The sequence below is a fragment of the Cuculus canorus genome, chromosome Z (genome assembly GCF_017976375.1).
Source record: "Cuculus canorus isolate bCucCan1 chromosome Z, bCucCan1.pri, whole genome shotgun sequence".
NCBI lineage: Eukaryota > Metazoa > Chordata > Aves > Cuculiformes > Cuculidae > Cuculus > Cuculus canorus.
In genome coordinates, this window is record NC_071441.1 from 1,467,481 (window position 1) to 1,611,312 (window position 143,832).

At 43.1% G+C, this 143,832-nt stretch overlaps 3 protein-coding genes across 11 annotated transcripts; all 3 read left to right on the forward strand.

Moving 5' to 3' along the window:
* Window positions 1-16,328: 16,328 nt before the first annotated feature.
* Window positions 16,329-27,730, forward strand: CCDC112 (coiled-coil domain containing 112). Of its 6 annotated transcripts, none has more exons than XM_054054968.1 (10): window positions 16,329-16,523; window positions 17,852-17,967; window positions 19,725-19,846; window positions 21,594-21,683; window positions 23,058-23,133; window positions 23,724-24,102; window positions 24,949-25,362; window positions 26,054-26,149; window positions 26,756-26,874; window positions 27,453-27,730. In XM_054054968.1, the coding sequence occupies exons 1-10, from the start codon at window positions 16,392-16,394 to the stop codon at window positions 27,481-27,483; spliced, it is 1,575 nt and encodes a 524-aa protein (XP_053910943.1). In that variant the 5' UTR covers window positions 16,329-16,391; the 3' UTR covers window positions 27,484-27,730. The 6 variants fall into 6 exon arrangements, with proteins under 6 accessions (XP_053910943.1, XP_053910945.1, XP_053910948.1 ...); XM_054054970.1 differs by having other exon boundaries at window positions 16,329-16,508; XM_054054969.1 differs by having other exon boundaries at window positions 16,381-16,677.
* Window positions 27,731-29,369: 1,639 nt separating this feature from the next.
* On the forward strand, window positions 29,370-71,422 carry PGGT1B (protein geranylgeranyltransferase type I subunit beta). Its single transcript, XM_009557528.2, is given in 10 exon segments — window positions 29,370-29,539; window positions 35,904-36,022; window positions 45,050-45,117; window positions 54,517-54,668; window positions 57,261-57,393; window positions 63,806-63,851; window positions 65,663-65,847; window positions 66,127-66,235; window positions 70,715-70,846; window positions 70,849-71,422. Coding segments are annotated over 10 exon segments (1,116 nt in total). The 5' UTR covers window positions 29,370-29,414; the 3' UTR covers window positions 70,896-71,422.
* Window positions 71,423-87,169: 15,747 nt separating this feature from the next.
* TRIM36 (tripartite motif containing 36) lies at window positions 87,170-119,493 on the forward strand. 4 transcript variants are annotated; one of them, XM_054055181.1, is made up of 11 exons: window positions 87,170-87,237; window positions 97,503-97,737; window positions 100,463-100,492; window positions 104,842-105,185; window positions 108,356-108,502; window positions 109,582-109,677; window positions 110,610-110,863; window positions 111,486-111,610; window positions 112,146-112,439; window positions 112,740-113,037; window positions 114,544-119,493. In XM_054055181.1, the coding sequence occupies exons 1-11, from the start codon at window positions 87,175-87,177 to the stop codon at window positions 114,896-114,898; spliced, it is 2,241 nt and encodes a 746-aa protein (XP_053911156.1). In that variant the 5' UTR covers window positions 87,170-87,174; the 3' UTR covers window positions 114,899-119,493. The 4 variants fall into 4 exon arrangements, with proteins under 4 accessions (XP_053911156.1, XP_053911157.1, XP_009555817.2 ...); XM_054055183.1 differs by lacking the exon at window positions 87,170-87,237 and adding an exon at window positions 95,903-95,978; XM_054055182.1 differs by lacking the exon at window positions 100,463-100,492.
* The last annotated feature ends 24,339 nt before the right edge of the window (window positions 119,494-143,832 follow it).

Here is a 143,832-nt window from a genome sequence, read left to right on the forward strand (position 1 = left end):
CCAGGTGTTCTATTCTTGCTTTTACACAGACAGAACTTTAAAACCTATTTTTGCCGATATAAGCAAGAGTTAGAGGTCTGCACATTTCTGAATTATGCATAAATATTTCATAAGGTGAAAATACAAGCTACTTGTCCAGTTCAACGTCAGATTATTTGATTAATTTCTGTATCAATATTGGATTACTTCTTATTTTCCAAAAGAAAGCTAAGATTTTTCTTGCAGCTTGAATTTTTTGTGTTAATCATTACATCGGATGGTATTTTATTCAAAACACAAATACTACTACACTCTGGTCTGCTAGCAATTTAGGCAATTATGAAGCTAACAGCAGTTAAGCCTCCTAGTTCCGTATGCACCAAAACTGTTTGCTGTCTGGTTTATGGCTATGTCATTAATATTTTTGGAGTGCACAGTGTTCTGGAGCCGTTCTGCAAGTAATGTATAAAATCTGTGACACTGATTCATCTCTGGCTTTTAAACAATTGGCTTTCACTCAGACATTTCAAATGACAATGTAACATTAACTGCTTTAAACCAGTTTTTTTGCTATATCCAATAGGAGTCCCGGTACAAATGTAAGTATATATATCAGTAATGCTATTATCAGTCTTCATGACCAGGTGAACACCTATTTTTAAGTTTAAATGGTGAGCACTTGGCTTCGGGACAAACGAACTTATGTTGTTCATGTCCTTCACTGTACGGCTTTGGGTAGAAAAGGTGTCTACAATTTAGCCCCAGATTAAGATAGTCTTTCAAAAGTTATGCAGGACAATACAATGCCCAATACTACTTAAAAAATGTATTTCTGTACTTGATAAGGACATTAATTGTTTAAAGAAAATAATTTTCGTCTTCATACACTCGCTGCATAAAGTCTAGCAAAAAAATGTCCAAGATTTTTATTCTCAGGAGTTATTAATGAGTATAATAAAAGCTATTTGAACTTAACTGTGTCTTACTTTCAGTAGAAGACCAGTTCTATAAAAAAATATAACACAAACGGATATAACCCTAACATAGGCTTGTAAAGATAGACATTACTTCTATCACATAGGTGCATGCACATTCTAAAACCAGATAAATACTGAGTGTTTGGTGCAAACCCTTGACAAAGAGCGCAGTTGAGCAATCTGTCCATTTTTTTAGTGCTTTGTGCCTACTTTTACAATCTGGTACAGGAAATACGTCTGACTCTTCAGCGCATCCCTCCCTGGACACCCAGCTGTGTGCAGGGCTGCCCCACGCCGCGACAGCACCGGAGAACCACACAGACAGTGTTAATATCTCCCAGTCAACACTCAGCTGACGGCACTTACATGCGTGCAGACAGTCAGAATGAAAATGTCAGAGTGCATGAGAGAAAGTGGTGTTTTCTGGCAGAAAACAGGCAGGTTTGGTGCTTTTGGTGAACTCTGACAGCAGCTGCCATCTCGGGCGCTTCCCACAGAAAGGCTTCCGCACATTAGGAGGAATTCTTGGACTACTCTGTGTTGCAAGCATGGTGCAAGGCCGCTGCAACACAGGTCTGAGGTTTGGCCACTCAGAACATTTACTTGCAGACACCTTCTTTTATGCAACAACCCTCAGGCCAGCCGGAGGCTAACTCAGAACTGCGTATTGAGGGGTACGGCCTGATGCACTAAGAGACACACTGAAGCACGCTATGATAGAAACCTTCAACATTTTGGTGTTACGAATAAAAAGCATTTGTAGGAACCTCGTGTTTGTGTTTTGAATTAAAATTAATTCCTACACGTTGAGACTCAGGAGTTGCACCAGGGTTACAGAGGGTTTTCAGATTCCCTTACCACTGTTCTTTCCTCTAAATGCTAACCACGACCCAAGAAGTTGCCTTTTTTTCCCTCCCCTTGCTCCTCTGAGAAGTTTAGTGAAAGGATTTCAATCTTTCCTTCCCAAGGAAGGTAAAACTATACCTAAAACAAGACAAAATGCATATTTGAACTTCCAATTCACACTACTGATGTGCAAAACCAAAACTGAAATAGCATTAAAAATGGATTTGCAAATCAAACTGTCTATTTCAGATGGACGTGCAGGGTCCACTAGCAGGCTAGGTGCATAAGAAGAAAGAAAAGGTAGACCGTGGCTTTCTTCCATTTACTCTGGCATACCAGACATGGCAATATAGTGAAAACTCCTTGATATTGTGGAACAGAGATAAGATACAGCTTTTAGATAAGGAATCTTAGCAATAACCTGTAGCTTATTAAGCTCTGATAAGCTAGGCTTAATATCAAGAGTGTTTAAAACCAGAAGATGTATCTGTGTCTGTAGTTTCCCACAAGAACGTGTCTTGAGCTTAGCAGTCAGTGCCGGGATGGGAATTGTGTAACATGTTCTTCAGTACTTTGGAATCTAAGCCCACAAATATTTGTTTTCGGGGGCACCTACTCAACTATGTCAAGTTATCTGCGAATGTACCTGGTTATGGGATTTGGCACTTGAACTAGGATTTAATTCTGACAGAGACTGCACGTGATGACACTAAGCAGATGACACTAAGCTGGGAGGAAGTGTGGATCTGCTGGAGGGTAGGGAGGCTCTGCAAAGGGATCTGAACAGGCTGGACTGCTGGGCCGAGACCAATGGGATGAGGTTCAACAAGGCCAAATGCCGGGTCCTGCACTTGGGGCACAACAACCCTATGCAGCGCTACAGACTGGGGGAAGAGTGGCTGGAGAGCTGCACGGAGGAGAAGGACCTGGGGGTGTTGGTTGACAGCCGACTGAACATGAGCCAGCAGTGTGCCCAGGGGGCCAAGAAGGCCAACGGCATCTTGGCTTGGATCAGAAATGGGGTCACCAGCAGGTCCAGGGAGGTTATTCTCCCTCCGTACTCGGCACTGGTGAGACCGCAGCTCGAATACTCTGTTCAGTTCTGGGCCCCTCATCAGAAGAAGGATGTTGAGGCTCTGGAGTGTGTCCAGAGAAGAGCAACGAAGCTGGTGAGGGGCTGGAGAACAAGGGTTACGAGGAGCGGCTGAGAGAGCTGGGGTTGTTTATCCTGGAGAAGAGGAGGCTGAGGGGAGACCTTATTGCTCTCTACAACTGCCTGAAAGGAGGTTGTGGAGAGGAGGGAGCTGGGCTCTTCTCCCAAGTGACAGGGGACAGGACAAGAGGGAATGGCCTCAAGCTCCGTCAGGAGAGGGTCCGGTTGGATATCAGAAAAAAATTCTACACAGAAAGGGTCATTGGGCACAGGCAGAGGCTGCCCAGGGAGGTGGTTGAGTCGCCTTCCCTGGAGGTGTTTAAGGAACGGGTGGATGAAGTGCTGAGGGACATGGTTTAGGGAGTGTTAGGAATGGTTGGACTCGATGATCCAATGGGTCCTTTCCAATCTTGTGATTCTGTGATTCTGTGATGTGACGCAGCAGAGAGGCACATGCTCAGTCCGAACCGGCATCTCCACGGCCGTCAAGGAGCTCCTCTTTCCCACAGCTGGTCCAGCAGCAGTGGCAGGGAATCGTCAGCATCTGCTGCTTTAACCACCCAAGTAAAATCTTGTCTGATAAAAGCTATGAAAAGCTGTATGGAATGACATGATCCTTAGTTCCAGATTTGAAAGGCCCAGCATCTCCTTTTGACCACACGGCTGTGGACACCCCACGGCGCCGGCCCCAGTGCAGGGGGCTGTGTTAGTGCAAATGTGACAGCAGCAGCTGCAATGTGAAAAATAACCTGGCAGTCAGGTTTTTACACCACATTGATCGCACTGAAAAAGAGACCGAGGGCAGAATGGAGAGAACTGCAAATGCTGATGTGTAGTTAAATCACTCACCCCACGACAGTAACTCCTGCAAGCCAGACCTCCACCAAACTCAGCTTTTTCTAGGTATATGGTCTTCTACGCTTCCAAACATGCTTCTGCCCCTGCTGTCTGCCCTGAGCCCACAGCTCAGGAAAAGACACGATAGAAAAGACACAAGATCTGCTCTTTGCCACCTGGGACATCAGTGCATTGGGAAAATCCTTTTGGGTCATTTTAGCTGGTTTCAGGAGAAGACACTAAGTGACCTTAATGCGTGGCAGGATCTAATGCCACAGGCACTGAAGTAGAGTGTTACAAGGATTGCTTTTGTATGGAAGAGGTACTGAAATGCTAGTATGGATATGCCGATGTGCTAGTAGACACCTCCAACACAAAGTTTGTGTTAAAGCTATGCATCTCTCTGCTGCAGAGTTTTCCGAGTGATGGCACTTTTCAAATCACCTTACATCAACATGACTCATGCTTAATCACATGCTTATTTGCGATGTGATTTATCCCTGGGTTCTAGGAAATGGTGCACTCATTTAAGTGTTCAGTGTATTGCTGCAACAGAAAAAAACCCCAAAACAAACAAACCCAAACCAAAAAAAAACAGCAGACAAACAAACAAAACCCCAAAAAGGTCAGCGGAGGTCTGGTAAAAAAAAGGACAATTCCTTCCACACACAGCAGGGATCAGACAACTCATAGTAGCCTGTCATAAACATTTATTAAACTCAGTGCTGTAAGATTCAGTTGGGATAGTAAAGGTTCCCAATGGCGTGGCAAGTCTTGACAGTGTAATCTAACTTGCAGGAATGGTCAGGATCCAGATTTGCTCTCCCTGAAAGAAAACATAATTAATAGGAATAGTTCTTGACAGATGTCAGAAGGGGATAGATGGAAGAGAGAGAGCATAGCAGTCTTACTGGAGTTCTCCAATAAAAGAAAAGAAATTACACTGGAGAAGGGAAAGAAAGGGGGGGGAAAAGAAAAAGAGAGAGAGAAGAAAAGGTTAACTTAGCTTTGAAATGGAGAAAACCACCTGATAAGTTCTGTCAAAGCATATGACAGTTCACTTAATGGTGTGGTTATGCAGTGAAATCATTTCCAAGGAGAATGTTGAGCTTAAGGGAGGTCTTCTAGATTTATCACAGACCAATCTAGAATATGCTACCAAATGGACTATTCTGTACTCAGGGTTTCATACCTCTCTCAGCATAGATTCACCTAAACATCTGTAAAGGGGTGCCAATCTGTATTTTGTTTTGCTTGGGCAGTAGCTACCTTTTGTTTATTTGTAGAGCACTGACAATGCGTGTTCATCGCTTTACAGACATGTGACTTCTGATTACAGAAAAGCCCTGTTGTCCGACAGCTCACTGTGGGTTCCCTGTCCTGTGTTGACCACTCAACAAGGAAGCAAGGAGGAGAGTGGTAGGATAGAATGCACTTTAAGCACCTCAGGCTTGCTTTGTGGCCTCCTGCATTTCTTTATCAATTGCTTGAAATGTGGCTCAGTCCAGTATAAAAGTTTGTGAGGGGATAGCAAGAATACCTCACTTCCTCTGTTGTGCCCCATAATGCTTTTCTTTTCAGCCAAACATATTTCTGTGAATTATCTAACTAAGGGCTACTGCGACCTTGTGGATTTACAGTCCACATTACCTTCCAAGGACTGGACACTCAACATATTTTGAGAGCAGCCCTGCAGAGAAGGCCTCGGGGGTGCTGGTTGATGAGAAGCTTGACATGAGCCGGCAACGTGCGCTCACAGCCCCAAAGGCCAACTGTGTCCTGGGCTGCATCCAAAGCAGCGTGGCCAGCAGGGCGAGGGAGGGGATCCTGCCCCTCTGTTCCTCTCTTGGGAGACCTCATCTGGAGTACTGTGTCCAGTTCTGGAATCCTCAGCATAAGAAGGAGATGGAGCTGTTGGAATGGGTCTAGTTGGAACTAGATGATCTTTAAGGTCCCTTCCGACCCAAACTATTCTATGATTCTGTGACATGTTTGCATGTTTGGTTTAGTCTTTTTCCTTTTTAAAAAAATCGTATCTTTTACATGTGTCTCTCACAGCAGGACAAGTACAAAGGCAGATGGGAGAATTTATTTGATCTTGTGTGCTGCAAAGTTAACAGTTAACTGAATGCTGACATGCAGTTCTCCATACTGTGTTCCTGTGGTCTGTGCAGCACGATCCACACTATCCCCAAGCACTACATATCGAAGTGCATTTTCCAGTGCAGGGACAGGGATTGCCTTTGCGACTTACCTCAAGTTCCCAGACAGCTGTGCTGGAGGCAAGAGTGGCATCCTCTGAATCCCTATCACCACTGGAGGACCACTGCACTGCTGTGCCTCTGCCATGAGCTATTCCGCACCAGTTGTCTCCAGCACCTTGAATATTTGATATCACACTATGCCTGTAAGAAAATTCTTCTCCTACACACAACTGACTGTGTTTCATATATCTTGATAGCCCATTCATTTCAACTGAAAATAACAGCTTGATATTTTTCTGTTCTGCAAAAGGCAGGGCCTAATCAAAAGTGCTCAGCTTTCATTTTCTACTTTGAAAATGACAACAATCTGATATCCTAAGAAAAGCAAAACAAAACAGATAGGAAAGAATAAAAAATATAAGGGCACAATCTAAATTGCTGATCCAAGTTTGACCCTGGAATATTCACTGCTTATAGCATTTTGACCCCTGTTAGCACAATACTTGCCTGACATTGAAGGTTTCCAACAGAAGAGTACAACTAATTCCGAGTTCCTTGGATTCCTTCTAACTCCTTCTAATCCAAGTTCCTTTAATCCAAGTTCCTTGGATTCATCTTCAATTTTGGCTCATTACAAACCTTTCCTGATTTCTATCCACTGCAGACAGAAGCCAACAATAGCCATGTTGATCATTCTAAGGTAGTTATGCAGTAGTATTAATCCAATAAAAAAAGATCCTTGCCACTTTATTCACCATATTGGCGAGACACATAAAGAATCAGTGTCTTCAACCACATGTCCACATCATTTACACACAGCATGTTTCGGGTTCCCCTCACAGCTTCAGCTTCCTGGAGCTACACTAAGAAATACAAAACTGGTGTCATGAGGGGACAAAAGCCATTGCTACAGACACAGTTTTGAAGGAGTGGTCACCTGCTAGTTTTCACCACAAGAGTAGATCTGTGAACCCACAATGATTAATTCAGGGCTACCGAAATCTGGAATAATCTAGCAAATTGGAGCAGCTTCATGGTGGCTATGAAAATAGTAATTATTGTCACCATCTGTAGTTTATTTTTTATCTGAGTTTGGACAATACAACTTTTTTTTGCTGCAAATTGACTTTTTGCTCATGTTTTCTCTTTTCAAGCTACAAAGACTTTCTTCCACATCAGCTGTCAGTGAGCGAGTCTCCTTGCACCTTTGAGCCATACACCCAGAACAATAAAGGTGAAAGCTGTGACTGTGATTGGCATATGAATTGATGTACAGGTTAGTGCAGCAACAGTCCCAAGTCACACGCATGTTCATTTAGCTGCTTAAGCAGGAGGACTTAGAGTAACCACAAATAAAAAAATTCAGAAGAATGACATTTAAAAACGTAGCTTTTAAATCCTGATTAAAAATTTAATTCTCTTTACTAATTTAATCACTGAACTCTCATAGCTACCGTAGCCAGCTGCAGGGAATAGAACTACAAAAAACCAAAAAGGCATAGCAAAAATTTAGAGCTTTAAGGTGACCATTATGAAACCAGTGCCAAAGCTCTCAAACACTTCCAGCTGCAGCCATGCCAAGCCATATACTTCTGACAGATCAGGTGATTCTCTTTATTTGTGTATGGCAGTTTTGCTTTCATGCACAAACGTCCTTGTTCCTATCAGCTTTGCCAGCCATCCAGTGTCCTCATGCACTTAGGAACCCCTTTTCCTTTCTGTCAGACACTTCGCTAGAGAACCTTAGTTACGTCAGTAGTGCATTCTCATTTATCTGCTTTATCTATTTGAGGTTTCTAGAATACTGCTGAGAGCACTTGAGTCAGTAGACTCTGGGCCTTTACGTGACAGGAGGAGGAGAATCTCACAGCCTGGAGTAGGCAGTTGTTTTCTTGCAGAAGCCAGAGAAAGGGTCAGTGGAAGGGAAGGCATAAAAGAGTCCATCACACTTGACCGCGTTAATAAACACTTTCAGAAAAGAAGCATAGGAGCTGATAGACTAAAAGCTCTCGATGAAAAAGAAGTGGCAGAGACAGCTGCTGAGTAAGGTCCTGAAACCCCAGCATGACTGATGCTGTCAGTAGTGTGACCTATGCAACGTGCCAGTTTCAAACACAAGCAGCTGCTGAGGTTGTTGATTGAACATACAAATGGGTACCAGGGAGAGCATCCAACTTTTTGCTGTCTCGAGGTTTGGCCAAGCCTAAAACATGCTGTAATTTTGCCAGAGCACATTTCTGTCCTCTGCTTGCCAGATCTGAGAAGGAAGGTATTTTGGAAGACAGGACTTGAACTTAGGACTATCACCTTTGTCACACTCAGAACAACTTTAAGAACACCCTTGAAGCTTAAGTAACACCTTAGGAAATGTCTTGTGTCTACTGGCAAGCCTGCTATCTCTTTTTGTTTGTTTCTTTCAAGTGAAGTTGCAGGAAACATTTTGGTTTTCCTTTTATTACAGGAAAGGGAGATGAATAAGGAGTGAATTACAGCATATCCCAGAATGAGACATGATGTGAAAATACTTAAGAGAATGAAAAAAAAGAAGGAAATAATCTGAGGAATAAAGGAAGGAATAGGGTGCATTATTAAGAGATCAGATGGGTGCTTTTATAGCCTAGGAAATCTAGACAATATTATTAATGCCTTCACAAGTGGGTAGTTGTACACACAAGGTTAAAGGCTTTAATTTGTTTTGATCATTAATTTGCTATTTTACACAGTTATAAATCATTTTGTCATTTACACAGTTAGAAATCAGGAGAGTAAATAACACTAAAATAATGTGCTTCGGTTCATTTGGGACCCTTGGATTTGTCATGCAGATATGTTCAGGTTTTTCCATTTACTCTTTGGTCTTCCACTTCACTTTTAAAAATAACGAGAAATTAGAAATTTAGAATTCAATCAGGATTCAAATAAAGGTTTATTTTCTTGAAAGATACAGGCTCTGTTTTACAGAATGGAAAATAATTGGTAGTTTAGATGAGAAGACACTGTGAATACAGCTTTTTTTTATGCCTGTCACCTACATTCTCCTATGAACAGTCACTAAAACTAACCTACTGATCCCAGGCTTCTTTCTGTATCTTGTGCTTTTCAGATTCTTTGGATAAGCCTTCTGTACAGGACAAAATACGAAGGCCAACCTACTGTTCCTTGCAATCGTGTCACCATGCGAAGTTCCTTCTACCTAAAGCACAGCTTTATGCAAAAATGAGCGAGAGTGAGCGGAACAGGCATTCATCTGGGGAATAGGAAAAGGATCTTCTATACTGCCACTGTCCAGTCTGGGACAACCTGTCACTGTCACTGTCTTGACTTCTGGGACAAGTCAGGCACTGGCAGAACAAGGTACTGGGGGACACTGACATCGAGCTGTGGCCGCAGAGTGAGAAACCTCTGTGTGTCCATGCTGCCAGGCATGCCAGCAGTCCAGGACAGGTCTCACCGGGAGAAGTGATGACGATTCTGTATCCTCATCAAACGAAGAGGAGCTGATGAGTCCAGGTCAGACCATCCTGCAAAGAGGGACAGAGACAAAGAAAGAGCTGAGCGCAGTCTGTTATCTATAGGCAGTAAGAGCTTGCTATTGGTTTCTAGAAAGAAAAAAATACAAAGCCAGGCCTCTGGTAGCTATCAGGTGCTTCTCAGATGACACCTGGTGGACAAAACTGAAGCAGCCTGCCTTTACGGTGCAGAACGGCACCATCCCTGCTCACATCACAGAATCACAGAATCACCAGGTTGGAAAGGACCCATTGGATCATCGAGTCCAACCATTCCTAACACTCCCTAAACCATGTCCCTCAGCACCTCATCCACCCGTTCCTTAAACACCTCCAGGGAAGGTGACTCGACCCCCTCCCTGGGCAGCTGTTCCGGTGCCCAATGACTCTTACTGTGAAGAATTTTTTTCTGATATCCAACCTGAACCTCCCCTGGCGGAGCTTCAGGCCATTCCCTCTTGTCCTGTCCCCTGTCACTTGGGAGAAGAGCCCAGCTCCCTCCTCTCCACAACCTCCTTTCAGGCAGTTGTAGAGAGCAATAAGGCCTCCCCTCAGCCTCCTCTTCTCCAGGCTAAACAACCCCAGCTCTCTCAGCCGCTCCTCGTCAGACTTGTTCTCCAGCACTGCCTCTTTTACTGCTGGTGTACCCACCAGGTGCCCTCCCTGCTCTGCTTTTCCCCTCCAACAGTGCCGTATCACAGTGCCCCAGAACAAGCACATATCATCCATCACCCACCAACTCATAGTAGCTTTTTTTTTTCCCTGCACCTGCTTCCATTTCTTTTCCATATTCTGCCTGAGGCCCTGAGTTGGTTTTATTCTGACTGTGAGTTTGAGGCTGGATTAGACCAGAGACATTGTTTTCAGAAACAAAAGTACAAGGAAGTCCACATTGTTAGCAGCAAGTGGGTGCTTTTATAGCCTAGGAAACCTAGACAATCGTAATAATGCCTTCACAAGTGGGTATTTGTACACACAAGGTTAAAGGCTTTAATTTATTTTGATCGTTAATCTGCTCTTCACAGAATCACAGAATCACAGAATCACAGAATCACAGAATCACAAGGTTGGAAGGACCCATTGGATCATCGAGTCCAACCATTCCTAACACTCCCTAAACCATGTCCCTCAGCACTTCATCCACCCGTTCCTTAAACACCTCCAGGGAAGGCGACTCGACCCCCTACCTGGGCAGCCTCTGCCAGGGCCCAATGACTCTTACTGTGAAGAATTTTTTTCTGATATCCAACCTGAACCTCCCCTGGCGGAGCTTCAGGCCATTCCCTCTTGTCCTGTCCCCTGTCACTTGGGAGAAGAGCCCAGCTCCCTCCTCTCCACAACCTCCTTTCAGGTAGTTGGAGAGAGTAATAAGGTCTCCCCTCAGCCTCCTCTTCTCCAGGCTAAACACCCCCCAGGTCTCTCAGCCGCTCCTCATCAGACGTTCTCCAGCCCCTCACCAGCTTCGTTGCTCTTCTCTGGACACGCTCCAGAGCCTCAACATCCTTCTTGTGGTGAGGGGCCCAGAACTGAACACAGTACTCAAGGTGCGGTCTCACCAGTGCTGGGTACAGAGGGAGAATCACCTCCCTGGACCTGCTGGTGACCCCATTTCTGATACAAGCCAAGATGCCGTTGGCCTTCTTGGCCACCTGGGCACACTGCTGGCTCATGTTCAGTCGGCTGTCAACCAGCATCCCCAGGTCCTTCTCTTCTGTGCAGCTCTCCAGCCATTCTTCCCCCAGTCTGTAGCGCTGCATAGGGTTGTTGTGCCCCAAGTGCAGGACCCGGCATTTGGCCTTGTTGAACCTCATCCCATTGGTCTCGGCCCAGCAGTCCAGCCTGTTCAGATCCCTTTGCAGAGCCTCCCTACCCTCCAGCAGATCCACACTTCCTCCCAGCTTAGTGTCATCTGCAAACTTGCTGAGGGTGCACTCAATGCCTTCATCCAGGTCATTGATAAAGACATTGAACAGAGCTGGACCCAGTACTGAGCCCTGAGGAACTCCACTTGTGCTCTTTCTCTTTTAAACTAATGCCAGTTTTCTCTCCTAACATTGGCTGTTTTCTCTCCTCAAGACCTTACCAATGCCCTTGTGCCATCTCATGCACAACCCAGAGATAAGGCACCAAGAAAAACCCTGTCTGAGTTCACCTGGAGAGAAATATTTACTTCGGCAAGCCTTTCTTCTGGGGACCCACACCCACTTTTTTGGGCACTTTTGCCTCCTGATGAGTTAGGTGGTTTTCTCAAGGATGTCATGGATGGGAATACAACAGTTCTGTACAGTCCTTTTTCTCTACTTGGCTTGAAGAATGGGATACTGCTGACCCAACACTGTGACAGATGATGCCTATCCCATAAAGAAAACTGGCTGCGATCAACTCTTTGATTGATAGCATTGCATCTTCCAGGCTAACAGGGTTTTATTCTGCTATTTGAGATTTTTTTGCTCATCATACCCAATTCCTTTAAATTTTAACAGCTTTACATTTTCTCTGTCTGTTTCAATGCTTTATTTTTATGCAAAATCTTGAAAGCTTTTATAAAACAAAATACATACTGAAGTTGGGGATTTGCTAACTTCAAACACCAAAATTAAGATGGAAGAATCTGGGAGAGAATCTAGCTTGATTCCTCTGGATCTAAATCATTCGTTTACAAAAAAACACATACAGGCTGCCCAAGAGTTGTGGTGTTGTGTTTGGTCTGGCTGGGACGGGGGTCACATTACCTACTGCTGTCCACATACAGCCTTGCACTCCGTGTGTAGCTAAAATGGTGTTGACACCACACCTGCGACTTGGCTACTGCTGATGAGGGCTCTGCAGCATCAGAGCTGTGTCTCCAACCACCCCTCAAAGGCCAATGTGCTGAGGGTGGGCTGAGGGTTGGGAAGGGACACAGCTGGGAGAGCTAACCCAAACTGACCAAAGGGATATTCCATACACGCGATACCATACCCAGCACAGAAAAGCTAAGAAAAGATGGGGCAGGGAGGGGCATTAAGGTGACTTCTGAAGTAACTGCAACATATGCTGGAGTCATACTTCCCAGGAAGTGGCTGGACATCGTGTGCTTATGGGAAGTAGAGAATAAATCATTTTGCTTTCCTTGCTTCTGAGCACAGACGTTGCTTTAATTCATTAAACTGACTTTATATTGATGCATGAGGTTTTCATCTTACTTTCTCCCCCTCCTGTCCTGTTGACCAATACAGCAGCACGGTGGGCAGTCAGCGGCCAGCCAAAGCCAATCCACCACAGGAATATCCTGTCTTAGACAAGCCCTGTTGCACAGAGGGAATAAAGTTACATCCTGGTCAGTTGAAAGCCAGGGTTCGTCTTTATACCAGCATTACAGGCTGACCCCCACCCCGTGCTTAGAGTCAGAACTAGCCAAGCCTAGCTCTGCTCTGATACCCGAAACAGAATCACAGAACCATAGAATAGTTGGCATTAGAAGGGGCCTTAAAAATCTTATAGTTCCAACCCCCCTGCCATGGGCAGGGACACGTCCCACACTTCCACACATGATTTCCAGGGCATCTTTGTAAAGTCCTCAAGATTCTGAGCAACTCACAAGTAAAGCATGTGGCAAACAATAACATAGATTGACCATCCAGAAGCTGAAAAACTACTGAATGGTATCTGAATTATACTATGAGCACAGCCACCGTGTTAAAATGCTTTCTGGAAACAGGTGCTTCTGCGGAGCAATCCCTGGCCAGTTAACAGTTTGCTGATTCTAACAGCAGAAACCTCGGAATGGCCAACTGCCACCTGATACAATATGTGGAATATTTCAAAGTGGAATATTTTGATTTAAGCTAGAGTACAGTTAGGTTTTGCCTAAGCAGTTGTGGGTTTTGAAAGTTTAGTTTCATGTTGCCCAGGCCTGATAAAGGATGCTTGCTTTCTAAAACTCCAAAACCAGCCTTAGAGAGTTTTATTTGCTGACAATTTCAGTATCAATATCAATAAATCCTTGCAACTGCAAAAGAGTGCTTATCCTTTCAGGTTATTTATCCCTGTCTGGAGATTGTCTGCATATTATCTCTTGATACAAGACAGATTTATACGACAAGATAATTAAACATACAGACCAGCTGCAGCAAAACTTATTAATTAATTCTTACAGCTTGTTATGGTCTCTGGTTCATTTGTATCAGGATTTAAGGTTTTGCATTGCTTGCTTCCTTTAGGAAGAGCATATCTTCATTATCCTGATGGAAAACAAAAGACTTTTGCAATATTCAATACATTTATTTTTTTTTTTTTTTTGTAACTCAAGATCTTGGCTTTTTTTTTTTTTTCCCCACTCACATAGACCAATCAAACTTTTAATGAGTTGCCAATTAACATTTCTGCAGAATAGAAATAATCTATTCACGCTCTGGCTTTTCTAGTTGAAGAGATTTCACAGACTGGTGTTTTCCCAGCTGCAGAACTCAAAAGCCTTCACAGATGCTAACGAAATGGCCTAAGCTGAAGATATTTTATCGCCTAATTGATGTTTTTAAGAGCACTTTCCTGACAATTTTTTTCCTCTTTATATTTTATGGCTGCACCTACATTTGATTTCTTTGTATTTGCTGAATAGGAATTAACAAGTAAAGGAGAATATTTCAAAACCTGAAAATAGTCATCAGCATAAATTAAGGAGGATTGTTCACACAGATCGGTACCTGGAACGGCTTGTGAAAGTGTTCTCTCGCCACAGGGATGATTCAAAGTCATCTTTGTCTTGCCCTTCACTACCGGTGTAAGAGAAAAAAATCGTGTCTTCTAAAACACGACTGTATTTCCTTCCCTTCGGTGTGATACTGAAAACGTCAGCAAATAAGACTCGGTTTGGAGGAGCATCCTTTACCAGTTCTGGGCAACATCCATCAATCATATGCAACGAGACAAAGGCTGGTTACAGAATATATTTCCCACTTACATGCATATGTATAAATTTTCTCAGAAATCTTACGTGTATTCTATTACTTTCCAAGCTCTAATTTTAATGTTATGAAACTTTTCAGTACTCAGAACTGTTGCTAACTTGGAGCTTTGGCTCCAGCCCTCTGCTTGACCTGGCTTTTAAGATACACAGAAACTCCAAACAGAGGTGATTACAGAAGAAGAGACATCTGCGCAGCACAAGTTGTTCCTCGCACAATACATAAACATTTTCAAGAAACAATGTCTAGAAAACAACATTGTAAAGAAAACCTGCTATCAGGGGGACATTCTGTCTAACTTTCAAACCCCACAACCGCTTAGACAAAACATAACTGTACTTTAGCTTAAATAAAAATATTCCACGTTGAAATACTCCGTATATTGTATCAATATGCTTAGTTGCTTTGTAAGATATAGCTGGTTTAGGTCAGGAAATAACCTGAAGGGGTCTCCAGACATGGCTGGATAACCTAAAAAATAAACATTCTTTGAGGATTTACACTGTTCTTTGCCTAAAACAAGTATATCTACCCACCTTTCGTAAGGTGGGATGCCTTTTTTTTCAGAAGGGAATCCGCTTCAGCGCTAAATTGTAAAATAGCAATAATATTTCCTTTGCTTGTAAGACTGTTGTTTCCAATATTTTACCCGTGACTTAGTGTGATACCGTGAAAAAAGGAAAACTCAGTCACCAATGCCAATTTGATTAAGTAGTCGTTGCTTTTAATAGATAATGATGCTGGACACACCGGGAGTTATTGCACCTTATGTGTGTGCCCATTGAGGCTGGTTACAGGACTTGTGCACTGGCTAAACATACATATTCATGGAATTGTGGAATCATTGAACAGTTTGTGTTGGAAGAGACTTTAAAGCCCATCCAGTTCCACCCCCTGGATCCATCGACATCCCACTGGATCAGGGGCTGCCCAAGGCCCACCCAGCCTGGCCTGGAACCCCTCCAGGGATGGGGCAGCCACAGCTTCTCTGGGCAGCCTGGGCCAGAGCCTCACCACCCTCACGGTGAAGAAATCCCTCCTAATGTCCAGTCTAAATCTGCCCCTCTGCAGTTTATATTCATATAGTTGCAGGAAGCATTGGTTAAACATACATAGAACTCATTATTACATTGGTTAAAATATACATAAAACTCATTATCAAATCTTATCACTCCCTCTGTATGTGCATCACGGTTTCATTGTGTTTTGAGAACCCTCTTATGCTTTTTTATTTCCCTCCTCATGGTGTCCTCTTGGTGAGCTCAGGTTTGTTCTTTGTGTCGGCATTTTCCTCCTCTTGGAGCATCAGTTTCTTTAAGATACACAACACTTGATTTGTTGCTTGTTTCCACTACTGAACAAGCGAAACTCCTGTTCAATTACATTCTTTCTTCCTGCAAGATGGCCAAGATTTGATTCTTATTATTCTTATTATTGCTTAAGCTAATTCGTTCTCTTAACATAATGACTTTTTCCTTTCTTCAAGCGTTTCCCATAGCCCCACGCGCGCTTCACCATCCACTAGGCAGGGCGGCGGCCATGTTGGGGGGGGGCGGCCATGGAGGGGGGGGGGGGGCGACCATGTTGGGGGGGGCGGTGGCCATGGCCGGGGGGGGAGACGGGCGGGGAGGGGGCGGTGGCCGTGGCGGGGGCGGCCATGTTTGGGGGGCGGCCATGGTTGGGGGGGGGGACGGCCATGGCGGGGAGGGGACGGGAGGGGAGAGGGCGGGGGCCATGGCGGGGGCGGCCATGTTGGGGGGGCGGTGACCATGTTGGGGGGGCGGCCATGGCGGGGGGGGGCGGCCATTTTGGGGGGGCGGCGACCATGTTGCGGGGGGGCGGCCATGGCGGGAGGGGGGCGGCCATGTTGGGGGGGGGGCGGCCATGGCGGCGCTCCCTGCGCAGAGCCCGCCCTCCGCCGCGGGGAGGCGGCAGGAGCCATGGCGGGTGCGGGGGCAGCGGGGGCACCCGGGCAGCAGGGCACGGCCGCCTGCCCCGCCGAGCCCCTCTCCGCGCCCGGCCAGGAGCGGGGGGGAACCAGAAAGGAAAGAAAACGTGTAGGAAGAAGCCGTGTGGGTTTCTTGCCGCGCTGCCCTCAAAATGGTGTGGCGGTACCGCGGAGGGGCCGTGTGGCGGTCTGCGTCGCTCGGGATGCGGTGGGCAAAGGCTTTGCGAGGGATGTCCCGCGGAGCCCAGGAGACGGGCGCTGATCCACCGGGACTGGCGGTGGGCGAGAGGGAATGGCCTCGGGCTGCACCGGGGCGGGTTCAGATCGGACATCAGGGAAGATTTCATCGCCAAAGGGCTGCGGGCGCACCCAGGGGGTCACCGCCCCGCGAGGGCGATGAGGGACGGTTCGATGTGATACAGTATGTGGAATATTTCAGAGTGGAATGTTTTGATTTATGCTAAAGTACAGTTACGTTTTGTCTAAGCAGCTGTGGTTTCAAAGTTAGGCAGAATGTCCCTGTGATAGCACGTTTTTTTTTTCTCTGACAGCATGTTTTCCTTAAAGCGGTGGTTTTCAGACACTGCCCTTTCTTTTAAAATGATGATGTATTTTGTGAGGAACAGTTTGTGCTGCGCAGATGTCTCTTCTTCTGTAATCACCTCTGTGTGAAGTTTCTACATATCTTAAAAGCCAGGGTGGAGCAGAGAGCGGGAGCCAAAGCTCCACGTTAGCAACAGTTTTGACAGTTGCAGATTTTCATAACATTAAAATTAGACCTTGGAAGGTAATAGAATCCGCGTAAGATTTCTGGGGAAATCTATACATATACATGTAAGTGGGAAATATATTCTGTAATAGCCTTTGTCTCGCTGCACACGACTGATGGAGATCATTCCTGCGTGTTGCCCTAGGCCTGATAAACGGTGCTTGTTTTCTAGAGCTCCAAAATGAATCTTACAGGGTTTTATTTGCTGACATTTTTCAGTATCAGGTGAAGTGCGTAGGGATATGGTTTAGTAGTAGATGGGTGTGTTTGGACTTGATGATCTCGAAGGTCTTTTCCAACCTAGTGATTCTGTGATTCTTGAACAAGATGAAAAGGGGTTATTGTGCCTGGTGTAGGTTACACGGCTGTGGTCAGAGACTGATCTGAAAGGCACAATCACCTGGATGCAGCATTGCAGTGTGCTTGGTGAGCAGCAAATTGATGTTGCAGGCTTTCTGTTTGCTGTTGAAGAATACATTTTCCTGTACACATATCATCTTGCCATCGCTCACCACTCCAGTTTTATATCTCTGTGACTTAAAAATATTTGAGCTGTGCCAGTATAAAACTGAAGTAATGCCATTACTGCATTGCAGTGTTATCCCTTTTAAGAATAACCAGTGAGCATTTAAAAAAACCCCTAAATACTGTTTTTTAATAAGATTTGATTTTGTTATATACAGCATGACAGCTGTTCCAGTACTGCAGGAGCTGATGGACAACTTCAGAACTGGAAGCTGAAAGCTGAGCAAGCTAAGAAACTTGAATTCATAAGGACTGCAGAAAAGCTAAAAACCCAGTAAGTTAAACACTTATTTTCATGCTTTTCTGGAGGTAACATAACTCAAGGTTGGAGGTAACTCTAGGTAACTCAAGGTTCAAAGAATTTATGATAATGAAATCTTTAGGTTAGGATTTCCTTTTCAGGAACTCAGGCAGGTTATTGTGGTTGTTACAGTAGTTCAGGATAGGTTCTTGAGGTCCAAAATGCCCTGTTCTAATTAGCATTTGGACTTCAGTCATCTTTCTTAGTACATTATTGCTGCAGTAGATGTACAAAAAAAGAAAGTGCAGTGGCATAATGGAGCTCTCAGTTTTCCTACTCAGCTCTGCTTAGCCTTCTAAGGACCTAAACCCCTTAAGACATACCAGCAAAAGGGGAATTGGGGCAGCATTACAACAGCTTCTTTAGAGAAGACTGAAAACATCTAGGCTGCTGCTTTGGAAAACAGGAGTTCAAGACAGCTCAGGCACAGAAGTTACTTGAATCTGTCTCTGCATGCCTTGAGTAAGTGCTGTAACAACTACACTGGCAACTAGAAGAACAGGGAGGTTTCTTCTCACACGGAGGGCTTTGTGAGGAAGAGCTGACATAGCCACTCAGGTGAACGAGAAGTTTGTAGTTGGGAATCCTGAATGGACAGTGACACTTGTGTCTCACAGCAATGTTTTATACTGTCTTACTGAATCAGTTTCTCCTTGGTTAGTCTGGATCCTAGGCTATGGCTCACAAATTGACTGCTGGGTAATGTAGATGTTCCCAGGCAGCTTCAAACAGGCATGCCATTTAACTGTCACATTGTCTGCCTGTAGCTGTTGTACTCTGAAGGCTTCTAGTGCACTGTCTGGGGAGATGTGATGCTCGTATCCAGTCTGAATTCTCATGGACAGCAAAGCTTTTAAACTGTGAGCTATAAACTGCACCATATAAGGGTTGGAACGACATAGGAAGTCTTCTGAAGAACCAATCTGCTACTGAGAGACAGGGTTTCTTGAACTATCAGTTAGCAGTGGGAATCCTACCAGACGCATCTGCACTGTGTGGCACCAGTGTTCCGCTGTTCTCATCTGTAACGTGGTGGCACCAAATTTCACAAGTGTCCTCAGGACCGCAGTATCTCCAGTCCTTGTGCATCTGCTGTTCTGTAGGTCAAACCCTAGTATACTGCCTGGTTGTAGTAACGCAAAGCACATCCTACTCTGAGTTGGACTCTAAAACTTCTGACCTTAGTAAGAAAGCGAAAGTCATCTACAGCTTTCTGTACTATACATAAAGCATAGCCAGTAAGTAAGACGTTAAAGCTGCTACCTTATTTAAGTGCTAATGAGCTTAAATTTGAATCTTCAGTTGCAGTAGTACTATTTACTAGTGTTAAAGCTGAGGGAATGAACTCTCTGTGCTGGGGCTCCATCTATGTGTGCAACAGCATTAGTACAACCTGTTTCTGTCCCCATACCTCCCAATGAAAATTCTCATAAGGCTCCTTGGTAGTGAGCACACAGATAAAATTTCAGGCTATTTCAGTGTGTGGACTATTGTTTGTCAGCAAGACAATTTCCTTGTTAACTTCTTTCTCTTGTTCAAGTTCTTGGGGTACTTTCGTATGTAGTCTTAAAACTACAGAAAGATCTTCCTTGAAAACAACTGTGATTGTGATTTGTATAAAAGCTGACAGTCCTCTTGACACAAACTTAGCTGGATATGAAACTTGGAAAATCTTGGGTCTTTGCCAAGTATCCATGCCTTAGAAAAAGTGTGGTGACCTTTCTTTCCAGGCTTGCAAATGCAGAAAAAGACACAAATGGACGTCTGTACAATAGGAAGAGTGATCTTAGGGTAGAATACAGCATACTAGAGGAGCTGGAACACAGCATGACCATCAGCAGGAAAACTGAAAGTAAGTGGGGCTTTAAGGGTTTTGTTTGCTTTATTTTTGCTCTACTGTTGTTTGTTTAAATGTTTTAATAATAAGCAGTAAAGAGAGATTCGTTCAGGTGGAAAGTAGATGTTGATACAAATGTGGTATTTTGCATGTGTATTGGTTATAAAGATGAGTTCCACAATTCAGTTGCAAAATTCAGAAACATAAAACATTCCTGGCTTTCTGTGTTAACTGTTTTAATTTAATCTTGAGTGTACCTACTAAAGGCCACAAAAATGTTGGTGGAAAGTTACTGTTTTAGAAACTGAGGATCAGTGTTGTGCATATACTGCAAAATCTAAAGTAATCTAGCTAAGATGCAATAAATACATACTTTCTATGACACCAGTTTTTCACACTGCTGCCTTTATTAAAAGTTCTGTGTTTGCATTTTTTCAAATTCTTGGATCATGAATATCCATAGTCTACATTGTGCTGTGAGATGGTACTCAGGCTGTCCTACAGCATCTGTTCCACTTATGGAATAATTAAGTACTTCAGGGAAAAAAAAAAGAGATTCCCTGGTCACAGTACTTTTCAAAAGTAATCAAATAAACCATGCTATCTCTTCTGATGTAGAAGATGAAAAGAAAATAAGTTAAAGAAGGGAAAGGACATGTAGAGACAACTGAAAATACGCTTGCCTTTCAAATTTGTATGTGTTTTAATGTGTGTCTTTTAACTAAGCAAACATCGTATCCTTTACATCTTGCAGTCCTTAAAAAAAGTAAATATTTCCAAGGACTAAGCTAAAAAGTCCAGAATGCTTTACAGGGTAAGAAGGGAGCATGGAACTATGGATGGCGATATTGTTGTGAGATCATAAAGGGGACAGAGATGAGAGGTGTAAGGCACTACATGTGAGATGTGAAGGAGCGCTGGAGTGTGATCTTTTTGGTGTGCACTAGAACGCCCAAACTTCCCATTTATTATGTCAAGGTTCCTATTTACTATGGCCTTTCAGCATGATCTATGTGTTCTTACACTTTCTGTGGCCTCAGTAGGAACTAGTAGGGTCGTGTCTTAGCTACATTTTTGTGATGCTTAAGCGTTGGACTCAAGTTATCTGTTCCTTAAACTTAATCTTTCAGGAAGATACAGTCTCCAGACTCCCTAGTACCTTAGATGTATCCAGGACTTCATCCTCATCAGTATTTTATTTATGGACTCATGAGGAACTAAGTGATGACAAAGCAAATAAATGCATGCATGCTTGGAGTACACGAAAACATCCATCCTACTTTAGTTAACACAGCAAATAAATTTCATCAAAGTAGTACATTCACATACGCTTTCCAAGTTTTGTTTTCTCTTCATTGCTGAGTGTTTTAAGGCCTAGGTTAGAGTCTCCCTCAAAATTGTGAAGCGGGTGTCATCTGCATAGGTAATATTCTCTAAACTCTGGTTGCCTGATTAAAAGTTCGGAACAAAAACTTCAGTGATTTAATCTTGATATGACTATCCATTTCACCCCTTTAGAAATAAGAGCTACTAATGTTAAAATGTGTTGATGCTGTGTGGGGAGATGCATGGCTCAAGCAGTCAGCTACATGCAGTTACTGTCATATTAAAATGCTTAGCCTTACGGCAGTTTCTGTGATCAAACAGAAGTTGTGACTCTGCTTAGATGAAATCCCCAGTTTATTTTGGACACTGCACTGCTCCTGTGTTGAACTTAATGCACAAACTGTTAGCGCTGTCAGCATCTTATTTTGTTTAACAGAAGATAAAGTCCTGCAGCAGCTATCAAAAATTCAAAGTAATGTGAGGAGACTTCAGCAACAATTAAAAGATGTGAAGCCTACACCAGAATGTAAGTCATGATGACAGATTTAAAAATATTTTCCCCTACAGACAGGTTTCTTGCATAGTTGGGCTTGTGCTTCTCCTGCAGACTTAGGATCCTTCTCCTCCAGTTTGTCTGCTTTTCCAGGAATCTGGGAAGGGAAGAATGCAGAAGTGTAAGAAATGATGAAAGATTGCACAGGTCCATGTGGAAAGAGGGAAATGTACTCCGTGTTAGAAGTGGTGTGGGTTTGTTTTTCAGGTTGTTGAAAGACAGGTATTTTCTATGTCTAACTCTTTGCTGTATGTACAATAAAGTTAGCATCCTAGTGCCACTTCGATACAGCTCCCGTTCATCTGTTAAGAAACAGGGAACTCATTTACAGCTGCTCACGTGGCATTAATTGTGAGTTGGAATATTCTGTGGAAGATGCTGAAACAACTTGTTCCGTTTGGATGTTTTGATACTTTGGGGAAATAGGCACTTGAAGAACCATTTTGAGGTTCAACTACCTCAGTACCTCGTGTGGAGCCCACGTTGAAGTCCTCCTATTAGCTCAGGGTGTCCTGATGCTAGATAAAACGCATCACATTTAATTTATTCAGTGTGTATTCTTTAAAGATGCAGTATCTTCTTTAAAAATGCATTTAAAAATGATTTCTTTAAAAATCTTCTTAAGCTTCAGCAAAGATACTAAGGATTAACAAGGCATGAAAGATGAAATAAGAGTTTTAGATGTTAAAACTACTGACTTTAGTTTGTTAATTTTCAAAGCCAGGTTAGTTAAACTGTGCGTTCCATGTGTGTCCATGAAGATATTGTACTGCTTTAAAACAGATACTTAAACTTCTGTCTATCATTGCAAAACAGATCTTCTTTAGACAGCTGTCTTACTGTCTTTCTCCATGTCAGGGTTACAGTAGGCTGACAGTACAAGGTATAGTCTTACTTTGATGTTTCTTTGTCACCTTTATGAAAGCAGTGACCTGTAGTTTAAATAGGATTGCTACCACCTGGTACGAGCCAAAGATTTGAGTGTGCAGTTTGAGTTACTAACTGCATTGTTAGGAAAAGAAAAAAAAAAAAAAGTAGAAACTGTATAGGCTGCCTTATTCTGTGAATCAGCTCAGTTACTCAGAATGAGACCTTTTTTATGGAAATAATAAACCTTTATACTGGTTTTGTGTCCAGTTAGCTAAGCCACTGTGAAATCACACTGTTTGGATAGATGTGGGTCTGTCTTTTAAGGCTGTTTGAGGTGGAAATGCATGCTTTTTTGGTACACTGAAACGAAAGTGTCCCAGAGGTCCCTGAAAGTAACTCACTTCTGGAGAGTGCTGAATTACTGGTAAATAGTGTAGACTTCCTAAGTGGTACACTCCTTTCTTCTTTTCCTTTTAGTTGTTGACAAGCTCAAGGAAACAATGGAAGAAATTGAAAGTGCAATCAGTGCTTTTAAAGAGGAACAGAGGCAAATGTATGTTTATACACACCTCAGCTACAAGAAAAAGTGCTTTCGTAAGACACAGTGAAAACTTTGCATTAATCAAGTAAACTATTCTTTTTGTTTGCTCTTTTAGCTGTGATTCCTGCGGTATATAAATCAAAACTGAAGCTGTCAACGTTAGAATGTTGATAAAACAGCCTTGTAGAAAGGCTGTTAATACAGCTATTGCAGTGATCCAATGTAACAATCACTTGCCTCTGAAAAGGCTTTTCAGAGAAAGGCTGCAGAAGAGATTAGATTGTGGGGCTTTTGTTGTTGTTTTGGTTTTCAAGTGGCTGGGGGTTTCTTTTACCCTTTTCTCTCTACTGGTGTCAGGAGGGGATTGAGTTCGATGTTTGAGTGCCATAAATGTGTGCTTTCATTAAGAGTAACTTAACTCTGATTGTGTAGCGCTTTATTATGGGATCATTACAACCCTGCTGTCATCAGTGTTACCATTTCAGTTCTTAATCTTTGAAGAAAAGCTTTTGTGTGGCATTGAACAATTCCAAAATTCATTTTCAGTGAATGAACAATGAATGCTAGATGTCTTTTCTTAGATTTCTGTGTTCTCTTCTCAGATACGAACAGCTTTTGAAAGAGGAAAAAGCTGCCATGAGTGAACTCAGTGCCTTAGAGAGAAAAGTGGAACTATGGGTGCTAGGCAGCTCAACAGCAGAAAAAGTCTTGAAATTACCATCAGTTAACAAAACACTTGAAAAGCATCTACCTGAGGAAGTAGTGGAGTTTGAAAGATTTCTTCAGCAAACAGGAGGGCGGCAAGGAGGCTGGGATGATCACGATCATCACACTTTTCTGAAAGTGTGGACAAAACACAAAGGAAGGCTATCTTACATGGATGAAGCCCTCGAGTATCTCTCTGGACGAACAAAAGAAGATATTGAACAGCATGACAAATGGTATCAAGAATTTCTAATTTTACATGAAGGAAAGAAAAAGGTAAAACAACCCTTCTAGGGCGTTTGTAGCTTTAAGAAAAAGTACTTGTTTTAAAAACTCACGCATTTCTTATTTTTGCCTTTGCCTCTCTGGTGGTAGTACTAGGTGGATTTCTGTTGTAGCTCATGGTATATAACTGAAGTCTTCAGCATCCTCAGCTTGCCAAAAGTATTTATCTTAAAGAACTACCAATAAGTGTACACATGGAAGCGGGCTGTGCAGTGCCAAGTATATTATAAATGCTTCTGATGGCAGTGGTCCAGCAAGTTTGATGCCAATCCCAGAGCAGGAAGTGATCCTTTCTGAAACTGCAGTTCTTGTTATATCTGTTCCTAAGAACGTCTCTTCCATAGTATCAGCAATACACATATGCCATACTGATACAGAGCATTATGATTCCTTCCAGAACTATCCACCTGAGTAATAAAAGATACACTGACATAAAAACTGAATTGTAAAATAGTAGGTGGAATTGTTAATTTGAAGAAATTCTAATGTTTCTAATTCTAGGATTTTATGAAATAAAATTAAGACCTGAAATATGTTTGAACTTAAAAAAGCATCAACATTCATAACAACCCAAAGTTATTATGAAGTCCATTAACTTAAGATAAATTTAGCTGGCACATAGTAAACCTGCCTGTGCAATACATAACATAGAAAAAACTTGTGAGAAAGCACAAGTAATATGTACTTCTTTGCCTTATGTTTTCCGTTTAGTAGACTTCTAATTCCTATCTGCAGTTTGTATCCTTGGAGCATGTTTTCATCAGACCAAATGAATGGGAATGTGTAGAATTTTCATGAAATATGAAATCCTTTTTTTTTCCTTGCTGTTCGCTGCAGGCAATTAAGAAGTGGAAAGAAAAGCAGCAGCAAGAAAAAGAAAGAAACTTGAAGGAGAAAGAAAAATTGGAAAAAATGTTCAAGGAAGAGTGGCTACAGCATGAAGAAGCTCATAAGCGAAAAGCAGAAGAAGAAAGACAAAGACAACGAGCAGCAATTGAAGCATGGAAGAAACAGAAAGCATTAACACTTGCAATGGAACAAGTGTCACAACTAAAACTAGAAGAGAAGGCAAAAAAGCAACAAAAAGAACACCAGCGCCATTGCCACACAAAGCTACTGCTGGAAAAGTATAGCTTGCAGAAGAAAGAAAAGGAGAAGCTTGAAAAGCTTGAAAAGCCCAAGAGAGAGGAAGCTGAAAAGGAGGAAATGAAGAGAATTGCTGCAGAAGAAATCACTAAGTTTCAAGAGCGTGTGCGTAATTACATCTCCATATATACATGTAGTTGTTTTAAATCCTCCTACCTCATCTTACAATGTAATCTTTTACACACTTTTTAAAATCCAAGTTTCATTCCTTTAAATCTATTTTTATTCACTATGATTAACAGCATCTGTTACATACAAGAAACGGTATGAAACTTCCAAAGATGTTCCTTTTCCTCAATATCTATGTAGTGCAGGATTGTTCAAGCTCGTCTTTCTTTCTATGTATAGAAGTGGTGCTACTTACTTCAGTGTGAAAATATTGGGGAAAAACAGTCAGAAGACCTGGTTGTTGTATGCAGATACAAAATAAAGACGGATGTTTGAAGATCCTGTAGGTTTCAGTAGCTGTAAAGTCCAGTTAGATCAATGTACATCTGATCACTGCAGAGCTGATATTGTTTCATTCACACCAGAGTTCATTTTTATAAGCAGAGATAAAGCTGCTACAACCAGGTTATTTTGCAGGTTTTTTTTTTTCTCAAAACTGTGTAACTATAATTTGTTTGTGCAGGAGAAGCTATAGCAAGTAGCTACCTACTGTAGTTTTATGCTATACTATGACAAGATAATTTCCAAGCAAACAAAAAAACCCCATGAAAAGGCTGCATACATATTTTCATATAATTTGTTTTACTACCAAAGAAAAGTTTGCTTTTCCATTCATTATGTGTTTCAGGATCTACATAAACTGGAGCTAAATATTTTACAGAAACAAGCTAAGGAAGCAGAGAAACGAGAGAAAGAAAAAAGGTTGGCAAAGTTAAGACAGAAGGTAACTTACCTTTTTCTTGGTTTTAATCTGATGTATGTGCAGTTTCGTTGGTTAAATGATCTTTTTCCTCATTGATCTAAGTAGCCATTATTTTTACTTCCCTAAATGACTGATGAAGGAAAAAAAAAAAAGTCATGCTTGTTATCAGGAGGCAAAAATGCAGCAGGCACTGTTGTTCCTGTATTTGAAAAAAGAAAGGCAAAAAAAAAAAAAGGCAAGAATTTATCTCCTGCCAGTATTTGTTCTGAGTAGAGCCTATAGCTCACACAAATGAGCTCCAGTATTGATGGGTTGATTTTTTTTTAGAGTGATCTTCTACCATTACTTAATTAAGTAGACCACTGGCTTCCAGAAGAGTTTTGGAAACAGTGTCTGCGTTCTCATTGAATTTAACTTTTTAAGTTACTAAAATTTAATGTCAGCAAGAAGTTGTTTCAGCTCTCACTGATGTCCTATTTCTAGCATGGAGGGAAAAGTCCCTTTCTGGCTAGCCAACAGTGTTCTGTTTACTTTGCACCCATCCGTACCATGAGGATTAATTAGCGCATGTAACTCATTCTGTGATCAAGGGATAAAGAACAGATTTTTGTTTTGTTTCATTTTGAGGTTGAGAGTCAGGTGAGCAGAGACCCGTCCAGGTTGTACAGTCCTACCAAGGGCTGGGAGGAATGCATGAAACAGATTGTGCAATCAGCTTCAGAACCGCTTTTCTGTATTCCGCATAGGTAAGGGGGAATCATAGAATGTCCTGAGCTGGAAGGGACCCACAAGGATCATCACAACTCCTGTCCCTGCAGAGGACACCCCAACATTCACATCATGTGTTTGAGGGCATTGTCCAAACACTTCTGGAATATTGTCAGGCTTGGCACAGTGACTGCTTCCCTGGGGAGCTGTTGCAGCGCTCCACCACCCTCTGGGTGAAGAACCTTTTCCTAATATCCAACTTAATATGCCTCTGGCACATCTTTCTGCCATTCCTTCAGGTCCTGTCACTGGTCACGAGACAGAAGAGATCAGCACTTGCTCTTCCTCCTCCTCTTCTGAGGGAGCAGTAAACTGCCATGAGGTCTCTCCTCAGTCTCCTCCAGGCTGAACAGATCAAGTGACTTTAGCTGCTCCTCATATGGCTTCTCCTCTAAGCTCTTCACCAACTTTGTGGCACGTCTTAACCCTTCACCAATTCTGTGCCCTCCTCTGGACACTCTCCAGTAGCTTTAGAAGGAGGTGAACGATGATGTGTAGTGTCACAGAAGTACATTTTGTTACAGATGTTCGTAGTGTTTTGCCCTTTTTTTTTCAGAGCTGTCCCAATCTGGGGAGAAGGGCTGTAGATGAGCACCTGCCTGACCCTGTTGCAGGATGATGACTGCTGCGCCTGTGAGAATCACAGAGTGGTTTGGGTTTGGAAGGAACCATGAAAGTCAGATGCAGTGAGCAGGGGCATCTTCGACCAGATCAGGTCGCTCAGAGCCCCATCCAACCTGATCTTGATTGTTTCCAGGAATGAGGCATCTACAACCTCTCTGGGCTACCTGTGCCGGTGTTTCACTATCCTCAGCATAAAACATTTCTTCCCGATATCTGTCTAAACTTCTCTTCTTTTAGTTTAAAACCATCCCCTCTTGTCCGAGGCCCTGCTAAAAAGTTTTGTCCCAACTTTCTTGTGAGTATTGAAAGGCCACAATGAGGTCTCCTCGGAGACTTGCAGCCTTCCGCTTGGAAGCGGTGACAAGATTTGCATCACACTGTGATGTATATAACCTTTGTGTTCTTTGAGTGTTGGGAATGAAACATCACCATTCAGACTGGCAAAGCCATCACGCTGGCATGTATTCCCGCCTGGTGCTGGCAGTGTGTTTCGTGTGGCGCTGCTGTGCCTGCCAGCCATGATGTCCCCTTGGACAGGGTGTGGATGTTGCATCTGCTCCCATAATGTCACTGTGCGAGGAGTAGGGCGTGTGTTCTCTGTGGGGCTGCTGCACCCGCGTCACTGTGGAGGATTCAGGTGCACGTTCTCTGCTGTTGACCAGGGAAGAGTGGCTGGAGAGCTGCACGGAGGAGAAGGACCTGGGGGTGTTGGTTGACAGCGACTGAACATGAGCCAGCAGTGTGCCCAGGTGGCCAAGAAGGCCAATGGCATCTTGGCTTGGATCAGAAACGGTGTGACCAGCAGGGCCAGGGAGGGGATTCTCCCTCTGTACTCGGCACTGGTGAGACCGCACCTTGAGTACTGTGTTCAGTTCTGGGCCCCTCACCACAAGAAGGATGTTGAGGCTCTGGAGCGTGTCCAGAGAAGAGCAATGTTTCCCAGAGTCATGGGGCGCTGTCAGAGGCTGCCCAGGGAGGGCGTGGAGTCACCACCCCGGAGGGCTTTAACAGACGGGCAGAGGAGGCGCTCAGCGCTGTGGTTTAGTGGCAGACGGGAGTGGTTGGACTCGGTGATCCTGGAGGTCTTTTCCCACCCTGCGATTCTACGATTCTCCGCCCGTGACGTCGCAGCGGAGGGGGTGTGGCTCACAGCTCCCGCGGTGCTGCCGCGCCGCCCCGTGGGGGCGCTGTGCCCCAGCGCCGCCCGTGGCGTCACCGCAGACGCACAGCGCCCGTGCCTGCTGCCCGTGACGTCACTGCGGAGGCACGGGGCGCTGTCAGCACGTTTCCGGTGGCTGCCCGTGACGTCAGCGGGAGCGGGGCTGCCGTACCGGGCTGCCCTGTGACGTCATGACCGAGGGGCTGCCCCACTCCCTGCTCCTGACGTTCCAGGCCCACGGAGCAGCCTCTGGCTGCTGCCCGGGACGTCACCGCGCGCGGCAGGGGCCCGTGCCTTTGGCGTGAGGGGCGTGACCGTGGCTGATGACGTCACCACGCAGGGGGAGGGGCCCGCGCCTTTGGCGAGGAGGGGGCGTGGCTGCTCACCGTGACGTCACCATAAGGGCGGGGCAGCGCGGGTATCCCACGGGGCGTGGCCCCTACCATCGACGTCATCACGCAGTGGGCGTGGCCGCCCTCAGGGCTGAGGGGGGTCGTTACCGCCAATGACATCACCACGGAGAGGGCGGGGCGGCGCGTTGAGAACGGGAGGGGGCGTGGTTAGCATCCCTGACGTCACCGGGTAGGGGCGGGTTGCAAGGCGCCTCTAGGGCGGAAGAGGCGTGGCTTATGGTAGTCCCCACCCACTTCCACCTCGGGACGCCGCGGCGCAGGGGGCGTGGCCACGTGACGCGCCGCGCGCGCCGGCGGGAGGGAGGGTAGGAGGGCGCGTAAGATGGCGGCGCCGCCGTGGCCGTGCGAGGGGGAGCGGCTGGACTTCCTGCGCGAGCGGCACGTGCGCTTCTTCCAGCGCTGCCTCCAGATCCTGCCCGAGCGATACTCCTCCCTCGAGACCAGCAGGTACCGCGGGCCGGGAGTGCGAGGCTGGGCCTGGGCTCGCCGCGGGGGAGCCGCGCTGATCCCTCTGCTCTCCTTCTGTTTCGCTCATTTAATCCACACGCGCGGCCGCTGTTAGGATAAGTGGCTTAAGCCTTCTGTAGATCGGAGTCGGCAGCGGGAGACTTGTTTATCTCGGTACGATATGGAGATAGTCTTGCAAAAAGTGAGGTGTTTTATTTAAGCTGAAGTAGGGTCAATTAATCATAGAGTTATAGAATCCTGGGACGGTTTGAGTTGGGAGAAACCTCCAAGCCCATCCAGTCCCACCTCTGCCATGGGCAGGGACATCCCACTGGATCAGGAGCTGCCCAAGGCCCATCCAACCTGGCCTGGAACCCCTCCAGGGATGGGGCAGCCACAGCTTCCCTGGGGAACCTGGGCCAGGGCCTCACCGCCCTCAATGTGAAGAAATTCTTCCTAATGTCCAGTCTAAATCTGCCCCTCTCCAGTTTATCCCCATTCCCCATAGTCCCATCCCATCCCCAGAAGCCTTTGTGAACAGCCCCTCTCCAGCTTTCCTGTAGCCCCTTCAGGCACTGGAAGGTCGCTATAAGTTCTCCTCTGAGCCTTCTCTTCTTCAGGCTGAACAACCCCAACTCTCTCAGCCTGTCCTCATAGGGAAGGTGCTCCAACCCTCCCATCATCCTTGTAGCCTCCTCTGGACCCATTCCAACAGCTCCATCTCCTTGTTGCGTTGAGGATTCCAGAACTGGACACATTACTCCAGATGAGGTCTCCCAAGAGGGGAAAGAAGAGTTTATCCAAGTAACTGTATTTTTTGAACGTCAGATAGAATGTCCCTCTGATAGCATCTTTTTATAGCATGATTTTTATCCAAACAGTATTTTTCCAGACACTGTTACTGGCCTTGAAGTAGTTACTATTACAAAAAGTGGAATATTTTTATTTAGCTAAAGTAGAGCTTAGTTTTGTCTTAGCAGTTGGGTTTTTTTGAAAGTTAGGTAGATTTTCCCTCTGTTTTCTTTTAGACAGTGTTTTCCAGATGCTGTTCGTTCTTTAGACATGATAATGTCTTATATGAAGTGTGCTCTCTGCTGAACAGGTGTCTCTTCTTATGTGATCATGTCTGTTTGCAGTCTTTACCTGTCTCAGATGCAAAGTCTAACAGAGCTGGAGCCAAAGCCCCACATCAGCAAGATATTTGACTATTGTGAAATTCATAACAACATTAAAATTAGTCCTTGGAAAGGAATAGACCATGTATAAGATTTCTGAGAAAATCTATAAATATGCATGTAAGTGGGAAATATATTCTGTAATCAGCTCTTGTCTCACTGCACACGATTGATGAAAATCACCCCCTCACTTTGCCCAGGTCTGATAAAGGGTGCTTGCCTTCTAAAACTTCAAAGCAAGTGTTAGAGAGCTTATTTGCTCGCATTTTCACTATCAATGTAACAGAAAAAAACTTGAATCTTCATTCGCTAGTGTAAGAGTTAAAAATACTAATGATGTATGTGCCTCACTTTGACTTAGAGGGACACTTGTCCTTGTTATGGCTTCAGAATGCATTTATGTCAGGTTCTTAAAGTCTTTGGGTGAGATAGGCAGCCACAAGAGGATCCACGATTTGATTGCCAAGCCTCACTTGGTAAAAACTTGGAGACGTATGAAGAGTTTGACATGTCATTCAACCAATAAAATCATCGGATACTTTTTAGCTTTGTAATCTCCTGTGAGTCATGCTGTGGCCAATAATGCTTAGTGGTTTTGATCAAGTTGTGCTGCTTTATTTCAGTGGAGAGTACAAATGCTTGGTAAAAACGTGTAAGGGCTAGTACGGAACTGTGCTGACTTGCATATAAAATAACACCTGACTTTGTAGTCAGAAGGAAAGTTAGAGATTTTTATTTCAGAGATGTAAATTATTTATTCATTGAATAAACTGTTGTTTCAGTGTACTTTGTTGGTATTTTATGACACTGGGAGTCCTTGCTCTTAACTCTGGGCATAAAAGTTACGGTAGCATGCAGATTTATTAGAAGCATAAGGCAAAGGGCTGACTTTAGCACACTGACTTATGGGCGAAGGCTAAAGAAGTGAGGTTTCATCAGACTAGAGAGGGAGTATCAAGGATCTGATCACAGACTTCCATTAGCAAGGAACAAGTTAGAGAGAGATGGTTCACCCTTTACGAGGGAGCAAGGTGATGGGGCACAAGGCTGTGGCACAAGGCTGTGGGAACGAGTAGCTTCAGGGAAAATTGTCTAAATGTAGGAAAAAATATTATTCACCATTAGAGCAGTGAACCACAAATAAGTTGTCCAGTGAAGTGCTGGAGTCTCCCTTGAATGCTTGCCTTGTCAGAGTCCTGGTCTCATCTAGGGCCCTCCTTTCTGCAGAAGGTGGGACCAGTCATCTGCCTCAAAAGCCTAGACATTTATGTTTGTGATTTACATTGCCAGGCTGTCACAGTTTGCCACTGAGCTGAAACAGAGGCTGTAGTTTACATGGGGTCTTGATAAATAATGCTAATAATAACATGAATAGTTTTGAGAACTCCTGAGAAATTAATGAGCTGCCTGAGCTTAAATTTAATGTGTTGTCATTGTAGCCACAACATATTAAACAGTCAGCACCCAATGTACTGTAAATAATGGCCATGTAACACTGCAAAACCACTGTTTTGTCAAAATTGGAACTGTTGATTTGAAACTGTTTTAGGATGCCTTAATTTTTGGCTAATGAGCACAGTCTAAGCCTTTAATTAGGATAAAAATCACTGTCATGTAAATTCATGCATTTTTTTCAAGTCATGAAGTGTTTACTCAGCCAGAGGTTTTTCATTTCTCTTAGACTGATTTTTAGGTCAGTGTTCTGCAGATGTGCATACATATATTAACAAATTCTCAGTGGGAGATTGAACTATAAATGTGTCTTCCCTGGTTTGACCTTGAGGGTACTAAGTTTGCCTTTTTGACAAGTTCAAGGTCACTGTGTTCAGCAAGCTGCCTGAGCTGACGCTGCATGCAGTAACTACAGACAAAAATAATTACGAAGGCTCTCAGCCAGTAAGTTGAGTAAAGAACGTAAAAGCACATTTCTTTATTGTTGTACCTACTCCTGTAGTGTTTGACAACCTACAGCTGAAGTGAGACTGGACCACCGCTGCATGGAAACTTGTGAATTCTACCACCTTGCCTGCAGACAACAAATGCAACTGTTTCTGCTGCAGTGCAGTGAACCAAAACCAACCCGCTGACAAATGACTGCCATTTAAATTTTAAAAGTCTCTCTTTAATTGCATTTCCTCCTCTAATTCACTATGGAGCCATGTAAACACAGGAAGAAGAGAAGTAAAAATAAAAGAGTAACACAGCATTTCTCTCATTGCAGTGATGCAATTTGTCCTGCACTGTCATTGCAGGACAACGCAACTCTGCTGGTCTCTGAAGCTTTTTGGGGTGTGGTACTTCATGGCTCTCTTTGTCTTATCTTTACTCAGTTTATCAAATCAGTCACTTCAAATACATTCTGAGTTCTGCTGAGAAAATGTGGTCTTTCCCTGTCCCTGAAGATAAAGAACTCTGAATCTGTCATCAGAAATGTATTTACATGCTTGTCTTGGAGGTAAATTAAGACAAATTATACCTGTTTCGTAAGCTTTCTGTAGGTCGACTAAAAAATAAATTTCAGTACATGAAGTAACTGAAGTGGTAGAAGGCAGGAAGAAAAAGATAGAGCAAAAGTGATTCCGAACTTGGGGGACTGCCCTCTTTGGGAATCACTGCATGTAAAATTTTTACACCGTGTGCTGTGCATCATCCAAGGTGCTGCTAAGAGTTATCTTTGTTAGTTTTAAAACATGTGTCTGTAGATTTTCTGTGAGGCTGGATAGCGTATGGAGTAAGGATGCAGAACTTAGATGACTGTATCAGGAATTGTATATGTCCATTGGTGCTGCATATTGTTGCCCATGATATGTGAATTCCAACACGCTCTATAGCCTGTTCCTTAGTCATGCTGGTACTATAAAGAGAGAATCAGCTCTAAAGAAGTAAAACCTAACTATATGTAAACCAGCTCTTTTAAATTAGTTTATCTAATACACGTATTTTTTAAATATGGATTAGATTTATTGTCTGTCTTGCATATACAGCCTTATGGTTTTGGACCTAGTCCGCAACAGCTTCTAGTGCTGAAGTTGGTACGTTTGTGCCTCGTTGGAAGTAGGTTAGCTGGGTAGTGTAGTATGAAAATGTTTTTCAATAGTTTCAGTAAAAGACTGTCAAGCTTAGTATTTCTGAAAATCACAAAATATAAGCAAGGTTTTACAGAGATAATTTACCGTATCTGAACAGTAAATTCCTTGTTTTTGTAAAAGTAGTGATTTTGCTTGAAACACTGGGTTATTGTCCAGAGTCACATTTTGGGTTACACAGTTGCAATCAATGGCAAGAGTTGATATGAGCCTTGAAATGTTAGTTTTTAGGTCTTCAGATGGCTTAGAAGATGTCATAAAAGATACACGTCTTCCACTTAAATACTTTTGTGTGCAATACGCTTTTTTTTACGTTTTATACAAAAAACTTTACTTGTAATACAAAGAGACATATTTCAGAATCCAGTTATTGAAAGTAAGTTTACACTTTCTTTCTGCTATGAGTACTTGCAATAATGGAGCTGTACGCTGTTTTATTTTGATAGTTGTTTTGGTTTGGTTTTCTTTGCAAGGACCATCGAGTTGGAATTTTTGAAGAGGGAATGTTACTGTTCAGTGTCCAAACAGGTTATAGAATAAAACTTTCTGTTTGTAAGAGTGGCACGAAAAGCAGTGCAAAAGCTGAGGGTCAAAGTAAAGAGACTATCAAATCAAGTAGCCTCGGCTTAACAAGTCGCCATTATTCAAATGAGTTGCAGGCACTGCTTATGCTGTTACTAATAACAGTTTCGAGGCAGAAATTGTTGACTTGATTCTGCTTGTGTGTGGCCACATGACTGTAGCACCCGGTTGGCCCAGTGGTAGGAGTGTTGCCCCTTGAGGTTGTGACATTTTGTTAAGATCAGTGTGTGCTGCATCACCGTTTGGCTGTTTTAAGTAGCAGAATTCCTTTGAAGGTATGCTTTTGGGTGACTCAGATCATCATTTTTCCTTTGGTCTTGATGTTGGTGGTTTTGATGCAAAACCACATGGAGAAATTAAGTGGCTGTATAGCCTTCTGTCCACATCTGTCTTCTCACTTGCAGAGACGCCTACTACCGAAGGCCAGAGTGGCTCCCCATCTTGTGAGGTTAGCTGCAGATTGTAACTTAGTCTCCTAATTAAAACTGTCATTAAGCTTTGGTTTTACTTAGCATGTTAAACTAGTTTCTGCCTGTGCAGCAGCTGTCTTGCAGTCCGTCATCTTATCTTGTGAGAGCAAGAATTTCTAGAGGGATACATAGATATAAGTGTGGGTGGCAAAATACACATCACCTAACTTCCGAGGTACCCTTACATGAACATTTTCTCATAGCATTCCATCTCAAGTTACTAATCCAGTGCTGTTGCTCTTTCCGAGCAAGTAACACAACTGTTTGAGAGGTAATACTGCAAGCTAGTGACTGCAGTGGCTTGAGGTGAACCCAAAACCCTCAAAAAAGGGGTTGGTTAACAGGTATGGTAGCACACTTAAGCAAGTGAGCTGTGGGCAGGAAGGACATTCAGTGTGCTAGATATTGCACTCCTGTGTTGGATACTTGGATTTGACTTGCCAAAATTTAGACATTTAAGTAGGTAGTCATCTAGGCTTCTTTAATACCAAAGGACAAGAAATAAGTACCTCTAGATGATAATTCATCCTATGTGCCCATTTGAGTGTTTACAAATACATTGATTGTTTACAAAGGAAGCCTTGCTGTTTCACATCTAACTTCTAAGCAGCTGAAATTGGATTTGAAACACCAGGAGAGGCAGCTTAGTGCAGGTCAGGGTTAGGATGCAGTTACTGCATATTTAGGGGGTTGCTCATGTGAGAATTTGTCACAAAGAACTAGCGCTTCATATTTGTAGTCTATTTTTCAGGTAAGCAGGGACTTAGTTTAATATCTGAATTGGCATATTGTTACTGGTGTAAAAGCCAGTAACAATACAGTTACATGAACAATACAGTTACATGAAAAGCCTTGTTGAGACAGAGAAATGTTTATTGAACAAAGAATATAAACTTTTCTAGTAGATAAATGTCATGCTTTCTGAGCTAGGCTCTGTGTTGCTTGACTGTCAAAGGCTGAGAATTCATAGATATTTCTGTTTCTGCAACCATTTGTTAATTTCCCCGTGATATTTATGGTGGGAAGTGTAAGTCTTATCTTTTTCTTTTAGGTTGACAATTGCATTTTTCGCACTCTCTGGTCTGGATATGTTGGATTCCTTAGATGTGGTGAACAAAGATGATATAATAGAATGGATTTATTCCCTGCAGGTCCTTCCCACAGAAGACAGTGAGTGAGTTTTTATTTTTTTTTATTGATATTAACATTTTTACTTTTTCTTTTCACCTGGGGAATAGTGGATGGCTCTTGCTTTTTAGAAAATATAAAGTTGACCTTACTGTAGTGCTGTCCTCATAATTTCAGATAGTGATGTCAAGCAAATCCTAGAAATAGATCACTCTAGAGTAATAAGCTAGAAGTGATTAGTTTAGCTTTTTATGTGTACAAGGTGAAGCTATGAAATTCATTTGAAGTTAAACCAGTATGGAATAGTAATGAGGTTGCACCTTTAAGCATCTCAGAGGAATATTTCACTTGATTCTAAAAAAAAATTAATATGTTATATAAGTATTACAAGGCTAAAAGTGATTATGGTGACTTCCACTAATTGTATGGTTGCCAGGAGCTCTGAGCACAGGTGTGGTTATTTGGAACAGCTTTTGGAAAATGAAAGGGGTACAGTTAAGAAACAGAAGGGATAGACACATTCCCTACTTTAAAATGAAGAATCTTGAGTACTGTGTTCAGTTCTGGGCCCCTCACCACAATAAGGCTGTTGAGGCTCTGGAGTGTGTCCAGAGAAGAGCAACGAAGCTGGTGAGGGGCTGGAGAACGTCTGACGAGGAGCGGCTGAGAGAGCTGGGGTTGTTTAGCCTGGAGAAGAGGAGGCTGAGGGGAGACCTTATTGCTCTCTACAACTGCCTGAAAGGAGGTTATGGAGAGGAGGGAGCTGGGCTCTTCTCCCAAGTGACAGGGGACAGGACAAGGGGGAATGGCCTCAAACTCTTCCAGGGAGGGTCAGGCTGGACACCAGGAAAAATATTTTTCACGGAAGGGGTCATTGGGCCCTGGCAGAGGCTGCCCAGGGAGGGGGTGGAGTCGCCTTCCCTGGAGGTGTTTAAGGAATGGGTGGATGAAGTGTTTAGGGACATGGTTTAGGGAGTGTTAGGAATGGTTGGACATGATGATCCAGTGGATCCTTTCCAACCTGGTGATTCTGTGATCTGTTTCTTAGATCTGTGAAGGTTAAATTTGCCTAAAATTTTTAGAAGGAGTGATGCTCTTGCTGCATCTCGGTTGTCCTCAGATTGGAAGGTGCATAGCACATCGAAGCCAGTGAAGGAGCACACAGGAAGTATTCACTTCCCAGTGACAGAAGTCAGGGATGTCCTGTTTCTGTGGTCTGGGTGGTACTGGTAATTTTTTCTGTGGTAGCACAGGTGAATGGCTAATAGCAGTAGAGGGGGTAGAAGGGAGGGTGATGTGGGTGAGGACTACTGTTTTGTGACGGAAGGTGCTAGCATGTTAAGTGTTGGTGTGAAGATAGCTCGAGGCTGATCTGTAGAGAAGACATAATCCCAAGGGCCCAGCTGTAAATTCACGAACATGTGCTTTGTATTTTGGATAGTTGCAGAAAGAAAATGATGGTTTTCCTTACAATATCTAGTTTAATTGTATAGGACAAATCAGGTCTCTTCCCTATAAGCAGTTTTATGAAATAACAGCTGTTTTTATAAAGTAGCCGTATGAAAATCAGGATTGCTGATGCTTGATTTTTACAGTAATAAGAAGATCCTCTCCTTATTCTGGGGACTTAGAAGCCGTCAGATTCACCCCAGGCCTTAGCTCTAGTAGCTAATAGATTCGTGTTTTCTTGTGTTGTATTCCAAGACCAATTGTAGAAAGTTAGGAGTTTGGATGACATAATTATTCCCAAAGCATTTTTAATCAGGAGAAAGTTCCTGCCCCATAGCATTACAAAAATTTCCATTTTTTTATGACTTGCTTTCTGATCTTTATCCCAGTCCTTAGGAGTGTATTCATAAGATTATAGGACAGTGATTTTGCATGGGGTGCTTTTGGCCATGTATTCTCTGTTTTGAAGTAATGAATGTCTCTTTTTTTCTAAAAGAATGAACTTTCCTCTAACCTTGCGGGTTTGTATCACATTGTAAGAATTCTGTTTTAAACTCTCTCGCTTTTAGAAATGACAGTACTCTATCTGGTCACTTAACCACTAAAATTTCAGTATTGTTTTTGTTCCATTTTTACTTCATCTAATGGACAACATTTGGTAGGAAATGTACATGATGCCAACAGCAGCAAGTGATGACTAAATGTTTGGAAGGGAATGTGTACCCCCCTGTAACATCTACTTGCAATAAAATATACTGACTTTCTTTAATCCTGGGTATGTGCAGTACTTAATTGGCAGCCTCTGAGCAGCAGAGCTCTGACTCCCTCTTTTGGCCTGTTGGAGGAAGAAGCTAAACTCCAACAGACTGCAGCACTGAAGCTTCTGGTTTCAAGATGTTTGTGCACCTCTAGTTAAAGAGAGCAGTTGCTAGCTTGATGCATCAGAATCTTTTTGGGTAAAAACCAGATATTTACTCTGCTTTCAAAGAAACGTTCTGTTGCAGCTTCTTTGACATAACTTTTTTCCAGGGAAATACCTCTTGCCAGGGAAAATTGATTGTCAATATTTATATCATAGCACTGTTTTATTATGTGGCTTCTGGAATGGTGAATTCCGACAACCTTGCTTTCTATAACTGTGGCGTATGACTCACACTATTGCTGTAACCAGAGATGTTTATTAAAACAAAAAAAATCCCGCTATTTATACTGTTAAACCCAGATGTTACATTCCTTCGGAATTTCCCACTAGAACTAAAACACAGGGCTAGAGCGTTAAATGTAACAAGCGCAAGGTCAAAGCACAGCGTATAGCAATGCTGGCATAGCCGTGTATTGACACAGTTGTACCAGAGAGCAAAACATCTTTTTCAATAGGTCCTTTCTTCTCCTGCAATTTTATCAGGTGGTGTTTTTTTCATTCAGTGCAATCAGACACTTTGTATCTCTTTCATCCACATATAACTGTATTGTACGTGATATAAGTCTTTATTACTTTTGCCTCTGGAGCTGTAAAACCAATTTAAAACTTACATCTTAAATCGGACTATATTCTTATAGAATCTTGGTTCTTTGTTTTTGATCACATCACCTGTTGAATTCCTAAAATGAGCAAAATAAGTCCTGTAATTCTCAGGAGAAAAATACGTTTCTCTGCTGTTCATGTTTGTTCCTCCAAAGCTTCCATATCCATAACACTTTGGTTGATTTCTGTTTAAAGCATTTGTTTAAGATGGCAAATTCAAATTATTTTGAGAACTGCTGCTACCTACAGCAGTTTTTCTGGCGGATGGGAAATAGAACAATTGACGCTCTGCATACTTAATATTTGTTTATTTTTATCAGTGACTGTTATGGTAGGTGTATGTGTTGGGATAGAATTGATTTTTTTCCAAAGTAGCCCATATGCTGCTGGGTTTTGGGTTTATGACTGGAACAGCGTTGGTAACACTCCGGTGTTTTAGCTGTTGCTGGACACTGCCTGCGCACCATCAAGACTGTCTTTTCCCCCCTCTGCACCACTTCTCCATCAGCAGATGGAGTCAGGAAAGCTGACCCTGACTGACCCGAGGGATACTCCATACCATCTGACACCATGTTGAACAGTAAAAGCTTGGGGAAAGGGAATGGTGTTTGTCTTCCTGAACAACCCTTATGCCTGCTGAGGCCCTGCTTTCCAGAAGGTGGCTAAACCCTTGCCTGGCTAATGGGAAGTAGTGAATTAATTCCTCTTTTGCTTTCTTGTGCCCACAGCTTTTGCTCTGCCTATTAGTCTGTCTCTGTCTCAACCTGTGAGTTTTCTCCTCTCTGTTTCTCACCCTCTCACAGGAGGAGAAAGGGAGTGGGTGGCTGTGTGGGTGCTTGGCTGCTGATTGGGGTCAACCTGCTAGCACAGAGCATGACAGAACCTGATAGTAAATGCAGAGTTCGGTGTTTTAGAATGCTTCTTATACAGAGTCTCACATTATCCTGTGATAGTTTTAGGTAACAAGTTTGTGTTTACTGGTACGCGTTGTCTGATGGCTAGTTAAAGCTCTGGTTCAGATGTTTGTAGCCTTTGAAATTTTTATGTGAAACTATAACTCAGGAATGGGAGGTGGTGAGATCTTGATATCACTGAATAAGAAAGCAAACACATACTCTGTGAGCTTTAATTGAAATGTACTAAAGGAAGCTAAAGATTATGGTCTGTCAGGACAGACTGTACTCTTCTGTGGGTTTGTTGTAGTTGTGATTCAAACAAATAATGTCGTTTAGGTAGGATAATTTCAGCTTAAGTGTTTAGAGACTGACTCAATACCAATTCTAATTAGGAGGCAATGGCATGTCACATATCTGAGCTGACCTTCACACAGAAACCTACCATCCTTAGCTGAATGCTTGGTCTCATTGCTCTCTTCTGCTTATTTGACAGGCCTCGGTCTTTAGTTCTTGCCTAATCGTTTGGCTTTATATTCCATAAATTTTCGCCATTCTTTTCTTTCACTTTTAGTAAATGCTTTGCTTAGGTGCATGGCTAATGCGTGTTTTTGTTGTCTTTATGTGTTCACTGCAGAAAGAACTCACTGTCTTTCCTTTTAGAAAGAAGTTGAAATCTTGGAAAAAACTTGTTTTCTTCTTTTTGAGGAGGGTGAGCTCTTTTAAAAGCTTCATCAGAAACTTTATATATTTAGCCTAAGGCATACTTTTTAAAGTGTTATTGAAATTGGAAAAGGATTGATAAAAAGCCCTGTGTCAGCTGCTTGTTCTTAAGATTCTTGTGATGTCGGACTTCTACTGTTTTCTCTCTCATAAAGCAGCTCCTATACAGAATTTCAAATTTACTTTAACTATCTTGAAGTGCAGATCTTAGCAATGTGAGAAGCATGTGTCCCAGTTTCTTGCAGGTCACATTTAAAAACCATTCAGCACTTTTCATAGAGAATCATAGAATCTTACTTTGGGTTGGAAGGGATCTTAAAGATCTAGTTCCAACCCCACTGCCATGGGCAGGGACATCCCACTGGATCAGGAGCTGCCCAAGGCTCATCCAGCCTGGCCTTGAACACCTCCAGGGATGAGGCAGCCACAACTTCCCTGGGCAACCTGGGCCAGGGCCTCACCACTTTTGTAGTGAAGTAATTCTTCCTAATGTCGAGTCTAAATCTGCCCCTCTCCAGTTTATACCCATTGCCCCTCATCCCATCCCCAGAAGCCTTTGGGAACAGCCCCTCTCCAGCTTTCCTGTAGTCCCTTCAGGTACTGGAAGGTCTCTCTGAGATCTCCTCTGAGCCTTCTCTTCTCCAGGCTGAATAACCCCAACTCTCTCAGTCCTCGTAGGGAAGGTGCTCCAGCCCTCCGATCATCCTTGTAGCCTCCTCTGGACCCATTCCAACAGCTCCATCTCCTTCTTAGGCTGAGGATTCCAGAACTTGGACACATTATTCCAGATGAGGTCTCCCAAGACAGGAATAGAAGGGCAGAATCCCCTCCCTCGCCCTGCTGGCCACGCTGCTTTGGATGCAGCCCAGGACACGGTTGGCCTTCTGTGCTGTGAGCGCACATTGCCGGCTCATGTCGAGCTTCTCATCGACCAGCACTCCCAAGTCCTTCTCTGCAGGGCAGCTCTCATTCACATCATCCTCCATCGTGTACTGAACCCGGGGACTGTCCCGACCCAGGTGCAGGAAGTTACACTTGGCCTTGTTGAACCTCATGATGTTCTCACATCCCCACTTCTCCAGTCTGTCCAGGTCCCTCTGAGTGGCATCCCATCCTTCTGGTGTAGCAACTACACCACTCAGCTTGGTGTCCTCTCTTTCAAAAGAGTGAATCCAGAGCTGTGTACTCAAGCAATCTAATTACAGTGGAGGCACACTCCTTGTACGTATTCATGCACCATCCTTCCCCACAGCAACACCGGCACTTATGTGACCCTGCCTGACAGCTGGTTTAGAGTGTTGAAGTGGCAGAAAAGCATGCATTTATTTATCTAACACAAGATTAGCTTCGTATTGCATTCATGAGCTGTGCTGGCTGGCAGTGCTGGTGCTAGTCCAGTAACAGAGGGGGAAGATTGTACTGTGTGCTTCAGTGGCTTTGCTGTGCTAAGAAATGGCACCAAAAGTAGATCTGAGACTTATTTCATTTGTGGTTCTGAACCCACGAGACCTTTGCATAGCAGGCTGGAAACCATTACGCTACATCAGGAACCTAAAACTTTCTTCTGTCAGAGTCTAAATTTAGATTTGGAATAATGCTTCTTTTTTTCTGTACTCAAGTATCAGTGATGAAAAAATGTATAACATTGACCGGCTTTGAAATTATTGTCACATATTAGCGTTCTGATCATAAGTTTCTTGAGTAGACATATGAATTTTCCTCCAAGATAACCTTCTTTAATGCCTACTTTTGAAGTATTTATCGAGATGTATAATGGACTTCCATTTTAGAGAATGCAGCTTTGCTTTTTATGACATATTCTAGTGCTTTGGCTTCTAAGAATAAGTATTTTTAGCACTAATTCAGTAAGACTTGCTTATGCTTACTTTTGTCTGGATGCACTGTCTGTCAGCCTATGTTAAAGCTGTGGGTTTTTTCTTATATTGAGATTTTCATGATGTATGTAAGCTTGCTTCTATGCTTAGCAAAATGAGAATAGCTGTGGAACCAGAAGAAAGCATAGCTAACCTGAATGGGGATAAGTAGTGGTAAAAGTTATCTATCTTCCCCTGCAACACAAATCCTAAAAGGTAAATAACAAAAATGTACCGTGTGTAACAAAAGACCTCTCAGGATAACCCATCTGTGGTTGTCAGTGGGAGCTCTATTACGTATCTGAAGGACTTTCTGCCCTACGCATGTAAGTAACATGGTTTTCTTCACAGGGAAGTCTCAGCTCTTAATTTAACCCTACAGTCTTTTGCTTGGGGAAGAGTCAGCTTTCTTTAGTTCTGTTGTCAAATGTGGAACATTTTTGCAGTTGCGTTTTGTTCAGCTTGCAGCAGTCACACAGTAATTGATGAAACATTTATTACTTCTTGCTTGTCTTAAGCTCTAACAGGAAGTGGTCAAATATGCTGAACTCTGAGAGTGAGCACTAGGTGGTACTATTCCATAACTGCAGTGAGACCTAGTGCTTCAGCGGCCTGTGCTGGACCTGGACTGGTCATTCCAGCAATTTTTTACAAGGGACGTGCACTAATGGAAAGTGATCATAGTTGATGTTTAATTTTTAATTCTGTTTCTGATTCTGACAAGTTGTTTGGATAGTAGGCAAGAGTTTGATTAGCACTACTAAACTGTCACATAAAAAGTACAAGCACTTTGCAATAAAGACTGAAACAAATTTCATAAAAGGTGATGTGTGTATGCTGAAAGACGGTGGCTTTTCCCCAACTCCGCTTTGGTTCCCATTTGGTTTGGAACTTATATATTCACAGAAAGCCAAAAAAAATATGAGACATGACGTCAGTGTGCCAGAGTCATCTGATTAGAAATGAGCTGGTTTCAATTCCTGTTCTAGCACTTCCTTTATCAGCTCAGCATCCTAATTTTTTAAATTCAGGAGTTGTTTCAAAGTGAATTTTGTACTTTACTTAAGCATTAAAGACACAGGTTCAAATGGGCCAAGGGAATGATGATATTTAGGAAATCTGGTCATTAGGAAGTAGGAATTCTAGTTCTTTTACTTATTTGTTCTCATTTTGTCATATTTAAAATTATTATGCTTTTTGGGTAGGGTCCTTCAGGACCTTGGATTAGTCCTTAAGATTAGTTTTTAATGCGCTTTTCAGAACCTGTTGCAGTGTGAAATGCAAATCTTTGTCTCTAGAATCTAGCAGACAAACAGTCTGTGAAGAGAAGATTTAGTTTAGAACAAAATATAACAGGCTTTTTTCCCCCCTACAAATATAGATACTCTTTCTATTTTTTCTTTGTGGGTAAGTGTATAGCATGCGAGTTTGTAATGCAGGTAGAAATGACCTTCCTTACACCTGCAGAATCATTACAAAGTACGCCTGATTGAAAGGTGGAGGAAGTGGAGAGCTGCAGGTGGTTTTTTTTTTCTGATAAGTAATAGTGATAATAGTTCACTCCACGTATAGTAGATCCAAAGTACTTTAACCATCTTGCAGTACTCACACTGATATCTGGCATATTGAAAATGGATTTAAAAGTAGAAGCTAGTGTGCTGTTAAATGACACCAGAACTGGTAGGCCACAATGCATAGTGATCATTTTTAGTACTTTCAGCTTTGTAATTATTCTTGTTTGGTTAGTCTGGTGCAGTTCTCCCTAATCTCCATGTGATTTTTTTAGATGAAAAGCTGAAGAGCTGAGGAAAAAAAAGACAGGAAAGGGAGAGATAACACTCAAGTGCTGTTGAACTATGGCACTTGTTAGACTTATACTTTCACACGCTGAGGAGTAAAGTGATTTAGTTTTTGCCATGCAGAAGCAGATTTGACCACTGCAGACCTGTACTTAGCTCTAGACTGTGTGGGGCACACTTTGCATTCTGCATGCTCAGGTACTGTGTCGTGTTTAAAACAAATTGTATTGAATCACTAGCAGAAATGTTCGAAAGCTACAGTATGATTGTACCTGTGGTTTGAGTGAGAGAAAGATGGCCCTAATGAAAAATTTGCCTTTTACGTAATTTTTAACTATTTCGCTCTGACAGAATTGAATTATCTTGGTGCTAGATTAAAACTGCAAACGCTTTCTGCTTGTACATGTGACGAAGTGCCTTAAAACAATTCTGCTTGGGAACAGGTGGTGTTGCTAAGCAGGACTCCAGAGAGGAAAGGAAAATGTCCGTTAACTCTGGGTACTTCTTGAGGGGAGCATGGGAGACAATTCTGTGCTAATATGAACACTGTATTTCCACCAAATAAAAAAAAATCTGTTGCTTTGCCATTACAGCAAGATCAAGTTTGCTTGTGGTTTTCTTTGTGTTATTTTTTTATTGATCATAGTGATGAACTAGGGTTGGAGTTGTACTAAAAGTCATATGCAAACTCATGCTGTGAATACTGTTGAACTTACAGGTCCCAATCTTGACTAGAGAATTATGGTTTGTAATGAGTGTTTCAGCAAAGGAAGATAGTTCAGTCTTTACTGTTTTATCTTTTCCAGGATCAAACTTGAATCGCTGTGGATTCAGAGGCTCTTCGTATTTAGGAATACCATTCAATCCCTCTAAGGTCAGTTAAGTGTACCTGTGCACGTGTGTGAAATGTTTTCAGTTAGGCAATAAATTATCATGTCTTTTTTGTAATATTAAGTGCATAATTGCAGACTATCTGGAAGGCAGGGATTTTTGCGCTGTTAATACGCTAAAATGCTCGCAGAGGTTTTGAGAAACGTACATAAGGAACATACTGAAATGGTACTGCTTGAGTTCCCAGGAAAGAAAAGAAATTGATATACAAATTGTGGCTTGTCTCAGTGCACTCTCCCCCTCCTCTGATCAGTTACCGAAGAAGAGAAGCTTCTCAAAGTCAAAGACCTATCACCTGCTAGAGAAGGGTGGAATAGGTGCCTATTGAGTAATGCAGCATGTGCTGTTTTTTCTTTGGTATTCCTCTTCCTGTGATGAAACATGCGTATTTAATTGCACCTTTTATCCACTCAAATAGGCAAAGCTTTGCTTATCCCAGTTTGTTGTGACTGTAACAGAGGATGCTTTGAAGCCCATGGAGCTGAGGTTCAAGAGAGTTAGATCTGTGTAGGAAAAGAAAGTGCCCTTAATGCAAGAGAGAAAGGAGGTTAGCAGAGGATGCTAAAAATGGTACAGAAGTTCTGATATGTTTGGAAGAGGAAAGTAGTGTGGCCAGCATGCAGGGGGGATTATGAAAGAGGTACAGCAGTTCTATCCTGTGTTTGAAAGTGAAGAGTCAACTGTCACTAAAGAGTGGTAGAAAAATCCGGACAAGCACTGAATTATCATCAAGCATTTGATTTTTATAGTGGACAGATAACAAGATTTTAAATATAAATGAATGAATCTTAGAATCTGAAATTGAAAGTAAAGATGGATATCTGATACACTAATGACTGTAGTAAACTGTAAAAATGCTTGAACCGACTAGAGTGCAAAGGTAGTACAGCACCCCGGTTTGTTCTTATTTTTATTTACTCTTAATCACATAAATTTATGCTTCTGAATAACTTGTGGGAATGTTAATTTGCATTGGAGTGGTAAAAGTGTATGCCTCTTTGCACAGAAAGTCAGCCAAGTACTCACAGCAATAATATTCAGAGGTTGTGCTTTCTAACAAGGGAAAAATAATAGTGAATAGTGTCTTTTACACCTCTACATTGGGTGCTACAGTAGCATGTGACAGGCAAGGTAATTCATCTCTTGGTTTGCTTTGGTATTTATCCTAAATTTGGTATTTACACTACAGATGGTGTCTGCAATGAGCTTGGAGTGTAGTAGCAAGATTAATTCATCATCTTTAATTGGAATTAACCTCACTGGCAACCCAACCACCCACTGAGCTGGAAGGAAATAAAGGAAAAACTCTGCTTAAAACATGAAACAGTGTGCTGTCCGTAGTGGTGACTTACTGGGATGCTTTGTTAAAAATAAATTTTAAAGGCAAAATAATAGACAATAATTTCAGTGTAGTTCTATAGGAAAAACACTGCTTGTACTTGAAAGCAAGATTATTTTTGATAACAGTCACCTAAAGAAGTTGAGGTTATCATGCTATTGTTGTGGCATAACAGCATTATAAAGTGCATAAAGGCATGATTTTACTAAACTGAGGTAATGAAAACTTATCAGTTACGTTTCCTCACATGTTTGAGTCAGTGCCCTGTGGTGTAGTAAGTACAATAAATCAGTGTATGCTTTGGGGAACCGTTTTCAAATCCTCCCAAGTTTAAAAGCTTGGAGATTGAGTTCTGGGTGTAGATCCGAGATAATGTAAACTTCCTGGAAGACAAATAAGATGGCAAAGCCTCATTATTCCTTCCCAGCTCTTTCTGGTATTTTAATTTAACTCTCGACTTCAAATAGTATGTGCTTCATACTTAAATATTCTGTTTTCAGGGAATGTGTTATGGCCCATCGGTGTCTCATAATGTGTTAGCCAATCTGCAGAAGGGTCAAATCGTGTAACCTGTGGAAATGAGCTACAAAGTCATTGTCTCTAGAAGACTGTTTGCAGATGGATGTGCTTTTATTCAAGCACTGCAATACTTTCTTCATTACATCTGCATTAGAGGGATCAGATTGGCTTGATTTATTGGCATAGAAAGGTTTAAAGTATTTCCAGTACTGTTGCCCCAGATGTTCTGAAAGAACTCTGAAAAAGAAAGACTTGGAAATCCACTGCAATGAGTTTGAATTATGTTTAAAATCTTGGCATTTTTCTTTATTCATAATTTTAAAATATTGTATTAAATGTATGTCTTGAAAAACAATTTTTGAAGAAGCCTGTGTTTTGAGTTTATGTTGACAGTTACTGTTTATTACATTACATTACATTACATTACATTACATTACATGACAGGGGTTTCAGTCTTGAACTGTGAGGAGGTGCCATGCTGGAGGTAGCCAAATCTCTTCTGTCACTAGGGACCCTTCAAAATAATTGAAAAGAAGCAAGGGTTATGTTGGAATTTACAGTTTCACTGAATGTTGCTGGAATAGCTCATTTGGTTTTGGTTTGAGGTTTGTTTATTTTTTTAGCTGTTTCCCTTTCAGTGTTTGACGGTAGTATCAGTGCAGTTCTTTGGGACTGTAGCAAAAGTGAAGCAAAACTTGACCGATCCACTTGACCAATTCAGTGCACACAGCTTTAGCAAGCCTTGACTGTAGAAGGGTAAGAGCACAAGTTCTGTCACTGCATTTAAACATGAATTGTTTAAAATTAGATGACAGTTATTTTCTGAAATGGCTGCAGGTTCTGTGGTCTCTCTGATGTGGTGGTGTTGGAGTTTAGACTAGCTTTTTAGCTTGGGTTGAACAGTCTCTTTAGAGTTTCAGATGGTCTCTTTAAAGTGTTACAAATCAGTTTTAGGAGCTAGATTGAAAGCCAGTGCCTGGAACTTTTATGTAAGGATGCAGTAAATAACATGTCCTTTCGCTTTGGGGGAAAAAAATAGGATCTGTTTTGTGTTCCCAGTGCAACATTGCATTTTCTGAAGGCTGAAATGGTCCATGTTTGTGAAACACATGACAGATGCGAGAAGAATGTTTTTTGAAAGTGGGACTCTGCCCGTGTAAGAGTGTTTGGTAGCATTCTTTTTGTTTGGGGAGATCTTGCCTGTGCTTTTGCAGTAGAGAGAGTTTCTTAGCCCTCTGTGCAGCAGTCAGCAGGGGTTGTTGGTGACCATGAGTTAAGTTTAAATAGCTTGTTCTGGTTAATATGATAGGGAACACGATCACCTCACTGAACCAGATTTAAATGTTTGAAAACTGCCCCTCACCTTACATCTTTAAGTGTTAATTCTTTAAAGAAAGGCTGAGATTGTGGAGGACAGGATGGTAACTGACAGAGCAGGACTGGTTTTTGCATCACTGAAAGCCAGGTTGATCTGTTTCATTTGTGACCTGCAAACTGTAATTACAACAAAATACAGCACCTGGCCGTATCCTCACCATCTTCTCAGAGTAAGTCTGCACCAGTGTGTTAGTTCAGATCAGTAGAGAGCACTTTATAACAGCAGTTCAATGTGCTTGGCCCGAAAGAGGGAGACACACAAACCGAGCTCCTTTTAAATGAAACTGAACCAGAAGGTGCCCTCTAAATGAACTTCTTCATTAGTGGGCAGTTAGTCCGTGGAGAAAGACTTCAGCTGGTATGAATTGTGAAATGCACCATGTGGGCAGAGGTGCTGCTGCACTGGCTGTTCTGCCCTCCATACCCACTCCTTCACCTAGCCAGAAATTTACTGGATTAAGTGTATTTCTTCTGGTGTTTAGTCTAAGTGACAATCCATCCACATTTTCTTGCTGCTAGTTTTTGAGATGCAACTTCCGCCGTTCTGTTTATCTCTGTGTACTTGGCCTGTGAAACTCAGAGTTGGAGGTGGCAGCAGCAGCAGGGGTTTTGTGCTTAGGCTGACAAGTTGCTTAGTTGCTGCTGTTGCGTTAGCCTGCAGTGTCTGTGAGGCAGAAATAGTTATATTTCACTAAAAGTAGGCTCTGTTCAAAATAGTGAACTTAAAAGGACCTTCTTTTTGCCAGCTATGAAGATGACAGTTAAAAATGAGCTGTTTTAACTACAGCATCTTTGATAAATTTGGGGCACTTTATCAAAGGACCACGTCTGATTACTTTGTGCTTCGTAACAGAGGCAGTCTAGCAACACTTCCTCCCAGCCATGCAAATTTTAGAGTCATTAGCAATATCTCTTGAAACGTTTGAGACTTCCTGTAATATTTTGCATTTTGAGAAGCCATTCCGGTCCTACTTTGTGATGATATCAAATTGTCACAGGGCCAGTTTCTACAAAGTTCATGAAATCACAGTTTTATACAAAAAAAAAAATTGTTTTCTCAGGTTTAGGACTTTTTTGTCTGAAATGTCCAGTTGTTCTGATTGTTGTCCTATCAAAGACATCCTGTTACTTGGGCTCAGGTGTCAGTTAAGCAAATGCCATATATGTGTAGGTACATCATCAGGTTTGGCAAGTAGTATTGCAATGAGTTTGAAATAACTGCATGGGGCCTATAAGGTAAATTCCAATACACTTAAGATCTGAACAGTTATGATTAGCATGAGGAATGTATTATTCTTTTGTTATTCTTCTAGTGAATACGTGTATCTCTTTATTTATTTTTAAAAAAAACAGATGTGGTGAAAAAAGATCTGTTAGACTTTCAGAAGCTTCCAAAATCCTACACTAATTACACATACGAAACATCATGTTGGCCTCTGTGACTGTACCTTGCAGTAATCCCTCTATGATCTCATTTGATTCTGATCCTTCTGTGTTTAATTTAATTTTATTGAAATATTGGCTGTATGGGTTAGGATTTTTGGCCCTAAACCAAATGTTCTTAAGACGTTGGCTGCATGCCAATATGTTGGACCCTCTGTCACTTCCACTGGCTTTTTTAGCAATCGCATATTGAGATGTCTGGCAGTATACCAGCTTCTTACATATAGAATTTGATTGCTTGCCACGTGATAGTAGTAAAGGTAGTTGTGTGCCCTGTGAGCAGCTGTTCTTTAATGCTGAGTCTATCTGCCTGATTCCCCACATAATGACCTTTCAAAATCATGTATCCTAATGATCTTTTCTGTGTTGCTTGTATCTAAATATTTGTTTAGTGTTCAAGGCAGTACTTATTCAGCTGTGAACTTCGTGGTTGTATGTACAGACAGCAGATGCTGCTGTTTGATTTATATGCATCATACAAGTGTAGTTTGTGCTCTTTGTGAAAACTACTGGAGTATTAAAACTACCAGACTTCAGCAGGACCAGGGAAGTGATTGAGCCCCTGTACTCAGCATTGGTGAGGCCACACCTTGAATATTGTGTCCAGTTCGAGACCCCTCATTACAAGAAGGACATTGAAGTGCTTGAGCGTGTCCAGAAAGGTCATGAAGCTGGTGAAGGGGCTGGAGAATATTACTTAGTGAGTGTAATATTCCTCTGGAAATAATATTTTTAGAAGTGAAGTTGAACTGTTTTGAGTGTCTGTTACTGTTCAGTTATTCCTGACATCAGTATTGACTTGGAGATGGATTGCCTGTGTAAGCAGAATGGTTGTGAGCAGTTAACATTGGCTCACACGCTTCAGCATTTTTAGTGTGTTTGTATTAAAAGAACAGAGGAAAATTCTGTACTTTCCCTGCTCTAGGTTATTCTGAGTAGGGAGAAATTAGCTGGGGAGGGACTTTTTACAAGGGCATGTCATGACAGGACGAGGGGAATGGCTTTAAGTTGAAGGGGGGGAAGATTTAGACTAGACATTAAGAAGAAATTCTTCACTACGAGAGTGGTGAGACCCTGGCCCAGGTTGCCCAGAGAAGTTGTGGAGGCACCATCCCTGGAGGTGTTCAGGGCCAGGTTGTGGGGCTTGGAGCAGCCTGATCCAGTGGGAGGTGTCTCAGCCCGTGGCAGGGAGGTGGAACTAGGTGATCTTTAAGGTGGCTTCTAACCCAAACCATTCTGTGATTCTAAATCAAATGTTCTTCTCATTCCAGTTTAACTTCAATTATACAAGTGTTTGGAAACTTAGTTTTCTTTGTAGTTGCTGATGGGAACTGCTGGGACGTTTTGTAAGCAGTTGGTCAAATTATTGTAGGACCTTCAGATTTTTTCCATCAGCTAGTGTGTGTCTTGTGTTTTGTTTGACTAAGTACGTGAGAAGCTTTAGCTACAGAGCTGGGACGTTGAGAACCCTTTTCGAGCAAGAACTAATTCAAATTTGGACTTTAATAGAGACATTTTTTCCTTGAAAGTAAATTGCTCAATTGCATTAAACCAAATTATCAGCACAGATCTTTATCACCATATATGTCTGAATTTTTTAGAGCAGAATTTTACATTTGAGAAAAGTTGATGCATCAGAAGGGTTAAACCATTTATAAAATTTTTAAAGGGAAGGTATTCTGAAAGGAAGATTTTCAGTTCTGTTAAGATTTAAAATGCCTAAAATTGGTATGATAGGCCAAATTGTTCCTTCTGGGATTAAAACCTGTCACCCACTTAAGTTAGAAAAACATGTTTCATGACTGCAGTAGCTTTTGCTAAGGTGTTTAAGGGCACAGCTGTCCTCCAGCGGTGGGGTGCCCCGTGGGGAAGTCTGTCTGGGACTGGTGCACCTCCCAGAGGCAGAAAAGCTGAGAGAGCTGTACCTGTTCAGCCTGGAGAAGAGAAGGCTCAGGGGAGTCTCATGAATGTATATTAATACCTGCAAGGAAGGTGCAAAGCGGATGGAGTCAGGCTCTTTCCAGTGGTGCCCAGTGACAGGACCAGAAGCACTGGGCACACCATGAAACACAGGAGGATCCCTCTGGACATCACGAAACACTTCGCCACTGTGAGGGGGACTGAGCACTCGCACATGTTGCTCAGGGAGGTGGTGAACTCTCCCTCTTTGGAAGTACTCAGGAACCATCTGGACGTGATCCTTGACACCCACCTCTAAGTGGCCCTACTTGAGCAGAAGGCTTGGACCAGGTGATATCTGGAAGTCATAGAATCACTGAATCACTAGGTTGAAAAAGACCTCTTAGATCATTCAGTCCAACCGCTATCAACCACTAAACTAGGTCCCTGAGCACGTCATCTATCCGTCTTTTAAAATCCTCCAGGGATGGGGACTCCACCCGCTCCGTGGGCAGCCTCTGACAGGGCCTCATGACCCTTTCTGTGACAAAGGTTTTTCTGATATCCAGCCTGAACCCCTCCCCTGGCAGAGCCTGGGGCCATTCCCCCTTGTCCTGTCCCCTGTCACTGGGGAGCAGAGCCCAGCTCCCTCCTCTCCACAACCTCCTTTCAGAGAGTTGTACAGAGCAGTGAGGTCTCCCCTCAGCCTCCTCTTCTCCAGGCTAAACAACCCCAGCTCTCTCAGCCGCTCCTCATAAGACTTGTTCTCCAGCCCCTCACCAGCTTTGTTGCTCTTCTCTGGACACACTCCAGAGCCTCAACATCCTTCTTGTGGTGAGGGGCCCAGAATTGAGCACAGGATTCGAGGTGCGATCTCCCCAGTGCTGAGTCCAAGGGCAGAATCCCCTCCCTGGCCCTGCTGGTCACGCCGTTTCTGATCCAAGCCAAGATGCCATTGGCCTTCTTGGCCCCCTGGGCCACTGGTAGCTCATGTTGAGTCACTGTCAACCGTTACCCCCAGGTCCTTCTCCTCCGTGCAGCTCTCCAGCCACTCTTCCCCTGGTCTGGAGCTGCACAGGGTTGTTGTGCCCCAAGTGCAGGACCCAGCATTTGGCCTTGTTAAACCTCATGCCATTGGTCTCAGCCCAGCGGTCCAGCCTGTTCAGATCCCTATGGAGATATGGAGCTTCCCTACCCTCCAGCAGATCCACAGTTCCACCCAGCTTAGTGTCGTCTGCAAACTTTACTTAGAGTGCATTCAACCCCCTCATCCAGGTCATTGGTAAAGACACTCAACAGGGCTGGACCCAGCATTGAGCCCTGGGGACACCACTTGGGACCAGCCTCCAGCTGGAATTCACTCCATTTACTTTGGGCTCGGCCATCCAACCAGTTTTCCACGCAGGAGAGTGTGCGCCTGTCCAGGCCAGCCTTCGCCGCTCTGTGGTTGCGTGTGTGACCGGGGGATGTGCAGGGCAGGGGACAGTGATGGGGACACTGGCAGGTCAGCAGCAGGAGTGGGAGCTGTTGAGATTTGTCCTCTTCACAACTGAGAGTCCAGGGCTGGAAGTGAGGGAAAGGGGGTGCAGCTCTTGGTGCTCACTCCTTTATTCCCTTTCTCTGTTGCATGGTTACAGCATTGCTGCCACAGCCACTTTAACCTTGTTTTCTGCCTCCGTTTCCCAACTGTGTTTGATTCCCCAGTGTGAGAACAGTCATTTGCTGTTTAGTGGGTAATAAGTATTTTTCTCCTCATTTCTTATTAGAAGCAAAGCTTTTTGGTGTTGGAAATAAGCATGACTGGCCTGAAGAATACCAATTACACATGTTATAACCTCATTTACTTTTTCACATGTATTTTTAGATTAGGTTGCAAAATAACAATAGAAATTGACTTGGCAATAATGCTAGTAAAATGCGGTCTCAAAACTTGCTTGTCTCTAGCACTCACTATTGAAATAGCTTTTATCGTGTTTAAAATAGTTGTCTTCCAGTTGCTCCAAACTGAACTATCCCAAGTATCCAGGGTCATCTTGTTACAGGTAGTTTCTGTTTCCATGAAATGGTATATATGATATAAAATTGGTGTGTGTGTGTGTATATATATATATATATATGATATAAAATTGGTATATGTATAAAAGTGGTATTTATGATATAAAATATCATAAAGAAAACTAATTCTAGCACAGCTGTATCAATGCCTGACCTGTTACTGTGACTTGTATTGTGGCTAGTCAGCATTTAACTCATATTTTAGCTCCTTGGTTGACATTATTTGCAATGTGAATGTTTAAGATCTAATTACCTCTTTAGAGTAGAGGTGAAGTAGATGAGAAATTAATTTAGTATTCCTTCTATTGGCACACAGATTACTAGTAATCCCTCACACTGCTTTCTACATGTAGATCATTAGATTGTGAAGTCTCTGTGGGAAGGACCTCCAGAGGTTTGGCTGTTTAACAGTGCTTGCTCAGCTGCCGGGAAGCTAATGCCTGGTGGTGTCAGGATGAACTTAGGTACAGCTGAGCACATCCCATCTTTTTGCTTAACTGTTGCATAAATATCCCTCTTGGCAAAACTCTTTTCCAAGGCTTCATACTGACCCAACTATATAGAAGGGTAACACAACTGTGCAGTAGCTTAATTAGAAAAGTTGGGTGGGATGCCTTCAGTTTACCCTTAATGAGTGAAGAGCAAAGAACTTAGTTCATGTCTTCATTTTTTAAAAAAAATAAATGCATGCCTGTAATACAAGGTCTTACGATGTTTTATTATTTTTATTTTTCTCCCCTTTTTTTCTAGGGTCCGGGTATATCTCACCCCTATGATAGTGGACACATAGCAATGACTTACACAGGTCTGTCATGTCTTGTTATTCTTGGGGATGATTTAAGTCGAGTAAATAAAGATGCTGTACTGGCAGGACTGAGAGCCCTTCAGTTGGAGGATGGAAGGTAAAAGATATTTTATATTCTACAATTCTCTGGAAGCTTAATAGAAACCCCAGATGTGGCATGAAACATAAGAATTTTTTTTTTTTCCCGTGAAAGTAGCTATACGGTCTTTCTATTAGAAAATGCTTTGCTGAGTAATTGTTATCAGTTATAGGACACACACCAGTTTAGAGGACTAAACAGTACTTTGTATATAGATTTGCTTTTGTATTGGAGAATGATGATTTTTACTTACAACTGTAGGTACTCATTACTGGGAAGTTAAATGATGTTTTTTTCCTGGGGATAGTATTTTTTCTGCTCTGTCCTTCAGATAAGTGAGATTTTCTGTGTTCATATTTTGTAGTTTTTGCGGGGCCCTGGATTGCTATGATGATGATGATGATGTTTGCTTGGCTTTGTGGGAGGATGGGCTTTACTTAGTTTTGCGAGATTGAAGTTATCAATCATAGAAGGATTTGTGTTGGAAGGGACCTTAAAGATCATCCAGTTCCAACTGCCTGCCGTGGGCAGGGGCACCTTCCATTGGATCAGGCTACCCAAGGCCCATCCAACCTGGCTTTTATCACCTCCAGGGATGGGTCAAATATACAATATCCCTATACAGGATGAGTTAGCCTATGTATTACTTGTAATAGGAGCATATTATTACTAAACTTCATTGCAAGATCTGTGCTTTTTGCATGCATTTTTAAGAGGTGATATATACCCTTTGATCTGCTTCTGTTGGTAGGGGATTTGTTTGTTTTGGTTTTCTGTGGTTTTTTTTTTAATGCAGGCGGAAGCTGTTAGCTAAGGAAAACCTGTGCTAGGATACATGATCTGTCTGTGTTGTTAGACTTTACTGAATGTCACTTTTGAAAGATTACTTTAAGAAATGCAGAATGATAGAAATGTTGTTCCTGAAGGAGTTACCTTTCACTTCATAATGAAATTGCTGTCACCCTTTATGGGTTAAGAAAGCTTTCGTTTTGGTTGAATGGCTTTGTATTGGCTAGATTTTTTTTACAAAAACAAAAAAAAATAGTTTTAATTTTAGCGCAATTATTAAAATGCAGTGTTGCATGTGTTTTTAGCAACAAAAACCAAAGAAAATCTCCAGAATATTCAGAATCCTAGTGGTGAATATAAACTATGGGGTGTTCCTATATGAGCAAATACATGGTGTGGATTTTGGAGTCATCCTATGCAGGGACAAGAGTTGGACTCCGTGATCCTTGTGGGTCTCTTCCAACTCGGGATATTCTATGGTTCTATGTACAGTTGTCTAACCTTTGTAACAGCAGACTGGCCTTAATTGGCTAAGTCCTAATGTGTGTCGAGCTAACATCTTGTCCAGACAGGAACAGCAAGTGAGTTCAGTGAGGGAAGGAGACCTTTTCTGCTGTTACTGTAGTATATGCAAAATAAGTATGCAAATCTTAATTAATAAAAGGCGGGTGTGAAGAAGCAAAGACCAAAAAAAAAGATATTAAAATTGCATGGCCTCTTCTTACATTACGAATAAATGCGTGTATTTTAATTTCTCCTCTACCTTAACTGAGTGTGACTTGAAGTGTCTTGATAACATGTAATGTAGTTGTCACCTGAGGATGGGGTGAGATTGTAAACAACAGTACTTGTACATCTTCAGAAGTGTCTTAGTTCTCCAGAATGTCCTGTGCCACATCCAGAGTGCAACGAAGTTCATCCCTATCTGAGCTCCAGAGAGCAGGGCCTGGTACCATTGACGTTAGGAGAGATGAAAATACCTCCCAGCAGATATTGGACGCTTTACTATGAAAGAAGATAATGGGGTATACACTTGAATAGTAAAGGAGTCTCATAGTGGTGATAGTTGTGCTTAGAAGACTGTCAGAAGGACTCATCAAAATATTCTGTTGTGCTGACCTCTTGCAAATGAATAAATCATCAAAATACACTGCCTAGCTCTTTGAGGCAAGGGGAAGATTGCCAGGCAGCAAATTGCATCTTCATTTTAAGGGTGTCAGAGAGAGAGAGAGAGCACGGAATTGTGCCTAGATACCCAGATATAATAATTTTGAAGTGTTTGTAGAGACTCTAGCCATCGGAAATTAAAAACTGGACTGAAGGTAATTTTCACCATTTCTAATAGAAACTGTAGTAATAACATCTTTTATACATAAATGGGAAATTGATCCTGAAATTGCAGTCAGGAAGGAAAGACTTGGAGGGTAATAAGATTTCTAGGAAAGCAAAGAATTCTGCCCACAACAGTAAATGTTAAAATGATGACTCATACATCAGTATATACTGTAATAGGTGAAAGAATATAAGCATTAACGGCTTCAAATAAATAAAGACCAGCATCATTACATGGCTGGAAATAGTCACCTAGGCCCCTAAATATTAGTAGTTCTATTCATTTTGCTTCACTCAGTTGGAATCACTTCTTCTGAAAAGAAAATCTAGCATAGCTTTCGGTTGTACTTATGGGAATGCTCTAAAGAGAACATGCTGTAAAGAGAAAATAATTTTTAAAGGAAAAATTTTGCAATCCTTAACCTGCTTTTCGTATTTTGCTCATGTAACAGGCTATACAGTGGATAATGACAGGTACGTTTCTTTTAGTTTCTGTGCAGTGCTGGAAGGAAGTGAGAATGATATGAGATTTGTGTATTGTGCTTCTTGCATCTGCTACATACTCGATGATTGGTCAGGCATGGATATGAAAAAAGCGATAGACTACATTCGAAGAAGTATGGTGAGTATCCGCAAAGAGATCTTCCTACATTTTAAAGCTAGTTACTTTATTTCCTAATGATAACTAAAACCTCTCCATCCAAATTGAAATATGATGGTAATTTCTTTCTTTTCTGTTCCTACCTACTTTAGCAAGTTGAAAATGAAAAAGTACGTTGGGTTTTGCCTTTATATTTTCATTATAATGTATGTACTAGCAAGATAATTTTATATAGGATTTGTGTTTGTTGTAAATTAAATCTAGTATTTTTTCTTTTAAGCAATTCAGAATTGAAAGCAAGTTTTTGAAAAGTGAGGCCTAATGTTCCTGTAACGTAGAAAAAGTACGTAAATAAAGCACTGCATCAATCAAATCCTCAAATTTCAATGAGCTGTTGTCCTGCTTTATAAATGATACACAGAATCGAAGGAAAAATTAATTATTGACATCACTTTAAGCTTAAATGCTTTTAGTCATGCGCTCCAGGTTTATTCATTAGATATTTGGAATGAAGGAAAATATTAGCGTGTACACATTTTTTCTGTGTCTGTGCCAGCTGTCATCATATTTGGTTGGAGAAGAAGAATTTTCGGGTTTCTTTGTGATGTTTTCATTAATTCAGTTGAGTTTCATTTTCCAAGATTAGACGAAATGTTTTTCAAGAAGCTGAGTAAGAGTGAAAACTAAGGTTTCCTGAATGTGAGTAAACATGCATAATAAACTTCTTCTGCTTCCCAAAAAAGAGCCAAATTTATGATGACATACAACTTCTGTTTGTATGTTTCAGTGGTTGCTGCTAGTAGTGATATTGTAAAATTTAAGTGAGAAGCAAAGTCTCAAAAATAATTGGACTAAATTGGGTTTTATTTTTAAGGGGTGGTTAGATGCACAAGCATTTCTTACAGCACATCACTGGAAGCATTCTGGCACACTGCCATAGCCTGGTTAGGAACATAATTTTCTTCATATGTCCTCATTCAGAAATTGAAAACACTCCTAATTCATGCATTGTGCACTCATGATATTAGCCTGCATGCTGGAATTGAGAGTATGAACAAAACTTTACCCTATCACACCTGCATTGCTTTTAATGCCTTTTAATACGTTACTGCTCTGCTTACTCCCCCAACACTCCTCAGCAGGACGGTGGAAAGAATAGAAAGAGCAAAAGGAAGAAACCTTGTGGATTGAGGTAAAAGACAGTTAGCTGAGTGAAGAAAAGAGGGGAGAAAAACGAGTGATGCAGAGGCAGTCTAGTCACTCACCACTTCCCACAAGCAGAACAATGCACAGATCAATGTTCTCTAAGCATCACCCTCCTTGAAAGAAACCTCCCTTATGCCTACCCCTTCTTCTTCTGGTACCCTGTTATTAATGCTGAGCATGATGTTACAATGTATGGAATATGCCTCTTTGGCCAGTTGGGGTCAGCTGTTCTGGCTGGGCCCTCTCCCAGCTTCTTCCTCACCCCCAGCCTACTCACTGTGAGGTGCTTGTGCTTGGTGCCAAATGTCCATCCAACAGCTGACCCCTAGAGCCCATTTCTTGCCCACGTCTGGCAGATCGGCCTGTGAGCCCATGGGATTCATGTTCCCTCCCGTTCCAAGTGCTGGTGCTTTGGCCACCTGTCTTACCCACCAGCTATTTGGGCCTAAAGTTTGCTAGCACACACTCAGAGTAGGTAGTACATGTCCACAGCAGACAGTTGAAAATAGGATATAATAAGTCTTGGACCAACCATGGTGATCAAGGGCAGGGCTCAGTCATGCAGGCATACAGACCTACAGTCTGTTCATGCTCTGCTAGTCCCTTTAATCCCTTTTTTCCCTCTGTTTTCCCTTGCTTCTTTCTCCCCTGTCTCTGCTTTGGTCTTGCCCACCATTGGTCCTTGCCTTGGCCATTCCATAATAAGTTGTGCATGCCCTCACATTCCCCAGAACACACCCCACAACAGGTCTTATACAATGCCATAGTTTTCTTTCCCTGCATCCCATAAGAGCCCATGTACCCTTGCAGTCAGTAGCCCATTTTAGTTTGCATGGGTTTCCAGGGTGAGGAGATTCCTGCTGGCTCACCTTGGTGGCTTTCAACTGGGGATAATGATTTATCCATTCTCCTCTGACAGTCTTGAGGGAGCACCCACGTCAGGGTGTTTGCTTTTCACTGATTAGTTGGAAGCATTCTCCCTGCTCTGATCCTTGCCGGACCTTTATGTTTACTGTGATTAGCTTTGAATCAGATAGCTTAGCAGAGGTACAATAGGAGAATCAAATATAAGAGAGAATGGAAAACAAAACGAAAAATCAAAATCCTCTTCATGATCTATACATCCCATCAACTGTTATTTAGTGTTTTGTACATCTGACTGCAGTTTTGGTCTTAAAGGATATAGTGGAATTAGGAAAGATGCAAAGAAAGTTTGAGTGGAATTGCCAGAGGTATGAACCAGCCTGCGTAAAAGGAGCATTTAGTATACTGGAACTCTTCATTCTAGAAGTGGGATGATTAAGTGGATTGTGTCAGAGGTAGTAAAATAATAAGTACCACTGAAAAGAAGAAAGTGAGCAGGAAACAACTATTTCTTTCTAAGGCGAGAGCGAGCCAGCATCACGTACGGCCATTGGTAGAGCAGGCAAGTGGAGATTTTTTCTAAAGTTTGAAACTTCGAAATAGCACTGGAGATTTACTGTCCACAGTTCTCTTCAACCGAATTCATAGTTTGCTTCTAAACTCTTGGCATTAGTACCTGTACCTGCAGATTCCAATTGTTATATTCCTACTGGGAAAATTGACGCCACTATTTAAAAAAATATAATTGAAGCCTGGACAGAACGAGCCCTCTTTGAAAGAGCCCATAGTAATATTACTTCAGTTGACCAGTAAAGTAAGTCTTGAGTCCAGGCATGGTCAAAGTCCAGAAGACACTGTGGTTTATCATGAAGACTATGCCTTTTCCCAGCAAGCTCAGAGGGGAATTCAAAAAGGTCCTGTAAGTGGTGTTCTATACCCAGCAGTCTCCTTAGGGCAAGCTAATGTGTCAAAAGAGACACTGATTTTTTTGTCCAGGTTCACTGCGAATCGGTAGATGGACTGTACGTTATATTCAGCAGGACATCTGTTTTAAAAGCGTTGATTTACTGTGAATGCACTGCAGGCTTGATATGCCCATTTACCCTAGTTTTGTCTGGGTTCTCTGGGCGTATGCCACTTGCCAGTCCAGTATTTTAATGGATTAACTTGGTTGCGCGATGTCTGGTACTTCTAGGCAATTACACAAAGTGTTTGCATCCTGCTTGGTTGCATTGTAGAGTTGAAAGTATATTTGAAGAAGTCTTAGATGCTTGGAGATTAGCCCTTTGTGACAAGCATTTCACAATGGCGGTTGTTCCTTCCTCTCATTCGTCTCTTTCCAGGACCTTCCTTGAGATGTATTCCAATTCAATTATCCGTCATATGAACCAAGTGTTCCTTAAAGTGTGTTTCTTGAACAAATAAAATGAATATGAAATGTGGTATCCAAGAATATTAGTTTGATTTCTCCTGTAAATATTTTGTAGATGGTGCTAAAAATAACCTGCTTTACAATCGGATGTAAATCCTATGTGAGGTTATGTTTCATTCCTTACTCCAGTGTAACTAACGACACTATGAATATCGCTGTAGACTTTGTTGCAGATGCTTATTCCTGTTTTGCTGCAATGTTACCTCATTCTGGTGCTTCCATTAATTATAGAACAAAACAAATCATGGTGCTTAGTAGTAAACTGCCATGGCAGAAAGGCGTGGTTTTGTTTTACTGTATGGCATCAATTGCGCGTAGATGAGGCAAGTGGTAGTTAACATGAGTTATTTAAATAGGCATACAAATGAAGTGCATCTAACTTTGATGGCGAGTAACATCACTGGTTAAAAACAGTAAACTGTGTTATAAGATCATGGAGTTTTTAGCTTACTCGTTGGAATTTATTCGCTTTAGTGATGCAGTATCAGAATTGGGACAGATAGAATTCAGTACAGCTGAAGTGCGTGTGTGTGTGGGGATTGTGCAATTCGGCCTGTTAACAGCAGAACGTTGGAACATGAAACAATGGTGTTGCTTTATTTGGAAAAGTAGCTATGTTAAAAAGAATTGAATGTTCATACAGACTAAATTGCCCTCTGTTACCACTTGACTGAAAAGTGTTTACACAGTGCTGATGAGAAAAATAATTGTGGGTCAATTTTATCATCAGTAGAATAGTCAGGTTTCAATCACAATTTTTATCAGCTGAGGTTGATTTTTGACTTTCACATTTAAAGTCAGCTGTATCACTGATCAGAAAACAATGAACACTGAGATGCTGAAATTTGGAATTACTGCAGCAAAACCAGATTCTAAAATACTGTGTTTTGCAATGTTGCTTGGTTTATTGCAAGTTTGGGGTTTAGGTGGAGGTTATTACAGGAAGTTTTAAGTATGGCATCTGGTTCTTCTAGTATAGTACAGTCTTCTTGGAATGTAGGTATATGAGTCTCTTGAATAATTAAGCTGGTTGTGAAACTTCTAAAGTGTGAAGCCAAGATTGCACCCAACTGGATTTACATGTTTCCTGAGGACAGTATTTAATTATGCAGCTTTTGTGCTGCAGCAACCTAGAGCCTCTTTTACATATAATTTCCTGGGCCTTTTCAAAAGAATGAAGAAACAAAAATATTTCCCTGGTTCTTTAATGCACACAAGTCCCCAGAGAGTTGCTGCTGCATGGAAATAAATAGGCACCAGTCAGGCAAAGGTCAACTAATGTGTATTAAAACTTCAAGCTAATTGTACAGCCCAATGTAGTACACTGTCTGGGATGCACGGTTAACAGCTTTTCTGCAGAGCTAATTACTTTGTCATATATAAAGCAAACCACCTCCCCTTACAGTTAGTGTTTGTAGAGGTAATTGGCTTTCCCAGCATAGCTCTGCTAATCGGCTTGCCTTTGCGTAGCTATTAATGGGCCTGTGGAGTATGGCAGCACATTTGAATTGCATTCTCAAAAGGCAAGTGCAAAGAGCACCATGTGTTGTAATATTCAGGTTTTCATAGTAATTACTTAAAATTCAGTGGTTCAAACTTCTGACGGTCAAGCTGCATGTGAGTGTACATATCACGTTACTGTATTTAGTTTCTTCAACTTGCAGCAGCAACTCAGAGAAGTAGCTTCTGTGTTTGCTTCCGTTTCCTTTTTTTCTTCCCAGGGTCAGCTTTAAAAATAAGGTCTGCAAAATAATCCTGAGGTCATTCCTAAAGAACTGCTATGTCCTGGATCCATTCTTTGGTTAGGAATATGGGAATCATTAGGGGTCTGTCAAGGTGTCCTGTGTCTCATAGCCACGGTTAAATGTTTTGAAGAAAACACAAGAAATTCATAGTCAGCATCCAAGGGAAGGAGGAAGTTAAAATTGCCTTCTAGCGTCTGATCAGATATTGAACCAATCATTAATTGAGCAGTTAACAAAGAAGGAGTAGGATCTGTGTAATTAAACATGGGAAGCTGAACAAAAAAGGCTGAAATCTTTTTCCTACTGAACAGTCTGGTGTTTGTCCAGTGATAATTTATTAATCATTCTATGAACTCTTGTAAAATAAACATTCTCCATTTTATTAATAACTTTACTCTGATCCCTTGTTTTTTATCACACAAGATGACTTAATTTTTCAGGGAGAAAGGTTGTTATTCCTACATATAAAATATCACCCGCTCCATCACCTGCTCCTAGACTGCTCATAGCAGACATGTACTGTAATACTCTTGGTGCTTTATTTGTCAGACTTCAAGTTCCTCCTTTTTCTTTCACTTAACAACATGATTTTTCTGCATTGTTAAGATATTTTTTAACAGTAAGATTTTGTAGGGCAAGTTTTAGTACGCTTTATTATGTTGTTGCTTCTGATTCACTCCACCCACCAATCTTCATTTTTTTAAAGCTTAATATTCTTGCTCCATACTAAAGTGTTTCTTGTTCTTGTGTATTGTGTATGTAGTACTACCTTGTGCTTTGCTTTTTTTTATGTGTTATGCAATTTTGGGACATGGATTTAATTTATCTGTTTAATTTTGTTTGGAATTTCTCTTTTCATAAAAGCAGGTTATTTTTTCTTTAATGGTTACCTGCATCACATGCTTTTTCCCTTTTTGGCAAAGACGTGTTTACCTGTTCTCAGGCTTTTCACATGCATCACAACTCAAATGAACTCCCTGAAAGTCATAAAACTGCCTGCATTGAAACGAGGCTGATTTGACAGCTGTTCTGTGCCAAGAACTTTTTGAGGCAGAGGTTCAGAATTTAATCAGGTTAAATGGTGCTTACGGTCTGATGAGAATTCTGCTAGTAAACTGAGAAGTTGCAATGTCTGTGAAATTACTTGGTTCTGAAGTAACTGGTCTGTGGTGGTTTTTTTCTTCAGTCTTATGATAATGGCCTGGCGCAAGGAGCTGGATTGGAATCCCATGGTAAGAACGTTTAGAAGTTCTACACTCTTTTTTGTGACTGGCGTTGAAAATACTGCAAGAGATGCCGTGTGCATCATCCCTTTCCATCTTTTCTGATTTTAAGAAAGTGGGATGAGGAGGAGCAAATCCAAAACATGCCTCAGAATATCATCTGTCTTCTGCCCTTAGTTCCATCTTAATATCAGACCAGATGGGCTCTTAATCTATCGACTCCATTAATCTTACGTCAGGAATGTTTTGTTGAAAGGTGTTAGCCGTAGTTCCTGCCTCTTGCTGACAGAGCAAACTTTTTCTGCATGTGCCGTTGTTACTCTCTTAAATTATCTGCAGGTGATTTTGCACCTGATAATCTCCAATTTCAGCAGCTATTAGTAAAACCTAGAAACATTTCCTCTTATAGTCCCCAGTAGATGCTGTAATCCCCGATCTTGGAGCGGCAGTTAATTTCTGTACACGGTTGTTGTGAAGATAGGAATTCCCAAGGCAATGATATTTTTAAGCAAAATGTGTTTCTTTGCCGCGGAGTAACAGTGAACGAGAACCTGTTGACTTTTATGTGACTGATACTAAATTTATCAAATGTTTGTGAGCTTTATCCTTGGTATTGAGCTTTGATAGTATTCTGTTTCTCTTCTCCCTGCAGGATGGTGGATAAAAGTTGAGAAGCTTCAATTAATACCCTTACATGTTTACAAAAGTAGTTAACTAAGTTACTGTAGAATGCTGATGATAGCATTACTTCAGCATCCTTCTCTTGCTGCGTTTCAGCATCAGAATGAAAATAACCTCAGGGTTCCTGGGGTCTGCTAGGACCAGGACAGTGTAAGGAAGGAACTTTAAGCCCCAGGTTTTGTATCAACATCATGCTTAGAGTCTTTCCCCAACTGTAATTTTATCATATCAGGTAATAGACTCAGAATGAGTTTTCACGGGCTTTAAAATGCGGTGACTATAATACCTAGAAAAAGAATATGAGGACGAGGGGGAATGGCTTTAAATTGGAAGGGGGACAGATTTAGATTAGACATTAGGAAGAAATTCTTCATGATGAGGGTGGTGAGGCCCTGGCCCAGGTTGCCCAGGGAAGCTGTGGCTGCCCATCCGTGGAGGCGTTGTCAGGTTGGATGGGTCTTGGGCAGCCTGGTCTGGTGGGAGGTGACCCTGCCTATTGCAGGGAGGTTGAAACTAGATGATTTTTAAGGTCCCTTACAACACAGACCATTCTATGATTCACTTCTAATTCCAAGTTTTACTTGGCAGTTTCCTCAACAAAAAAAAAAATTCCTTTTTGTGATTGGTGTTTTATTACAACCATTAGAATCGAGCAGTCTTGTTGTAGTGTTAACCATGCCTGGTTTTGCTCACCAGACACTTCTGTCTGCTTATATCCTCTAGGGGATTGTTTCTGAGACTGCCTTTGGCATCTTTGCTTCAGTCTGACTGCTGGTATCCCATTAGCTTTCTTTTTTAAGTTACATATGAAGAAATGTTTTCTGTTGCATTGCGGTTCCCTTGCTTCTGGACTAATGTGTAAAGTAAACCATGCAGCACTGAGAGGCCATCCAGCTTTAAGAAAATGAATATAGGTTTATTTGTTCGAGAGCAAGGGTAGGGGTTTTTTCCCCCTTTAGCAGATATGCTGAACTGAAGTGCTTTTATTTATTTGGCTTTTAGACTAAAAATTAACACTTCCATGATTCTAAAAACCCATTGATTTGATTGCTGCTGCCTTAGCTAAAGTTCTGACTGGGATGATATATGCTTCAGTGAAAATCTGGGTATTTAAACATTGCAAAAACAACTCTTCACAGGTGGCTCTACGTTTTGTGGTATTGCATCGCTGTGTTTGATGGGTAAACTGGAGGAAGTTTTTTCAGAGAAAGAGCTGAACAGAATAAGAAGGTGGTGTGTAATGAGACAACAGAACGGCTACCATGGACGACCCAACAAGCCTGTAGACACATGCTATTCTTTTTGGGTGGGAGCGACACTGAAGGTAGTGTATCTAACAGCTACAGGATGGTCACTGACAGTCATTGATTTATTTAAGCGTCATGTCTTCCTTTGCTTGGAAGAGTTACATACTTAGCATGAATGCATGATTATGCACAGATCACTATAAAGGCGTGGTCCTGCCGAAATGCAGGATGGGGAGGTGTTCCAGGTTAGTGCTGTCTCTGGTACCACTACTTATCCCATACATAGGCGTTGTATTTTAGTATTAAAAATATACTAAGGGTTAATATATTACTGTAACCATCTGATCTCTTTTCAGCTCTTGAACATATTCCAATATACAAATTTTGAGAAAAACCGAAACTACATCTTGTCAACTCAAGATCGCCTTGTTGGTGGGTTTGCCAAGTGGCCGGATAGCCATCCAGGTAAATCGCCTTTTCAAAATCACAGTGAATGTGTTCTAAGCTACACACACTTTCCAACAGTCAGACATCTGAGAGGTGTCAATGAAGTTTTTTTCTTCAACCTTAAAAAAATGGAAAAAAAAATTGGAAATGTAATGAGGTTTTCACAATTTAAAGGGAAAGATGGGGAGTATTCACTTGTTGGGCTACAAAGTGAGCCATTATTTAGACTGTTGCTGAAAGAGTATCACTGTATGTTTGGAGCTGGACAAGCTCTTCTGTTTATGTACCTATTCTCATTAAAGGGAATATTATGCACTGCGTGTCTTTGCAAATGGCCATAGTACAATATGTCCGAACATCTGTTTCTTTAAAGGAATTGTTTTTAGCTTATTCAAGAGTCATTGATGTATTTAAAAACGTTCAAAGTTTACACAGTTACATATGATTTATGGGTTGTAGTTACACATTGCAATTATATAAGACCAGCGTAGGACCTGAGTACTTAGTTGTATTTACTCTGCATCATGTAGATACGTCAGCATCACTTGAGGAAATATTTCTGTTCACCTTCATGAACCATTTACTTAGTGAGCTAGAAATTAAAAAATGTATTTAAAGCTCCAGTCATTTGCAGAGGTCTTTAACCTGTCTTTTAGTTTAGCTGTGATTGTTTGAAATAAGATTTGAGAAAGGCAAAACTAACAATAAACCTGGGGTTTTTTTGATTTGTGTGATGTTCCAGCCTGAACACTGCTGTTTCTCATAAAGCAAGCTTTTGCTCTCCCTCTTATTTTCTGCTCATTGCAGTGTTCTTTTCTCAGGCAGATGGTGACATAAGTCTGTGTTGATGTTTTGAAGGAAAAAGTAACTGTAGTTCTAATGTGAAGAATGACTATAAATGTGGCATCACAAAGATTGTTTCTGTGAAACAGATTTCATTGCTGTACATACACAGCTGAGCTTCCTGCAAGCTCAGTCTAGTATGTGAAAGGCAAGCTGTGTTTTGATTGTTGCATGTCGCCACAGTAAAGATTTCACACTTTACAGGCGTGAGGCGTCTGTGCAGCAAAATTGTTTTTAAAAGCCATTGGTTAAATGTACAGATTCCTCTTGACTTCAGTGTAAATGCAAAATGTGGAGGTAACAAGAGTGCTATGGGTCTTCTTGCAAATGAGTTAATAGCTCACGTTGAGGCTGAAATGGATGGAAATGATGGGTTCTCCTTGAAACATATAGCATTTTTAAAGCTCATAACAGTGACCACAGTTTGGTTTTGTTGCAAAACTCATGATGTGATGGAATATTCAAGGGAAAGTTTGCAAAGTAAGAATGTGCCATTTTTTCAAAGGTGCTTTCTAAGATACAGTTTGAACTTCTGTAGCTCCTACTTTATAGAAGCTCTGTTTAATTTGGGTAGTCCACCTGTCTTTGCTGTGAAATAATGTTTTTATGAAGAAGAGTAGAAGAAATTGTAGAAAGCAGTCATCTGCTCATGGTGTTCATCATATTAGACGGCCTTCCAAAGTTGCAAGTAGCTTTACCTAACTGGTGATTGAAGGAAATACTATTTTATAGTCTGAATGTTCCCATGCTAACAAATATCAATGGATTGTTGGTTCTGGAGGCCAGTAGTATTATTTCACATTTTTCTTGATTTAAAATATCCTTTGGACCAATGGGCTTATGGAGCTGTGAGCACAGAAAACTTACTTGCCTCTGAAAATATATCTGAAAATTTAAAAGATACTTAAATGCTCGTAATCCTCTGAAAACATGGGCGTGATGAAGCTTATTAGGATATGACTGCTGTTTTGTTCATAGTGGTCTACAGATTGTCAAATATAGGGAAGGTTTTTAGCTGAAAATCTTCTGAATGTCATTGTAGTATTGTTTTATAAAGCAGGCTCGGGCCCTGGCTTAGTAGAGAAATAAATGGAATCATTAGAGTTGGAAAAGAACTCTTGAGATCATCCAGTCCAACTGTCAGCCCAACACCACTGTGCCTACTGAACCATGTCACAAAGTGTCACATCTACACGTTTTTTGAACACCTCCGGGGAGGATGTTTCCCTGGGAAGCCTGTTCCAATGCTTCACCACTCTTTCAGTAAAAGAAATTTTTCATAATACCCAATCTAGACACCCCCTGGTGCATCTTGAGGCCATTTCCTCACATTCTATCACTTGTTACTTGGCTGGAGACACAAGCACCCATCGTTTCAGGCAATTGTAGAGAGTGATAAGGGCTCCCCTTACCTTCTTGAGGCTAAACAATGCCAGTTCTCCAGCTATGTTTTGTAATTCTTGTGCTCCAGATGCTTCACCAGCTTTGTCACCCTCCCCTCTGGACACACTCCATCACCTCAGTGTCTTTCTGGGAGCCCAGAACTGAACACAAAAAATCAAGGTGTGGCCTCTCCAGCATTGAGTACAGAGCAACAACCATTTCCGTACTCCTGCTGGCCACACTGCTTTTGATAGAAGCCATGGTCCTATTGGCTTCTTCCACCTGAGCACGCTGCTGGATCGTGTTCAGCCAGCTGTTGACCAACACCCACAGGTCCTTTTCTGCCAGGCAGACTTCCAGCCACTCTTCTGCAAGCCTGTAGCATTGTATAAGGTTGTGGTGACCAAACCTCAAAACCTGACACTTGGCCTTGTTGAATCTCGTAAGATTTACCTTGGCCCATGTATCCAGCCTGTCCAGATCCCTCTGCAGAGCTTTCTGACCCACTAGCAGATCCTCAGTCCCACCCAGTTTGGTGTCATCTGCAAACATACTGAGGGAGCTCTCAATCCCCTCATCCAGGTCATTGATAAAGTTGTTGAACAAGATATCTATAAAGATATTGAACAAGACTGTCCCAGAAGATGAGCCCTGGGGAACACCGCTTGTGAGTGGCCACCGACTGGTTTATGGTTCAAAAAAAACCTGAACATCTACTGTATTTGTTCTGGTTTTTGTTTACAGGTGACTGTTAGATCCATGATAAGCAGTTAGATCTGCTACCTTGTGTTAATACTTGTTGTTACAAATGTTAAACCACATTAATGTGGTTTAATGGCATTAATTTTCTTCCTGGCAGCCTATATGGTGCTGTGTTTTGGGTTTGTGACCAAAACAGTGTTGATAATGCACTGATGCTTTAGCTATTGTGGAGCAGTGCTTGTACTATGTCAAGGCGTTTTTCTGTTTCTCACACTGCCCTGGTCATAAGCAGACTGGAGGTGAGCAAGAAGTTGGTCTCTGCTGACCACAGGGGCATCCCCGTACCACACAGCGCTGTGCTCAGCAATAAAAGCTGGGGGGACGTTTGGAGTTAAAATATTTGTCTTCCCAACTAACCGTTATGTTTGATGAAGCCCTGCTTTCTGGGAAGCAGCTAAACACTTCCCTGCCAGTGGGACATAGTGAGTGAATTCCCTATTTGGCTTTGGTTGCACTTGTGGCTTTTGCTTTCCCTACAGACTGTTGTTACCTCAACCTGTGAGTTTTCTCACTTTTATGCATCCGTTTCTCTTCACTCACGTCACTCACCTTCCTTCTATGCAGATACCATCTTGTAATATCCTTTTAGTCAGATATGAATTTACCAACACCTGCACCTGATAAGTGTCAAGAATTTGTAGAGGGGCACAGTAAATTTGCATTCTGTCTTTAGTCTGTGATTTCACGGGCAGATAACCCCGCAGAGAGAGGCTCACTTCTCTTCCTTCTAGGTTCCCCAAGTGTGGCTGCATGTCCTTTCTCATGGTTGCACTAGCTTTGATGTGTATCAAAACCTTCTGCAAACCATCTGAATTCACTAAAATGTCAGAAAAAATTCCATTTTCTCCTGCTTGGGTTAGTTCTCTTCCATGTTTTTTTTCACTTGCTTTAGGTCATGGAGGGTATTCAGCAAGTTGTATTACTGGTGTCACGTAGGCAGCAAGTGCAGCGTAGGACAGGGGAATAAGGGCATCCCTTTTGGTGGCAGTCATCTGTTATGGCTGATAAAGCCACCCCATGAACTCCTGTCCTTTGGGTATCCTCTCAGGAAGGGGATAGCTAGCTAGAGCAATTAATTATATCATACTTCTAAAATCCCGCTGTTTGGCAGCTATTGGCACTAATTTGGGTGTTTCAGTAGCCAGCTGTTTGTAAAGTAAACAGCAGAAAAATTCTTTCATGTTTCGGGGGAAAAAATTGCCTTGCAGACAGAGATTATTTCCAGCTCCTCAAATTCTTTTGCTGCTTGGCCTGAGCATTCAGAAGAAATAAAGTAGTGGGCAAGTATTGTTATAAAACAAAACTGGACTCTAGTTTTAGAGATTGCAAATAATCATCTACCCTGGTGGCTTTGGGTACAAATTGATATCTTCTGTCAAAACTCAAGTTTGAAGCGTAACAGCTGTTTGTTTTCCTTGGTTGTAGCTGTTCAGGGATGTTGGAATCCAGGAATACTCGCCTGTTGCAGCCTGACGGAATTTTCTTTTCCCTTTTCTGTCTTTCTTTCAGATGCTTTACATGCCTATTTTGGGATCTGTGGTTTGTCATTAATCGGAGAACCTGGTATCTGCAAAGTTCATCCCGCCCTGAATGTAAGCACAAGAACCTCGGAGCGCCTTCACCACCTTCATCAGATCTGGAGAACAAGGACTCTAAACAGTGCTCAGACGACACAGACCTCTCTACATGACTGATTTAGACTTGAATTTAGTTCTGGTAGCGTAATTGTAGCCCAAGGTTAAAAGCCATCTATAACCAATGTGCTCTTTTAAGTGCTGGAGTCATACAATCAGATCTGTGTTATTGGCATCACTTCAAAAGGGGATTACCTTCATAATGCAGATTATTCTGCATTATGAAAAAAGGAAATATTTTGTTTATATAGAAGTTTGTCACCACAGACTGTTAATGGCTCTTCAAATGGCTTTACTTCTAAAAAATCCCTTGAGGCTTTTAAACTTCATTTTTATTTTATTTTTTTAAATTTGTGCATACTGTGTCAAAATATATAATGGGGAAAATATTTTAGATTTGTTTACATATCATACAGCATAGGACAGACCTTGGAGTTCTTTATGATCTTAATGTTTGACATATTTTTGGGTAGAGAATCTCCCGTATTAAGTCTCAGTTGAAAGTTACCTTCTATCGTCTACTTTCAGAATCCATAAATTTGTTAAAAAAAAAAATACAAATAAAATTATTTTATTCAATATACCAGACCTCTAAAGTTGTAGTGGCTTTACTAAATGGTTTCATAATTCTTTTGAGTACTTCTGCACAGATGCAGTGAGTCATTAGCCAAAGAGTTTTCATCTGAAATGTTCTCTTCCATGAAATTCAGTGGTGTGTGGCCTATTGATGTGTGTCAATAAGAGAGATTCAGTGCAGTCCTTTGGAAGAGTAGCTATGTGCAAGGGCAGCATTAGAACCTGTTTCTGAAGTCAAGACTTTGCAATGCATTACAATTGTACAACTGCAGTCTGAATATTTTTTAATGCATATTTCCCTTTTTGTCTGAAATAATTCCGAGTTTCTTAACCTTCCTGTGTAACAAATGACATATTGAGCTTTAAAGTGTGTGGCAGCATTTTAGTGTTAGAGAGGTGATGAATATTCTCAGCTTATTTACTAGAATCATAGAATCATCAGGGTTGGAAGGGACCTTAAAGATCATCCAGTTCCACCCCCTGCCACGGAAAGGGACATCCCACTGGATCAGGGGCTGCCCAAGGCCCATCCAACCTGGCCTGGAACACCTCCAGGGATGGGGCAGCCACAGCTTCCCTGGGCAACCTGGGCCAGGGCCTCACCACTCTCATGGGGAAGAAATTCTTCCTAATGTCCAGTCTAAATCTGCCCCTCTCCAGTTTATCCCCATTCCCCCTCATCCCATCCCCACAGCCTTTGTGAACAGCCCCTCTCCAGCTTTCCTGTGGCCCCTTCAGGTACTGGAAGGTCACTATAAGATCTCCTCTGAGCCTTCTCTTCTCCAGGCTGAACAACCCCAACTCTCTCAGTCTGTCCTCGTAGGGAAGGTGCTCCAACCCTCCCAATCATCCTTGTAGCCTCCTCTGGACCCGTTCCAACAGCTCCATCTCCTTCTTACTTTGAGGATTCCAGAACTGGACACAGTACTCCAGATGAGGTCTCCCAAGAGAGGAACAGAGGGATCCCCTCCCTTGCCCTGCTGGCCACGCTGCTTTGGATGCAGACCAGGACACGGTTGGCCTTCGGGGCTGTGAGCGCACGTTGATGATAGAGATCCCTGAAAGAGAGAAACCACAAGCCTGAGGCCACCGGACAGCAGTTATTGTGGGAGTCCATTTTCCCGGAGCACCTTAATGGGAAATTGGTCAGCAAAGGCTGTGGCAGTTTCCTTCAGCAGAAGTCTTTCAAGTCATGGGCGTGTGCCTAGCTGGAAATCTATTACAAAAAAGGCACGAAAATTTGGGTTAAAAGTCTTTCAAAATAGCGCAGTATTTGCTTGTCCTTGACATCAGACAGTGGCCACAAGTTGACCCACGATAGAGTAGAGTCGATTTTTGAACATGGTTGGAGTTACAGTGAAGATGAGATGTAATTGTAGCCACCCGCACCTCTGCCTTTCTGGAGAAATGCAGCTTTTTAGCGTTTAGTGCCTTCTTCCGCGTTAGAGGATGTAGCTTTATATTTCGGAAGAGTTTAATAAGGTGTTCTAAGTTTCTGCTGGGATATAGCCCGTGTTGATACTTTCTCACCTGCCTCACGAGGAATGATGTATTTTGTTATCTTGGGGCAAATACATACTTGCAAAATCCTAAAGGATGGCTCCTGATTTATTCTACCTGGCCCTCATCTGTGAGGGACATGAGGGTAGAGAAGCAGAAGGGACAACAGTCAAAAATACACCTTGAATGAGTAGTTAGTGTCTCGTGGCTAATAAGTTAAGTTTTCTGTTTTGAAAAGCATTTACTATTCTTTGTTTTCTGTATCTATAAACTACCTTGGGTTGTTTATACGGAATTTGCTTCACATCTCCTTCACCCCTTGTTATTCTACCGCGTCTTTTACCACGCATCCCCTCCTCCCCCACCCCCTGACTAAATAACAGCATCTTTTCAGGCTGAATGTTGACAGCAGACTTATCCTTTTCTAAAGGCAGTGGGAGGCCTATTTGTTTCCCATTAACTCCTTTAGGTTATTCTGGAGCCATCAAAATGTGTATCCCCACACCCCATACTGAGAATCTAATGACTTTAATTGGTTTGAAATTTTAATCTTTTTTAAGTTGACGAAATCTGTGCTAATAATGAACTCTGCGTCCGTGATTTGCCATTCTGAATGGCCCAACCGATGTCAAGCAAACGTGGGGTGTTGCTGTGTAGCAGACGTTTTGATTTTGACTGTCATTTATGCTGGATCGCATTGCATTCCTTTTTGGGGGGGGCATAATGTCTCCTAACTAGAAAAATGTTAAATGATAAATCAATGGACAACAGTTTCACAGATGAGGAGTCCATAACCTAAAATCTCTCTTATAAGAGGGGTATCCAAAGGCAGTTAAACCATAAATAGGATCTGTGAAACTTGAATGAAGCTCGAGAAAGCAACCATGTGTGAACTACCTACCTGTAGTAATTTTATGTTAACCACAGCTTTACAGTGCTGAGTACGGACCTAAATGGGAAATTATGAGATGCCTTTGCCATCTACTTGAGGATGTAAACAACATTTTGGCCGTTGGGATGTGCACTGCGCAGAACGGCTGTGCTGCCACGACCTTTCGGTGTTCCAGCAGTGGTGTCATACAGCAGACCCGCTCCCTGATTCTTCCTGTTTGCCAAGAATGTATTTAGATATCTATCACATTTATCTCTCTCGATGATCTTTAGGGTCCCTTCCAAGCCGAACTGTTCCGTGATTGAGTGCACCCTCAGCAAGTTTGCAGATGACACTAAGCTGGGAGGAAGTGTGGATCTGCTGGAGGGTAGGGAGGCTCTGCAAAGGGATCTGAACAGGCTGGACTGCTGGGCCAAGACCAGTGGGATGAGGTTCAACAAGGCCAAATGCCGGGTCCTGCACTTGGGGCACAACAACCCTGTGCAGTGCTACAGACTGGGGGAAGAGTGGCTGGAGAGCTGCACAGAAGAGAAGGACCTGGGGGTAATGGTTGACAGCCGACTGAACATGAGCCAGCAGCGTGCCCAGGGGGCCAAGAAGGCCAATGGCATCTTGGCTTGTATCAGAAATGGGGTCACCAGCAGGTCCAGGGAGGGGATTCTCCCTCTGTACTCAGCACTGGTGAGACCGCACCTCGAATACTGTGTTCGGTTCTGGGCCCCTCACCACAAGAAGGATGTTGAGGCTCTGGAGCGTGTCCAGAGAAGAGCAACGAAGCTGGTGAGGGGCTGGAGAACGTCTTACGAGGAGCGGCTGAGAGAGCTGGGGGTGTTTAGCCTGGAGAAGAGGAGGCTGAGGGGAGACCTTACTGCTCTCTACAACTACCTGAAAAGAGGTTGTGGAGAGGAGGGAGCTGGGCTCTGCTCCCCAGTGACAGGGGACAGGACAAGAGGGAATGGCCTGAAGCTCCGTCAGGGGAGGTTCAGGTTGGATATCAGAAAAAAATTCTTCACAGAAAGAGTCATTGGGCACTGGAACAGCTGCCCAGGGAGGGGGTCGAGTCGCCTTCCCTGGAGGTGTTTAAGGAACGGGTGGATGAAGTGCTGAGGGACATGGTTTAGGGAGTGTTAGGAATGGTTGGACTCGATGATCCAATGGGTCCTTTCCAACCTGGGGATTCTGTGATTCTGTGATATTTATAAGTTAATGCCTTCTGTAGTCCTCGGCAGCACTGAGAGTTTGCTGATGTTGACTCCGGCTGACAGATGTGTGACAGCTGAGTGCCTCTACCTTATCTGAAAGGACACTGTGGTTCTACTTCCTTTTCCAGAAAAAACTTTGAACTGGGTTGTTAAAGAAAGGAAGTTAAATTTAACCTTTCAATAGGATCTGAAGAGCAGATCTTAAATACTGTCAGCGGGGCTTTCACAGCAGCTTGGTTTGTACATCATCATTTTGTTATGATGTACAAACACTAGTCCTTAGAAACAATAGTGTTCCCAGAAAAATCGATCAGACCGTTGCGAGTCCTCGTGCCCTCAGTTTGGGGTCCCCTTGCGTAGAGGGGAAGGAACAATGATTTCCAAATTCAGAGCCCGTGTGGACAGCCCATCTCCTTGCAGTTTGGAAGAACTCTGCTATTGGTGCCCCTGCAGAGATGTCAGATTTGCTGTTGGGACGTGGGAAGAAGAGAGACTCCAAAGTAATGAGATCCAATTGCTGCAACTGACACGAGAAATGTCTGTGAAGCGCATTGGTTCAGTAAGAATATTGGTTTGTTCAGGCTGGTGTTAGAAACCGTGGCTGTTCTGTAAAGCTCTTGTTTGCTAAGCAGAGACCACTGAAGTTTTCCTCACTGTAGACACGCACAGGGTGAAGGAGAAGGAGGTCTCATCATCTTTGTACTAAATGACTATTCCACTGAGTTCTTACAGTGTGTCATAGGTTTACGCTTCATCCCAACATTTTAAAACTCCTGTTGTCCTGCTCTCTATTTGTCTTTGGGAAGCAGGGAAAGTTCTTATTCCTTCTGGGCTGCAGCTCCCATGGGATGGTTTTTTTTGCAAGCTAGTCAGATATTCAGAAAACACATTTATATTAGTCTATTTATGGGTATAAACTGGAGAGGGGCAGATTTAGACTGGACATTAGGAAAAATTCCTTCACGATGAGGGTGGTGAGGCCCTGGCCCAGGTTTCCCAGGGAAGCTGTGGCTGCCCCATCCCTGGAGGGGTTCCAGGCCAGGTTGGATGGGCCTTGGGCAGCCCCTGATCCAGTGGGATGTCCCTGCCCGTGGCAGAGGGGTGGGACTGGATGATCTTTAAGGTCCCTTCCAACCCAAACTATTTTATGATTCCATGATTCTGGGTGAAGAACTGCCCATACATCGTCTTCTCAGGGCTTGGAAAATGGCAACCTCTGAAGGTTTTCAAGCTGAACCCAGCAAAGACAGCAAACCTCCACACTACTGCTTTTGAGGTAGTGGCAAAGCGCCTTATCCCACAACTGCAGCGCAAGAACATCCTCTAAAGTGTCCACCAGCAGTACAGGCTCTAAACACGGGAGTGGGACTGGGCAGGAGGAGCCGTGAGCGCCGTGGGACAAGCAGGACACTGAGGAAGAAAAAGGTTCTGCCTCTCAGAAAAAAGGGGAAAGTCATCAAGAAGGAGAAAATGTGAGAACAATCTGCAGCCTCTCACCTCGAGAATTCAGAAATGTTCATGGGAGTGGAAGTGTTTGCGGTAAGGAAAGAGCTTTCAACTTGTCAGATTACTCTGTTTATGTTAAACTCACAAATTAAAGGAGGGGGACACGCACGCGGAAGGCTGTTTTGACAGTTTTAGTGGTGTGTGCGTGTTGGGGGTGGCTTCCGAGTTAACTCCTAACAACGATGACAACCAGGCTCTGGTACGCGGAGCAGCAGCTCTCCCGATCCCTGCTCTCACGGTCTGAGAGACAGTGAAGGCCTTCATGAAGTTAGTTCTGCAAGAGCCATCCCCAGGTTTCCATCCAGATGTCTCCGATGTCTCCTTCGCTACAGCACAGGGGACAGAAGCGCTCTGCCTCACCCTGGGAGGGAGGATCCCCCCTTGCCTTTTTATAGGAAGTCCGCAAAATGACAATGTGACTCGAAAATCACAGAGTAGAAATCAAGGCAAAGCTTCCTGATCCTTCTGAACCTTCCTGAGAACTTGTGGGAAAGGAACGGTGGATACGCTGCCTCGAAAGCCAAATGTGCGGGACTGTTGTTGGAATTGCATGCTGCCTTTGGGTAATTTAAAGCACAGAGATATATTTATTTGCTGTTACGCTCTCCAGGAGTCTTCATTTGGCAAAGTCGCGTCTTACTAAACTAGGCTGGCTTAACAAAATCCCAGCTTAATTTTGGACCCAACTTTCACACTGAATATACTACTAAAGCCTCCCCCGGCTTGAGATTCATTGTGGAAGAGCGTTGTGCTGAAAGGCATCTGCGTGATCCTGCTGAGCTTTTGTCGCCGGTTACACCGACAGCCGTCAGGAGCTGTACAGGGACAGCTGATCCGGCCTTGGGGCGGTTTGATGGGCTACTAAGGAACACCCTGGATTATTTTTTGCCGTTCTTTTGTTCTACTTTGACGTTGTAATTTTTTAAATCATCATCGTTCCCCCTCCCCCCAACCTGTAATTTCTTGATTTAAGGAGAGGTGGGAAGTTCTAACACAGTTACGACGTTCAAGGTCCATAGATGGGAATGAGGGGGAGGATATTTTTATAAATAGCACAGACACTTTAGAGGAAATCAGGGATCTGAGAAGGCTGAGCGTTGCGCTTTGGTGTGTGTGTTCATGCTTTGCAGATCCGTTGTCCTGGTGCGATGCTGACTGCGCAGCATCCTTCTGAAACAGCCTCTAAAATGCACAGCTTTGGTGGGGCCAAGGATAGGATTCTGCGAGAGATGTGCCTGGGTGAGGCTTTCCAACACAGCCACAGGGCTCTTCTATATTTTTGTGTATGCCTCTATATATAACTCCCTGTATATGGCCAGAGCGACAGTGTCCTGCAGAGTGGTGATAACACCCTCTGTGGCTTCCCAGCTGCTATACATAGCTCCCCACACACACCCTGCAAACTGCTACTGACACCAAATTTCTCTGATGTCTCCATGCCTTGACGTTTGTTTACCGTGTAAATAAACTCCAGCCTCGAACAACTTCCTTCTGCAGGATGAGGAACTGTTGGTAAAAGCGAGGACTGTGATGATCAGCTGCTCAAGGAAGGGTGTAAAGCCACGTTAGCGATGTGAGCTGCCCGGCCCCACGTCAAGTGCTGCTCCCTTCCCCTCTGCCGCCCCAGGATTATCCTCGTTTTTATCAAACCCAGATCCGAGGGAACAGCAGAGGAGGATGTTCTACCCTGCTGTTCACGAGGTGCGCACCCCTCCCCACGGAGAGGTGTTCCTGGCTTTAAGAAGAGTTGGGAACAGCAGCTGTTGGTGGGAAAGCGACTCCCCAGCCCTGTAACTGCGGTTGGCGTTGTCCTGCGCTCAGTGGCCCTCAGCACAGCATCCAGACGAGGGCTGGAGCTCTGCCCTGCGGGGCACCACGCACAGCACCAACCACGCTCCCACAAATTTCGCCTCCTGCTCTAATTCCGCATCTCCCTCGCCACCCACAGCCTGTAACCACTTTGGACCTCGGGAGGCTTTCTCACCTCCCATGACTCCAAGCCCTGGTGCAGGAGTGGCAGAACAGGGAGGTTTCACAGCTCCCTGCACGAAGCAAAGGCAAGGGGAGCAGGGCGGGACGCTGAGCAAGCACGCAGGATGGCATTTGAGATGTTGCGTAGCGTCTCGCCCCTGGGGAGGGCAGTTTTTTAAGCTGGAGACTACACAGGCTGTGAAGAAACGGTTCCCACGATCTCCCTTCTATAAAAGGAAATCAAAGTCTGCGGCAGCTGTTGATTCGATAGCCACTCCGGATCCCCCTCCCACCCCCTGCTCAACGATGACTTCTGCCAACGCAACGAGCTGAGCCTTCTAGTGTTTTTTGATGCCAGATTTGGAGCAAACAGGAATGTTAAAGGAAGACTTTTATTTATTTTTTGGCTTTTTTAAACTCCAGTGCTCTGATGTCATTCACTCCATCGAAGGTCTGTACACTGCAGACACCAGAAAAGCAAGGTTCAGCACTTCAGAAGTGCTTTGCCGGGCAGACTGATAGCTCTAGCCTACACACCTCTGCTCATCTTACGCTGTTCTTCAGAAACGGATTATCCTTGGTTGTTTAAAACTAATTGTAAAAATAAGTAAATAAATTAATTAAAAGAGGCTGAAATGTCTTTTTGCCAACATAGTTTACTTCATTCACACCAGCTGTACGTGAAAACATTGAAAAGGTAATAAATAATGCAATATTCCTAGCGAGTAGGAGAAGAATTTGTCTCGTCTTTAACCAGTTTGAAAACCCTGGGTGGAAAGTTACTTTGAGGGGACTCTGGGGGAGCCACCACTGGCAGACCAACAAGCATTTGACTCCTTCAGAGCGGAGCAAAGCAGGCATGCTTCCATGAGGGTGGTGCGTTAGTGGTGCCTCAGAGGGAAATCTGTTCCACTCAGTCAAACTTCTGTGCCAGGGAGAGCATCTCAAGTACACCAAGGACCGCTGGAGCTGCCAAGAGGCCCGTAGAAGTCAAAGGAATGAAATGAAACTTGTATGGAAAACCAGAGAGATCTCCTTTCCTAGAAACTCCAGAACAGTGGATAACTGCTCGTCTGAGCTCACATCATCAGGGACAATGATTCTGCACCAACACCATGTGGTAAAAGCAAACAAGTTCGCACAGTGAAATAGTGACCTACTTCACTCTGCACTACCGCATGTACGGGACAGAGATGTCTTCAGGGGCAACAGCCGTGTACTCAGGGCTGCAGCTTTCTGACACATCACCCTCTGCACCTTGTGGTGCTCGGACTGTCCTGCACTGCAACACAAACAGGGAACCACCCAGAACCACGGTTTCAGGGCTTTGACCCCACAGAGCGCCCTCCCTCCTCCTTGGACCCCTGACCAGCCTCGGGATCCATCCCACATCCAGAGGAAATTGCTGTCCCCGGTCCTCATTGCCAGACGGGCAACGTGCGCTCGCAGCCGCGAAGGGCAACCGTGTCCTGGGCTGCATCCAAAGCATCATGGCCAGAGGGGTGAGGGAGGGGATCCCTCTGCTCCTCTCTTATGACACTCCACATGGAGTATTGTGTCCAGTTCTGTAATCCTCAACCTAAGAAGGAGATGGAGCTGTTGGAATGGGTCCAGAGGAGGCTACAAAGATGATTGGAGGGCTGGAGCACCTTCCCTACGAGGACAGGCTGAAAGAGTTGGGGTTGTTCAGCCTGGAGAAGAGAAGGCTCCGAGGAGACCTTAGAGCGACCTTCCAGTACCTGAAGGGGCCACAGGAAAGCTGGAGAGGGGCTGTTCACAAAGGCTGTGGGGATAGGATGAGGGGGAACGGGTGTAAACTGGAGAGGGGCAGATTTAGACTGGACAGAAGGAGGGATTTCTTCCCCATGAGGGCTGTGAGGCCCTGGCCCAGGCTGCCCAGGGAAGCTGTGGCTGCCCCATCCCTGGAGGTGTTCCAGGCCAGGTTGGATGGGCCTTGGGCAGCCCCTGATCCAGTGGGATGTCCCTGCCCGTGGCAGGGGGATAGAACTGGATGGTCTTAAAGGTCCCTTCCAACCCTAATGATTCTATGATTCCATGATTCTCCTCCATGATCCACACGATGGGACCAGGAGAAGCGGCACTGCTGTGTTTCACCCTCAGCTTTTCAACACCACAAGGAACAGTTTGCTCCAACAGCATTGCATCTGCCTGATCCCACATGGGTACTGGTATTAAAAGCCGGTTATTGATGTTTAGGGAAAGCCTCGGACACCCGTAGGGAACACAGGGATAGGGACAGGCTGTGGCAGTGTGAGGCCGTGGGGGTGGCAGTCCAGCTTACACAGAGCACAGCGGGGTCTACACAGGCTTCGTCCTGTGCAAATTCAATCCAGAAGGAGCTTAATCCACTTCCAGTGGAGGTTAAGGACTGTATTAGCCCACGGGTAAGTGCAGGGGAAGAATTTCATTGCAAGAACACGAAGCGTGCCGTCTCAAAAAAGGAAAGTTAACTCAAACCTAATCCTAGCGTAGTTAAACTGAAAGAAAAGTGCAGGAGCCCAGCTGAGCATTTAAACCTCGAAGGCATAAATTGCACAAGCTTGTAGAGAGCATTAACTCTGGGAAGGCCAGGTGAGTCTGAAAAGCTTTCGGGTCTATCCCACCTTCTTCAGAGCCCTCGCTGTTGCAGACATATCTCTTCTGCAAAACACAAAATCACTAAAGCATACATTGCTGCAGACACATGCAGATCTCAGTAGCGCTTGTTTTTCCCTTTTCTTTCCCTGATTTACATGTCTCTAATTTCTTCATTAGACAAACTCTCTTAAGTAAATTAATAGAATCAGTAAACCAGTAGACTCAAGCCTGCTGTGCTTTGCTTAATTAATATTCCTTAAAATCCCAGATACCCAAAATTTTCTTCATATTGTCAAACTTGTTTAACTGTAAAATGGGAATTACATTATATATTGATGGTATGCATCATTACGTACTTTAGCTGATTCCTTATAAATATCTAATAACATGCTCAATACATTAAATATTAATAGTAGTCTACATACTTAACCTATATTTCTTAAATGAGCTTGTTCCCAGGGGCATGTGATGCTGTACTGGTATCACATGGGGCAGGCTAGGAGGAAAACACACCGAAAGATAATTTTTCACTCAGCACAGATGCAGTTTTCGCTCCGTACTTTATTTTGTGTTTGTGCCTCACAAATACTGAATGGATATGTTTACTTTATTTGGATGGAGGTCTTTGAGAGGACAAAAAGCCTCGAGGTAGTTATCTGATGTCAAAAAGGTCTGCACGTACTAGAACAAAACATCTGGCTCCAAACTATCGTGGATTGGAAATTTAGCTTTTAATTTTAGCACGTTTGCCTTTGCCAGAGGACCTACAGCCAAAAGCAAGGGGAATGAGAGGTACCGGCTATGGGTTAGGCTCTTTTTTCTTAGCAGTGGATGACGGTGACGTGGCCACAGAGCAGCAGCAACAGAACTGCTTCAATATCTCACGTTGATTGTTGCTGTTTGTTTTCCGTAGTGTTACAGGTTTAAGGACCTTTTTGGGTTTGCCAGTATCTATTAGACTAACACATGTAGGAATAAATAAAATCCTACTTTATTCTGTGGGGATAGGGAGTTAAAGTTTGATCACTAATGTAAGGAAGGCTACAGGCACTGGGGAGGTAAGAATGAAATTCTCCAGCAGGAAGGGAGGATGTGAGTCGGCAGCTGCATTGTAGAGAGAGATCTCCATAGTTAAGGGGGGGCCACGGGAAAGCTGTGGAGGGGGTCCTTATCAGGGAGTGGAGGGATAGCACGAGGGGTAATGGTTTTAAGCTGAAAGAGGGAAGATTTAGATTAGATATTAGGAAGAAATGTTTTCATGTGAGAGTGGGAAGGCCCTGGCCCAGGTTGCCCAGGGAAGTGGTGGCTGCCCCATCCCTGGAGGGGTTCCAGGCCAGGTTGGATGGGGCTTGGAGCCCCTGATCCAGTGGGAGGTGTCCCTGCCCATGAGACTGGACAATCTTTAAGGTCTCTTCCAACCCAAATTATTTTATGATTCTATGATCCCAGGGAATCACTGGTTGAATCAGAATCCTGAGTGGAATTTATTAACACCGGTGTCATGGAGAAGGTACATGAGTTTGTCTGCTTGAGGTGGCCTTGATGGTGCCTCAGCTGAGTGTGGAAGAGACACAGAAGCAGATGGTTCCTTGCCCATTAACCTAGAGACGCCAGATAGCTGTGCTTGTTTTTCTTCTGCAGAGCAGCACAGGCAGCAACGAGAAAAAAAAATCCCACTGTGGTGCCTAAAGAACTAGAAGGGGTGGGGTTTATTGCAGGGGGATGCTTAGGTCTTTATGCAGGCACCGTAAGCTTTGAAATACGGTTTTGTATCATTTGTCCTGCCTGTAAAACCTTCCCAGCCATCAGAAGGTGTCATCTGGTTCATGGCATTTTTTTTTCTGCTAGTGACAGTTCCCATCTACATCACTCCCCGCGGAGGGAAGCAGTTTATACAAAATTCATAAACTATTTACGTGAATTCTCTTTAAAATTGCTCAAGCTGGGTGCAGGCCTCTGAACACTGTTAAGAGAACAAAAGCAGATCGCAATCCTTAGCAGAGATGTGCACACATGGATGTGCATAAGTAGGTTTTTTTCATGATTTCAAATGTTTGTTCAGCTGTATAATCTAACACCGAAGTAGGTCATACTGAATTCTGGCAAGACTTTCCACTACCTATAACATCATCTTTCTTGCCACCTCCATAGCTCTGACACTTCAAGTGTTAGTGAATCGGAGTCTGAGGTGGAAGTACATTTACACTCATCCATTTCCCCCATGAGTACTGTAAAATGGAAGTTCTCCCTCTCTCCTCCATACTGAATTATTGCTGTTAGCCTTTCCCATATCCCACCTTCAACTTTTCAAACATTTCTGCGCTATATTTCCTCAGGCAGGGATAGGCAGCAACTCCAAATGAGCTGTACCAGTGGACAGTGGGGGAGGACTCCCACTCAAGACACTACGCGGAGCCTAAGGGTACACATTTGAGTGGATTACCTGTGTATTTGAAACGGGAAAATGCATAACTTACCATCCTAAGGGAACAGAAATGAAAAAGCATCTAAATAGACTCCACTACTCAGATTTAGTTCCGAAGTGGAAACTAAAATGAAGAAGATCAACCAGAAAATCTGGAGCTGCCACTTCTGTCTTGGGAGTATCAACATAGTTCACACATCAGGAAACACAGATTTCCTTTATATTTTAATTCCTATACCGATGTGCCAAGACAGAGCCCTGTGTTGCATGACATTTCAGGATTGAAATACAGGTCCAGATTTTCCACTAGTAGAAAATTATACAGATTAGTTTATAACAGTGGATAATCTTGCCCAGGATCGCTGCTTTCCTTGTGAGAACTGATTGAAGTTTAAGTAATATAAAGCAAATCAGATCCTTCTACTGATTCTTTTCAACCTACTGTGACATGCTCTGAGACTTGTACTTTCATGACAACTGAAGGTTTGAATTCATTTTACGGACATCCTGGTTCTAGAAAGGAACCAACCTGAGAGATGAAACAAAGGCAGGAAAAGTGTGAAAAGCAAGTTCGTATCTGTGATTTATGTGGAACTGGTGAGGATCTCCCAGCTATTTCTTGCATGCAGCGTACTTCAGTAGAGGTTGTGTAAGACATAGCAACCGGTTACCAAGAGGGGTTGAAAGTCCCTGGGCCACCAGCTGCAACTCGAAGCTTCTCCATCTGTCTCTGGCCTTCCAAGTGCACATTCCCCTGTCAGCCTGCAGCCACTCAAGACAAAGGCTACCACAAACTTTCTTCCATCTCAGGGGAGATAAACAGGATCCCTCAAACTGGCAACAGGAATTGATATATGCTTCAGGGAACAGTCCCAAATTCCTAGCTAGTCCGGGTCTATGGACACAGCTCGTGTTAATGCTACTGAACCTTCCACAGGGTTCTGCCCAGCCCCACAGGACACTTCAGCAGGGCTGATGGCAGAGAGTGCTGTCATACAGGGACCAAGACCACCTCCGCTAGAGCTATTGGAGGGTATGCCTTTGCTGAAGCTGTGCAATCAATGCAAAAGTGGTTTGTGGCATCCTGCTGCTTGCCTATTACTGCCAGCTACCCTGGAGTAATGTTGAAGGAAAAACACTGCAAGACAAGAGTATGAGAGAACCACCAGCTTCTCCTGTCTTTTTCCACATCTTTCTTGACCTGGCTGACTTCATGACTCAAACTATATTTCCGTCTCTTCACACATACAGAGCACTCTAATGAGAACCACAGCGTGTCCCTGCCATGGAAGACAGCACAACTCAGCTGTGGCTGGAGTGTTGATCAATTTATGGAAGCAGGATATGAAGAGGTGAAGGGAGGGCAACCAGGGATCATCCTTTCTATCCCAAGACCTTAAATTCTAGCCCAGGCCAGCCACAGCCTACAGAGTGTTGCAGAAAGGGTAAAAAAGACAATCAAACAAACAAAAAAAACCAACCCAAACCAAATCACAATAGTGCAGCAAAAAAAATGACGAGATGGTGGCCAGGAATTCAGAGCACATAGTTCAAAGTTCTTGGCCAAAGAACAAAAGCACTGCTTGACACCAGGCACACAACGTGTGCAACAAGGCAGACCCTTGTTTCACGGACTTTGGGAGATGGTTGTTGGGTGTTGTTTAATACGAACATAACAAAGCTGTAATGAGATTAAAGTACAGATATGACTCCAGCTGAAAGGATTCCGGTGGAGTAAACCACTGCACGCTGTCTTCTCACACTGCAAAGCAGAAAGGGTTGTAAATTCCTTGGCTTTTCACACAGCCTGTCGTTACTGAGTAGTAAGGTCAAAGGTATGTTTGCTGCTCTGTGCTGCTTATCGTTTGAGATCTGCACTGATATTGTAGCATGAACTTTCCTGATACGGGAGCACTGCTGTGACTGAGGCCACTACCAGCACAGTCCTGCGGCTGAGTACTGGACTTGAGCCGCACGGGAGAAGCGAGGCATTCCTTCAGGCTGCCCTCCATCCCAGAATTAGCCAGCCCCGCTGACAGTGCTCAACACTGACCCAAAGAAATTACAGTAGTGAAAATTTCCTATGTGAGCCCTGTTCGGTGAGCTGGAATTAGATCAGAGAAGCAAAATATCTCACGTTGAGTTAAATTATGTATCAAGGACCTTTCAGCTGCATGGATGATGACAGCTGACTGTCCCCTGAGCCACTGCCCATTGTTTGTTCCTGGGCAGTTTGCACAAAAGCAATATGTGGAACGCTGAAAGCCTGTCTATATCTGAATAACAAGCTATTTGATTAATGAGTCATCCGATATATATAATTGTACAGTATCTAGTAACAGAAAGGTCTGGTAGCTATTCATGAGTCCCATTTCCTGAGAAAGAAAGGGTATATTGTTTCAGTGAGTAACCTGTAGAGAGAATCTGGGATAACATTACTACTGTATCAGTATGCTTAGGAAATACAGCCTCTGAGGGGACATATTATACTGTTATAAAACACCCTTTGCTATGTTTTCACCAAATAGGGGTGAGGTACCCCATGATTTACCTGATAGCTACAGTGTAAGGGCGGCTTGTCCCCTTCCACCTCACAGTTTGGGACAGAGCTGGGGAGAGAACAACTGACTGGCCACTCACCTGCCTGCTTCTCGCAGGTCTGGGAGCACGTTGAGACCAGAAGAGAAAGAAATGAGCCAGCTGTTGTTGGCTAAAGTGACCTCCACCAGAAGCAGGCTATTGCAGTGGCATGGAGGGGAGACAGACAGGGAGCAGAGGTGTGATGTCTGCATTGTGTGGCTGGGAAATACCACTCCCCAGCCACCCGTAGGGCCCCCTTGCATCTGGGTGAAGTTTTGCAGTGGCTCTACCAGGAGGTGGGAACCTTTCAGCAAGCTCTGAAGGTTGCCTTCCTCAAGCAGCACTAGGTACTTCAGTTGATGGGACCATTATTTCTGCCACAGTTGCATACAGGCACAATGCATCTGTCTCGAACGGCAGCATCAGGCTGGGGATGCAGAAAAAAGGGATAACAGAAGTTTCTTCCTGTTTGAGTTACCCCGCAGATATTCCCCCAGCCAAGCGCAAACACAGGAGACAGATCACACCTGCAATTACATATACTACATTAGTAGGTGTCCTTCTCTGCAGAGATGTTCAGACACGAATTTTCACCTGAACAAAGGCTTGGAATTTAAGAAAATTGGATGGAGCCTGAGGACAAACACATTGTGCTGTACCTCAGCATGCATCGTGCTTCGAGCTGTGCTTTCATATCTCTCTGAAAAGACTCTTGTCCACTTTGGGCACTGACTTTTTGGCTGTGGCAGCAGCACCATGCCAGGGGCTCAGCAAACACCAAGCATGATTTATGCAGCAACACTCAGATTTGGAAGGACCACAAGTAGATATAACCGCACCACCTCTAACCCAGGTCTTGTGGCCACACCATCACAGCAGAGATGGTGCTTCTGGGCTCCTCAATGCGCGGTCGTGACAGTCAGCCTGCGCTGCTGCTGGGAGGGAGCTTTTCAACAGGCAGCCACGTTCCCATGAGCATCCTCCACGGGGGTGGAGCAGAAGGCAGGAGAGCATCTCTCACACCATGCGGCTCCCCCCACGGAGAGCAACCAGGGGAGGCTGGAGCTGCACCTGAGCGTGGGGCCATGGCAGTGGCCACGGACATCAGCCGCTTTGGCTACATCCTAGACCTGCTGAAGCGGGACAAGGTAGGATCCTGCGGTGCAGGGATGCTGGGACTGCTGGTGTGGTCCCTGGCTGAGGCGTCTCAGCGGGGTGCAGCAAGGGATCCCCAGAATATCCCTGTGGATCTGCGGTGGGACGCACCTGAAGAGGAGAGCCTGCTCCCTCCTTGTTTTTTTGAGGAGGAAGTTGACTCACCTTTAGAACTGATGCTCATTCCCTCCTCAATTTTTTGGAGGGAAGCTGACTCGTCTCTAGAGCTGATGCTGGTTCTTTCCTTGATTTTTTATTGGGGGGGAGTTGATTCACCTTTGAAGCTGATGTACTTTGGAGGCTCACCTAATGTTTGCTGCACTCTTCCAAGGCTGTCAGATGAAAAAGAAAAAGCTGAAAAAATATAAATTAAAATGCAAACTGTCACTTAGCCCCACACAGTCAGGCATCTGGCAGCTTTGCAGCCTTCTGCTGTGTGTGACAGTTTGTCCTCCTGCTCATCTGTGGATGTGGTATGCTAACAAGGGCTGTACCCGCGGCAGCCTGTTAACGGGGGCTTTTTCTGTGGGTAATGCTGGAGTGAAAAGTGTCACCTCCAGGAAATGATTCAGAGTTTCAAATATTTGGAGAGAAACTAGCATGTCTGTTTCACAGAAAAAAAACAGAGGAGGGAATCCAACTTCTTGTATTTATGAGCAGCTGATATGTATAAAAACAGGCAGCACTTCTGCCCTCCCTCAAGAGATGCTGCCGTGATGGGTTTAAGAAAATGAAGTAGTCACAGTATTTTTAAACTTAAAAATAAGTGGGGCAAACAATGGTGTTATTTGAAAGACTGCTCTGAATACACCCTGAAGACCTTACAGCTTCCCTTCAGAGGCTGCTTTCCCACCGTGGGTTTTGCTCCCACCCCTTCTCCCCCTCCCTCTCTCCCACTCCCTCTTCCAAACATGTGGATGAACCTTGCTTTAGAGTAGGAGAAAGAGAAGTTTCCTGTGTGATTTTCTGCTTCTCCTTGCCCTGGAGTAACTACGTGAGAGGCTCCAAAGGAAAATTCAGATGGCCAATTGTTAATCCTGTCCATTTTACACAATACATAAAATCATACAGAGTTTCAGTCAAGAAAATGCTTTTGCCTGTCATTCCCCTGCAAAGGGTTGATGAATCTGCTCTTCTCTCTCAGTGAAACAGCCTGTGCTTGTAGCTTGAATCAGACACCCTCTGCAAGAGCATATGCTTCAGTAGACAGACAAGTTAGCACGTTACTGTGAAATATGCATGCTTATTACAAACAGTGCTGTTCTTTATACATACAGCATCGCAGTGCCAAGTCCCACCCTCAGAGACACTTGATGTAACTGAAGAAAAGAGGAGCAAGAGCAGTTGCGTGACCTTCACAGACTTTCCATTGTGGCGGCCACTGCTTGAGGCTCTCCAAAGGCTGGATCTGAGACCTCTTACTCTCCACATTTTCCTTTTGCATTTCTTTACCTCCGGACAGGAGTTTTAGATTACTGCCCCTTTGTAATTTATTGATGTTATCCAGGAGCTTCGAGGTATTCTGCTGCGTAACTAAGCTTCTTTCTCAGGTGACATAAATCATGCCAGCGAAAGGACTCCTCTGAATTGTAAGTTGTATTTGCTTAGAGGTAGAGTATTACCGCTTAGAATTCCCAGCACTCAAGTTTTCCCTTTCCCATTCTCCCACATCAACAAAACTTTCACAACAAAGACTGAGAGCACTAACTTGCTCTGAATTAAGTGTTAAGCATCTGGCTTTCACTGAAGAAAGAACTACTCCAGAAACATAATGTTATAATAATACTTTACTCTCGCACACTTACCTCTCCGCAGGGTAGGGTTCCAACAGGTAGGACAGATGCATCAGCGTTTAGACTCTGCGCACGTGCACTCATGCTTTTTTTCCACTTAGGCTGCAGCCTCTGTCGGGCCTCCCAAACAGGACAAATCATTACATATTGCTTTTCCCTGGGGGAATGTCACTTCAAAAACCTGTTATCTCTTTTAATGATTTGTACTAATTATTCCCCTGTGACTGTGTTTCACACACACAACTTGCACGTTGTACCTGGAACAGAATGATGCATGCAACACTTCCAGTCCCAATAAGACAGTCTTTGTGTAATCCATATATCCATAACATCTGTTTGAGCTTACTACAATACTCTGTGAGATATTCTGGGCCTCCGAGACACCTGTCACAAACGTCACAGCAGCATCTGAACACTCCAAAATATCCCTGTGAGATAGATTAACATTTAACTGCCTTTTGTAACAGAGGCACTGAGGCAGGAGGAGATTGTATGACCTTCTTTCAGGACTCTGAAATCCCAGTTTAAATCACAGCAAGGATGGACACTCAGCTGTCTCAAACTGGCATAGTAGTCTAAAAATGGTTTCAGGTTTCTTTTTTTCTTCTCTCCTCTTCACTATCTGTAAGTTCCTTTCTGCAGTACTCAAACACAGAAATATGTGTAAGAAACAATTATTCACCATCACTCTGTTCAAAATTGTTCTGCTTCCGTAGACATGTTTTCTTCATGGGAACACACCTGTTCCTCTTGTAGTATTAACTTTAAAGAATTTTCGGAAAACTCTATAATGAAACACTTGTGTCTAGTGATACCAATACTAACTGATATCACTACCGGTCATCCAGTTTTGGGGAGCTTTTTTTAAGGCATTTCCCCCTTGGCAGAAGAAAATCAGCAAACCAACATAAACCAATGTGAATTTCAGAGAGAGAGTAGCAACACTGACTGTGTCCTTGTGTGCTAGCTGTTGATTTTGTTGAAATAAGGATCTTAGCATACTCCATTTGTTTTATTCAAATTCCTAGTCTTCTCTGTTTTTCCCCTTCACTTGTTTGCCATGTTTTACCTTCTGTTTTGTACACTCAGCATGGCCTTCAGAAAGTGATAATTTGCGATTGATGAGGAACAACTTAAATAACATTTCTCCAGGAAAAAATCATTTAGAGAAATAGATGCTACTAAAATCAAGCCCCAAACCCCATGTGACGTTAACTTGAGAAATTTACAGAAATAATTTACAGTGCATTCTAAATTCTGCACGCTCTTCACCTGAACCCTGCAGATGACATTGGTTTCTTTCCCTCCTTTCTGCCTGGATTTATGTAGTGACCAAGGCAGAACTCTCTTGTGGTGACATTTCAGCTTTTCTTTGGGTTACAGTAAGGGGTAGAGCTGCATGAGTACGAAACCCGAATCTCATGAGGAACTGGAGAGAGGAAATACAGTTGAGTTTGCTAGTGGTTGTGCAGGCTGGTGGGCTGCCTGACTCAGCTGAAGTTCTGCTCCACGTCTTTCAGAAGATAAAGCATTACGTATTCCTTGCTTATGTGTAGGAAAGTGCTTGTTTGGGCGTTGGGCGCCTGTGGGGAGAATAGCTCTTTAAGAGAAGTTTTCTCCTGTTTACAGAGTATCCAGAAGTGTACCCAGATTATGTCTGTATTGTGAGGGGTGTTTGCACAAAAAGGTGACTTTGGTTAAAAGAGCATGTAAAGATAAACTGGAGTTCAATTTCAGGTAACAGCTTAAGTTAGATACTGTGGAGTTTGAAGTCTAGCATCCAGAAGGAGATAAAATCCAATTTGCCTGTCTTCACAGCTTTTAATCTGAGTTGCTTAGCTGGGTTAGTCAGCCTGTGTGACAAATGTGTGTTTCCACAGTTTAGACATGTCTTCATTGCTCCAGCAGTGGGTTCTCTGAACACAGGCAGTGACAGGGCACAAGCAAGCTGCCAGCCTTGCCCTGGGTGACAGGAGTAGCTACAATCAGAAGCTAAGGAGCAAAGGCAGTGGGACAGAATAGCAATTCCCTACGTGTTATGTGTGTATTGTTCGTATTCTTTGTGCTGTATCTTTCTGGCATCAGAAACTGAGTCTGTGGTTGGGCATCCTGTAAAACTAGTTCTTTTTTTTTTTAAAATTTGAACATTTCATATTCCAAATCCTTTTTAAAAATTCCCATTACCTTTCATTTCTGCTACAGAGTAATAATTTTTTCACAGATGTGATTCTTTTCTGCTTCAGAGCTGCAGGTTATTTTAGTTTGAATGGCATTTATTTGGGAAAAGATTTTTCATTGCACTTCGTTCATTTGTTTGGCAAGTGATTACAATGTGTGTGGGAAACAGCTGAGTCCTTAGGGTGGACTGTTTGTAGCTGCTCTTTGGAACCCCTGCAACTGCTACTGTCCAGGTGTCCAGGCATGAAGCAGAGTACTGTACAGTAAGAGAAAAAGTAAATATATACTGAGTCAGCTTATCACACTTCGAGATGGGCTAGCTATAAATCCTAATACCCTAACACAATCCCAACATTCCGGCAGTTTGACGAGTGTAGCCTTTATTTGCACAGTGCTCTGGGCACAGCAGCGGCTCATGTGACCTTCCAAACTCGTCCAGTCGAGTTGATCAGGTTATGGGATCTGTTATGAAACCCATCTGACTGTGAGGGTTATGGGCCTGTAACACATCTCTGCAGAGCAGACAAATAACCAGAACCAAGGGATTAGGTCTTGGCATTTTTGTCTTATGACAAGAAATCCTCAAGCCATTGTTGTTTTCATTTTGAAATATCCAAGGTCCATAGGCCCTCCCTGGCTGTTCAGGGTGATGCAATTGAAGAGTAACCATCAAGAAGACAAGTATGAGCCTGTATTCCTGAGCGAAAGCAGGGACATTTCTTTATTTCCTTATTACTAAATAAATGATATATCTTTCAGCCTGCATGGCTGAGAAAGCCCTGGAGAAAACAGTGATTGTCAACTTTTCAGGACTAAGTAGAGAAGAAAATTGTATCAGTGGCGATTTACAGAGAATGAGGTGCAGGCTAAAAGCCCACTGTAGCCATCCTGGAGGAAAATATTCCCATTGCACAGGGAGAGAAGTATCTTTCTGGTGACTCAGTCCCCAGGACAGTCACGTTAGCACAGAAACAAATCTTGCTCTTCATCCTGCCTTTCTCCACATTGGCTCTGCTCAGACGCAAACCTAAGGGAAGGCATCCAGCAGCAGTTCAGTCAGAGGAACAGAAACCATTACTGGATCAGGATCGAGGCATGCATGCAAAAGCCAAGCAAAAAAAAAAAGTGACTTGGAAAAGTATGGTCTGAGGACTTGACCACTGAAGGCAGAGGAGGTCCCAGGCGCCTTGGGGCAGGGCTCTGTTGCTTCATGCACCAGGACCCGAATCACTCTGTAAACCAAGTATAGGGGTTTTATGGCTTGTTTAAAACCAGTGCTGCACCCTTCCTTAAATCGTACTGATAGTTAATGCACATGAGTGCTTGGGAGACTGCTGCTTGCCACTGATTAAATTAACAAGCACATCTAACCTGAGGTAGAATGGAAGACAGGACGACAATTCCCTCCCTGTCTTCCTCCAGTTTCTATCTTATGCTGCTGTCTTGGGAATGCAAGGCACGCGAACAACACCCTGACAGACCTCTCCTGGGGGAAGGAGTGAATTATGAAGGATGTGCTGAACTATTCTGACACTTTCCAGGTATTGCTTGATGTAAAAGGAGTCCCTTGTTAGCAGAATGGCTTCCCATCAATGCCTGCGTGTGGCTGGCAACAAAGCAGGTGCTGCTCTTACTGACCTCTTCTGCAGAGGCTAACAACAGGAGTCTCTCCTAATACTTTGTACTCCTACTTCTTTAACGTACCAGTGTTTCCTACTGATTCGGACTTTTTCCCTCCCAATACCTTAAAGCTAATTTGGGTTTTGGCACTGTAAATGCAATTGTCCTAGGCTGAGGATGGATCAAAAAGCTAGTAAAAAAGTGTAAGTAAGTGAGAAAAGGGGAGTTTCACTCTTTGGAGGTCTTGTAATTCATGTAACATCTTAATGCGGTGGAGGAGGAGGTGGTAATTAAAATCCTGCTCTAAAGTACCCTGAAGCCAGAGCAAACAGGCACACAAACAAGCTAATACCTTAATGATCTATTAAGGGATTGAACAAGGCATCACTCAGAGGTCCTGGCCATCACAGCAGTTGGCACTGGGGTCCATCTGAAGGCTGTGGAAGGACAGGAGAAAAACACATGCTCCAGATTTGCATTTTAACATCCACTTCTTTTGGCAACTACGTGTATGGCATGAACAGTTTGCCTTGCTGGGCCAATATAGACAAAATTTCTTTATACTGGTTCAAAGGCAGCAGCAGAGCCAAAGCGACTTTGTTCTGGTCTGCACCTGATAGTTTATTTGTCCCCCAAATCAACCACATACAGTGCCAGAGATAGGTGTTAATGTGAACAAGGGCTTATTAGGAGCTATGTCCTCTAAAGCCCACCTGTAACATCAGGAAATCTGAGGATAGTAGAGGTGGTTAAGGGATAATGTAGTTATTCAGATGCTTGCAAATAATTATTCAAAACATAGCTGGAAGGCTAACAACTCATGTCCTTTCCAACTCATTCTCATTCCCAGCTAAGTGACGTATTTTGGTTTGAATATACACACTGCGCATTACTGGCATTTTCAGAATCATTTCAGACCCAGTACTCTCCATTTTTATAAGGGTATTTTCTAAAGTAAATGTGAAATAACATTTTTACATGTATAGTCAAGAACGTTCTTCTTTGTAGTACCAGACGTACAAAAAGATCACCTCTGTCTTCATGAATTCTGAGTGTAATTTTCCATTCAAATTTCACGTCCAGGCCACTGAAGCCCAAGTTTTAATAATGTCCAAAACCCAAATAAAACATTCCAAGTGTATTTTGGTTTATTGACTCATATGAAAGCTTATTCTGAGTGGAAAAAAGACCATCTTATCCAGATGTTAGTCTTTTAAATAGGCAAATAGGTCATATTTAAGGTGTGTCAAACTGACAGCATTTCATCATTCACATAGTTCAGGCTCCATCTGTTTTAATTAACAAAACCTCCTTCTGTGGTGTAATGTAATGACACTGCACACTTTCAGTCTGCGTTTCCTAAATAAGCAATTCTTCTCCCTTAGCTTAATGCTATACTAACTCTGCAACGGTTGTGTCAACACCCTTGCCAAAACCTGAAGGAGCTGGAGATTTAAAAGTAGTTCTGTTTGTTTTGGCTGGTGGTGAAAAGGGTATTTGCTGCACCTTTTCCACTGGAAACGTGCTGCAAGGGGAGAGTAAGAGGCGCAGAGGAGCATCACCACTTCCTCACCTCTTTTTCATCCCAGCTACCATGCAGGCTGCCTGGTGCGTGTCCTTAGAACAGCCTGATGGGCTGGGCTCAAAGGGTCATAGTAAATGAGATTATACCAGGCTGGTGACCACTCACTGTTGGGGTTCTTCAGGGCTCCATCTTAGGGCCAGTGCTCTTTAACATCTTCATAAATGACCAAGATGCAGGACTTTGAAGTTTAATAACTAAGTTTGCCCATGAGATAAAACTAGAGGGCAGCTGTTGGCATTCTTGAGGGCAAAGAGGCCCTGCAGAGGGATCCGGATGAATTAGAGAGTTGGGCAATCACAAAAGCAAGTGCCAGATTTTGCACGTGGGAGACGGCAACCCTGGCTGTCCGTACAGACGGGGGAGCGAGAGGCAGGAGAGCAGCCCTGCAGAAAGGGATCTGGGGGTTCTGGCCAAGGGCACGTTGAACATGATCCAGCAGTGCCCTGGCAGCCCAGAGGGCACCGTGTCCTGGGGTGCATCAAGCACAGCATTGGCACCCAATCCAGGGAGGGGACTGTCCTGCTCTCCTCTGCACTGGGGTGGCCCCATCTCCAGTGCTGTGTGCAGTTTGGGGTGCCACAACATAAAAAGGATCGAAAGCTACTGGAGAGTGTCCAGGGGAGGACACAAAACTGGGGAAGGGTTTAGCGGGGAAGCTGAAGGAGCAGCTGAAGTCATTGGGTCTGTTCAGCCGGGAGGAGACTGAGGGGAGACCTCATGGCAGTTTACTGCTTTGTACTTTCCAGTACCTGAAGGGGCCACAGGAAAGCTGGAGAGGGGCTGTTCATAAAGGCTGTTGGGGACAGAATGAGGGGGAATGGGGATAAACTGGAGAGGGGCAGATTTAGACTGGACATTAGGAGGAATCTCTTCACATTGAGGGCTGTGAGGCCCTGGCCCAGGCTGCCCAGGGAAGCTGTGGCTGCCCCATCCCCAAGGTGTTCCAGGCCAGGTTGGATGGGCCTTGGGCAGCCCCTGATGCAGTGGGATGTCCCTGCCCATGGCAGGGGTGGGACTGGATGGGCTTTAAGGTCCCTTCCAGCCCAGACTATTCTGTGACTCTATGATTCATCACAAGAATCACCGATCTCTTCTCTCTGGTACCGATGACAGGACCGGAGGGAGCGGCAGGAGGACGCACCAGGGGAGGGTTCGGTGGGACATTAGGGACAGGTCCTTATCCAGAGGGCGGAGGAGCGCTGGAACGGCTCCCGGGGAAGCAGCCACAGCGCCAACCCTGACACCGTCCCCGGAGCGTTCGGACGATGTGTCCGGACACGGTGTGTGTGCCGGGGTGTCCCGGCAGGGGCGGGGGCGCCATCCCGCCCCTCCCAGCCCGGCTCCGGCCCCGCAACACCCGCACTCCCGGCGCAAAGCGCCGCTGTCCCCGCGGCGCGGGGCGCGGCCCGTGCTGCCCCCTGGCGGCCCGCGGCGCCCCCGCTCCCATTGTGCGCTGTGCGGTAGCCACGCCCTGGGCGCGCGCACCCCGGCACCGCCCCCCCCGCACCGCGGCGGCGGAGGAGCCGCGGGGATGGAGGGCGATGGGATGCAGAGCCCGGTGAGATCGGGGGGGACCAGGACGGACCGGGGGTGGGACCCGGGGGGTCAGGGTCCCTCTGCCTCCCCCGCGATGGGGACCGGGGGTTCGGGGTCCTCTGTCCTCCCGGGGAGGGCTCGGGGGTGCGGGGAGGCTGGCAGCCCCCCGGGATGCCGCAGCATCCCTCCTGCCCCGGGATGCAGGCGGGGATGGGGATGGGGATGGCGACCGGGGATGGAGACCAGGGTTGGGGTCCCTCTGTCCCCTCGGGGATGGGGACCGGGGGTGGGGTCCCTCTGTCCCCTCGGGGATGAGGGCCAGGATTGGGGTCCCTCTGTTCCCCGGGGGATGGGGTCCAGGTTTCGGATCCATCTGTCCCCCAGGGATGGAGACCGGGGATGGGGTCCCTCTGTCCCCTCGGGGATGAGGGCCAGGATTGGGGTCCCTCTGTTCCCCGGGAGATGGGTTCCAGGTTTCGGATCCATCTGTCCCCCAGGGATGGAGACCGGGGATGGGGTCCCTCTGTCCCCTCGGGGATGAGGACGTGGGTGGGGTCTCTCTGTCCCCCGGGGGATGGGGTCCCGGGTTGGAGTCCCTCTGTCCCTCCAGGGATGAGGACCGGGGATGGGGTTCCTCTGTCCCTCCGGGGATGGGGACCAGGGTTGGGGTCCCTCTGTCCCCTCGGGGATGAGGACCGGGGATGGGGTCCCTCTGTCCCTCCAGGGATGGGGACCGAGGATGGGGTCCCTCTGTCCCCTCGGGAATGGGGACCGGGGATGGGGTCCCTCTGTCCCTCCAGGGATGGGGACCGGGGATGGGGTCCCTCTCTCCCCCGGGGATGCGGTCCCCCTGTCCCGGGGGGCGCGGGGGTGCGGGCGGGGATGGGGAAGGAGGCTCCGTTCCCCGTGGCCACTTGATGCTGCGCCGCGGTGTCCCCGCTCCCGGGGCGGTCCATGACCACACGGCCACACGGGCTCTGCTTTGTGCACCGCATCCTTAAGCATTAACAGTATTGGCGACTCGAACTGCGCTCCCGGTGGAGTCAGAGCGGCTTCCACCCGTGTTTGTGAATTACCGGGCAGGGAAGGCTGTTGTTTAAGCAGTCTGACACTTCAGTCTCTCTTTTTATCTTTTTCTTTCCTTCCCCCCTTCTTGTAAAGCGACCCGAGTTAACTGCACGGCTGCCGTTGGTTAAGAAGCGCGGTGGCTTTTCTTTCTCTGGGTCCTTGGGTGGAATTAAGACTACTCCCCTCCTCTCCCTTCCTCCCCTGCAATGCAGACATGACCTAGCGATGAACCGCGTTTGCCGACTGGCAGCCGTGGTTTCGGTTGAAGCGAACGTTGTCATTGCTTTCATAAATGTTAATTGAGATTTGTTTCCAGTGTCACCCAGAGGTGCCTCAAACCACCCAAAACTGTGCGCCACCATTATTCTGCAGAGCTGGGGTTCACGTTTTGACAGGCTGACACAAAAGCTGTGTGATGAGCCTTGCTGGCTCACGTTTTCTGCGCTTACACTTGTTTTTCCTTCTTTCTTTTATGAAGGTTGCCATTAAGGGTATAGAACGAGAGCTCATCTGCCCAGCATGCAAGGAATTATTTACCCATCCGCTCATCCTTCCCTGCCAGCACAATATATGTCACAAATGCATGAAAGAAATACTCTTTGCATTTGAAGACTCTTTTGGCGATGGAGGTTCTGAATCTTCTAATCAGAGTAGCCCTCGAATTAAGATCTCTTCTTCTAGCATGGACAGAATTGACAGGATTAGTAGATCAGGTACGTATCAGGTCTTTTTGCGTGTTTTCCTAATTTTATGTATCGGACTAACTTGAGTTGAACGATATCTGCATTGGTAACATGTGTTCCCAGTACTCCTGTTGCAGTTAAAGAGATGACTTAGGGATAGTGCAAGCCTTGTCCATTCTGTGGCAGGAACAATCGGAATATTTTTAAGGAAAATGCACTTTATTTCTTATAAAATTATTTGTGTTTGTGGCATCTTGTTAATCATTGTAACCATTGTGTTTGTTTACTCCTGTATTTCAGTTACATGGAGATACAGTAGCATCACGTTCAATAGCGTCAAGATGTAGATTCAAGCAACTTATTGCCTGTCAATAGTACTGTTGAGGTGGTTCTCTCAGGTTTCATCCAGCCTGAATTCAGTAGTTCCAGCTTCCTTCTGAGCCTCTGCAGACTTTGCAAGTGATAGTTTTGTCCTTCCTGTTTAACTGTGCTCACAATAAAGCATTTTCCATAGATGATGATGATGGCGTGGTTGCAGAATTGGAGGACTAAAGGACTGTAAGAAGACTGCGCTAACAGTCTCTTTCAGTGTAGTCTGCTTGAAGGTTTAGCAGCACTTGGCTGTAGGACTCCTCATACTCTTTGTGATGTCACACTACAGCCATCTGTGTAATACACGGAAGAGTTGTTCTGCTTTTACACAGACACATTGAAAGTACTTGAAAGAAACCTCATCCTGGCTTTTAGGCTTCCTTCTGACAGAATTACCCACTTTAAAACCACGCTCTGCAGTAGTCTGGAAGAGTCAGCCACAAGACAAACCCCAGAGCTGTCTCTTGCGTTTCATATATTACTAATGTTCAGCTTCCCCTTCCTAGTTTTCAAAGTTCAAATGTTTTATTTCGCTGGCTTTTTTTAAACAGCCCTGGAGTTGTTAGTACTGGTGCCCTTGCAAGTTGGTTTAATAAGCGAATCCTGTGTTGTGTAGCTTGGTTGGTTGAGGCTAACCTGACTTGAGGGAATCCACAGGCCAAACGGCTAGTTAATTTAAATTAGCACTGTTTTCTGGGAATGATGTGCCTCTAAAAGTTGCCCTGCAGCATGCTTTCCATCAGGCAGTAGAAACAGCGATTTAGCATGCCGTGGCCCACGTGCGATGCCGTGGCAAAGTGTGCCCCTTGCACGGTGGAGGCAGAGCTCCTCTGGGAACCCTTCTGGCATTTAATTACTACTGGATTTGCAGACTTCAGTTCGCGGTGCTGTCGTAGTTGTTGGCCACCCTTCTCGTAAGATCTAGAGTGTGTTGTTTCATTAGGTACTTAAGAACAGGGCAAGACAGACCCGTTCTTAGTACTCCTATCTCCCCAAGATATATTCACGCAGTTTGTTGCAGGGGTTGTAACCTTCAAATCTACAGCAGTACGCCACCATCCCGCCAAACTGATGGGAATGGTGGGTATTACCTCCTCACCTGACCTGCTGGTAGAGGCAGATGAACGCTTTCCTAATGACTTTGTACCTGTTTTATAAGTAACAAGATAGTGTTGGGACTTGGAAATAATAGACTCTTCCCCCCTTTTCCCCAAAGAGCCTTGGGCAGGTGCACATCACAGGAGAATTATCATCTCAGACAGTTCAAATTTGCAAAATGAAAAGCATATGGAAATGGGAACTCCACAGAATGCGTTTGGACTTTGAGGTTATACTGTCTTTGTTTCTAATGCTACAGGCAATATAGCCCCATTTGTATGTGAGGGTGTAAGATTTGCTCTCAGACATTTGGTACCAGTAACGCTCAGCCAGTTTGCAACTCACATTTTTAGAATTCTCATCTTGTATCTGGAGTGCGTTGCCTGTGCCTAATTTGTTTTGTGTTCCTTAGGAGAATTTGTAATAAAATCACTCCATAAGAGAGAAAACATACAGGAAAACACCTCAAGTGGGCCCTCATATGTATAACAAAAAACAACTGGAATTTTTGGTAGCTTTGTGCCGGGCACGCCACTGTCAAAAAATTACTATTATATTTGAAAGTATATACACCACCTTCCTCCTACCGTGGGTTTCTTCTTTTTCTTTTTTATCACTTAAGGACTCCCTCCTATCTCCACGGGGACGATAAACTATTTTAAATTATTTTGCCATTTAAATTCCTGAGATGTCAGAAGGAACCGGTCTACATTCTGTGTTCTGTATTTGTTGTGCACACCCATCTTACATTTACAAAGACAATCTATCTTTAAGCAACAAGGCTGGAACTCTTTATTTTTCAGTTGAAATGGAGTGTGTGCTTTTAAAAATCAGATGTGTTGGTTTTAAAAAAAAAACACTTTATGGTGTATATAAAATACTTTTTGCTTAAAAAAAACCATTTTGCATATAAGAGGAAAATAAATAGTATTTCTTATTGCTAATCTGTTTTCTGTAATGTTAGTGTGATTACAATGTTGATGTAATTAAAGCATGTAATGTGGTTATGTTGACACTTGTGCAGCATTGAGGGATAATGCAGAAACTGAGTGTTGAAAATAACCCTTCCTAACCCACCCGAATCGTCTTTCTCCCTCTTTCTGTTCTGCATAAATATTGCAGTTGTTTCGTGTGCTAGGAAATTAAACATTCTTGCCTTTCAGCCCTGCAGTAGTTTAACAGCCGCAGGAGAGAAAACAGTTGATGCTTTTCGTTTGAACCATTGTAAACCAATGGTATAACTCATTTTTTGATTTCTAAACAGCTTTCTGTTCATTGTTTACAGCCTCACAGAGGAGGTCTTTTGGGTGGAGAGGTAGAAATGCTTCACTTCTTGTATTGGCTAGAGATAGCCTAGCATTTAGATCTCAAGTTAAATATTGTTGGTTAGCATATAGCTTTTTGTCAGTGGTCAAGTCCACAAAATGGCTTTTGAATGAACAAAGGTACAGCAAAGGACTTCTATAAGGAAAGCTTTTCATTCTGTTTAACACTGACTTAAAGGTCAACTGGACTGGAATTCAATTAAAGGTTGGATTGTGGTTTTTTTCCTTGCATCTATGCATGACTGAACATACATTGATGGGTGCAAAACTGCACGTTCTATCTTCACTTTAAAGCAAAAACCCGTCACCCCCTACTTCTTAATTTTCATGAGTTTTCATGCTCTAGTTTCAGTAAGACCGCTGTTTGCTGATAGTGAAGTAATTATTGGATTGATCTTTGCAACATTGGGAGGTCATGGTTGGCCATGGCTTTTAAATAGGAGGTAATACTTGTTCTTCATCATATCTGAGTCTGCTTATTTTGAAAGAGAAGCAGATTGAAATTTACACCATGTTAATCCAAGCGGGTAGTTCTGGCTCTGGCAATTTAGCTTGGCACATGGATATAAAGGGAAAACTAAGTATTTTAAATTAATAACACTTGTAATGTTTGGCATGCTTAGTGACGCAATTGGGTGGAAGGATAGCCAATGTCTCTTTGTTTTTAAGTGCATCTGGTTTCCAAAACTGAGCTAGTCTGAGCATCTCAGCCACTGTGTAGGCTTGTTAACATAAATATTTATTTTTTGATGTGATGCTCTGTCAAACCTGAAAAAAATCCTCAAAACTCCATACTCCCATAATATTGATGGGCAAATGAGCTATCCATAGGAATATTGAGCCCTTCAAGAAAGACATGAACTGAAGTCAGAATTTTACACTCAGCGGAAAAAGCAGCAGCTAATTGGGAGGGGAAGTTTAAATTGCCTCAATTGCACATTGAAAGTGTCATAAAACAAAGATACAGTAGGACACTGTCAGAGCTCTTGGAAAGGTCTCCTTTATTGCTCTTTTTGCAGGAAGCACACTTGATTTGGGGAAGATTAAAGTATTTGGAAATTATGTATTCCAGCTGCTGAGTTCTCTCATGCACTTTTATGCTTTCTTCCTAAAAATCCAGATAAAGCATTAACTGAGTTTGGGGAAGTGGCAATATTCATTTATATTTTTTTAAAAAACGTTTTTGAGAATCCAGTTGACTTTTAAAATTTTTACTTTTTTAAACTCTCACATATTGAACTTCCATGTCTTCCATAACCATAGAATTCTGGCGATGCTGTTTACTTGGAAAACACAGTTTAGCCTTCAAGATGTCTAATCCCTTTTGCAAACCATAAGCTTTAGGCTGAGCTTTTCAGCAGTGTGGGAGTTGGTAACCTCTCCTTGGGAAGAGGACTTTCAAACATTGCACTTAAAAGACTGCTTTTTGACTTGAGTCTTTGCAGTCTGTAAATCTGTGAGTTTGGAATCTGAGCACGAGCATATGTTGTGCTACTTTTTAGCTTCTGATTGAGCTGTTCATTGCAAGCGGAGCAGTCTGTTTGGAAACCACAGTGGAAGACCTTTTGTGATGATTCCTAATATTTCATTGAATGTATACTTGTTTATTGTAAATCAGATCGGCAAATTGTAAAACAGAATATAGGTAGGACCTAAGTTTCTCTACAAATATGTCTACAAAATCCATGACCTTTGCTGCTCTGTTTTGTTTTCTTTTGGGTGTTTTTTTTGTGTATCAGCAGAATTCAGTTTTGGTGAACTGGAAATAAGACAGGTAGGAAAGGTAGTGTTTAAAGTAATTTATCACTACCTTAGTGCTTTCTTTTTAAAATACGAGTGTAGAAATCTTGTAATTCTCATGCGTGTTAGTATTTTAAGCAAAAAGAGAATGTTTCCATGCTTTAAGTACTGAGCACACCAAGAAGCTTAGGAAGTAAACTTCCAGGGTTTAAAACAAGGGAGAAAAGCCAACCCTAGGCTCTCAGAGCACGGTCAAGAAAAAGGGATGAGACATCTGAAGTGCGCAGGACTTGCTTGCTACTGGATTGTTTTCCATAAGCAGAGTGTCACCAGTCTTCACAGAGCATGGCTCATGACGATGGTCTTGTTTCAGTCCACCATGGGCAGAATGAAAGGCCTCCATTGGGATGCAGCTGAACTCACCTTTGAGTTAAACAAACACCCCTTCCACACTTGAGCCGCTTGGGCCAGACTTGAAAAGCATGCTACTGGATACGAATTTCAGATTATATTTTTAAACTTGACCACTGCACCATGTTTTTGGTTGGTTTTCTTTTCCTTGTTATCTTGCTTTGTCATTGCTTGCTCTCAGCTGTAGCATACTGCTCGTAGGCAGTCCCTGTACGTACAACGCTATATCATTATTTTATTAGTTTTGGCAAATGTAAGTACTCCACATCCCTTCCTGTAGCTGTTGAGTGCATGGCACTGCATGCAGAATCATCCTTTTGTTTAGGCCATTGTAGAAGTCTGTGTAGAAGACCTCGCTGTGTTCCCGTGTGCAGTGCTAGCTTGGAGTAGACATTGGAAATACAGTTTGCGTTTCACTGCTGTTGCTGTGCATTGCATGTGTGTATTGCTGTGTGTGCCAAGTTACAGGTACTGCAGGACGTGCAGTTTGGGTAATTAATTCACGTCAAGTAAGTATTAAAAAAAAAATAAAATAAGAAAATAAATCTCTGCTTCCCTTAGACGGAGCGTTACACACCGGTGCCTTGTGTCACCCGTGCTGTTCTGTAAATGCAGTCTAGTTGTTCTCCCCAGAACCTACAAAAGGAACTAGACAGCTGAGTTTGAGACTGCTGGCTTGTACAGTTATTCGTGCTCTCATTGTGACTTTCATGCGTAACTACCATGGGGCACATCTCAAATTTTAAAGGAACTAATTCCTTATGGGAGTGTTGTTTCTTTTTTTTTTCTTTTTTTCTTTTATTAAAGAGACTGGAAAGGGCATGATAGGAAAGGAGGTTTTGGAGTCGGGAGAAGCAGTCACAGGGGAGAACACAAAGCAAGTGTCTTTAGGATAGCATCACAGGGCTCTTAAAAAAGAAATGAAGTATCAATGTTTCCGATGGGACCATATGCATTAAATGCAGATGAGAAGAAATTTCCCTTTCTGAAGAAGAACAAATTTCAATACTAAGAATTTTGCTTTAGGTCATACTTTCATTTACACACTTGTTAGTTATGCCAACATGCAGTCCTCTCAAAGGGATCTTAAAACCATGGTCCCGCTACAGAGGATTTTTTTTTGGGTTTCTTTGTAAGGAGAAGCTGAGGGACCACATGCTAAGTGTGAACACTGGCTTAGCCTGCTTCAGAAATACGTAAAGGATGCTTTGTGACAGTTGTGCCCTGTGGGCTCCTGAGTGAGAGGTGGGGATGCACTCCCTGGTCGACAGCCTCAAGAACATTACCCTGTAAATGGTGTTTGGGTCTGTGTGAGCGATCCTCTTGAGCAGGCTGCAAGGGCTCCTTAGGCTTGCAGCTTTACTGGAGCCTTTGATCGCTTTATTTTAGAGAGGAGGGGAAATTTCTGCATTGCTGTTTGTTAGGAGAGCATCTTCTCTGCTGTCCCGTTTTGAAATGAAAAGAGATAGACATGCCCCGTGTAACTATGCGTGTCTGTGGTTCCCCAGTTCAGGGTAGAGCAGTCTCCCAGACATAACCATCTCGGTATCCCCTTTGTTGTGTGGGTCTTACTTAGCAGCCCTTCTCTGTCAAGGCCATTCAGCAGTGTCCAAGTCAGCCTCTACGTTTTTTAACTAAATGATTTGGCTGCGATTTCATACTGGTAATATCTAGTTCTCTTGTTTTCCTCTTTATTTTTCTATGCCGCCTCTTGTAATAAGCCAAATAAATTTGATTTAGCCAAAGCAAACTTCAGGGAGATCCTAGCTGGCTGTGTTTGTCTGGGAGTAACTAGTCTTGCTCAGGGAACAAGCATCTCTCACTTCAGTATATTATGAAGCTTTTGCTTCTGTATGGGCAGCCGGTTGACCTAAAACCAACTGATTTCCAGAAGGTTTACTGTTTAGTGTTTTGGAAGGCTGCAGTTAGATGAAGAAGGTAGGATAGGACCAGCTAAATTTGTCTTGACATACAATTAAGTCTTAGAGTAGTAGTCATGTCCTCTGGACCCGGACATTATGCTGTCATCTCATGGCAAATGTATTCTCTTTGGCTTGGCAGGCTGCATATGATTTGGTGTTGTACTGTTTTGGATGATGTGCTATGATAGTTTGGGATTGGTTCGTAAATTCCTGTGCTTCTCCCTTTAAAATCTGAACCTCTTCTGTTTATGCTCCTCCTAAATCAGGATTTGGTATCTATACAGGCAGAAAACGCAATTCACTGACTCCTAGATCGACTCTATTTCCTTGTCCGGGTTGCCAGCGGGATATTGATCTTGGAGAACGTGGCATGAATGGCTTATTTCGCAATGTCACTTTGGAAACCATTGTGGAAAGATACAGACAGGCAGCCAGGGCAGCTGTTGCTATCATGTGCGATTTCTGCAAACCTCCACCTCAAGAGTCCACAAAGAGCTGCTTGGACTGCAGTGCAAGCTATTGCAATGAGTGTTTCAAAATGCACCATCCTTGGGGAACTGCGAAAGCCCAGCATGAATATGTAGGACCAACCACCAACTTCAGACCCAAGGTAGGTATACCGTATCCTACAGAATGTGGTTTGAGGCATTTACATACAGCTTATGCAGACTACACAATAGTAGTTGCTTTGAGGACCACCATTGTTGCTTTATTGACTGCTACTGTTATAATATTTATTGAGTGAACCATGAGCTTTTGTTCTGGTTGCTGAAGTGGTTGCTGTTGAAGAACACATTGAGAGTACATTTGAAGGTGACCTTAAAAAGAGGGATTTTTTAAGTTGGGCAGTGGATTGTGTTATTTGAGGAGAGGGGCAGGTTTACACTAGACATAGGGAGGAATTTCTTCATCATCAGAGTGGGGAGGCACTGGAAAAGGTTCCCCAGGAAGTTGTGGCTGCCCTTCCCTGGAGATGTTCAAGGCCAGGTTGGATGGGGCTTGGAGAAGCCTGATCTAGTGGGATGTCCCTGACCATCGCAGTGGGGTTGGAACTCGATGGGTTTGAGGTCCCTTCCAACCCAAACCTTTCTATGATTCTATGAATTGTGATTTGGATCTTTCTTTTTTTCTGTTTTTTTGGAAGACTTAGTGATCTTAGGCATGTACAACGACAGACCTTTTCTCTAAAAGTCGAGTCAAGGAGGATGCCTGTGTGTGGTAAACTTAAAAAATCCAACACAACTGGCATCCCCTTGCCTCCTTAAGGCAGGTTCCCTTTGGACGTTTTGCCCCTGAGCTTGATCCATCAAAACCCAACATCTTTCCTCCTTCTCCCCATCAAGCAGTAGCAAAAAGCGGTGTTTGAGTCTCTATTGTTGTTACAGCCTGTTATTTTTTTTAGCTATAGCAGAAGAGAAAAATGTAATGGCAAGTTTTTTACTTGCCGTTTCTGCACTGCTGCTGATGCTAAGCATGGTGCAAAACAAGGCAATGCTTTATTGAATTTCAGTTACACGACAGGAGGAACTATGCAGCTTCCAACTCTTCAAGAAGGGAGCGCAGCAGGTTTCAATGTCCCAGCACCTGCTGCATGCCTGTTGCTGATAACCTCACTGGAGGTGCCACAGATCTTGGAAGTGCTCGTGTTCAAGGAGTCCCAATTAATTTTGATTAAATTAAGTAGATTTGATTACTGTGCGACTTATAAGAAGTTCTTGATGGGTTTAAAGCTTGACGTGCTTTAAAATGCACTCGCATGCAGCTGTCTTTGGGAAATGTCCTTATATTGGATAAATGAGTAAGGTAAAAGCTTACATGCTGTCTTCCAGCTCTTGGTCTAAAATGCTGTGCAGCTCCTTAAAAACTTTGCTTCGATAGTATCTAAACCCTCACTGCTGCAGTGTTGCTACTTAAAAATACCAAAGTCATCCTTGTGTACTCTTAAAGGTTATTCTACCAAATGCAGACTGAATTTGGACTTAAAAGTCAGTAGCTGAATTCTGTTGAAGCAGAGCAGAAGGAGAAGTGGTTTAGATCATCCTGACCTCGATGTATCAAGTGTGTGCACACGTGTGTGATTTACTTTTTTAAAATTATATGAGAAGACAGATGTACTGTTAAAAAATAAAAAACAGAGAAATACATAGTGTAGTTAAAACAACAGTAGATACATCTACTTCGTAGAAAAACTTCCAAACAACAGTCAACTGATCTCACCTGTGGCCAAATACAGACTTTTTTTGAGGACTGTTTGAGCTTAATATAAAGAAAGAAAAATGCATTTTTCATTGCACTGCAATTTTAAGACCTGAACTGAATGTGTGGAGTGTCTGCTAGTCTCCTAAACAATGTTCCCAGTCATTGCTTTAATTTACAACCAGACTGGGGAGCACTTTGTAACGTGTGTGTGGTGGGGATGGGAGAAGCACATACTGGGCTTTTTGTTCCTGAATTCTCAAAATAACCAGGCAAAGTAACCTGCTGAACTCTTCTGTCTGTAGATTGCAGGCTGCCATTCTTGTTGCCACAAGGAGATGAATGAAAATATGTGGGTTTCTGTTAGGTGTGACTGTGTGCTGCTGTGGAAAAAGTACTTCACTGGCTAAGACCATGACTGCAGTCTTCCCGTGGAAATCCAGCAGTCCATGTCGATGGGATAGCTTATCACATATTCTGCTCAGTGACAGTCTCGGCACCAAGGTGCTAGTAAGACTGGTGTCTCTGGGCTTTTCATCATAGCCTGAGACAACATTTGGGCCTTGAGAGTTGGTTTTGAAGATAGTCTGCAGCTTTAGCTCAGTATGTCCATATTTATGCTACTCACAATTTTCTATTTTTGTGACTTTTCCTTTCCTCTATTTGTGTGTGTGTGTTTAAGTGTTAAAATATGATGCTTGACTATTGGCATTGCTGTCTTGTTCTCCTTGACATGAAACCGAAAAGCTTTCTCAAGACCTCTTCTTTGGTAACATGGAGTAGACCCAAATGTTGTCTTTCAGTGCTCTGGAATGAGGCAAAGCATTTTTTTCTTTTAACATACCACTCTGCTCCCCTTTTAGGTGGTTTTATCTGTTGCTTGAGCTTGGAGTTGAACAGCACTTTTTATTTTTCATCTTCGAGCAGTTAATTCAACATTTTCAGTTTTTGAAAGATGATATTTAGAGGACACCAGCTTTTTCACAGTGCTGTTTAAGCTGATAGTGGAATTGAATGAACGAATTGTAATTGGAGTCAGACAGAAAAACTGAAACACTGAAGCCTTTTGTCTTTAAAATGACTGTGACTGATAGCAGAGGCTGCATTTTGTTTGTTGCTCCAAGAGCGATGGCTGTGTGACTGATCAGAACCTCGCTTAGATTTAAATCATTACAGTATTATGTCAACTCTTGCATTAAGAAACAATTCATAGCTGATTCAAGAGATGCTGATGTGGACACAGTTAAATTGGACAGGGTGGGTGTGTTATGTATTGCATTTACAGCTCTGAACAGGGAGCTTGAGGCGTGCAAACAGCTTCAGGTATCAGCGGAAGGGTTGATTGCAGTATGGGGTCTATGCGATGTGTACACAGATATTGCTACCGGTTTACTTACTATAAACCTTGTGACAGTGTGTTCATCTGCTGGCTTTCACTGGCATGGACAAATAGAAAAGGTGGAACATGAAAAATTCACCGATGGAGTCAGATAGTGCTGTGGGGAGATTGGGTGTTCTGATGAGTTTTGAGCATCTCAGTTTTCGGAAGTACAGCTACATTCTCTCTGCTTTCTTATTTTTCAGATTTTGATGTGTCCGGAACATGAAATGGAAAGAGTGAACATGTATTGTGAAATCTGCAGAAGACCTGTTTGTCATCTTTGTAAACTGGGTGGATGTCATGCAAACCACAGAGTAACAACCATGAGCACTGCCTACAAAACCCTTAAGGTAAAAGTAAATATTGTCAGACCTGGCCTTAAGAAGGGGAAAACTACTGAGCTTCTGGTGTAAGGGCAGACTCTGTCTGGCAGGAAGCCAGGGTGTGTGTTTAGAGGACACTGAACTAGGCTTGAGGCATGCTGTTGTGCAACGTCTGTTAATGTGAATGTTAGCGTGGCGTACTGCGTGTCTGAGGAACTAAACTATATTTCCTATGAGGTTTGAAACATAACCCCTTGAAAGGGTTTCCACCTTATTTAACCAACCGTACAGCAGCACTAAGTGATGCAGAAGACTGAAGCGGTTAATGCTTTAGAATATAGTTGTTACCCCAGATGTTCCGATAGGTGTTCCTGTGGCTTGAGTTAGCCTATACTCTTGAAGAACTTGCATCTGAAGTATCTGTTGGGACCTCCTTTCTTAAGTTGCATCGCTTAAACACAAAACAACAGGGAAGACTTGTGAACTTTGTTATTAAAATTATTAAGGAATGATTGCTACTACTACCTCCTCCTCTTCTTCTTTTTATTCCTGTCTTGCTCATGGAAAAAAAAAACAAAAACAAAACCGAAACAGACTTGCCTGCCTTCTGCCCCTTGGCCTCCTCGCCCCTTTGCAAGGCTTTTCCTGTACAGCTGTTAACTCCTGCAACTAAGGAAGTGCAGAGACACTGAGGAGTTCATGCTTTGAACCACTCATTTTTTTTTTCTTTTCTAGCAAATCTTACTACAAATAAGGTAATAACTGACAAGGCTTTTCTATAAGTTTTAGTAATGTCCTGAAGCCTCGTGTTCCTATTCTAAGAGAGGGTGACTTCTGTGGCTGGGGAATAATAAGACAGCTGAGGCTGTTGCCCCTTGTCCGTCGAGGTTGTGCTCCCAGTCCTGGTCACAGCAGTGTCCTAATGTCCCTGCACAGTCATCACAGGTCACTGAGCAGCTCTCTGTGCGATTGCTGTTCATAAGTGGTGGTGGGCTGTTGTCCTTATAACTAGATAAACCAAACACTAGCTGGATGACCTGCCTGCACTGGTTGTCAGTTTGGGTGGGATACCCTTGTTCTGCCAGCTTCCTGTTTTATTTTAACAGGAGAAACTTTCAAAAGATATCGATTACCTCATCAGTAAGGAGAGCCAGGTGAAAGCTCACATCACACAGCTGGATCTGCTGCTGAAAGAAACAGAGGTGAGAGTGGCTTGGGGGTTGTCTGGGGGTGGCGCCGGCAGGGACACTGCGGAGACTTGAACTGCTTTCAGTGAAGGGTTTCACATCCTATGGGCTTCTTCAGTTACCCAGTAAATCAATTTGTGAACAGTTTGCAGTAGTCCTGAATCACACGTGTTGAGACCGAATCACAACAGTGTGGGAAATTTGGGCAACACATAGAGGGAAGTTAAGTTTTACATGCTGCTGTAAATTTAATTGAAATAATGCTTATTTGATGCTTTAACCGCAAAGATGAGTTAGACATACAGCTCTTGTATATTAATGGTACTGTAGAATTTACACTGTCTGTTTACTTGCAGTAAAGTCCAAATTAAATCAAAACCTCCCTGCAGAAGAGTCAGAGCTGGGAGCTTGCATATAAGCTGAAAAACTTGATGGCAGAAGCTGCAGGAGCTCTTGGCCTTGCCTGTATCTTGATATGGATTGTGTCTGTGTAGTTCCTTTTATCCAAGGCACCAGTCAGAGGTGGCACTGCGGCTCTGAAGGCTTGCATGAGAAACTGGGCTGGAAACCCATTTCAGGGTGGTTGAGGAAGGTGAAAGAGCACCTTGCTTTTGAGCATGAAGTCTTCAGAAACTGACCTGCTTTTACAGTGCTCTTACGTGAGCTGTATAGACAAATGCCGTGCATAACTCGAGACATAATCAGAGGAATACTTTGCTGCTCTTCTTTCCTGCTGTTCATTCTCTGTATTAAGATAATAAATGCTTACTGGCTTGGGTGCAGTACTGATAGCACTTTCAGTGCTGAAGAACATGACAAAGCTCATTAGTTTTATCTGTCAAGCAGATGACTAGATTGCTGTGATATCTTGAACAACCTTGAGTATGTTTCTATACAGTGCCATGGTGCTGTGGAATCTGTCTAAAATGTCTTTTGTTCCCTCGTAGTGCAATAGTGAAAGAGCTAAAGAAGAAGCAACTCAGAGCTTTGAGAAATTGTTTCATGTCTTGGAAGAGAAGAAAACTGCAGCTCTTATGGCAATTGAAGCTTCTAAGAATTTAAGGCTGGAAAAATTGCAGACGCAAACAGAAGAATATCAGGGGCTTCTTGAAAATAATGGCCTTGTAGGATATGCTCAAGAAGTGCTTAAAGAAACTGATCCATCTTGTTTTGTTCAAACAGCAAAACAACTTCATGTCAGGTATCTTGATTATCTTCTGTTTGAGGTACAGGTATGGTTCCAAGATGTCTGGTTAGTCATATTCTTCTGACACATGCTAGCAAAGTACTGAATGCTGTACTTTGTGTTGTGAAGCCTCAGATTTGGTCCCACTACCGTTCAGTAGAAATTACTGCATTACAAAGTAGTTGAGCAGCTGCACACAGGAGGGGCTCAGTTCTGCGACAGCACGTAGGAGGACTGCTGTGGAAGGGTGCGAGATTGGGTTCAGCTCACCAACACCTTCCATTGCTCAAAGGTTGTGCCGGGTATTTGCAAGTTAGTCAAACAAATCTCCTCTGGCTCTAAACTCTTTGATCTTAATTGTTCTCCATTAGCGCTTCCCACTTATTTTGTTCTTTGAACACTATGCCCTAAGTTGTTAAAATGCTCTGCCATCTGAACGATTATCTGTTCGTTATCCTTTCACTGATGTACAAAAGGCCTTTAAATTTTGCTTTTGCATTCTGTCTAGAGAGACTTCCTGGGAGACATCAGGAAAGAGAACTTTTTTAAACCCAAACTTAGCATTTTTATTTTAAGGAATGCACACATGTGGATTCTTTTTCTCTCTTCTGCCATCCCTCTGCTTCTGTGCTTTCAGAATCCAGAAAGCTACTGAATCTTTGAAGAGCTTCCGGCCAGCCGCTGAAACTACTTTTGAAGACTTTATAGTGGACATAGCCAAGCAAGAGGAGGTCCTTGATGTCTTGTCCTTCCATTCCAATGGTAAATTGTGAAAGCATCAGGTCTTTATCCAGTTATCACTTCAAGGGCTTCTCTGGAAAGAGGCAAAACTTGTGCAGGTCTGCAGCTGTGGGACTGTTTTGTGTCTTGCATTGTCCCTTCTCTCTCTGTGATGGACAGGGCATTACCTGATGGCAATAGTACCTTCAACTTTGATAAAAAAGCTAGGATGTCATCACATTCAGTACCAGTTGACGTTGACTTCCAAAATATTGTAGTTAAATAGAATTAGATCTTTCTAGAAGCTTTTTATTTCATATCAGAGAAGAATAGGTGTTTACATGGGCATTTTAGCTGCCAGCATAAGTAAATATAGCTTCCAAAGTAAAAACAGAAAGTAAAGGATTTATTATAAGTCCATGAATAGAACCATCCTCGTCTGCATTCTTAAACTCAGTGAGTCAGATTCTGATCTTTTGCTCCCAGTGCACATTCAACAAAGGGATTGTATAGTCAATTCTATAAAGAAGTGTTTCTAACTTTGAGGTTTTTTTCTCCTCAATTTCTGACATTCCAGGTATAGAAATACCAGAAATCAATGAAGAGCAGAGCAGGATGTACAACAAAGCTCTGATCAGTTGGGAATACCCTGGGAAGACAGACTTGGCTGATGTCTTTGTTCTTGAATATCACAAGCTTAATAGAGAAGAGGACAGTGTGACGTGGAAGGAGGTTGAAGTTTACGGCAAGAGCAAAGTAATATCTGATCTTGATGATGACAGCAGCTATGCCTTTAGAGTTCGAGGATATAAAGGGTCTATCTGTAGCCCTTGGAGCAGAGAAGTTGTTTTGCGTACGCCTCCAGCTCCAGGTATCGAGTTTTCTTATGTCCACAAGGTGCTGAATCCGTAACTCTCCGTGTTAAGGACCGTAGGTGTTTTCTGGTAGCTCCCAGCTTCTGTTATACTGTCACTGGTTGTGTAAATGTTTAGAAGCACTGTTAACAAACAGGCTAAGTAGGTAGCCTATTGAGATTGGTTTTGTGTGCATGATATTTCTGTTAGCCTGTAAAAGTGAGAAATTCTAGTGCCAGTGTGTCTTAAAATATAGTTTGTAACCACAGAAAGACAAATACTTAACTAAGGAAATTTTTGGGGATACTGTTTTTCAGTTTTCAGCTTTCTTTTTGATGACAAATGTGGGTACAACAGTGAACACCTCCTGCTGAACCCAAGAAGAACATCTGTGGAGAGCAGGGCTGGTTTTCCACTACTGTTGGGATCTGAGCGCATGCAGGTCGGATGCTACATAACCCTGGATTACATCATTGGTGACACTGGAATTGCCAAAGGAAAGCACTTCTGGGCTTTTCGTGTGGAAGCTTATTCGTACCTGGTGAAAGTGGGAGTTGTTTCTAGCAACAAGATGCAGAAATTGTTCCATAATACCCACGATACGACCAGCCCAAGGTAAACTACAGACTCTCGCTTAATACATGTTTTATATAACAACATGGCTTTTAAAAAATAGATGAATAGCCTGATCTCAATTAGTACATGAGGTGAACCTAAGCAGTGGAAAGTGTCTCGAAGCATATTGTGTAAGCAGGTTGTGCTCTTCATCCCCTACTATTGGCAGCAAGAAGTCCTATTTGTCCAAAGTCCATTCTTCTTTTTTTTGAGGAGAGAAATCAGGTTCCTGCAGATGGCAAAATATGTCAGCAAGAAGGTTAAGAAAAACCAAACAACCAAATATCTGTTGCAAGACTGAAGCAATGCTTAATTGTCAATAGTGGAACTTGGCCTTAATTCCCTTAGCATACTTGGTTTGGCGGCCGTTCAGAGGTACAATATTCACTGTGCATATCTGTGTATCTTTGCTGTGGTTTGCGTCACGGTAGATTCTAAGTCGCTGGCTTATCCCAGGCTATAGGCTTGTATACAGTGCGGGAGAGGTACTGCGTACAAGTCGAAGTACAGGGAACAAGCCAGCAAAACATTTCTTGTAAGCTTGGCTGTGTCTAGGAACTGCAGACTGGGCAGCGGTCTCCTGGGGACTCTTAACTATTTCAGGAATCTACCAAATGTATCGGCTTCTTCCTGTGTAACACACTGAAAGTGTAAAAATGCCAACGTCTTGAGCTGTTTAAAGTCAGATGGAGCCTTTTTGCAAAGTGAAAACTTGGATCCGATTAACTGATTTGTTTTTCCTTGTCAACACAAGTATCTTAAAAACCTTTAACCATACACATCCAGTTTCCCCCCAAACACCCCCAAAAAATGCCAGTCTACTGAGGAGCTGCCTGCGCAGAAGAATGTATCCTTCTCCGGTCTGTCTCCATCTGGGAACAGAAGTGGGGGGGAAAAGCATGTAGGCTGAACAAATCTGGCTACAAACTTTCCCCAGTAAGATCTAGGAAATGCATTCAGGGAAGCTTCCAGGCAGAGCACTTCAAAAAAAAAAAAAAAAAAAAAGAAAAAGAAAAAACATAAACCACTACATTTTGTGCTGCAAATTCTAAAGACAATGTAGTGCAGCACTGGCAGGAAAACTTATGGAACAGCAGTAATGCTAAATGTATTTACTGGTGTTGTTTAACATTATGTAAATAAACATATCTTGTCTAATGATTACTCATTATCACTACATTACTTCTCAAGTAATTTACTGTAGCTATAGATTCATTAATGATTGCCTAGCATGAGAACATTTTGATACATCCACTTCTTCGGAAAGCCTTCGGTGGTTCTGTCTTCATTAGTGTTTAGCTGTTACTAATTGTTTGTCGTGGTCCAAGTGAGTGTTCACCACCGACTTAATGCACCCTCGCTCCTGGCTTAGCCATGTTTTCACCCTGTAAGGTGTTGCAAGTGATTGTGTAGTGTTACCTATGTGACAAAAATATTTTCTCCAGTTCGCACCGTTGATCCCACTCGAGAATTTCACAAAAGCAAATGATTGTTTTTCTGTTCTAGGTACGATCAAGACAGTGGTCATGACAGTGGGAGTGAAGATGCCTTCTTTGACTCATCGCAGCCTTTCACACTGGTCACTTTAGGCATGAAGAAATTCTTTATTCCCACGACACCTGCTGCTCCCAAGGATCCAGCAAGCAGAATCCTTCCCCTGCCGTCATGCTTGGGCATCTGCCTCGACTGTGACAAAGGCAGGGTGGGGTTTTACGATGCAGGGCGTATGAAATGCCTTTATGAGTGCGAGGTGGACTGTTCCGGCATGATGTACCCAGCATTTGCCTTAATGGGTGGCGCGGCAGTTCATCTGGAAGAAGCCGTCACAGAAAAGTATGAGGAGTACAATGACGACATCTAGTGCAGTAATCTCTTCCTATTGCTGTTCTGAGGTGGAAGATGAGAACAGAAGAAATCTACCAGAGTTTTCAGTCCTGGTTAATTAAATTATAGCTGTGTATTGCTCACAGACCTCTGGGCCACCTTTTTTTTTGAACAAACAGTCCAGACACTTCCCACACCAGTGGGAAATGTTCTTCCAGGAGCTCTCCTGCCTTTCGTGTGATCTGTGCGATGCTTTTCTCCACAGAATTTCTTCCCGGGGGAAGCAGGGAAGAAGTTTAACTAGCAACCAAAATTACTCTCTGGGGGTAGAAATCTACCTTTTACGTAAGTTAAATCCTTACCTAGTCAGTTTTGCATTTAATGAAGTCAAAGCTGACAGCGTGTGATTGCCATTCTGCTTTTAAGAATTCTGCCTGGATGCCTCTAAAGCATCAAATGTCTTTCAATTAACCCCTGAGCAGCAGGGATTGGGCCTTTCAGCACAAAATAATGTTTGCAAAAATACAATATAATGCAGGGAGAAATCAGAACTGCAGATGAATATTTGGATTGTATTTGGAAAGAGAAGGGTAAGATAGAATCTGATTGCATGTCATATACCTTTAATGTGACTGTGAGTTAGAGCTCTTAATTCTGACATCTGGTGTCATATAGTTGATGGCTTAATGGTAAGTTTCTTTACTCTTCTGGGCTTTTACTATAGGATATATAAACTATATAAAGTGCAATTTGACCTTAAACATCAGACTTAAGAGTCTAAAATCAGAAGAGTTTGCATGTGTGAATATAGTAACTGGTATTTATGCAAAAGCAAATGAGTTATTGACATGAGTAATAACACGTGAACTTCTAAAAAAATCAGGTATTTCTTTTAATACTTGTTTCTATAAGTTAATTTTTTGATCTAGTAGCAGATTGTTTTTTTTAGTAAGAATGTTAAAAATGCACTGATTAAGTTTTGAGACCCAACTTCTGCCTTAAAAGATGTCTCCCCTCAAATTTCTGTTCCTCTCATGTTAAAAGCTATATCACAGTTCTTTTTCTTAGAATCACTGAACCACAGAAGAGTTTCAATAGGAAGGGACCTTTAAAGATCATCAAGTCCAACCACCCCCATGGTCAAGGACATGTTTCACTAGATCAAGTGGCTCAAGTCTCTGTCCAACCTGACACTGAGCACCGCCAGGGTTGGAACATCCACAGCTTCTCTGGGCAACCTATGCCAGGGTCTCACCACCCTCATTGTTAGAATTTTCTTCCTTATATGCAATCTAAATCAATCCACTTTCAATTTAAAACCGTTGCCCCTTGTCCTGTTTCTACAGGGCCTGGTAGAAAGTTTCTCTCCACATTTCCTTTAAGCCCTCTTTATGTATTGAAAGGCCACAATGAAGTGTCCCTGAAGCCTTCTCTTCTCCAGGCTGAGCAGCCCCAACTCTCTCAGCCTTTCTTCACAGGAGAGGCCTTCCATCCGTTTTTATACTGGATGCCCCAGAGCATAATGCGTTACTCTAGGTGGGGTCTCGGGAGAGCAGAATGGGAGAGTCACCCCCCTTGCCCTGCTGGCCACCCAGCAGCCCAGGATACAGTTGGCTACAAGCACACATTGCCGGTTCATGTCAAAATTTCCACCCACAGATAAGCTCTTCCTCTCCCCTGTCTGTATTGATACTGAGGATTGACCAGACCCAGATGCAGGACCTTGTGCTTGGCATTAGTGATCCTCATGAGGTTCGCGTTGGTCTACTCTTCAAGCCTATCAAGGTCTCTCTGGATGTCATCCCTTCCCTCTAGCAAATGAACTGCTCAGTTTCGTGTCTCACTGTCTGTGTTGTTAATGAAGATATAATATTGGTGCCAGTACGGACCCTTGAAGGATGCCACTCGTTGCTGGTTTCTACTTGAACGTTGAGCTATTGACTGTAACTCTTTGGATGCAGCCATCCAGCCAATTCCTTATTCATTGAATAGTCCATCCATCAAACCCGTATCTCTCAAATTTAGAGGTAAGAAAGTTGTGGGGATTGTATCAAAGGCCTTACAGAAGTCCAGGTATGTGACATCTGTAGCTCTTCCCTTGTCCACTGATGCAGTCAACTCCATTACAGAAGGCCACGAGATCAGTCAGGTATGATTTGCCATTGGTGAACCCATGTTGGCTGTTTCTAATGGCCTCCCTGTCTTCCATATGTTTTGACATATCTTCCAGGAGGATCTGTTGCTGATCGTACTGGGCGTGGAGGTGGACTGCATCTGTTTGTAGAAATCTGTGTAAAAAAAACTTCGGGGTACTTGCACTGTTAACTTGTGTTGTGGAAAAATGAGGATCTAAAGTGAAGGATGTTTCTAATACATACTTGGTGCTTTCTAATTTGGGGATATGCTTTCTAATTTGGGGATAGTGTTGCATCTTGATGAATGTGTGTGAAGTATGCTTAATAAGTACATGTATACAGCTGTAGAGCTATGAAACGGGACCTGAAAATCACAATACACTTAAATGAATGTAGGTCATAACGCAAAACCTTTTTGTGCTTTGCTGTCTGAACTGTCCCTACTGATCTGACCTGGAGTCCACCCCTCCCAGTGTCCTCTCTCCAAAGCCTCTGTCTGATGTCCACATTCAGAAGAAATTGTCAGAAATGATAATTGGCAGAGTCATCTGTGCCGAGGTGAGCACAACAGCTCTTTAGAGTCTAGGAAGGCCCAGCAGGGGCAGCTTCTCCTCCGAGTCTCGCCTGCAAATGTTTCTGCCTTAGTGAGGTTGTGCAGAAGTGTGTTCCACAGCTTCATTGTATGCGTGTGTGAGAAACACTTTGGTGTCCCAGGCATCAGATGTGAAGCAAGGGGAACCTTCTGGAACTTTCTCCTGCAGGAGAAATGGTAAATTGTCCCTTGCTTATTATCCTTTAGGTCTTTTATATTTGTAAATGGTTGTCATAGCCTTTCTTTCCCTTTATGTCCTCCCTTTCATGTTTCATCTTGCTGGATGGAAGCCATTCTGTCCTGGTGAGCATCCTGCTTCTCCTCTTTCTCTTCTCGTCTTCTGAGGCTGACTGGAGGACCCCTCCATACAGACAGTCTGTTGCTGTGAAGAACGACAGAATTCTGGGGTTTCCTTCTTTCCATAGTCCTAAAAACCATATTTGCCTTTTTGGTTGATACTGTGTGTTGCAGTGACATTTACAAAGTTTATTCTGCAATATTTGCCACACGGTCGTCATGGTTGGTTATAAACAAGCTGTGCACAGAGTTTCTCCACCTCTTGTTATTTTCCATTTTTTAGTGTTGAGTTTCTTCTTCTTGTTTATCTGTTCAGTTACTCCTGAGGGCCTCCTGCAGCTTTTCAGTCACTTCTAGAGTCGAATGTTCCTGAGTAGCTTTATAGGTAACACAAACATCATTGTCCTATTCTTTGCTTGATTTTCCAGATCTTGGAGCAACTTCAGTTGTAGTGAGACACAACAAATCTCTTTCTGCTTTTAAAATTTATCGTTCCTCCCACTTTTTTTTTCACTCAATTATTTATTAAACCGTAATTAGCTAGTCAAGCACAGAAGACTTTTTCGTGTTAGTACACTCTGTTGCCTAGAAGACTCACATTTTTGTGTGTGAGAGCCTACCAGTCAAACAGACCCAGGAGGTGGGATTTGCTCTTCAGTAGCTGTGACTTCTTCCTCTGTACAGTCATCATTCATTCACCATTTGGTAGGTCTGTTCACCTACCAAATCCGGTATCGGCTTAAAGCTGTAGGTTATAGGGTTGAACCTTCAGGTTTGTTGTTCCCAGACCAAATCTCCTTCCGTAGACAAATGTATCACTTATGAATCCTCTGTTTCAGAAACCGCTCTAAGTTGTAGGTTTTATGTCATGGGTAGCACTCTACAGTTCCTCATTTAGATTTATAAGCATCTGGACCAACGTCACCTTTTTACTTCATTAAAATACTCATAAATTGAACACTATCTTAGACGCGATGACAGTCTCACAAACTCATCTGTTTTAAAAAAGATTAAATTTTACTGGTTTGAGAATGTAGAAGTAAGAAAAATTTAGTTTTTTTTCTTTCTGCTATAGCTTTATCTTACATTCAATTAAGATAGGCTCTGCTATGCAATTCTACTGGTCAGAGACTGCCGCTACAGTAACCATTTATGTACCTTTTGTTATGTCTGTATTTATCTCAGAATTCTGAGTTTGAAAAATGATTTGGTATTGCTTGAATACTTGGGATGGATTCTTTACAGTACTCTATGGTGCTTTCTCCGCTTACTAAATGAAGAAACAGTCAGAGGCACTGACAACACGCTGTCAGATTTTTTTCCACTACACTGGAAGTGTCACCTTTCATAAATACAGTTCAGCAGTACTTGCCTATCCAGATACTTATTTTTCCAGAACAAGTTTCTTCCTACAAAACAGCACTTTACAATGTAGACTAAGCTAAGAACGGTGTGTTATTGTGTGGATCTTTGTGCAATATAGCTGTTTGGTGACTACTGTGTGATTTGCAAAGCTCCATGCAGGTGTGAATCATGTAGACACTTTTTAGGTATCTAAAGCTTTAAAAAAAAAGGCCTTGTTTAAAAATATTCTGTAATGTAAATGTGATGTCCTTTTTTTTTTTTTTTTTTAATAAAAGCTGAAAATTCAGTAGCTTGGTCTTTTGCTTTATTACATCCCAGCTCTGAACTACTCTGGCTGAAGAAATATTTCAAACAGATGATGACAACAGGTGACTCGAGGGGAGGAAGCACTACATTTGCTTCTCAAGTCTGCCCGTATACCTGTACCTCTAATTTTAGGAGGACTAAAGAGCCTGTTTTGGACTAACTGCCACATCAGGCTTTTACTTAAGACGCTGACATGAAGAACTTTGCTGCCTGAGGTTCTCTCTGCAGGCAGAGGAGGAAAATGCATGTCCCGAAGGAACTTGGCTCTTGGGCGTTTTCCAGGTAACCCTCCCATTCCTTAGTGGGGGAAGCAGATGGTGCTTGGCTCTCCAACCTGAGCAGCCCAGCCAGGAGACCTCAGTTAGGATGGAAGTGCCTGTCTTAGTCTGCAATTCTGAGAATTGCTGCAGCTGCTTAAACCTGCGTCTCTGAAAATTCAGTGTTTATATTCCTCAGCCCTGCTGCTTTCAGGGTGTTTTTAAGTTCCGGCTTCTGGTGGTTGCTGCCTTCCGTCCTGCCGCGTGGGCACTTGGAAATGCTGCATTCACAGCGCGCATCCTGCGAGCTGTGCTGGTGCCGTTTAAGCAGCCGCACAGTCGGTGTATGTATGTGTACATTCCATGAGAAAAGGGCTGACGCTTCTGGGAAAGCAGGAGCGTTGAAGCCAAGTGCAGCATTCTGCTGAAGTTTCTCAACTTTTTGGTTCGACTGACATCCTCAAGTATGCCATTCAGAGGAATAAATGACAAGGTTTAGTTATTGCTTGAAGCCAAGTAAAACTAACACCGTAGAGACCGAAGGGTGGCTGAGGAAGCCCTTGAAAAAGGCTGTCTGGGACGAAGAGCATTCTTGGTGCCACATCATCAGATGAGTGCACTTCTGAAATGCCCACCATCCAGGGAAGACCGAGGCGGTGCGTGGTCTTTGGCTCAGCTCCTATTCTGTAACAACTTTCTGAAAGCTTATTTTGAGGTTTCGAAAAACAAACTCTGCGTCTGTGTGTGAAAGAACTTCAGTTTGCACTGCAGTCTCAAATTAGAAAGAAGAGGCTTTGACTTGGCCTGGAGGATATTTCTGTCTCCTTGGCAAAATAATAAAACTTTTTGTGTATTTATTGCCCAACTGTAAACATTGCACTGGGCAAATCCAACTTAGCATGAAAGGAACCATTTGTTTTAGTTAGCCTGCCTGGTTTGACAGGCTTAGACCTTGTTAACTCTTCTATTTCTCCTGTCTTCCCTGTCTTGAAGGACATTTATAAGGGAGAAAATTTATCTTTTCTCGCTTGTTTATCAAACTCTACCTTTATTTTTCTCCATCATGCTCTTATCAGCTGAGTTTTGGTGCAGTTATTGGACTTCCTGCCCTTTTCATGGACTTAGAAATAACAGCAGCAGTGTTCTCTGCTTCTCCATGCAACGTAACTGACGTAAGGAGGAGGGTCAGAAAATGTATGGAGCAATCGTTAAGCCTTTCAGAAAGAGGTGGAGAGAAAACATCCTAGGTAGATAAAAAACTTTCACCTTGGGAGAGAAAGAAAAACTAGTTTGAGAAAGGAGGAAAAATAAATGTGTTTTTTCTTGGGGTCCATGGGTGACTGTTCCGCACGGGTAGTCAAGCAGGGCGTGGAGATAGGCAGGCAGGGGATGTTCCCACCAGCGCTGATAAATGTGTCTCACCCACAGTGCAAGCTGGCACATTGTGCAGAGATGGTTGTTTCTGGATTTGGTAACACACTGTGACCTGGTGGGCTAAAACAGGGGGAAGTTCAGTGCCTTCCTCCCAGTTTCTGCCTATCTAGTGAACAAATAAACTTATTTCTGTCTGAGCTCAAGTAAAAAGATCATATTTGGCCTCTGTCTGCGTCAGTCAATTTAGTTGATTTCCATTTCCAACAAAAAAGTGTTGGTCTGAATTGTTATACAGGTATCTATCCCTTCTGAAAAGAGAACTGCAGTATAACTTTTAAGAGTAGAATTTATTCTAATGTAATTTAAATGGGTTGTTATCTAGCTTATCAGGAACTCACCGTAACTAAACCAGAATGAAACAGATTCCTTTAAGACATGATCTCATAAATACTCCTTTAAAAGTAAGTTAAGTAAGTGGTGAATGAAGATTAAAAATTAAAGATTCACCAGAGAAGTCATTTTATAGGAGAATTTCATGGATCTAAACTAACTACTTGGTTATGGAAAACACATGGCGCTATATATAGACATGTGGGTACACACATCTGTGTTGGTGCGCGCGTGAATGCCTTTTTTTCTGGGCAACTAGAATTTGGATGCCCATGATATTCAGGATTTTGCATCTTGGTGGGCCAAGTGTGCTCACTGCACCCAGGTATTCAGATGACGGGAGGTGACGGACACCAGGCCATTCCCATGCATGTGGGGGTGTGAGGGTTGGAGGGGCTGTTGAAGGTGAGGCACAAGAACCCGGGGCTGTGCTGGTTGTGCATCTCCAGTACACGTGATTGCTAAGCCAGAAGAGCAGGAAAAGGTGCGACAGTGCACCTCAGCAGAGCTGACGGGATGATTTTGCCTCAGCTTTCCCTCATTGAACCAGAAGACATCACAGGCATTTGTTACCTCCCTTACTGCTGTTTCTTGGGACTTAACAAGAAGCCTCTGGAGTTGGGAGTGACATCGAGGGGCACTTTTCTAGCCAGACTCCTGCATCTCTGCCCTAGAAGAAATACTCTGTGGCTCCATCCAGATGATCATCCAGAAGGCGGTCGTATTGAAAGAGTAGTCAATGCCTCAAAGTCCAGACAGAGATCCATGACGAGTGCCGTCCCTCAGGGGTCCGTACCGGCACCGGTGCTGTTCAAAATCTTCATCCATGATATTGACAGAGAGATTGAGTGCACCCTCAGCGAGTTTGTGGATGACACCAAGCTGAGTGGTGTAGTTGCTACACCAGAAGGACAGGATGTCATCCAGAGGGACCTGGACAGACTGGAGAAGTGGGGCTGTGAGAACCTCATGAGGTTCAACAAAGCCAAGTGTAAGGTCCTGCACCTGGGTTGGGACAATCCCTGTTTTCCGTACACGATGGGGGATGATGTGCTTGAGAGCAGCTCTGCAGAGAAGGCCTTGGGGGTATTGGTCGATGAGAAGCTCGACGTGAGCCGGCAATGTGCGCTCACAGCCCAGAAGGTCAATGGTGTCCTGGGCTGCATCCAAAGCAGCGTGGCCAGCAGGGCGAGGGAGGGGATCCTGCCCCTCTGTTCCTCTCTTGGGAGACCTCATCTGAAGTACTGTGTCCAGTTCTAAAATCCTCAACATAAGAAGGAGATGGAGCTGTTGGAATGGGTCCAGAGGAGGCTACAAAGACCATTGGAGGGCTGGAGCACCTTCTCTATGAGGACAGGCTGAGAGAGTTGGGGTTGTTCAGCCTGGAGAAGAGAAGGCTCAGAGGAGACCTTATAGTGATCTTCCAGTACCTGAAGGGACTACAGGAAAGCTGAAGAGGGGCTGTGCACAAAGGCTGTGGGGATGGGATGAGGGGGAATGGGGATAAACTGGAGAGGGGCAGATTTAGGCTTAATATCAGGAAGAATTTCTTCCCCATGAGGGTGGTGAGGCCCTGGCCCAGGTTGCCCAGGGAAGCTGTGGCTGCCCCATCCCTGGAGGTGTTCCAGGCCAGGTTGGATGGGCCTTGGGCAGCCCCTGATCCAGTGGGAGGTGTCCCTGCCCATGGCAGGGGGGTTGGAACTGGATGGGCTTTAAGGTCCCTTCTAACACAAACTATTCTATGATTCTACGATTCTATGTCTTGACTCCTCCAGTGTCTGTCTGTGGGGAAGAAGCCTTCCCTGCTGACCCCCCAGGAACTAACTGCCAAGGGAAGCTGGTTTGCATAGTAGTGTCAGACTTCACCCGTATTTGTCACTTCTTCCCTTATTTAGAATATTCTATGTATCAGATATCCCTGATCCATGGTGTTTATGCAGGTGTGAATTCGTTCATACTGGTTTTATTAAAACTCTTTCGTGCCTCACAGGGGAACAGACGAACCCTCACACAAAGTAAACATCGCTCAAAATGTTAATTGACTTTTTTTTTTTCACAGAGCGATTGAGACAGAAAAAAAGGATGAGGAAGGGTAAGACTGGAACTCATCTTGAGAAAAAAAGTCATGTCTAGTAGCAGAATTGTGCTATTAAATTTTTATTTCAAAGCACTTCCAGACATAAAAAAATATGAAAAATATGTTTAAAAAAAACTACCAAGGAAAGGACGTACAGGTAAAATTTCTGTTCGGAAATCCTATTTGCTCTCTAAATACCTTAAGTGTTTTGCTAATTGACATATGTATATATTTTCAATTAGTGCTGCCCATATTTTGTTAGGATCCAGGGAGGCAGGCATCGCTCTGAGCCCCATTTCCCGGAGCACCAGCCAGCACTCGGCAGTCACGGCATCCAGCCTGCTGCACGGCTGCTGGAATCAAAGTGCAATAGCATACAGCATGCAAATTTCTGCCCTAAATGTATTTATGAGTGTTCAAAAATGAGCTCATCTTCCAGCACCCCTTTTTCAGTTTGCTAGGACAGCAGTCGGCCCAAGAGGACACGTGGGCTTCGGAGGCTTTTCCCCAGGGTGCTGCCATTGTTTGTTGGGTTCCAGGCACTGGGTTTGGAGCTGAGTGAGCAGAGATGAGCACGTGGATAGGCAGGTATTCTGCACTTTCATTGACTTTCTAGTGTCTTCCTCTTTATTTAACCTTTCCTCCTCCTGTGGTTCTCTTGCCTGTGTGCACGCAAGCAGAAGGGGTACTTTTTAGAGATGTGTTGCAAAGAGCATGCCCTTGGAGACCCCATAATCGCTTGTACGGTTATTATATATGGTGAGGAGGAAATACTAATGCTCGCTTCTCACGGTAGTGACGTTCTGCCTGTTTTGGCATTTAATTATTTCTAATGATTAAAAAAAACCCCAAATCTTGAATATAGTTTATGAGCTTGATTTTTTCTTTAACTGTAAAGAAGGCATATCACTATAATTTTTAAAGTGTAGCCCATACTCTTTTAAGAAATACTGATTTCTTAGTTGTGATTTTATAGTTCAGGTCCAACCATTAACCACACCCATGTTCTTGTCAAAGAGAGGCAACAGCAACTACATTAGCACCAACTTTCAGCTGAAGCTCCTGCTGCAGCCTTGTGGTTCCTCTCGATTCACCCCTTGGTCACTTTTGGCAAGGTCAGTCCTTGCAGGACCTCTAACTCCAGGTTCATCCCAATAAAACCAGTTGCAGGTATTACTGAGACTGGAACACATTGCAGGGAAGTATTTTTGAGGACAAATGACCAAAGCATATTGGCTGATACGTAGAAATTGAAATAGTTAAGAGAGATGGGTTCTGTGCTTTCACAGCAGCCACCGGCAGGACTTCCTGGGAGACAGGCTGAGCGTGCTTTGGTCATGTTCAGAGTGCATTTTGCTTTATACAATCTGCAGTCTCATAAATACCACTGACTTCTCAAGAGAGACGTGCAATATTTAAGATTGCACAAAGTTCTCTTTGACGTGGGACCAACCCAGACTTCAATATTTTTTTCCAGTGCTCCTGGTGGCATCGGTTTATTCTCCGTAGAACATACAAGAAATGTAACGGCACGAGGACTGTCTGCTTTGAAGTAAAAATGGGAAATGGTTCTACTTCTTTGAAAAGAAAACCTGGTGTTAACCACTGCTCCAGTGGTTCACCACTGCTGTCCCTTTGCTATGGCGCATACAATGCAAATATATGCTGGAAAGTGACAGTCGAAAGACTTTGAGAGGCAAAGGACTAGAGAAAATGTATTCTTATTTTCCACAGCTTTTATGCTAAGCAATACTCAACCTGTTGAGTTAGAGTTCAGCAAGTAGGTCTGCAGAGACCAACTTGTTGGAAATTAAGTTAGAAGCTTACAGCTCCCCAGTTGGACTCTGTGGATGATTATACTGTGTTTCAGTGTTGAGATCACTTTTGCTTACATTTACAGCGCATTCGTAATGAGAGATTTAGATCTGTCTTTGCTGACTTCTAAACAGATTGTTGAGAAATCTGCTGGAAGTTCATAAGTTGCCATTAGGATGAACTCCAATTTAAGAACAGTTTTCTTTATCAATATGAGAAAGATTTCTTAGTCACTACTTGACATTTTTTCTTGTTGTATATTTAGCAAAATGTGAATTTCTTGCATTTGGTTAGTTCTTTTTAAAATCATACAAAACTTCTGCCCCCCAATCTTTCCATTATTTAGTTCTGATACCATAAGGAAAAACAAAATCTATTGAGAAAAAAGGGGCATCTTCTTCTAATTTCAAAACCATATTGGATTTTATTTAAAAAAGACAAAAGTCTAAGAAGTGACAACAATAATTTAGGAGTTGCATCTTCCTGAACTGAGACATTGCCCAAAAAGTAGATATCTGATCCAGGCATAATTATTATTTCTTTTCAGTGCAGGCAGGATTTTAACCTCATTCTAGCTAACATAGCTATTATTATGTTCAGGCTTTATCCATTTTACAAAGAATGCTTAGGTTTTATTCACAGCTGTTTACATCATGTATGAACAGCCACGTCGAGTGCAACTGAAGTTATGAAGGGGGTTTTGTACCAAAGCTCACTAAAGGAAAGAAGAAAAGAGGGGAGAGCAGCTTCAAGTCAAAATACTGGAAAAGATATAAAGGATGTGATTGTAACTTTTGCAGAAAATTTAGGAAGTATTGTCATACTTGTCATACAACAGACCGCCAGTTTCAATCTCTCTCATCCACAATTGGGTTACTGAACAGAACATCTCTCTGCCCTTCCCCTTTCTCTAAAAGGTTTATTCTAAAGTCTTGAAAAAAAATTATATGTTGACATAAATAGTGGCAGTAATATTTAACAGATAATTAATATTAGGTTGTTTTGTTTACCACCTGGGTTTTCTAATGTTATCCAAGTGATAAGACCATAACATTTCAAGTTATCAATGTATTGAAAATGAATCAAAACCCTGTTCTATACCTTCATTAACAAGCTCTTACTTTATCCTTGAGTAGTTATCATTTGACAGTTAACAAGTTTCAGTTTCTTGAAGCTTTCTGCTAAGTTTTGCACATTTAACTTTGAAGGCCTGTTGCCAGATTCAAAAGAAGAGGGAGAAAATATACGTTTTAAGCCTCAATCAGAATATACCACAGAGTCTTTCTTGTTTCAAAACATAGCTAATTCTCTCCAATAAAGAGCAGCTTTCCTAAATTTCAGTAAGTGTAGTCTACTGACAAAACATTGACAGATCACTTGCTCCTGGAAAACACACAACAAGGTCGTCAAAGAGAAAGTCAAGCAAATGGAACAAACCCAGCTTTGATGACGTAATATAAACCCACCCTGCTTGCATTAGCTCAAGACCTCATTGGAGCACTTCTGTAACTTCCTAAATTCCAGAACAAACTCTGAAAGAAGCCAAGAACCACACATTTCCTTCAACTCCAAATCAGTTTTCTGCTGGAGGGATGTGGGTATCTGTCTACATGAATGTCTCAGAACGATGAAAATGTTTACTTAACAACAGTGTGGTCTGTAGCATATTAAAAATAAAAACTAGATTTCTGAGAAAAAATAGTCTTAGTCTCCTTTGTGTTCCAAAAATCTCTGCTGTTCCCCTACTCACTCATCTGCATGTTTTACATCTCATTGCATGGCATTTTTACAGACAGTGATGTCAGGACTTCGAACCTCCGAGATTTGTGACTTTAGGTAATTATCATGAGCATCTCTGCTTCTACTTAAACACTGAGGTTCAGTTTGAAGTTGGCATTTCTCCAGCCGAAAGCCAGGTTTTTGTGGCACTGTGCATTCTGCTCATTTCTAGGTCTGACAGTGAGTATAATTAAGTCATGAGCTTAGTTCCATGAAGTTGCTGTCATTAACCCATGCAGCTGGAGATCATGACACCCCTTGTGAACTGCTGTGGGTACAGAGCGGTCAGAACCCTTCTTAAACATAATTTGTAGTGAAGCAAAGCGTTTAACCTTTTATTCTTCAAGCAGTTATGTTTTCGTTAAATACCTGAACCAATGTATAGAAGCTCTTAGCTCCTTGCTATTTATCTATTTTTAAGAGAAACAAGCAGCAAAGTCTATAGGAGAACCAATGAAAGCATGAAGGGTGTAAAACTACAGTACCAGAGGTAATTTTCTTGGCCACTGGCAGTATTTTTCTCATCACATGTTGCACATAAAAGTTGCAGCCGTTCACCTAATTTGGTCTCTGCTACTGTGTTTACTACCAGTCTGAACTGGTAGTAAACCAGTTCCCCATCTGGGGAATCCACAGCAGACTCACAAAGCTGTTTTGTCAGTGTTTGAAAAGTTGCCGCCGTTTGTTGTTGCTGGCAAAAAGTTGTTGCCATTTACTCCTGGGAGTAAAAACCCCAGGGGCTGTGCTGGAAGAGCAGCTGGAGGGATGATGAATGGTGACAGAGACGGTGGTTTGAAAAGCCTCCCTTGTGCATTCACTGTTAGACTTTCTGGGTCCCCAGGGAGGTCCCCAGCTTCCCATCCAGACCAGAGAGCTTCCCATCCTGACCAAAAGACAGCAAAGCAAAATCAACCCTGGACTGCTGAAGAGCCGCCAAATCTCTGCTTCTCCCATGAGGAAGGGTGACAGGTGACTCTGTGAACTACATCACGGGCAGAACTGGGCACCACACTGGTCCATCCATCTCTGGGCCATTTAGAAGTGACAGGAGATGCAGGATTACAAATCCTGCACCCTGTGTGGTTTTGTTGCACTGGTACTAAGAAAACTGATTCAGGGCGCAAGAACAAATTGTAGAGTGTCTACACTGCGGATACGTTCAGTATTAGGCAGGCAGGTTACACACATTAGATATATATGTTTACAGGAGTTAAAATACTTCTGTACCCTAGTTAGTATACCTTAGTTAAACTTAGTAGAGATTTCAAAGGTTACCGAGCAGGCAAACTTATAAGACGGATGCAATGACAGGTGTAACAGAGGAAAACATGAGCCAGCAGTGTGCCCAAGTGGCCAAGAAGGCCAATGGCATCTTGGCTTGGATCAGAAATGGGGTCACCAGCAGGTCCAGGGAGGGGATTCTCCCTCTGTACTCAGCACTGGTGAGACCGCACCTCAAGTACTGTGTTCAGTTCTGGACCCCTCACCACAAGAAGGATGTTGAGGCTCTGGAGCGTGTCCAGAGGAGAGCAACGAAGCTGGTGAGGGGCTGGAGAACGTCTGATGAGGAGCGGCTGAGAGAGCTGGGGTTGTTTAGCCTGGAGAAGAGGAGGCTGAGGGGAGACCTTATTACTCTCTACAACTACCTGAAAGGAGGTTGTGGAGAGGACGGAGCTGGGCTCTTCTCCCAAGTGACAGGGGACAGGACAAGAGGGAATGGCCTGAAGCTCCGTCAGGGGAGGTTCAGGTTGGATATCAGAAAAAAATTCTTCACAGTAAGAGTCATTGGGTACTGGAACAGCTGCCCAGGGAGGGGGTCGAGTCGCCTTCCCTGAAGGTGTTTAAGGAACGGGTGGATGAAGTGCTGAGGGACATGGTTTAGGGAGTGTTAGGAATGGTTGGACTCGATGATCCAATGGGTCCTTTCCAACCTTGTGATTCTGTGATTCTGTGATTCTGTGAAAAGCATCTGCTTTGGCGGTGCTGAGGATCAGGCTATTAACAGCAAAATGGATTTCTACCTGAATTTGATTGCTACATCTTCCTAACAAGCTTCAGACCTACAGTTCACCTGCCTTTAGAAATGCCGGAAGCACTCAGCTTTGTGCCACCATGTGCAGGAGCAACCCAAATAGGATGCTGAACTGCGCAACAGATCTGCTTTCTCAGCTGCCGGTGCAGTGGGTGATCCGGTGTTGCTTCTGTGGGTACACGAGCCAACCAGAAAGGACACACACCTTATCGCTTGCCAAGAGACCTGAGTTCTGAGCATGTTTTTGAGATACCTTTTTGGTTTTTTCACTTAAGAGAAGCGAGTCGTTGAACAGATATCAACTTCTTCCCTTCTGCATCACTCCCACTTTCACAGTACACAGGCAATGTCCTGTTCGCAGTGAAAACTGTTCCCACAACGCTTACACACTGCTCCTCCAGCCCTGTGCTTGCTGAATACAGATGGAACAATAGGATCTGTGGGCAGCAGCCACCCCAGGTGAGATGGAGTGGAGCCTTCCTCTGGCTGAGCAAGCAGGGACTGCACTCTGGTGGTCTCAGCTGGAAGCTGTTCTCAGCATGTGCTCATTATGCTTCCAGAAGGGCGTCAGATGGTTCCAATACTGAACACTCAGTCCGCAGCCGTCGTGTGCCTGAGAAAATAAATAATTGCAAAGCCAAAGAACTTGAAGAAAACCAACCTACAATTTCTTAATCTGCTAATGAAAACAGGTGGGAAAAGGACACAACACCCACTTACACTGCGGGGTCCCTGTTTGAAAGGAAAGTTTCTAAATGTTGTCCAGATGGGGCTGTAGCCGTCTAAAGCAGTTTCTTGGATGCCAGACCCTCTTCGAATCTCCTACTAAGCTTACTAAACTGTTCAGGTTTGTAAGGGAGACCTGCAGGATGCTCCTGGCCAGCAGGTACACCAGCAGGAATATCTGAACTTTCTACTTTCTTTTTCACGATACACAGAAGACAGGAAAAGTCCATGATGAATTCAGTAAATAGTAGCAAAATATCAGAATAATTGACCCAGAAAGGCCCCAGCCATGCTGTGAGGGAGGACCATTGATAACTGTATCCCTTCGTTAGGGTTATTTAATACGTCCTTAACCTGCCCAGCGTGGGAGTTTTCACAGACTTGCTAGACAGTCCTGGTAGTGTCTCCCTCTTTTGGCTGATCAAGTGTTATATGTGATGGAATTAAACAAATCACCCTGTTTTCTATGCAGAATTCTCCTGAGATCGTTAAGACCTTTGTCACATCCCTTTCTCTTTCTCTTCTTTCTTTTTAAAGCACAACTGCTCCCCAACTTCTTTAATCTGTCTCCAAATGTCCAATGCTTTCTAGATTGCTGATTGCTTCCCCTGCACTGGCCCTGTTTCTAGAACTTCTCAAGCAGTTCTTTTTTTTTATGGAAAAACAGCCCCTGAGATAAATCCAGGGTTCAGGAAAGCAGACAGCTTCTTTTCACGTCTCTTATGAGCAACCCTGTGGTATACAGGCTTGTATCTGAATTACCGGTATGTCTTTCTTCATACTCTTACTGACTTCTTGTGTATGTAAATTTCAGCAGATAGATGTATTTTTTGCTTCAAAGGGAAGGAAAATGAATCTAGAAGGAAACTTCTTCTCTGGGAGCAACCCAAAGACCCTTCTTGTTAGTTACAAACTATGAAGGTATAAAACCAGTGGGTTTACTGTTATTCCACCTGGCATTTCCAAGCCACTCTCTCAACATCTGGGACTTGATACTGCTATTTTATAAACTGTGTGCTTAGAGAGGGCTGCAGGAGAAGAATAGACTTTTTGACAAGGTGACTATTGCAATGTCCCCAAGCCTCTTTTGTCCACATTTCTATGGTGTCTCTGTTTCTCTATGTGTTTTATCTGCTTTTCCTGTCTTTCTGATTTTTTTGTGGCTTATGTCCTTAGGACCATCACGTGTTTGCCCTACAATGAGCACAGAAATAGTTTTAGTTATCTCTTCCTCTCTGACGTGCGCGGTCTCTTTCTCTGAAGCACCTGTGTCTTATTTAAGGACTGTGCCATCAGCACTGCGACATGATTAAGTGAAGAAGGGATCTGTTTCGGGTCAAGGCTTCTGAGTCACATTTTCTGTAGAGAACAATGATGTAATTCCGTATTGTAGCTTTCAGCATCAGAGCTGGTTTACTCTGTTTCTGGCCACACCGCCTCCATCTGTGCCTTCCTCACACCCTCAGCCTATGGTTTTCAAAGGGCTGGTGACTGATACTGCATGGATGAGAACAATCAACATGAGATTGGAAAGGGATGATATCTTTAGCAATAAAATGACATTATGAAAATGTAACTTGCAATTATGAGTTAGACACTCTACAACCAACTACTGCTAGAGGCATACAGTGATCTTCCTCATTTTTTTTTTCCTAATCTCTTCTGATTGGCATTGGCTATAAGCGACGCTGCCAGGTTTGTGGGAATCTGTCCATCATTATGCTGTAATTTAATGAGATAAGGAATTTTCTGATAGCCACTCTAAGGGGCTTACTGGGACACTGAACACTAGTGATTAGTGGAGTCCCCTCTGGCAGTCTGAAAGCCCAGCATCTTACCAAAAAAAGACATTTATATATTGTGTGATGGAATAGGAATTTGTTTTATTCCAAATCTGTTCCTATAGGTGTTTTAAAAATCTCTTCTGCCAGTGATATTTAGCACTGTATTGCTTACTCTTTTCATCTGCTTATGCTAACTCACTAGTCAATGAAAGGCTTTGTTAGAGCCTTTGCTGCTTCTGAATCAGCTTGCAGCAAAGGATTTCCTCCACAGATGGCTGAGTGGTTATTTTATGTTGGGAAGTATAACTAAAATAATACTGATGGGGCAGTCATGGGAGAAGGCTCTGGAGAACCTGTCAGCTACAATAGCGCGATGTCATACAGCAGAGATCATTCACTCTACATAAAGGAAAAGGTGTGTGTATGCGATGGAAGAGTAAAAATCAGAACCCTTTACTAAGGTTCTCAGGCCGGGGCTTTGCATAGAAACGTGGAGTTCGTTTTTCAGGACAGTTCTGAAAGGCAGTCTCCCACGGGCATGAATCATGAGCGTGACCTTACAGCGAGACAACAACAAAAGATTTGCAGTATTCCAACTGTACCTACACAGTTGCAGAGACTGTATGTGAGAATACCTTTGTGTGAGAATGAGTAACTATTGCTTAAGAAAAGGTTCTGTGAGATCTGTTTCTTCCTGGGTGTTCATAAAGATATCCTCACAATGATCCCTAGTTTGTCAATTGCTTCCTTGAAGATATTTGCTGTTATTCAGTTAACACTGGAAAAATCTCTCTGATTCAAGACTAACTGGCAAAGGAAACTTCATAGAACCATAAAATAGTCTGGGTTGGAAGGGATGTCAAAGATCATCCAGTTCCAACCCCTCTGCCACGGGCAGGGACATCCCACTGGATCAGGGGCTGCCCAACGTCTCATCCAACCTGGTCTGGAACCCCTCCAGGGATGGGGCAGCCACAGCTTCCCTGGACAACCTGGGTCAGGGCCTCACCACTCTCATGGGGAAGAAATTCTTCCTAATGTCCAGTTTAAATCTGCCCCTCTCCAGTTTACACCCATTCCTCCTCATCCTGTCCCCACAAGCCTTTGTGAACAGCCCCTCTCCAGCTTTCCTGTGGCCCCTTCAGGTGCTGGAAGGTCGCTATAAGATCTCCTCTGAGCCTTCTCTTCTCCAGGCTGAACAACCCCAACCCTCTCAGCCTGTCCTCGTATGGAAGGTTCTCCAGCCCTCCAATGGTCTTTGTAGCCTCCTCTGGATCCGTTCCAACAGCTCCATCTCCTTCTTACTTTGAGGATTCCGGAACTGGACACAGTACTCCAGATGAGGTCTCCCAAGACAGGAACAGAGGGATCCCCTCCCTCGCCCTGCTGGCCACGCTGCTTTGGATGCAGCCCAGGACACAGTTGGCCTTCGTGGCTGTGAGCGCACACTGTCGGCTCATGTCGAGCTTCTCATCAACCAGCACCCCCAAGGCCTTCTCTGCAGGGCTGCTCTCAACCACATTGTCCCCCATCCTGACTTAATAAGCATTACATAATTTCGCTGCTTCAGGACTTGACGTTATCACAGTCCCTGCTCTGTGAAGGTAACTGGTAAGAGGAATAAAAACGGAGTTGCTTTTTATTTTAACCCTTGTGTCATAACAGTTCATTCTTTGTTTTGAATTGCAATGGAGTCTTTCAACCTCAGTCACTGTTGAACTGCTGCTACAAAGAAAGATTTCCTTAAGACATTGCTTTTTTTGAAGTTCAAGCCCACAACTGTTTCTGGTCAGTTTCTTAACGAGTGTATTCAGAGCTCAAATACAAAATCTGCATTTCAGATTGCACAAAAAATTTACTATATTGCATGATCAAATACCTGTGTGTATCAAGGACTTGTCTACTAGTGCTCAGAAATGGGCTGTTGCAGTGCTTCTCAGTCACTGCTTCTCAGCCACTCTAGTGCTTTGCCGATGAGCTCAGCAAGGTGTCGGTTAGGATGGCTTTTAGAAAGGTGAATATTTTCTGGATAGAGCAAGATGTATGGGATGGTGACAATTGCAATGCTGAGCTGTCTTTAAGTATCTCAGGGATAACCTGAATGCTTGCTACAACTGCCTGAAATGAGGTTGTAGCCAGATGGGTGCTGGTCTCTCCTCCCAAGTAACAAGTGATAGGATGAGAGGGAATGGCCTCAAGTTGTACCAGGGAAGGATTAGATTGGAACAAGAAAAATTTCTTCACTGAAAGAGTGGCGAAGCATTGCAACAGGCTGCCCAGGGCAGTGGTAGTGTGACCATCCCTGCAAGTGTTCGAAAAATACATCAATGGAGTGTTTTCAGACATCATTTAGTAGGCATGTTGGTATTCTGTTGGTCTTTTCCAACCTTAAAGATTCTATGATTCTGTTTAATGTCTTGTACTGATTTTTCGTTCTTCTAAAAACCTGCTGTGGAGGCTGAAGTGCTTCCTTGTTGTGCTGTACATTCAGCTTGGATTGTGGTTATGTAAGCTTTCCTGTTAGTCATCTTGGCCCTAAATATTGCCTTCTGCATGAGGAAAGACAGAATATTTTTGTGTGTTTTGCATTCACGTTCGTGCCTCAGCTGCTCTGCCTTGAGGGGTCATGTGATATCATAGGTTTCCCCTGGCAATGGAGATGATTTAATCTCCCTTCCTTGTTTCTAGCATCTATCTTATGCTATAAAACACTGCACACTTGGGTCTTTGTGCACCTACACTGAGAACTTCCTCAGTCTTAAGGTTCGTCTGTGAAGTTTTCTAGGGAGTTCAGAATATATGCAAAACTCAGTACCTGCAGTCTTAATGGCCAACACAAATCCAGCTGGTGATGGATTTGCCTACTAGCCTCGATTTTTATTACTAGTGTGGGGGAAATCCTCAAACAGAAGTGGGTGGGGAGTGCACTCAGTGGGTCTCAACCTAGTCCACGAGTCCTAGCGAGGTCAGAGCTTACCTACTCCATCATGAGCCAAGAGGTGCTACCAAAGGATTTGAATCAACATTCCATTAAAGCAGGCAGAGCCCTTCAGAGCACTGAGCTGTGACACTTTCCCCATTTGAGGAGAGGTACCTGATTTCTTAACTGATTACTCTTCGAAAATTGTCACATACACAAATGGTGTTGAAGGGAAAGATGGGTTTGAGAGTTGACTATTTGTCCACAACACTGAGAAAAGCACTTTACTTTGTTAATTAAATGAGAAGCAATTCCCTGAGATAGAGAGCTGTGTCTACCTATGTCAGCAGTGAAAGCTGCCCTTTTTTGTTAATGACTGTGCCCCTCTGCATGACGTATCTTCAGCTCAGATGATGACTTCTCTAGATTTGGCACTACTCTGGGGCTCCTTTTTAAATACAGAAAAAAAAAGTTGTGATCTTACTCCCAGTTCTGCCTACAGTGAAATCCCATCCTAATGTCTTGTATTTCCTAGTTCAGGGACTATCTCAATCCATTATCAGCAAATGTCATTTCCCCTCAAATAATCTTGCCACAATTCCTGTCCCAATACGCAACCTGATCGACTTCAGTATTTTTGCTCTCCATAGCTTCTTTCCTGACACAGACTAGATTTGTGAAATTCGTTCTTCCGGCAGTCCATACATTCCATTGCTGATAGGAAATAAAGGAATAGATATTAATAAAGGAAAAAGAAGGCCTCCTACAGACAGGGTCACAGCCACCAAACAAGTAGATGGAACCAGTCACTATCTTACCTCTTCTTGTATAGTTAGGATTGTTCTTATAACTCAATGAATCATGAAAATAAATCCTTTTCAGGCTGGAAAACAAAATCTATGCTGTTCCAGTACCCAGCCCTGCTACACGCTTGGCTGCTGTCTTCCACTTCTTTTGTTTTTGAATCTTCAACATGGTTGAAGGACATAGTAGATAAGCAAAAAAGAAGCTAAAAAGCACAGTGCAGGTCACTTCAAAAGACAACTTCCCCAGTCTGAAAGACTGGCTGTATCATGATATTTAAGTTGATGTTTTGTGCAGAATAGTCAATACTGTTCATGTATTTAAAAGGAGATCGATAACTAAATAGTAATAAACTAATTAAACCAGTTGTTTTCTGTAATGAATGACATCGACTAAGGTGCTGGAGCATGAAGGAAGAAGGGCTGAGCAGGCAAGAAGCAGTGATTTACCATGAAAAATACATGTTATTTGCAGTTACCAGATACTGGCAAAATAAACATGAAGGCTGGACCTCACAGGCCTCAGCAGAGGGCTTCACTTCCCACCTTAATGTGGCTGAGATGCTCTCATTGTTCTCCCTCTGGCCTTACAGGGTGCGATGGGCCATGTGGTTTAATGGTTGGAGTTGACGATCCAGCGGGTCCTTTCCAACCTAGTGATTCTATGATATCTCACTGGGGCCTTGCCACCTCAGTGCTGAGATTCATTTGTTTCTTAGCATGTCTTCACTAGAAACGCTAAATGACTTTGTACAGTTTTGCTTTCATGTCATATAACAAAGCAAGTCTGACTTGTGAAAACTCCCTCTGAACATATCAGTAGCGTGCTGAGCTTACTGGATTGTCCTGAAAGTTAGAGACACGTCTGTTACTTGAGAAACCACTGTGTAAGGAAATGTAGCAACTATGCTCATCTGAGGATATTTATGTCTCTTACTTTCAATCACTTTCTATTTAATGACTGCCTTTTCAAGACATCTATTTGTCTGACACAAGTGCTAACTATTTTATAGAGAATAGTTAGTATCCCAGTCTATTCCCTCCTCCCTGATACTCTTTTCTGATACACTAGGCTATCATCATCACCACCAACAACTCTGGAGAAAGAGGGATTTTGCTGCGTGCAGTTGTTGAGGTATTTATAACGAAGGGACTCTTTTATAAGCAATGAGATAGTGTTCAGAATGAAGAGGAGAGAAAACTTAGAGATGTCAAGGAAAGTTAACTTATAGGAAGCCAGAAATCTAGGACTAGTTCAGTCAGAAGGAAGATGTAGGGAGAGGGGTAAATCCAGGAAGAAACTGCTTGGGAAAGTTACAAAATGTTAATAGTCAGACATTGCTTCAGAAGAAAAATATGTTGCCAGGAGCATATAATCAAGAGTCAGGAGAAATTATATTTCAGAGGGACTTTCTTATTTTACTTAATGGTCTTGTGTTCCCCCTACTCTGCAGCACATCCTAGGGGGTAAATCCTCTTCCCTCGCCTGAGTATATTGAGTCATGCTGCTTTCCCAACATCCAGGCTTTTCTTCATACCGACAAAAGACAAACCAGAGGAATTTTGCACAAGTATATATTGCAAATTTCTCGAAACAGGACTAACTGCATCCTGATGTGCATTAAGATTTTGAGGAGATAGTGGCTAAGAGGGGTGTGTGAGAGCAGTGGTAATTAATACATCATGTCCAGCACTCAGGCTGGAGAAATTACTCTTGGGTAAGGAAATGCAGAAGTTGGAGATCCAAGTTCCTGCAGTCTCTTCCATCCTTTCAACTCCAACAAGGATATCAAGATGAAAGAAAAAAGCTTGTGTTTGTAGTTGTCACCTCTGGGCCATGTCTACCACTTCTCTCAGATCTAAAACTGTGCATTCCGAGAGACCGGAGACAGTATGAAAGTCATGGCAATATTTTTAGAGAAGTAAGTGAAATGACCTGAGTCATCTTAGGTCAGTCTTACATCGATTGGAGGCCAAAAGATGGAACAGTTAAAAGATTGAAGTAGAATTAATGTCAGTCAATAGGGCTTAAAAGGAATAGGTATTGTCAAATGTACTTAATTGCTTGAGATCACAGGTTCAGTCGATAAAAGTATAATGGTTTTCCTGGGCTTCACTTTTTTGGACACATACCAGTCTGCTGTATTACTTCCACAGCTTTGTCCATTTTCTGCTTTAGGATTTTGAGGACATTGTCCATAGTTTTGTGGCCTTCATTGCCTCACACTTGGCATACAGCTGACCTGGCAGCCTTGCCCGTAAGCCACAAACACCTTTTCTGAGAACTTATCTGAGTGGTCTTTTGGAATACAGCAATTCCTGACGTGTCTTGGGCATAGATATATGTTTTGTTTTCCTTAGAAGCTGTTCTTCATCAAATTTCCACATTCTTCTGTCACCTAATGTAGATGTTCTGGTGACTTAGGTTAAAATGAGTTTGGATGCTCTCGCACTGAAATAGGTGTTGAAAAAGTATGGGGTTAAGAAAACACCACGAGAGTGGTGGTGAAGACTGATCAGTGGCCCTACAAATAGAGACTTAACATCTTGGTCTCTAGCTTACTTTTATGGTACAAAAGTGCTTTTCTGGGATATTGTAGCTAACTCTTCGTATTATAATCTATTATACAAAATCATAATGGGAGAGCATAAAAGTCAAAATGAGAAATTATATGACCTGACCAATCCTATCAAGGGCTAAGATAAATGTCAGTAATTTGGGAGGTTTATGCTATTTGACTGATGTCTTTCTCTGGGATATATATAGATTGTCCCCAATATTTGGGCTTCTAGCAGACGGTACTTGGTGTCATTTTGTAGTGTTGCTACAGCTACCAGGTAAACCTACAGCAGGAAGCGCCAACCATTAGTTACAGAAGGACATGTCTTCCCAGGTCTGATTCTTGACTGAAATGTCTGCTTTCATGCTAAGACATGCACTCTACTAGATACTCAGCTGCTAAGGGTTGATTTAGCATCATCAACCTATCTGTAGCTACAGTCATTAACTTCAGTTTAATTTTGCTTATGAGAAGGAAAATTTTTATGCCAATCAAAGAAAGGCAAGCACTTGAAATTATCTCTGGGATGTATATTGAAGATCAAATGGAAAATTTTTATCAAAGAAGACATGTCATTTCCTGGGAACAAACAGAATTCTTGACTTCCCTCTAACTTCAGTAAAATTTTCACTTACTCTTTCATAACACGGCTGACAAGATTAATTTGTCATAGTGCCCCTGTAATTCAATGTTCAAATCCAAACATGACAAATAGGAAATAAATAATGTACCCTTTCTTATGCGCTAAACCTCCGAGGCCTTTTTTTTAACCACTACCCTGTCTATACATACTGCTTTAGTATAGAATAAAAACTAAGATACATGAACACGGTTAGCTATTGTCAGCTTTACAAGGCCAGATTCTGACACAGCCAGAGGCATACAAACATACACAAAATTCAACCAGTGGAACGGATAATCCTTAAGAAGTGCCACTTACAACATCTATCTAGGGCAGGGAATGCACTATATTCCAGCAAGATTCCCACAGAGACACTGAGCTACTGAATATAGATTCACCATGCTTTTTATTTTAAAGGCAGTGAGAATTAAGAATATACTTAAAAGTTTTCCGACTGCAAATGTACTTGAAAACTTACCTGAATAGAAATAGTCAACTAAATCAGGGACTTATAAGATTTCTCCAGGTATTGTGTCCATAACAAAATATATTCTAGGAAAAAGACCCAAAACCTTACTACAGCTCTCTGTGTTCAGCATCTCTGAATTCTGACTTATTTTTACCTCTTGTCATCTGATACTTCAGCAAGAAAGACAGATAGCTAAGTCAGTTTATTAAGTCATAGTCTGGTTTTCCTGCCTATATTGATTAGATATGCAAAATACCTTGTAGTTTATTTAAACAAAAAGAATCTCAGATTTAGAAAATTCTGTATAATTACACTGTTATAAAATTTGCCAATATTTTGCCATAAAGAAAATTAAATTATATACTTCTAGGATCATTGTATGTATTATTACTGCTCAATCTTGCAAGATGTGTCTGCATCCACTGTACTCAAAAGAGTGCCCAAATTCATGATGATATTTTTATAGCTCAAACTGTGTTCCGTATTGAAGAAATTTTTCTGAATCATTATAGTATTTAATTGTTCATTTCAACAGCTCGGTTTATAGAGAGGACACCAGAGATATGAAAGATTTACTATTCTGCACCTGAAGAGTGACGATGCATGACTTCTCCTGTGCTCTCTTTCCTTGCGAATACACTTGGCCGTTTGTCGTGGCTGATAGCGCTGTTTTTCTGGTCAGTTCAGTGCTTAGTTTCCAGAGGCATGCTTTCTTTCTCCAGACTTATTAAGAATTTGCCATAGTCAGTGATCTACATCCGTATCTCAGACAGGTTCCTGATGGACAGTGCAGGGAAAGCAAGCCACTGGGAGGAGCCCTGCTGGGCTCAAAAGACCTTGGATCAAGTCTTCTGTGAGGAGATAGCAAGAAAAGAGAAACGACATCTTAGTTCTAATTTTGAGTGAAGAAAGCAGGTTATTAGGGCGCGCCAGTCAGCTATCTGCTGGGAATTGCTCTTTCATGCTTTCTGGAGTTCCATATAGCCTTTAATCAAAGGGATGTGCAAAATTCACGACCAGCTGAAACAAGCCAAGGCAAAATTCAACAAACAAAATTGAGAGGACTTAAAAAAATAAAACAATGCAACTGAAAAGTGATAGAAGAATGAAATAATGGCATTTCATTCAAAATGAATAATTTCATTTTGAAAATTAGTCAATCCAAATAGCTGCATCTGTTAATTCAGACTTTACATTTAGAAAGGGATTTATGTCTTCAAAGGTAAAATCAGTTTTCAGCTGTAACTCCTTGGTTGGTCTGGGGAGTTGTTTCAGTCCACATTTGAACATTTCCTCTGTTTTGCCAGCTTGGTCAGACGGAACTGACATCAATCAGTGAGACAATAACCGATGAACTCTGCTCCAGGTTTCCTGAATTTCTGCTTGGTGCTATGTATCAGTTTGCCAGAACTCCAACAGGCTGTGAGAATTTGAGCTTTCAAAAACCATCCTGTTACCACAGAGGGAGGGAAGAAGGGAAGGGTCAAGGCTGTGGATTTTAAGAACCACCCGTATAGATTGCTGCGGAGCTGAGTCCTCTGGGAGACACGACGGCCAAGCAAATCACTGCACTTCAGGAGAGGCCAAATAGCTCCTGAGTCAGCGTGCATCCATAAGGAGCCACTCAGGTAAGCAGGAGGCTACCTCAGGCTGTATCTAAAACATATTTGTGATGAACAGTACCAGAACGAGAAGAAATCTAAGAGCAGCACTCCACAGTCGGCCTTGTTCTGTACACCTCTGATTTTCTCTGAATTTTGGTAGATTCAAAACCATCCTGCCCTACCTCCAATTCATATTTATGGATGGAGGGCCATTTGACTTGTTATTTTATGGGCATCAAATAAGTCCCTTGGAACAGAACTCTATTTTTCATTTCAAAAAGTGAGTGAGCTTTAGAGGTGTGAAGAAAAGTCTAAATACCGCGAGCTGAAAGCAACCTTTCTGACCTTCCAGAGAACTGAAGCAATTGCAGCGAAAGGAATCGAGTGCTACAGCCATCTCAACTACAGCTGAAACCTGAAATTGAACACTGAAATCTTTGCAATTGTAAGCCTACCCTTCAATAGGAAAGTCTCATTCGCCTCTAGGCAAAAATTACCCAGATACAAATACCTCTATTTCTTTCCCCAAACAAATGCTCCTTTATCAACTGTTAAATATTGAAACAGAGAACTGCAAGGAGCTGCTTGTTAGAAATGTGGGAACAGAGCAGTGCAGAGTAATTGAATGGGGAGCGGAACAGCCTGGGCGATGAGCGCTGCCCGGTGCCTCTGCCAGCCGAGGACCGCTGGGTGCTGTGAGAGGGCCTCTTCCTGTCACAGTTTCTGAATTTACTGCGTGGGCTTAGTACACACCTTTTGATTTTTGTCCTCTTGACAAGCTGGATGTGTCAGGAATATCCGTGGCGAAAGGTACAAGAAGGTTTGAGTATTTACTATGCGAATAATTACCTGAAAACTAGGATTGACTTTTCCGAAGTAAATTTTTTTTTAGAATATTTTCCTCCTTCATAAAAAAACGATAAATTTGTTGTTATAATTCAGATTGTTTGCACCAAACAAGGGATCCTAAAGCATCATTTAAACACTATCATTAGCATATGACATACTACATATCCTACAGTGAAAGCACAGTCAAACACGGAAATTTTTCAGGGCCTGACCCCTCCGTCTTGATTCACAGGGTGTCTTCTCTCACTCTTCTTACATGAGTAAATCATTTAGCTGACAAAAACCAAGGCCTGTTTAATACTAAATATTTGCTGCTTCTTAAAACTGGTTTTCTTTTTGACCTAAAATCTTACTTTCTGGCTGTTTTCAAAGATACTGCTTTCAGCAATGGAAGAAGGAAAATGTGTCATTTTGGACTGTTCTGTAAGTTTATTTTTGTAACTTCTTTCTGCTAATGCTTTCTTGATTTATGTTATAACTTAGCTGTAGACGTAGCAGTGCTAAGCAGTACAATACAGGACAAGTGATCAACAAAGCCTGGAAATATGTTAGCATATTTTTTCACACTCTGAAATGTCATAGTGACAGCATGGAAGTGATTTCTGAATGTCTCTGTTCTTCCATGTGTCAAGAGCTGGTATGCTGTTAAATATTTTCTTAAGAACACTTTCTTAAGGTTCTATATTCTATACTAATATTCTTAAGAATATTTTCTGAAGTGTCTGTTAGCTTTAGGTAGAGAAACACAAGGGGGCACTTCAGTCCATTTATTTACTCAAGCTGATACCAAGGCGAATTCTCTACAGTACATTCAAATCTTAATGAGTTAAGCCAATGAAAAGGCACTTTTAGCACTTTTCTTTCTGGCCTAAAAGAATGAAACCACAGAGCATTTGGAAAACCACCAGAGGTGGTGAACCAGGCAAGGGAAAACAGAGAATCAGGAAGAAAATGCATGCAATGCCTAAAGTATAGAACTCGCCTCTTGTTAAAAAACGGATGGTCACTCCTATTTGAGTCGCGGTCTGAAACACCGGGATTTAGCTCGGGAAGTTAAAGGCAACTGTAGAATACGCCTTAGAAAATTTTATTGAAATGATGTGGCTGATTAAGTGACTTGCTTCCCTTTAGGTGAAATTCAGGCTGGGAGTAGTTAACTTCTGGAAAAGAAAGTGCATGAAGTATAATTTCAAGGCTTTTTTTTAAGACATTTTTGGTGAAATTTTCCTTAGGCACAAAGTTGAAGCTGGAGGTCCGGTAGTTGCTGTTCCGCAGTAGATGTCCTCCTTACCTTCTGAGGAGGACAGTGATTATGAAAACGGGATTATTCTGGTGAGTGTGGCTATATTCAGCTGCAGAGTATCTGCTATATTAATCAGTTGATGTGTGAAGATCACAAAAAAAATATAGCCCTAGGAGAGGGTGCAAGGATAACGGCAGTGAACCATTACCTCAAGTGCCAAGATTTTCATTTTTCTACCTGTAATCGAATACTGTCAGCAGTATTGCACAACCAGAAAATGCCTCTAACCCTTCAGCAGCCTTTAGGACACACGTTGTTCTTCAATGTGATGGATTTCACATGTATTTTCATTTTTCCTCTTTCCCATCCCCACGTTCAGCCTTCACTATTTTGGATGTTCCAGACTTCCTGAGGTTCTGTTGTCCTTCATTATACTCCTATAATGCCAGGAACCTTTTGCTGGCTGCAATGTTCCCAGTGCCCCTGTCTTTCCCTGCCTCACCACAAAAAAACATGTTTTTCGAGGTACAAGCTGGGTAGACTTGGCTAAAGTATTTAGTTGCATAGCACGATGGTCCAATGTGTTACACACACGCCTTATTAGGTGATGCTAATGAAGGGTTACTTCAGCGATCTCCAATACACCGGTGCTCCTGCCTCCCACACTTTGAGGGTGCATTTCTGTGTGGATAATAACACACACTCTTCGTACACAAGTTACTGTTTCTGAACTTGATTAGATTTGTTGAAAGGGAAACCCTGAGTGTTTACTGGAAAATTTCATCATTTTCTGTCTGCTTTCCAAGACCTACCATACTGAATCACAGAATCACAGAATCACCAGGTTGGAAAGGACCCATTGGATCATCGAGTCCAATCATTCCTAACACTCCCTAAACCATGTCCCTCAGCACTTCATCCACCCGTCCCTTAAACACCTCCAGGGAAGGCGACTCGACCCCCTCCCTGGG

Excerpts from the sequence above, each read along its gene's own strand:
- CCDC112 (XM_054054968.1), top strand. The coding sequence starts at position 16,392 with ATGGCGGGTGCGGGGGCAGCGGGGGCACCCGGGCAGCAGGGCACGGCC. Across the intron at positions 25,363-26,053 it reads TCACTAAGTTTCAAGAGCGT|GATCTACATAAACTGGAGCT; the intron begins GTGCGTAATTAC and ends TATGTGTTTCAG. Across the intron at positions 26,875-27,452 it reads CTTTTCTGTATTCCGCATAG|AGCTGTCCCAATCTGGGGAG; the intron begins GTAAGGGGGAAT and ends TTTTTTTTTCAG.
- TRIM36 (XM_054055181.1), top strand. The coding sequence starts at position 87,175 with ATGGCAGTGGCCACGGACATCAGCCGCTTTGGCTACATCCTAGACCTG. Across the intron at positions 110,864-111,485 it reads GCAAAACAACTTCATGTCAG|AATCCAGAAAGCTACTGAAT; the intron begins GTATCTTGATTA and ends CTGTGCTTTCAG. Across the intron at positions 111,611-112,145 it reads CTTGTCCTTCCATTCCAATG|GTATAGAAATACCAGAAATC; the intron begins GTAAATTGTGAA and ends CTGACATTCCAG.